General features: G+C 30.5%; 5 protein-coding genes, 1 non-coding gene and 1 pseudogene across 7 annotated transcripts; 5 read left to right on the top strand and 2 right to left on the bottom strand.

Annotated features, from left to right (window-relative positions):
- Window positions 1-14,864: 14,864 nt before the first annotated feature.
- LOC129302726 (beta-amyrin synthase-like) lies at window positions 14,865-22,401 on the top strand (annotated as a pseudogene).
- Window positions 22,402-53,722: 31,321 nt separating this feature from the next.
- LOC129303977 (uncharacterized) lies at window positions 53,723-57,503 on the top strand. 2 transcript variants are annotated; one of them, XM_054943585.1, is made up of 2 exons: window positions 53,723-54,345; window positions 56,962-57,503. In XM_054943585.1, exon 1 carries the CDS (start codon window positions 53,747-53,749, stop codon window positions 54,329-54,331), a length of 585 nt encoding a protein of 194 aa, XP_054799560.1. In that variant the 5' UTR covers window positions 53,723-53,746; the 3' UTR covers window positions 54,332-54,345; window positions 56,962-57,503. The 2 variants fall into 2 exon arrangements, with proteins under 2 accessions (XP_054799560.1, XP_054799559.1); XM_054943584.1 differs by lacking the exon at window positions 56,962-57,503 and adding an exon at window positions 55,549-55,903 and having other exon boundaries at window positions 53,724-54,345.
- Window positions 57,504-68,175: 10,672 nt separating this feature from the next.
- On the top strand, window positions 68,176-72,063 carry LOC129303659 (UDP-glycosyltransferase 87A1-like). Its single transcript, XM_054943113.1, has 3 exons — window positions 68,176-68,812; window positions 70,161-70,991; window positions 71,793-72,063. The coding sequence occupies exons 1-3, from the start codon at window positions 68,329-68,331 to the stop codon at window positions 71,882-71,884; spliced, it is 1,407 nt and encodes a 468-aa protein (XP_054799088.1). The 5' UTR covers window positions 68,176-68,328; the 3' UTR covers window positions 71,885-72,063.
- Window positions 72,064-72,881: 818 nt separating this feature from the next.
- TRNAE-CUC (transfer RNA glutamic acid (anticodon CUC)) lies at window positions 72,882-72,954 on the top strand. The gene has a single exon. It is a non-coding gene; the product is annotated as a tRNA-Glu (tRNA).
- A 5,027-nt stretch (window positions 72,955-77,981) lies between these two features.
- Window positions 77,982-79,697, bottom strand: LOC129302725 (uncharacterized). Its single transcript, XM_054941619.1, has 7 exons — window positions 79,584-79,697; window positions 79,243-79,512; window positions 79,023-79,132; window positions 78,472-78,579; window positions 78,318-78,411; window positions 78,138-78,236; window positions 77,982-78,047 (listed from the first exon to the last, which is right to left on the bottom strand). The coding sequence occupies exons 1-7, from the start codon at window positions 79,695-79,697 to the stop codon at window positions 77,982-77,984; spliced, it is 861 nt and encodes a 286-aa protein (XP_054797594.1).
- A 10,872-nt stretch (window positions 79,698-90,569) lies between these two features.
- Window positions 90,570-91,580, top strand: LOC129302724 (UDP-glycosyltransferase 87A1-like; the record flags this gene model as incomplete). Its single annotated transcript, XM_054941618.1, has 1 exon — window positions 90,570-91,580. A coding segment is annotated over one exon (882 nt), but the record flags the coding sequence as incomplete, so codon positions are not given.
- A 3,013-nt stretch (window positions 91,581-94,593) lies between these two features.
- On the bottom strand, window positions 94,594-106,211 carry LOC129302723 (probable fatty acyl-CoA reductase 4). The gene is made up of 9 exons (XM_054941617.1): window positions 106,136-106,211; window positions 101,336-101,439; window positions 100,815-101,023; window positions 100,562-100,662; window positions 98,469-98,670; window positions 97,740-97,901; window positions 97,298-97,379; window positions 94,871-95,001; window positions 94,594-94,750 (listed from the first exon to the last, which is right to left on the bottom strand). The coding sequence occupies exons 1-9, from the start codon at window positions 106,209-106,211 to the stop codon at window positions 94,594-94,596; spliced, it is 1,224 nt and encodes a 407-aa protein (XP_054797592.1).
- Window positions 106,212-114,270: the final 8,059 nt, after the last annotated feature.

Here is a 114,270-nt window from a genome sequence, read left to right as displayed (position 1 = left end):
TTAAAATACATTTGTTATGTTTTAATTAAATATAAATATAATATAAAATTAAGCACATACTCCCTCCGGTCAAAATGTAAAGCATTTTTAATTTTTTGAGATGTAATCATTGTCTTTTTTTTAGAAGTACTCTTGATAATGACTTTATATTTATTATAGGGTGTTTAATAAAAACAAATATAAAAAGATATGGTTAGTTGAAAAATAAGTAACTATTTTATTGAAGGGTGAGATTCAATTAAAAATATCTTATATTTTTAAATGAACGGAATAAGTTATACCCATATATAAATATGTGGACATTTATAGTGCAGTTGATCCCTGTTTTGAAGTCTCAAATTGCTGGATCTTTTTTCTACATCCAACCTTTGGTATGTCTTTAGCATTTATATTTATTACTTCATACAAAATCTTCATCAAATATCATAGAATGTTAATAAAAAAATAAATGTAAAATATATTGACATATCTTTTATTTTGCTAAAACTGTAGATATCTCTTCTCTATTTTCAAAACTTATACTTTAGTTCCATCCTCAATACAATTAAGAATATTCTGTTAAAGATTTTGAAATATTTAACTTTTTATTTTTAATTTTGTTAAAAATTGTAAAATTATTAATTTTTCCTTATTATGATCTAATTGCCTACCCACTCTCCCAATTTAAAAAATCTTTAAATAATTAATATTTCAATATTTAAATAAATAATTGAAATTTTTGTGTTAAAATTAATGAAATTTTAAAAATACACATAAATTATTTGGAGTAATTTATTATATTAAATTCTTATTTCATAATTTTTTTTGATGAAAATATTTCTTAAAATTTTTGAACCGGATGTTTGAATATTATTTTAGCCAATTTATATTTTTAATTTTTTAAAAAATTACTAAGTAAATATGTTTACATGATAATAATAATTAAAATATAAATGAAAAGGTTAAAAAATATATAGGAATTAATTTTTTAAACAATATATATTTAAAATGAGATAGTTTGATCAAACATATATAACTAAATAGTTAAGTAATAATTGAGTGGATGAAAATAAAATATTAAAAATAGAAGGAATATTTATAGTCTGTAATTATATATATTAAGAAAGACTCATGTAGATTTCAAAAATATTAGAGAGATATTAATAATTAAAGTAAAATAAAAGGGAGGTCGGAGTATTTACAATGACCTTAAATTTTTAATTGAATCAATTTTTTTTCTCAATCAATGTTTTATTTAAATAAATTTTGTTTGGTAAGTTTGACTTTATTTTATTTTAAATTATCGAAAAATTTGTGCTCTTTTTATAATTCTTTTTCATTTTTTATAATTTTCTTTTTGTCCTTTTCTCGTAATTTTCACAATTCTCTTATAACCAGATTCTTCTTCTCTTCATGCGGAAATTAAAAAAAAAAAGCATCTCTTTCTATTTTTTCTTTTCACCGCCATTACTCTCATCTAGTCCTTCATCATCAGTCCATTCCTTTGGCTCTTCTCATCAATTTCATTTGCAAGCCTTCAACCCGTACTCCTTCACTGTTGTTCGTTTGTTCGTTTTCGTACAGCCGAGAGGTTGAATCTCCTTCCCCATTGCTGCTCTGTTTCGTGACTGAAGAGGTGTGTGTAAGCGTGTTCAGCCTTTCTCTTTTCCTTCTCCTTAGCTGCTGGAAATTTCTTGTGTTTGAGTAGGGTAAATTGATTTCTTTCTTTTTTTTTTTTCATGGCTAGAAATTTCTGGTTCTTCTTCTCGTTCGTGTGGCAAAGTGAAGCACTTTGCTTCTCCTTCTATAGCGTCATTCACATGCTGATTCAAAGTGGTGGCACTGCTGTTTCGTTTGAGGTGAGTGGCTGTTCTTTTTCTCCTTTCTCTTTGATTTCTAGAGCAGCATCGAATCATCATTTTTCCTGCCTTTGGTTGGTTGATGCGATACACCCAATTTTTTCCCACTGCTGCCGTACAGAAGTTTTAGAAGGAATTGAGGTGTATTTTTTGGTTAATGCTGGGTGTTATTTTGCTATGATGTTGAGCTGAATAATGATGATAGAACTAATGTTTGGGAGTTGATTAAATAATTGGATGATTATTGTAAGATGAATTTGGATGCCTTGATATGTTTGTGGGAATGCTTGATTGAAGAATTTAGGTGCTATTTTGAATAATATTGGATATTATTTTATTAATGTTGAGTTAATAATTGATAAAAAAATTGAATATTAAAAATTGTGGTTTTGCTTGGAAGCTTGCTTCGTGATTTAGTTAATGATAAATGTTCTCATAATGCTTGTAAATATGTTTGGAAAATTTATTGGTAAGAATGAGATTGTTAAATTTTTATAATAGAACCTAGATGAATTATGAATATTATTCAAAGGAGTATGTATAAGTTTGGGATTTAAAAAAAAAATACTAAAATAGGAGAAAGGAATGCATAGGCTGGTTGCATGGTATGTTATTAAACATAAAGAAGCATGAAAATGTTTAATATGAGATATTATGTCTTGTGGTTGATAATAAATTACAAAAAGATATAAGGATAAATTGAGAGTCGCCAAAAAGCTTAACTAACTCAAATATGTTTAAAGCATGATTGGTTAGAATATTATCTTTAATATTAATTAGATTGAATTTAAATCCCAGTAAAAGCTTAGAAAATTGCTTGATAAATGATTTCAGACTTATGATTTATTTGGTAAAAAATTAAAAGCATCACTAGAATTAAAGAAAAAAATTAAGAGATGCAAGTTTTAGAATTTTAAAAAACTTTTAAATAAGTTAACAGCATCCCAAATAATTTTTTTTTAAAGTGGTTATAAGATTTTTTTATTTAAAGTTTTACGTTATTCCTTTATAAGTTGTATAAATATTCTTGTCAATTCTAATTTTATGATTCAAACAATCCTTTTTACTTACCTGACTTTTACATTAATTGATTTATTATGGAATCTGCTTTAGAATTATTAAGAATTATGCTATTGTTAAGGAATCTTTAGATCTGTTACATATTAACCGAATATTTATTTTAAACATTTCTATTGTTTAACTTTTATTATTTATGTTATAATTATTAATACAATGATTCGTGCATGGAGAAAATTGAAAATAAAATTAAATAATTGAATATTATATTTTGAAAAGAATAGTTTTCAATGAATGTTTTAGCTCTATACATGCTTAATTTAATTAGGGGGATTATGTTGAGAATGCTAGATGCTAATGGTAGTTCCGTTAGCCTTTGGCGTGCCATGATACACCCAGCTAGTAGGGTGTTTAGGAAGTGTTAGCCCTATGCAACGGCCAACGCACGTGAAATAGAAGGATGATTATTTGTGAACTTAATACTCATGCTTGCTTTCGTGGGCTTTTTGCTCGTGCTTATTTTCATGGCTTCAAGTCGCACTTATTAGTTAATTACCCTTATGGACTTGATGACTTCCAATATTTTAATGAATTTAATAGTGTTTTTAATGCAATTGGAAGTCATCTTATGGAATTAATTAGCAAATATGTGATTAAGTTGATAATTGTTTGTGAAATTTGAGGTGGATAAAGTCCAAGACAATTGTTGAAGTTAGTGGATCAATTATGGCATTAAATTTGAGTTTTATTCATATAGGGAGGCCCAACTTATGGACCCAAAGCTAATAATTTTGAAGCCCACAAGAAATTGAATTCTACCCAATGATACTGCAGCACCAATTTTAGATGTCGTGACATCAGACCAGTTTTTAGCAAAATGCACATCTTCACTTAAAATCATGTTTTGAGGATTTCTGGCTTCATTTCTGTTCTAGTTCATCTTGAACCAGCAGCTACACGTCCAGGGAGTATTCTAAGTTGGAGAAAGAGTTAGAGAAGCTTGGGGAACACTTGGGTCTTGCGATTTGTGACAGAAATCATCCTTCCTAAGTTTTCTTCTCCCTTTTCTCTACATTTTAATATATCTTTTGCTAAATATTGATGCTTCATTCTATTTTAATGGCTGTTAGTGGTTAAATTTGTTTGACCTAGAGTAACTATGAACTTGTTAGTGGATTAGAGCTTGTTTTTACCCATTTGTTTATGCTTAATATTAATTTTGATTGCTCAATTTTGTATTAATTTGTCTGTTTAATATTTGGCCATTATTAAATATGAATTTTAGTGTTGGAGTTTTTCCTTGACAAAGGAAAATCTCATTTGAACCCTTAGATTGAGTAATATAAGATTAGATTATGATCTAATTTGTAATTAGAATAGAAATATACCTAATTACCTTATATAATCAAATTAGAGTGAATTGGAATTAAAGTTACTTCTTGGATAATTTTGTTAGAAATAACATAATTAATTCAAGAGAGGGTTATTTGAGGTTCGAAAGGCCCTTATAGCCATTAATATTCTAGATTAACAAAATTAGTATTAAAATTAATTAATTGGGTAAAAAGCAAGATCTATGAAGCTAGCAAAGGATTAGTGACTCTAGGTTGTATTAGACATTTGTGGTTGCTGGGTTGGGAATCTCATTGTATTTTATTCATTTCACTTTTTAATTTTTTCTTAATCAATCGCTTCTAATTGGTTTTGCTTAACGTGAACAAAAATAAAAATTCTATTGTCTAATTGCTATTTTGCTTGATTCCTCGTGGAATCAATCTTAACGCACTACTATATTGCACTTTGACCCCTACACTTATGGTGAAACATTTCATGTGCATCAGGACTGTATGTCCACACTTGTCAGTTACTTACCATCATGGATTTTGTATCCACACTTGTTAATCATTCTGATAAAGTCCTGCTAAAAAAGTAAATTTTTGGAAACTTATTATTTTTAAATTTTGTCTATTAAACAAATTGTTATTTGATCATATATGATTTTATATAGTAAATTTTCTCCTAGATTAGATTTAAAAATGTATTGTTTTATATTAGTTGTTTACAAACATTTTTTTTATATTGTTGTTTGAATTCCTTTTATATACTTTTATGAGCTGTATGATTTTTGATAATATATAAAACTCCAAAATTATTGATCTATTTCATGGTTATATTGTTGACCAACTTAGTCATTTATTGTTAGTCAAAATGTGGGTTTTAATATTCCATTTATTAATTATTACTTTTATATGTTTTATCTATATTTTTTTTAGATGCTATTCACCAAAAAATTTCTTTGGTCTCAAACAATGTAGTTTATAAGTCAAATTCTCTTAAAGCTCAACTTTTTCTTGGTTCAATGACATATGGTGAATCCAATTGGTATTTCTTGAGTTGGAACACATGGAATGCATCATAAATTCCTAACAAGTGTGGAGGCAAGGTAATTCGATAGCAACTGCCCCAACTTTTCTAATATCTCAAATGGGCCAATAATCCTAAGAATCAACTTCTTAACTCTAATTGACCTTCCAATCCCATTCATAGGTATTACTTTTAAAAACACAAAGTCACCTACCATAAACTCTAATGACCTCGTCTGTTCATCAGCAAAACTCTTCTATTTGCTCTGAGTTGTTAACAATTTCTATTTGATCAAATCAATCTTCCGTGTAGTCTAATCCACAATATTTGGATCCAAGATACTTCTGTTACTCACTTTTGTCGACCATAAAAGCGATCGACACTTTCTCCTATATAGTGCCTTATACGGTGCCATTTGGATGTTAAAATGTTAGCTATTATTATAGGCGAATGTAGCCAATAGCAAGTGGCTATCCTAATTGCCCTTCAACTCTAATGCATAGGCTTTCAACATCTTTCAAAATCTGAATAGTCCTATTAGTCTACCCATCTATGAATGTGAAAGCATGCCATAAACCATATGATGGTGCATTGACCTTGGGTTGAATTTGAAAATGTGCGTAGTTTGTCATTATGTGTTGAAATGATAATTCTCAAGTGGATGAGATAGTGTGGTTGCATTAGCATTGAATAATACATATATGGTTAAATAAGAATGTGAAACGTGTTATGAAATTGAAAATTGAAGTAGAGAATGTTTGTGAACATAATATGGATGCTCACTTGAATAATGTAAAACCCAATATGTGGAAAAACAAGTAAATGAATTTGTGGAATGAGCGAGCATATTGCATTGTATGATCATTTAGAGGGAATTCATCTAGAAAGAGAAATAGAAAACCCATATGGTATTTATAACTACCTTTCGGTGCATGAAAGCCTAGCCTTGTCCTATAGTTCATTGAGGGATTGTTTTATAGTTTATCGAAGGACTAAAACCTAGCTATCACCACTTGTTTATCAAGGAGATTAACCTAGGGTATATGACACCTCAGAGTTGGAGAAGCCATAGTCTAAGAGTGAGTTTTGTAATCTTTGGTTGGGTCACACCTCATAATTGATGAGTTTGGATAGTCCAGACACACAAACGAAACTCTAATTGATATTATATAGCTCATGGTTTTAGTTAGAAGATATAAGACGGGTATAAGGGAAAATTGATCATGCGTATGTGTTTATCCAACGTGTCACATGGTTATTAATAAGTTTGTGAATGTGTCATTGTCATATAGTTGATTGTATTATGGCAATGTGCATTGAAATTGATGGGTTAGGTAATTGTCACAGGTTTGCGTGTATTTTGGCAATGTGTGTGGTTTGAAATGAGAAATATGAAAATGAGTTAAACTATGAAATTATAACTTGTTACATGTAATTGGATATTTTGAATAATCAAATCACTCTTTTGTATTTAATTTAATTGATATACAACTACATAGTATAGGTGTACATTAGTTACTGAGTGGTTAAACTCACCCTCTCTTTCAATATTTCATAAGATGTAGCTCTGGTGCAGAAAGAAAAAAAAGCTCCAAAGGCTTAGAAATATAGGATTCCTATTATAAAGCCTCTTAATCTCCTTTATTTTGTGTAATAGTTCAAATATTGCTAATTAAGATAAATTTTTTTGTATACGCTTGCACTAAGTTGTTATTTATAATCTTGGAATGTATTTTGGGCCCTAGAATGTCATAGTTAAGATTGTTAAAATATTTTTAAGGCCAAAATACTGATATAAATGTAGGGATATTGATTTGCTCATAATTGTGATTGTTAATTGTTAAATGCAATGCTAAAATCTCCTGCTCTATTTTGGTATTAAAAAGGTTGAGGAGTGAAAATATATTATGATTGAGATTATGTGCATGTAGTGTGTTATACAAATAGTCCTAAGTTGAGTGCGATCAGGGTTTTAGGAATTGCTTTTGGTATATATGTGAGGTTTTGGACATCCTTAGTTTGTGAAAAGTTATGAAAGTGTGTTTAGGTGTCCATATTCTTTGTGTGACATAATTTTGAAGTTAAAATCATGTTAGTAGCTGGATTATAAAAAGAGCTTTCTATAAACACATCAATAACCTCATATGGGCATTAGACAAAAGAATGGGGTATGTCAAAATTTTCCCCAAGTTGCTGTCATTTGACAGCAAAATTGTTGTCTGATATGTGCAACACACCATAGTGCATGGTGCTTACATCACAGTGCGTGGCATATAAAAGGGGCAATTGCGACTCATTGCCCTATTTTTCATAACCTGTTACTTTTAAATGTTTTTGAATTTGTTCACTTCTGTGAGGTATCTCATGCTTCCAAAATATTTTTCTACTCTAGTTTAAGATTTATTAAATGATTGTGGACATTAGGAGTTGACGGAGCATCTCAAACACGGCGTCTTACATTATAGAAATCTATTTCCAATGTGGGCTCTTTCAGAATATCAGAAGCGATCACTTTCATCATAATCTTCAACACTTTTTAATTTGTTGCAATGGAATCTCTCGATGCATAATTGCATGTCATGTGCAAATACTTTTATAAGACGATGTTGCATTTAATATGTCAACAAAATGTAGTACCATAACGAAATTTATATCGAGTTTTGCTACTTCAGAAATTATATATTATTAATATATCGTTCATTTCTCAAATTTCATGTGTGTGTTTGTGGTAAAACTAAAGGCTTAACATATTATACTTACTATGAGATACATATCGTGATCATATTACCTTTTCTTCCTCAATTTATAAGGTATTTTTTTTAGAAAAATTACGCACACCAATAATTTTTTTATTAAATATAATTTATAATCTTACTTTTTTAATAAGATTTCAAAAGTACATTTATTAATAAGAGAAGGAGAAGAAAAAAATTTATTTAAAGAGTGAAATAATAAGAGACAATATTGAAATAATTATCATTAATAAAATCTTGTTTGGTTCAAAATATTTTATATTTTTGAGACCCCAAATCATTTCAAAAAATATCTTATAAAATGGGATAGAAGGAGTAATATTTACTTTTAAATAAAGATAGCAGTGAAATGAGTTAGTTTATAACATACACATGTTATTTCATATAAGGGTCATGATCTTTGGCTAAAATTAAAATTCCTTTGAGTTAATTTTTTTAACATTTTCATTACTTTATTTTTCAATAGTTATCTTAGATATTTTTAATATTCATATTGTATATTTTCACACGCATTATATTTGTTTGATTTGTGTTGTTAACTTTTGGGAGAAATATCAGCATCAACTCGGTGACTGTTGGACTTGAAATCAAATAATTGCAGTATGGAGCAAGTAGCCTTAATGTTTCAACTACTCAAAAACAAAGTTGTCTTTGTCATTTTTATTACTGATCCAGCAGCCGTCAGCCATAATGTTTCAACTACTAAAAATAAATATAAAATGAAATATTTTTGTCCTAATAAAATGATAAATATAATAAAACAGAAGGAGTAATAAGAAAAATAGTACAAGAAAAATATTTACAAATAAAATGTTTGTTTATTGCAAGGAAAATATCTTATGGGATCATTTAAAGATGACCAAAAAAGAATTTCATATACAAGTTACAAATATTCTATGGTTTGAATGGTAGAGATTCCCATCATTTATAATATTGTTTGGTTAAGGAAAAGAAGAGAAAAAGGATGGGGTTTTAATGGAAAAGAGAGGAGAGAAAATAATTATATTTTTCAATTTTTTTTTAAAAAATGACAGTTAGGTTTTAAAATACTGAATTAATGACACTTAAGTTCTTAATAAATTTTTTTAAAAAAATAAGTTAAAAATATCAATCCAAATATTTATGATTCTAAAAGTTTAAATTATAAATAAATATTTAACTATTAAATATAACTTTTAAATTGTAATGAGAATTTTTTTATAACTGTTAGAATTAATATTTACAATTCATTTTGTAAAAAATTTTGTTGAGAACTTAACTGTCATTATTTCATTCTTTGGCACTTAATTATCATTTTTCCAAATTTTTTCTCCTATCTTTTATGAATAATTAATAAAATATACATGTGAAGTGTAAAATATACTGATAAAAATATAATGAAAGCTAAATTATAATTACAATATATAACTATAATCTCCTTGTTTCATTCAAAAAATGATATAACTGTAATAATAAGTATATTATTTAATATATGTAATTAATTATATAATTACATACGCATTAATCTTCTCTCAATTTTTTTCCGACGTCAAGACCAATTTGAGCTACAAATACATTATCTATCCATAGAGCTCAATTATATAAGCACGCTAGTATGCTATAAGAGATTGTGGCTAAAGTGGATGCTTCAATAACTGTAATTTTGAATAAATTGATGAATCACACTAAAAAGAGTTTGATCCTTTTAATTTTCCTTTTTAAATAAACTCTTTCCAAATTCTACACAGTTGCTGACTGTTTGGATTTTCAGTGCCTTTTACTTTGTAGCAGCTTAATTGGAAGAGCCTACCTATTGCTCAGTCTACCTATTGCTTTGTATCTCGGTGAGATATTTTTCTGAGTCTCCTTCTTATGCTTAAAAAAAAATGAAATCTCATGTATTCTCAGCCGTTGAAAAATATAAAATATTTTTAATAAAATAATTATTTATTTTTAAATTAATTTTATTTTTTTATATTTATTTCTATAAAATACTTTATAATAAATATAAAATTATTATTAATAGGGGTATTTTAAAAAAAGATAATAATTATATTTCAAAAGATTAAAAATATCTTATATTTTTAAATATTTAACTCTTCAAAAAATATTTTATATTTTTAAATAAAAGAGGTATATCAAAAGCACATGGAGTTTAAAAAATGAAAATAAAAGACCAATCACCAATGTCCTTTATTGATCTTAAGATATTGTTGCAGACATTTTGTCTATTAGTGTTTGAAGATTATGACGACTTTTAAAAACCAAAGGTTTAGTTGTGGAGATCAGGAATTCCTTTTCAAATAATACATGGAAGCTTAATGTTAAATTATTCAAGACCCTATTTTTAAATTTTCGTGTTAGTTTCAGGTGTTTAATTTATAATTGAGCTTTTACCGCATACATATGCATTGAAACTGAGATTTTAGATAATTTATCATTATCATTAAAAGCTTTATTATTTTAAGAGTAAAATACAATGACCTTAAGTTTGAGGGCTATTTTTCATGCGCTAGAAAGGTTTTTTCTTTTTCATCACTTAGAATCCATTCAATAATGCCATTTTATTTTTTGTGTTTGTTTAATCATTTTCTGTAATTCAAATCCTTTTGTGTTGATTGATGTTGCAGAAATTTATTCCACTTGAAAGAAACCGATCAAACGTAGTACAGATCATATTTTAATACTAAAGATATATATGTTCTGATTAAACTTAGTTTCAGATTTTGTTCATTCATTTTTGTTGGATATATATAGGCACAGAGAGAGAGAGAGAGAGAGAGGGGCCTGACTTACAGCAGAGCAAGGTTTCTGATGAATTCTAAGTTGGAAGATGGGGATTAGCCGCAACAAGTGAGTTTTGTTTTTTCGTTTTTTTCTCAGACATTCTTTTAATAGTCATGATAAATCAAATTGAAGAATATTAATTATTTTTTTTATAATATTGAACTAATTAATTAGTTAGTGGTTGTGGTCGTGGACTTGTGTTTAATTAGGAATTGATGGGAGCATCTTTGAAACACTGCTTGTTGCGTTACCAAATGCATAGAAATGTATTTTCGATGTGGGCTCTTTCAGAATATCAGAACCGATCATCTCCATCACCATCAACTCTTTAATATGTTGCAATTAATGGAGATATTCTCGCTACATAATTGCATATACATGTAAAAACTCTAGGGTGAATGAGCAAATTACTATCTAAACTTTAAGTTCAATAATATTATAAACTTTAGATATATTTATTATGCAAATTATTTCTTAATTTTGAAACTGATACAATATAACTTTTGTTGTTAATAAAAATTAATTTTGAACATTAGTTGATCAGAAAATAACTTTAAAAATTATAAAAAATAATTAAAAAATTATAATAAAGGATTTTAAAATTACAGATAATGACATAAAAAATTACAGAAAAGGATCCAAAAAAGTTGGTCATTTTCTATAATTTTTGATGTCCTTGTCTATTATTTTTTTAATTAACTAACGGTCGAAGTTAAATTTTTTGTTAATGTTAGGGGCTAGATTATATTGTTTTCAAAATTTAAGAAAATAATTTGTATAATAAAAGAGTTCAAGATCTTTGATACTATTAAACCTAAAATTTAAAAAGTAATTTTCTCATTTATCCAAAACTTTATAAAACGATATGTCACAATTAATCTAGTTCCTATTACAAAGTGTGTTTTAAAAGACTTTCTTGATCCTTAATATAAAGAATATAGAATATTATTAATTAACATTTTTTAATTTTACCCCTAACAAATAACTTAAAAGAGAATTTAATTTTAATGTTTCAATATTGAGCTTCTCTTAATTAATCTTTAGTACTACAATTGAAATTGTAATAATCAAATTATGGACCATGCTGCTAGTAGGCAATTGGATTAATTGGCAAGGGGGTTGGTCAAGGTTAACAGACGTTTCAAGTTTGAGTCTTAAGCATACAGTAACTATTAAATTTCGATGGCAAGTATATCTGAGTCAAATCCTTCTCTCAAGTTCCCCTCCCCTTGCGTAACGTAATCTTAAATGTTGGCCTATTCACTCCCTTCCTAGAGATCAATTTTCCATTTAACACCTTCTTCGTTTCATGATCTCTCCATATCAAAGGCTCATTAATCAGATCCGATTCATCCCTCCAATTCCATCTCCCCCCGACCACTGTACCACACACCACCTCTCCTATCACCTTCCTCCGCCACCAGCCGCCAATCAACTTCAAAGCACCGAATGAAGCTCTCACACAGGGCCGTGTGTGTCCTTAGTCAATTATAAGACTATCGCCTTATGCCTTTGCAAATGTTCACTTATATCTATACTTTATAATTGATTATTATTTGTTCTGTTAAGCATTAATATTAATTATATATTTTTATTTAAAATTTATTACTTACTTATATCTTATATAACTAGTTATTAAGAAAAGTGATGTGAAGATAGATATAAATAATCGCATGACTATTCGCATCGGATCATAAAAGTAGATGCGTTACTATACTATCGGATCGGATCGGATCAAAAAAAAAAAAAGTAGATAAATTACCATTATTAACGTTGGATGGCAGCGTATGCCTGTCACCTATTAATTGGCTACGTCTAAAATATCGTACCTCATAAAGCTTTATCTATATCCAGCTTGTTTTTTTTTTCCCCACTCAAATGTAAGGTAACGGAACAATCGTACAAAAATATAAAGATCAGGTCATGTGTAAAAACCATTAAATTTCTATATAGAGAGCTTGATTTGACTAAACAAGTTTCGGGAGCAATGTTACTACCATGTCGCCGGCAGTTGGACTGGAAATCAAATAATTGAAGTCAGTATTATTGTTTCAACTACTAACATGCGTTCATTGTGGTCTTCGTCTTCTGTTAATATTGATGCGACCTTATATACAGTGCCTGGAAGACAAATAGGTAGGAATAAAGAAAATCATGAGATTTAAAAAATGAAAGGAAAGGATGCAAATCTCTTCCTTTATATTTGGCTGAACAAGGAAAAATACGAAAGAAAGAAAAATTATTTAATTTTATATAAACAATAATAATTTTATTATTTGCAAAAAATATTTAGATATAGTAATATTTAAAATTTAAATATATTATTCATAGATATTCATTATATATTAATATAATAAAAATTTTTGGACAAAAACTGATGAAATAAAAATATAATTGTAAATTATTTTTATCTATTTTTAAATTTTATTTATACAATTATTAAATATATAATAATTTAAAAATTCTAAATTACAACCAAATATAAAAAAGAAAATGGAGAGAGGTAGGAGGCGGAAAACGAAAAACATCCATGAATAAATTCGGAAATAGAGTTTTATTTCCAAAATTTCTTCATTTTTTAAATAGAAAAGTTGAAGGGAAAAACATGCCATTCTGAAGAAAATGTAGTAAAATAAAAAAATATTTTATAAATATAATAAAACACAGCGAGTAATAAGAAAAATATTTCAAATAAATTTTTTTATTACAGGGAAAATATTGTATTGGATCATTTAAGAGATAAAAACAGAATTTCTTATCACCAAAAAACCATTACGGAGTTACAAAAATGAAAATTAAGGACCAATGTCCTTTACTAATCTTAAAATAATTTTATAGATCAAAATGCCCACTTTTAACGACTTTTAAAAACGAATGAAGGGTTTGGTTTTGGAAATCAGAAATTCATTTAAAAAAAATTAAAATATATAAAAACTCCTTTAAACTTTGAGATAAATTACATGGAAACCCTTTACCTTTAAAAGTTTAAAATTAATCTCTTTAATCTTTTATCTATTTTTACCACAAACTCCCCTACAGTTATTTTTTAATTATTTTACTGAAGTTTTGTATTGTTATATTAAAAAAAAACCACATACATGGCAGCCATTGTGAGCTAATAATAAAATAAAAATATGGATAAAATTTCAAAAGCTAATATTAGCTTACATTGGACATCACATAAATTGCTATGTGTTTTTTAATATGACATAAAATAACAAAAAAAAAATAATAATAGTATCGGAGTCTGGTAAAAAATTAAAACGTTAAGGGAATTTTGTATATTTTATCTTAAAAAATGCATCGAAGCTTACTATCGAATTATCGAAGACCCTATTTTTAAATTCTCATGTCAGTTTTAGGTTTTAAAATAATTTATTATTGAGATTTTATCATTTACAAATGCATTGAAAATGAGATTTAGACAATTTATTTTTGAAGCTTTATTGTTTTAACTGAACTTAATTAGTTACAAGTTTTGAAATTCATTACTATTGCTATTATTCGGTCCATAACCCCCATTCTCTTGAATCGGCAAAAGACTTTAGTCCTTAACTGTTACTTCTGGAATTTGCTGTCTTGCTTCTAATAAATGATGGTCCCAAAATGTTATTTTCCCTTTATTTATTATAGGCTTATAGCTTGGCATTGTTTAAATGTTACATGAGTAAGATCAGGCCTACAAACAGAAAACATTTGCATGAAAAGAGGATATTGTCAACAGTGAAAATTTTACTCACGGCAATATATTGAATGGTCAATAATATCAATAATTCTTGATTAATAGATGAGGCAGCAATAGTTATAATCTTCTCTGCGTGCTGATGGAGAAGGGTCCAATCTTGAACTGGCACTCTAGTTATGTTTCATCCAAGCAAAAGTGATCATTTTCCAGTAAAAAAAATTGTGAGTAAAATCAATAACAATAAATTAATTAGTTGAAAATTAAAATAATTTATTTATCATTATAGAAATAAGTTAGAAATTATGCCAATGTTATAAATAGGGGGAAGGAGTACGTGTGTATGCATGAATGCATGCTTAGGAAGGGGGGTGCGTGTGTGTGTGTTATTAGTTTTGGTTTAAGATCAGAGTAGTGAGAGAGAGAGAGAGAGAGAAAGAGAGAGAGAGAGAGAGAGAGAATGTGGAGGCTGAGGATAAGGGAGAGAGGGAAGAATCCGCACATATTCAGTACAAATAACTTCTTAGGGAGACAGACATGGGAGTTTGATGCAGAAGAAGATGTAAGCCAAGAGGAGAGAGATGAAGTTGAAGCTGCTCGTGAACACTTCTCTAGTCGCTCCCGTTTCAGAGCCTGCCCTGATCTTCTTTGGCGATTTCAGGTTTCATTTCTCCTCCTCCTCCTCTGTCTCTCTCTCTCTCCATTTGTATGTATGTATGTATGTATGTATTCTAGCTGCAAGTTGATCTCATTCGATTTGGTATTTCTTTAATTGAGATTTCCTGCATGCTTTTACTTGTAACTATCTAGTGCCAACGTAATAAGGCCTCCTATGTAAGCATGCGGCTTACCACCATGACATCAAATCTGCCGATAGTATGATCAATCATCCATCTATTACTTGTTATAGTAAGGGTCTATTTTGTCCATAAACGTTAGAAAGTCTCTCTTGATACCCTTATCTTCACTCTTGGTACCCCTATCTTCATTGTTAGTAGACCTCATATTACATTTGTTTAAGTATTTTTTTGGTTATAATATATTGGGTTAAATATTAGTTTTGCCTCTTAACTTTGTTACGAAAGGTTAGCGATTACTCTCAACTCAAATATTTTATAATAAAAAATATAAACAATATAATGTGGGGCTTATCAAAGGTGAAAAGACAGTGAGAAAAATGAATGAGAGAGAGAGAGAGAGAGAGAATATTTAATATTCAAGGATAAAATTAAACTTTATTTGAGTTTAGAATACCCATTGACCTTTGGAATAAAGTTGAAAGACAAAAATTACCCTTAACCTTTATATATTTATTCAAATATTAACTCTTTCTTATACTTAAGAAATTTACAAGAAGCAGAAGGACTTTATAGTTTATAAATTATACCAATTTGTGTGTGCCTAGGGTGTACAGTTGCTGCTTGGATGGGGTTGATTTCTGTGCTCATCATATATGATAAGATATGGATTTTATAGATTGAAAGTTTTTTAATTTTATATTTATTAAAATATAAATTTAAAAAAATTATCAAATTTCATAATAAATATTTTCATCATTAATCTCGATAATATAGATTTAATTTAAATTATCTAATTTAATATTAAATTTTTATATTTTTTTTATCAAATTGACTATCAAGATATACTCTGGACATTCTAAATGTAATATTAAATTTTTTTATAAACTTTAAAATTTTTTACTTTTATAAATAAAGATACTCTTCTAACTTTTTTTTTTACTTGGAAATAATTTCCAAACTGGCACTTTCTAAAAAATATTTTTTAAAAAAATATTGCAAGTTAAAGATTTTAAATCTCAAACATTTAGAATAGATCTACATAGTCAATTTATAAAAATTAAAAAAATTAATATTAAATTTAAACTATTCAAATTAAATATGAACTATTTAGACTGGTATTGAATAGTGATAAAGAAAATTTATTAAAAATAATTTTTTTATTTTAATAAATATGAAATAAAAATTAAAAAAGCTTTAAATTTGAATCTTCTAGAATTAATCTAGACAGTTGAGATCTGATCAAGGTGAGATAATAAAACCTATATTATCTATAAGTCTTAAATAATGCAATTTATATTCCCGTCGTATCCCAAAAAAAAATGCAATTTATTTAAACTAATCTATTTATACATTATTTTTCTGATCAAACTATCATTAATACTATTGAGTCAGATTTAAATATTGTGCAGTAGGCACAGTTAAAATTTAAAAGAGTAGCTTTTCCAAAAATATTTTTTATATTTGTATAGACTCAAAACTAAGATGAAACCTATGGGTTGGAGCTGCTAGTTTAGCTTCGGATGAATGGCTTTCTTTGCTTCTTTGGTCAAAAAAAAAAAAAAAAAACAAAGGTCTCGTGTTAAAGCGACATAGTTCCTTTAATGAATATAATTCATTGCATGAATGTTGGGCGCTCATAGTTTTTATTGATTTCTTACATTAATAAATATAAACTTAAAAAATAAACAGAAAGTCAAAATTTACATAATTATTTATATTCTTATCATATATTAAAATGACCCAAGGATTTGGATAAAAAAGATGAAACAAAGATTCAATGGACGTTTCCGAGAATGTTTAGGGAGGGAATCCAGATCAAATATTTATATTGCATATTAACGATGCGAAGAAAATTTGAATAATTGAGAAATGAATGGTTGGAAAGAGGCGTGAAATATCAATTATTCTCACCTATCTTATTTATAAATTACTTTTAACATATTTTGCCAAAACAAAAAAAATTACAACTCATTAATCCGGTTTAAAAATTTAATAACTTTTAAATTTGAAAAAATATAGGGATAATGAAACTTTCAGTTTCTCAAATTTATCTTAATTATCGATTTGATCCTTTAAGTTTAATTTTTATTAATTTGATTTTTTATATTTTCTTAAATTATCATGTGAATTCTTTAAATTTATACATATGTAGCTAAATAAGAACAAAATAGCCCTCAAATCAGTTTAATTTTTATCAATAATTCCTTATACAGCCTTTTGTTCTTTTGTTTTAAAAATTTTAGGGTCTGTTATCCATGTTAGCATATTTTGACACTTTTATCTCCAATTATTTAAAATATGGAACAAATTAATAGCCAAGATAAACTTTAAGAGATTAAATCGATAAAAACTAAATTTAGAAGATCAAATTAATAATTAAAAAAATTTAGAGATTAAAAATTATATTATCCTTTAAATATATATAATTTATTAATGTACTTTATATCACTAAAATTTAAAAGGGTTAAAATGAAAAAAATGTAATTTAAAATTAATCACATGATTTGTAAATAGGATAAAAAATTATCTCCCTCTATCTTATAAATAGAATAGGAAAAAGTATTGCCCTCGAGGCATTTCATAAAAAGGGTTAATGCCGTAATGTTAGGATTTAATACTTTGATATTGGTTTAAATATTGGATAAGTGATATTGAGTCATATCTAGATAAAAATTTTTAATTCTAACTTTTACAGTATATTTATATAATTTTTCACCATGCTCGATCACATACTTTTAAGAAGGATAAAATGTTTACTGTCACAATTTTTATAAAAGAAAAATGCTATAATCAACATTTACAATCTGTACGTCGGCCAAAAAACTTGAATTGTGAGGGCTCTTAGGCATGAATATAATAAAGTTGGACATTAATTGTGTGGTTGATCCATATGCTTATATTGTCAAATTTGGAACATTTGATGCAGTTTTTGAGAGAGAAGAATTTCAAGCAGACAATACCACATGTGAACATAAATGAAGAGGAGGAAATGACATCTGAAAAGGTTATGAACACAGTGAAAAGAGCAGCTTATTACTTGTCCATCTTGCAATCTAAGGATGGCCACTGGCCTTCTTTATTTAGTGGACCCCTCTTCTTTATACAACCATTTGTAAGTTTGTACATATGGCATTTCTATTAATAACTTGATTTGGAATCTTCATCAAATGTCCTAGCTAGTATATATTAATAAAAATTATGGTGCATGCAGGTATTTTGCATGTATGTTACAGGACAACTTGAAAATGTGTTCCCTATAGAGTATCGTAAAGAGATTCTAGATTTCTTGTACAATCACCAAGTGAAGTATCTCATTCAATATTGTCAACATTTGAAATGCAACAAGTAACTGATGTTATGTGTATGAATTAATGTAACATGGATGGAAATGAAGAATGAAGATGGAGGGTGGGGACTGCATATAGAGAGTCCTAGTTGCTTGTTTTGTACAGCTCTCAGCTACATATGTATTTGCATTCTAGGAAAAGGACCTAATGGAGGAGAAGATAATAATACTTGTGTTAGAGCTCGAAAATGGATTCTTGATTATGGTGGTGTCACTTACATATCTTCCAAGGGAAGGACTTGGCTATGTGTATGCCTTCTTTATTAAACACCTTTGATTTGTCATTTGGTTAACATGTTCTCTTTAAGACTTAAATCCTCCAACTTATTAAAATATGCTGCTGCTACTACACACACACACATAGAGATACTTGGTGTATTTGAATGGTCTGGAAGCAACCCAATGCCTCCTGAGTTTTGGCTCTTGCCTTCATTTCTTTTGATGCTCCAGGTATCATTCATTCAGTTAATTTAACCCCCATACACATGTGTATATCAAACTTGAGTTTCTTTAGAACATTTTATTTACTTTCTCTTTTACCTTAATGAGTGATTGCAGCTAAGATGTGGGTTTATTGCCGATCGGTCTACATGCCTATGTCATACTTGTATGGTAAAAGTTTTGTGGGTCCAATCATACCACTTATTCTTCAGCTTAGACAAGAACGTAATGTTCAACCTTACCATCAAATTGATTGGAACAAAGCTCGCCACCTTTGTGCAAAGGTGATGCATTACATTACATATTATTGATTCATCATCATTATGGAAACTATGACCTTAGTTATATTGATCATACATTATAGGAGGATCTTTACTCTCCACATTCCTTGATACAAGATCTATTATGGGATAGCTTATACGTAGTAAGTGAGCCACTTTTCACTTGTTAGCCCTTCAACAAATTAGTTAGAGAGAAGGCCCTTCAAAAAACTATAAAGCATATCCACTATGAAGATGAGAATACTCGATATTTGACTATTGGAGCTGTGCAAAAGGTTAAGTTTTCTTACTTTAGTAGATAAAACATAAAATGAATTGAGATTAATTTAACATATATAAAATAGTAAAACTATAGTATTAAAAAGGTCATTTTATACTTATCACAGTCGTTATGCATGGTTGCTTGTTGGGCTGAAAATCCAAATGGAGAAGCTTTTAAGAAGCATCTTGCCAGGGTTCCTGATTATTTATGGGTTTCAGAAGAAGGAATGACTATGCAAGTGAAATTAAGAGATAATTGCAATAAATGAAACTATAATAATATTTCAAATTCACCAAATTGTTTTGATGCAACTTTTTATTATTTTGATATGTGTGTGTAAGTTGGGGGGCCACCGATCTAGTATTAATTATTTTTGGAGAAATGACAATTAAGAACCCCATATTCCAATAGTAGACTATAATCCTTACTTGCAATTGAAAATTATAAAAAATTAGTTGAAAAATCTACTAAATGCACTTTGAATTATTTGTAATGTTAGTTCAGAATTTATAAGAGTTAGTTGTGAATTTTGATTTTTTGATATCAATATACAAATAAACCACTTGGAAAAGCAAGTAAATACACTTGAAATTATTTGTAACGTTAATTGAAAATTTATTAGAGTTAGTTGTGAATTGCAAATCAATCTACTTATGATTTTTTTGTCAATATATAAATAAATCATTTGGAAATTAAATCTACTAAATGCACTTGGGATTATTTGTAACATCATTTCAGAATTTATGAAATTCAGTTGTAAATTGTAAGCCAACCGCTTAGGAAAACAACAAGCGATAGTTGGGAATTTTTATAGCATTAGTTAGGAATTTACCAAAATTCATTGTGAATCTTAAGCCATTTAACAAAAAATAATTTATTGCAAGTAAGGATTATGATCTAGTATTGGGATTGCGATAATTCAAAGTTTGTAATTATCATTAATATTCTTATAGGGTCCCTAATTATCATTTTCCCTTGCATCTAGAACTTTATCTTCCTTTGAATAGTTTTAAATTTTTTTTGGTGAATTTAATAATTTAATTTTAGGCTTGATATCTACGTACAGTGTCTCGAAAGCCAAACATGGGATGCTGAATTTGCTATTCAAGCTTTGCTTTCCACCAACTTAATTGAAGAACTTGCTCCCACACTTTCAAGAGCACATTATTTCATCAAGGAATCTCAAGTTTGTTTCATTAATCTTATGGGAAAAACAATTCAATGACTTGTGTGTTGTCTTTCAATTTGATCTATGTGCATACTCATGAGCTAGTTAGTGTAATTTCTTTTAATGATGGATATGGTCAAGTTAAGAACGACCCTTCCAGTGACTTCAAGAGTATGTATTGTCACATTTCTAAAGGGTCATGGACTTTCTATGATCAAGACCAAGGACTGCAAGTTTCAGATTGCACAGCAGAAGGTTTGAAGGTGATGATTAACTTGATAGTTGATTATGTTTGTTTTATATAATATATGTAACTTCACATTATGTATCATTGTTTGTTTTAATGTTGTCTTCTTCTATCAAAACTGCCTCTAGAAATTGTAGGAGAAAAGATGGAACTTGAGAGATTGTTTGATACTGTCAATATACTATTGTCACTTCAGGTGACTTATTTTATTTTAATAAATAAAAATGAATATTCAATTTGATAGAATCATGTACTAATTTAATCATGAATGTTTTTATGATAATATTGGCAGAGTAAAAAAAAGGTGGTTTGGTAGTCTGGGAACTAATTAGAGGACAAGATTGGTTAGAAGTAAGATTTTATATGTGTGTGTATTGCTTTATTAATATTTGAAGCAAACAAACTTTTGGACTCAAAAATGAGTTTTTATTTGATACATTTATGAAGTGATAACACATGAATTAATTTAATTTACTTGTTTTGGGGAGCAAGTATTGAATCCTATTGAATTTTTAGAGAATATTGTCATAGAGCATGAGTATGTAGAGTGCACTGGAGCAGCAATACAAGCTTTAGTTTTATTTAGAGAGCAATATCCAGCAAACAGAAACAAAGAGATTGAAGATTTTATTGACAAAGCTGTGAAATACATTAAAGAAATTCAAATAGAAGTTGGTTCTTGGTATGGCAACTGGGGAATTTGCTTCATCTATGGAACAATGTTTGCACTTGGTGGACTTGTTGCAGCTGGCAAAACTTATGACAACTGTGTTTCTATACGTAAAGCTATCAATTTTCTTCTCATAACACAAAAAGAAGATGGCGGGTGGGGAGAGAGCTATCTTTCATGTCCCAAAAAGGTAATTAACATGTTCTAATACACACATTCACACACACCCTAAACACATTAGAATAGGAGTTAATCAATTTAATCAATGTTTTGATAGATGGATGATTCAGAAGTACATCCCACTTAAAGGAAAAATGTGATCACATGCAGTACAAATAGCATATGCTATATAGGTCTTATTTATGCTAGCCAAGTAAGCAATCTATCATCTTTAATTAACTTTGTCAGCATGCATCTTATTTTGGGTTGATCTTGTTTATTTGGTTTGTTCATTAGGTAGAGAGAGACTTGATTCCTCTTCATCGTGGAGCAAGAAATTTAATTAATTATCAATTAGACAATGGTGACTGGCCACAACAAGTGAGTTCGATCCTCTCTCTCTCATTTAACATATTTAATTAATTAAATATAAACTTGAAATGAAATATTAATTATTGAGTTATTCTTATATATATAGGAGTCGATGGGAGTATTCATGAGGAACTGCATGTTGCATTATGTAATGTATAGAAATGTCTTCCCACTGTGGGCCCTCTCTGAATATTACAAGCAAGTTCCATTATCGATCCAATGTTTGAAGGCTTGAGTCATAGTTTGTCTTTTGTTATGACTTCTTAATCCTCTTGTAATAGTTGTCTTTTTATTTAGGGGAATTTATTTAAATATCGTTATACTTAATTATTTTAAATTTTTTAACTTAGATATTGAAAGCATTATTAAATATGTGTGTGTGTGCGCACGCGCACGTTAAAAAAATTAACTAGATGAATTAACAATAAATTAATGATTGAGTGAATGGAAATGAAATAGTTAAATCTAAAAGAATGTTTATAAATTTTTAAATTAAATATTTGGTTTCTGCAACTAAAAAAAGTTAGGAAGAATAATTGTCATGTCTCTCATTAAGATTTTAATTATTAGAAAGTCACATGAAATGCACACAAATTGCTCTCAAGTTTCAAGGTCTTTATTTACAATACTACTACCAAAAAAAAATCTTGCAAGCATTTATATTTTTATTTCTGTAGCGTTTATTAAATACTATAAGATCCAATGCTACTTATTGGCATGGCTTCCGAATTTGGGTGTAGAGCATCGTGCCCCTTAATGATTGTCAAGCATGCCAGAGGAGTAAATCCTCAATATGAGTATTGTATCAAATGATTGTGAGTTTCTAATGTCCTTTACCATAACTTCCTTGGAGTGCCAAAGCTTAACAAAGAGAACTAAGACATGCTAGAGTGTGTATGACATGAGATTGCATTATTGAAGAGTAATTACAATGATGCTCCAATGAACGAAGGGAAAAGTACAACAAATAACCTTAGGAGGTCTGAACTTGAACTATCTAAGATTGCATTAGGCGAGGTTGGGTTGATGCAGGGTCAATTTGATATTGCATTGGACAAGTTAATTCAAGGTTGTGTGTTGAAGTATTTAAACCTCTTCAGTTAAGTTCTCATTACCTTTTATAGAGAAAGGCAATAGCATACTCATTCAAATTTAAATTTCAATGTCATAAGGAGAAATAATCATTCATGCCTTTCTAAAGGCCTTTGGTATGCCTCGATGTGGGAGTGGCAAGATAAGTGCATTGAATTTCTAGGAGACATGGGGAAGTGATGTGAGGTTAGGTCATTGCCCCAATGAAATGCAGCATGCCACTAAACTTGTCCTCAAGTTCTAGTCTTTATTGGGTTGTCACCATTTCTTTTAAATTGGGCCTTAGTATATTTGCCCTTTAGCCCAGTGTGCCAAATTTAGCCTAGTGTGCCAAATTTAGTCCAAACACTATCTAAAACTAGAGGTAGCATTTTTATAATAAGAGAAGTGTTACAAGATAGTTGGTTAAGTGATAATACCTCTTACCTTTTTTTTTTTTAAAAGAATTCAAGGAAGGCTACCTCTTACTTTTTTTTTCCATAAAAAATGGAGAGTTTCTTTTTAATAGTATCAGGGAGTGGTAGCTTTTCTTTAAAGAAACACTAGCACTCCCTCCCTTTCTTTTAAAAAAAAGCATATTTTTTATATTAATATTAGCAGGAACGTTGTACTCCTTGAATTTTGAAGATTTTTTCTAACATTAATATTTTTTGTTTGACTTTTCATAATTGATGGCTTTTTATAATGATCTCACAAAAACAAATATAGTAATTAATGATTTAAATACATTAAGAGCTTGATATATCAGAAATGCATAAAAGTAATGAATCAATTACTAACAAGTTAGAAAAGCTAAGGATAGGATAAAAGAACTTTACAGATGTCAATTAGTGCCATTATGAGATTTACTGGTTGATACTTGTTTCAAACCACCATTTCAATTTGACAAGAGTTACCATCAAATTTCTAATAAGTGGAGCCATTGTACTAATAATTTCTTGGACAACATTAGCAAGATAACATTTGAGGTGCTATAAATATGACATAAAGTTGTATGGCTCAAGAAAATAAAACAAAATTATAGGTACTAACTTCTCTAACAATCAAGTAGAGTGTTGGCTCCTAGCATAATAGTAGTAATAGCAAGCCATTGCTTTTCTATTTGTTTTTCCTCTTTATATTTTCTATAATTTCTCTTTTATCATTAATATCATGTCTACTTTAACCATGCAAATCTCCCATTTTCTCTATCTTTATTTCTCCATTTCCTTTATTTCCAAGCACTAGTATTTAGGGAAATTGTGATAAAGGACCTCAAGAACTTACCATTTGATTTAGAAGTTAGGTTTATTGCACCGTTTGAGGACACACTTGTTACTTCTCAAAATTAATTTAAGGACTTATATTAATTAATCAGGTGATTTAATCAATTGGGTTAATTAGGAGTTAGTAATTAGGTTAAGATGGCCATTCAGGCTTGTTGGACCCTCTAAAGGGTTTAAAATAAGACTTAATGGGCTATGGGGCCAAATTAGGCTTAGAAATTGGGCTCAAGTGAAGCTGCACATTTTGGACTGTTTGCCGCAGCAAGTACATCAAAAATTTAAATCACAAAATTGCAATTAGTTTTTAATATTGGAGGAGTTTTAAGGGTTGTGGCCAAGAGAAAATGTAGGGCTCTACTAGGGTTATGTATTGGCGAGTCTTGGAAGCAGTTTGGAGTATTTAAAGGCTTGGGTAAGCTTTCAAAACTAATTTGTCTCTCTTCTTTTTGCATTTTTTGCACGTTCGAGGGGTGATGGAAATGAGATTTAAATTTAGGATTGAGTGCCAGCAATTTCTAGGACTTAAATGAAGTCTATGGATATTATTTAATGTTTCTATCATTAGTTTATAGCAGTTGGTAACTTTAAATGCCATTTAAGAGGTGTTTATAGTTAACCCTAATCTTTAGCAATCAAGTTTAAGCTATAGAAGGAAGTTAACAATGATTATTAAGCTTAATGTGAGTTAAATAAACTAATGAAAGTTAGTTTTTAGGCTAGATAAGCTTAATCATGATGAGTGATGGATTAGGCCTTAACCACAATTAAGTGTTAATTAATAAATATTGGTCATTGATGTTGTTTTGTGAATTTGATTGTAGATTGATTATGCATGGAGTTTAAGCTCAGAGTAGTTCCCTTTGAAAATTCAAATTTGACATTTAGGCTGGTAGCCTAAGAGTGAAGGTAGCTAGCAATCTTATTGTTGTATATAATTGTGTCTGCAATTGTGAATAAATTTGCTATGTAATTTTTAGTGACATGAAATGAGTAGCATGGAATTACTATGAGGTTGTGAACTTGAGATTTTTGTTAAATGTAAGGGATGCCTAATAGTGATACTTGTTTAACATTTATGTTAGTAAAGATATTATGTGATTAAGAAATATGAGTTTTTAGTCTAGATTGACTATGAGTCATTAATGATGTTATATAATAGAATGCATGTCTAGATAGACTATGATTTATTGATGATGTTATATGATGTAATATATGCTTGGGTTGGCCATGAATTATTGACAATGTTTATATGATGGATTGTATACTAGGATTGGATTTGTTGTTAATGTGATCATGAGGTGTGGTAGTGATTAAGTGGTTGTATGAGCTATGGTAGTTGTAAGTTTTGATGTTAAGTGCATGCTGGCTATTGTGATTTGCATGAGTAAATTTGTATAAGTTAAATTGCGATGGCATGAGCATGAGAGTGAGAGTTCACCTTAGAGAAGTAAAAGGCTAAAATGGTAAAATTCATGTGGTGTAGCCTCCATTAAGTTTGTATATAATGGTTGGCATATTTCATTACTAATGAGCTTAGTATTGCTAATAACCTATAGGTATGACATAGGTCGGATAGGATGCTCAATATTACCGACCTAAACTAGATGAGAAAAATTTAGACACGATCCAACAGTCCGATTTTAAATTAGACACTTGATTGCAAAAAGCTATTTTTCTTTTAAAATTGAGCACCCTAAGTGTTCAATTCTCACATTTTATCTTATTAGACCACTTTAGACCTTGAATCAAGTCCAAAAGGACTAAATACATATAATTGACACACCATATCACATATATCACATCACAATCACAATTTGAGCTCTTAATGCCATATTACACACTTATGGCTTTATATGAGGCACATACACAACCACATATACAACAACATACTTGTTCCACTTTGCACCTTTGACTTACACATATGGCACTATGCCTCATCATACAGTTGAGATTCACATACACTTAACTCGTACAAATAGGGCTAAGCCTTGCCATTTGGTCAAGTTCACACAATTAAACCATATCACATAATTCATATTCATTACAAGTGAAACGAGTCATATAACATAACATACACTTACTTGAATAGCATCTAAGTCTACCCATGTATTCACCATTGTGATACATTCGGCAAGATGCAATATCAAATATACAAGCAAGTCATACACATACTCATATGCATCCTAGCTGGCAACTAAAACTTTTTAAATACAAATATACATTCAATTTGTATAAAGGTAGTTGTACCCTATCAAGTGAAGCTAATTTTTCCTCACTTCCTTTCCCAACCTTCTTGTACTCTTTTCACCTAAATACAAAAGGTAACGGAGTGAGACATACATCCCAGTAACTTGGACAAACCCTAATTATCGATTAGTGAGCAAAATAAAATACAAGAGATAAAGTACCATCCATTCCAATAAAGAGCAGTATAAATAAATATACACACAATGACACCCTCATTCATTCATTATGCTCATACACTTCTGGTTCTTACTACCTGAGCAAGTTTAATACTTAAACTAAGACTTCTACCCTTACACAACACAAGGCCTACCAAAATATTGCCTCAAACCAGATATCATAAAAATAAGTGCTCTCCTAAGTCCCCACTAACAAAGTAAGCTCAATGCTTGGACTATCAAGACTTTCTAGCCTTACACAAAGTAGGACCACAATCCCTACCCTAGTTTAGGGTAAACTCATGAATGCATATACTCTTAAGTCTTCTTTAGTAGATCATCATCAATGAGTAGGACCTTTCAGGACTTTCAAGCCTTACATATAGTAGGGCCGCGACCACCGACCTTAGTCTAGGATACACTTGCGGATGCAAATGCATATGTCTCTTCACATAAGTCGCAAATTTTACTCACTTACATACCTGCATAGTTTTTTGCAATATTGCTACTTTATCAGTCTATAAAACACTATGCATACAATTAATATAAATACTTATAAATAATTTTATAAACTAATTTATAAAAGGGTTATTCCAGTTACCTTTTTACCCTTATTACCAAGGTTACTGTTCACGTTAAACTTCTTAAATATGTTCAACTGTCACAAACAATCCTCGAATGCTCTATCTATACAATGAATATCCTTTAAGCAATTTTCAAGATTCCACACATGGTATGAATTTGGCTAAACCAAATTCCTTAACACATGAAACAAATCTATTGACACCTCTTGGCTTTACTTAACCTATTCACTATAATTATTTGCTCTTAAGCTATTCAAATGACCAAACATCACTCTTTCTCATTTAATTAACATTGATACCCCTTTTTAACTTAGTCATTTAGGCTATTTAGGGCCTATATCCTTAAGATCCAACTATTAAACCCCAAACCAGTCACAAAATTTTAGTTTTACACCCAAGAGCCCTTTTACAACCTTTCCCTCAAATTTTAACCCTTTACAACTGCTTGATTCAATTTCTCTAATAACCAAACGTAGATAAATTATGGTAGAAACATAGTATAGGGTGATACAAAACTTACCCGGTAAGTCACTAGTTATAGCTAACTCCCAAACTCTTAAAGATCCTTGCCCTAGCAGAGCTGAGCTCTTCTCCTCTCCTCCCACACATTTTTCTTCCTTCCCCTTTCTGATTTTAATAAGCTAGCAGTTCAAATTTATCCAAATTCTATATCATGTATCACGACGCACGCAACTCATGCCACAACATGTGGCACAATGAGATAACTCTTACTAATGCTCGTGTGTCATGCTCCATATCATCGCCTCGCCTTTCGATCCCATTAACATACTAACCAACCAATACCATACATTAATCAACTATCTAAAATCACAATCAATCCACTAATTACTAATTTATCCTTAATTAGCAATTATTTTTTTAGATTAAAATTTAAGATGCTACAATCTAGGTGTTAGTTTTCCTTTTTGGCATTTAGTGTGAATTTTAGACACCTGAGTTATTGTTTAAGGGTGAAAATGTGTTAGTTTTCATTTGGGTGTTCAATTTTTGATTGGGTTAGAGTTTAAAAATGAAACTAGCACCATTAGTTAGAGTTTTAAGAGAGCTTTCTATGAATACTTAGATTGTCTCAATTAGAAGTCAAATGAAGATTTGAGGCATGTTGGAAGTTTAATCAAAAAGTTTTCTATGATAATATGTTGTTATCATAGGTTATGCATTTGACACCGTAGCTAAAATGTTATGCTATGGCATAATTCCAAACTATGCTGAAGTTTGCTTGCTGTGCCTTATGTCGCAGCATATCTATATTATGCCACGGTGTATTTTACCAAAAATTTTGTTTTGGATCTTTTGATCCTAAATTAATTTGTTACCTTTTGTGGTGTGATTTTCATGCTTTTATATATGTTTTCTACTTTGTTTTAAATTAGTTTATATTTGATTTTAAAGTTTAAGTTATTAAACTTGGAATCCTAACTTTAAAAAGTTTATATTTTCAAATGAAGTTGTTATTGGATTGTGAAGTGAGTATTCTAGTACTTGTTTCGAAAGCTTTTAAATCGTAGTAGACCCTTTGATTTGTCTTTTCCTTCCTACTATGATTAGTCTTTTAATAATTGGTTAAAGTCTACAACTATAGTTTAGTAATTATATAGTTTAATCTATACTTACCACAGAGGTTTTGTTTAATTGCTAAGGTAATAAGAAAAACGTTATAAGTCTCCCATGGTTAAAAAGAATCAAACTTTTCTAAAGCAAACTATACCATAGTAAAAAAGGAATTAAATTAATCTAATAAAACCATTTCAAAGCCAACTACCATGGTAGAAAGAATTATATTATGGTAGAAACAATTAAATTTAATAAATAGACCTACTATAGTAAACAATAGTTTATTAAAATAAAAAGGTTTACCTAATGAGATCCCATTTCCAAAATAAAGTTTGAAATCCAAATATCATGAAAAAAATGTAGACAGCATAAAAAAAGAAATCAGACTTCCTAGGTACAAAATACCTAAACAAGTAATTCAAGTGTCCACCCTAAAATATATAACAAAATCTATCTGTTGACTTTGACTTAATACCTAAACATCTTCATATCAAAAACTGTATCTACAAACCCATTTAGGGCCCAAATGCCAGTTCCCAACAATAAACTTCATAACATAAAGCAAAGCCAACATTTAGTGTAAACCACTTGACCATAACCCAATTGTCCACTTTATGATATACAATTCCTAACATCAACTAAACACAAATACAACCCATAATTGAGTTACAACCACCCAACACAATTTATATAAAACTAAACATAGTTAAATTCATGTTTAAAATACATGTAAATCCTTGAACATAGCAAATTAAGACTATGACTGTTAGACAATTTTCAGGACCAACATATATAGAGTCTATCAAAAACTAGATTATACATGCTCAATTATATTCAAAATTGGATTAGGTAGGTAAATATACATTAAATCACAAAATGAGACTTAACAACATAATCTGTAACCCTCCCCTATATCCACCAAATATAAGAAAAGATTAATTAATCACCACCACCCAAAATTAAATCATAATCAATTTATATGTTTAAACAGTTTGGGCCCAAGACTTGCTTTGTAAAATCATCAAAGTCATCAAACATAAGAGCATTATGTAGCGAAAACAAGTCATATCATTCGTATCAATCATTGCATGCCCTTAAAATAAGAAAATAAGGTCAAATTAAGGGCCATGCGCCGTGACAAGCAACACATGTGCCGCGGCATGTGGCACAGAACCACACGCCTTGACCTTCTCTGTGACATGCGCTATGGCATAATACACCCTACGCCACGGCGCACATGCCAATTTCTGTAGTTGTCATTTGACGGCACAAATATCGAACTTTCAACGTGTGTTGTTTCTACATATGATGCCTGATTGGAGTGATTCAAGCATCCACACAAAGCTTAACTCATAAGCTAACTAATGAGATAGGTTTAGACATGATCTAATGGTCCGATCAAAATTTGAACACTTAGGGTGTAAAAAGTCAATTTTTTAAAGAAATTAATGTACTCAAGCACTCAAATAGATCCCTTAATTTTATTAGACCATTCTAGGCCTTGAATCAAGTTCAAAAGAAACTAACACACCTGATTAACCTAGATATAAAGCATATATACATATACACCACAATTTGGCTGTTGATAGATTTTACACCATTTAACAAAAATTAGCCCACTTGGCCTCTTTCACTACAATTATCACTTCATATTCACCACTAACACATTTATAATGAATTCAAAACTATATCTTAGCCCCAGTTACCCGTTTCACCACATATTCACATATAAGGGCTAATATTCACAAAATCAATATAATTCTCAACAAATCACAACTTAAACATGCATGTATATTCTATGGCAACTTATATATACAATATTCACATCCGATTAGTTCATTACACAAACTCAAGAGTTTCCATGACCACGATACCATTATATTGGTCCATACACTTTCCCTTACTTAGCTCACCACTATGACCTATAAAAATTTAACCACAAGGTGAAATAATAATCTTAGTAACAGAATAATTATCTACTATTGACTATCACATGCAACTATGAGCAAGTATAGCATAGTATGCAATTGAAACATAACATGTAACATATTTTTTTACTTCAAATCACATCAACAGAACATTTCACCACTTTTTAAAAGTATAATCACTACAATTTGCCATTTCTCACCTCTTTTCTAACATATAGCATGATCACTACCAATCAAACCTGTAAATCACCCTAACTTGAAACCATAGACTCGACTTAAACCAATATACACGCTCATTGGCCTTGAGCTCACCTTTAGTGGTAGATTCACCCGGCCAAAGGTGTTCTATCTCACTTTCAAACTATGATCTCTTCTAATACACACAATAGGGTGTTATTGGCTTTAACACCACATCACATCAATAATAAAGAGTCTAAATCTCCAACACCACACCTTAATAGGCATTAATGAGATAATCTTTAACACTGCACCCCGTTAGGTACTAAGAAAAATATTCCATGTGATCTTTCTCTACACTCCACATAGGTGAACTCCCACCCCTATGATCATGCTTTTCAAACCAATCATAGGTTTCCACCAACCACCATACACATATATACATATATATACACACACATACATAGTCAAACAGAGAAAGTTATTCAATTACTTCAGCCTTTCTGTCATAAGAAAGGTTACCGTAGTACTTTAATAACCACTAACAATTCACTACCAGCTCTTTTTCTCGCTTCACACATGAAACACACCAATCTACACAAAATTGGTATTATTAGTCAATTGATTCAGTTGACCAAAACTACTAAATTGTTGCTTAACGCTACATTTAGCCATTCATTCACTTCTTTTTATTCATTTTAAATTAGCTACCACTCGATTACCACATTACATCACTTCAAATGATCCCATTCTAATTTTACACGACTTTCACCCTAAACTTCCATTAAATTAGGGCCAAGTTGAGCTTATATGTTCAAAGCTTTATTGCTCAACTCCAAACTAATTACAAAGCTTTAATTTGACTTTTGAGAACCTTTTCATAATTATAGGGTAAGAAATAAACCCCTTAAATTTCTCAGTTTAATTTCTCTATAACTTATTTCAAGAGAAATTAGGGTAGAATGAAAGGTAAGGGTCATACAATGCTTACTCGATAAATTACTAATCAGAAATACCTTCCAAGCTCCTAAACTATCTTACCCTATCAGGCCTTTGCTCCTTCTCTTCTCCCCTCACATTTTCTATACTTCTCCCTTTTGAAATCTAAGCCAAACCATGACTTATCAGGTCATTTTTTGGTACATGCGTCGCAGCGCATGACATAGTTAGGAGAATCATCATCGCACGCACACGCTTTGCTCCAAAACTCAGTTCTTTCACCCATATCTACTCATTTAACATCCCAAAGACTCAAATTATCAAGTAATCATCGAAATCTCTAATCCCTGACTAATTACTAATTTACCCTTGATTAGCAGCTAATTATAGGATTAGAAAACCAAGAGGTTACAACAATGTTTCATACACCAAGTCTAAGCCTCTAATACTTCTCTGACTAGACCAACTCCTGTAAAAATAATGAGACATAAAGGTTCCAATAACCAAAATTATTATACCATAATGTATGACATGCAATTAATCATGTGACTACTAAGTGGGGTATGCAAAATATTTTTCAAATAATTTAATCTAAACAAATTCCAAATAGAACCGAACAAAATATGCAAAACTATCATCTTATCTCCTCCTTTATCAGGGATTGAAGTCCATTCTGAACACCTAACACACCTAATATATCACATGGTATGTTAATATATATATATATATATATATCAGGTAAGCTAGTTTAAACAACAAAGTGCCACTCATAGATTAGATAAGGGTGTATCACATGGCATATTTATTTTTGAATAATAAATTTCCCAAATAACCTCCCACAACAAAACAATTCATACAAATATGATTTTCTAACAAATATAAATTCTAGACAATGATACATTCTTCCAAATATGAAAATTTCATACCAAACATAATTATATATATATCTATATATATATATATATCAATATTTTTCATCCTACTAGCAATTTATTTTCAAACAATAATTATACATTTCTAAGGCATATATTTTGTAAACAACAATTAATTTAAATAAAGTACACATAACTAATTACATGACATAGTAGTAAATGTTACCTTTGCTCGTAGTAAGCAAGTTTTCCCGGACAAGTGAATTATCACCACCAGCAATGCTAACACCATGCTCTACATAATATTTATACTAATAATAATAGATGTTAGTAACTAAACACTAATCAAAACAAAAATTTTAGAGTTAGATTAATTATCCTTATTAACCCAACACCCACCTAATCACCTAAACTTTTTAAACTTAATCACCCCTACTATTTAACTACTTTCAACATAGTCATTAAATCTTTATTTGCCATAATTACTCTCTTGGGAACATTTATTTCACATTTAATAAATCCCAAAAATCTATACCTTGCCTCAAGCCATAAGTCATCATCCCAATATCTTAAAACATTTTTTTTCTAGACTCAAATAAACTTATAATCATCACGAATAACCCTAATTTTCTCTAAACTTTAATTTTCTCTAAACTTTATTTTTTTAAAAAAATTTCAATTCATTATCATAAATAAATTTCTGCATTCCAATTACATTCTTATAATTCAATAACCTCATTTTTCTTCTTAGAGCTATTAAATAACAGTAATTTGTTGAAGTCATTATTAATCGCAGAACTCCAACATTTACAAAACCTACAAAAATTGCTAGTATTAACATTTAATAATAAACCTTAAAAACTAATCCATTTAATCATCAACATAACTTCCATTAATCCAAAATAAACCATTAAATTTCAAATATATCACTATCAAAATCATAAATAACAAATTTCCAACTAAACCCTAACTTCAAATCATCAAATCCAACAAATTTAAACTGATTAAACACCAAATCTAACTCCATTTGCATATTTAAAATCAAATTAATTGGTTAGGACTATCCCAGTTTTGAGATTATAGAAACCCCAATCCTCCCATTGTCAGATTCTGAAAATAAGGAGAAAAATATGGTTAAAAAATGATTAGGAAATTTTCCTAGTTTTGAAGGATTTCAAGGCATACCAAAGATATCTAATAATAGAACCTAGTTCTAAAATTACTCCCTGGGATAGACGCACGCTCGGATGACTCACGGCTGCCCCTTAGGGGGGAGGAATATAATAAAGAAATGTGACCATGGGGCCCACATCCATTTCTCCTCTTTTCATTTTTTTTTATACATCTATATCCATTACGAGTCCAACGGCCGTTTCCACCCTATATTTTCTTTTTATATTATTTTCCTTACTTATTCTATTCTTCTTATTTTTTCATATTTCATTTATATTTTATGTATTTATTTATTTTATATTTTGTTCTCAAATGCAATTTTAATAATATTTATGTAATTAGAATCACTCAAGTGTTAAAAGTAATTTACATATTTTAATTTAATCCTTCTTAACTTTATCAACTCTCTTTTTCCAAAAATTATGTATTGGAATTAAGACCTTAAAACTTCGCTCAAATAATTACATGATAATTTTTAATTATCATATAATAATGCACTCATATTGTTACTTAACTCCTAAAAATAAAAATTGAAATGTTATACTTCATCTATGGAACAACATTTGTACTTGCTGGACTTGTGACAATTGTGCTTCCATTTACAAAGCTATCAATTTTCTTCCTACAATAGAGAAACAGGATGGTGGGTCACTACTATAAAATAAAAAATAAATGATGGTTAATAATTAAATTTTTATGCCTAACATTTAAAATCCCTCCAATAAATGATGATTATATAATCATCGTTTAAAATATAATTTTTAGTGTTGCCACTATCAGGGGAAAGAATAAATGACGAGTAAATGATTTTTCCATCATATATTGTCAAATAAATGACCATTATTTAAATAACCGTCACTTATTATATATATTTTTAAATACAGGTGCTATTATTTATACCAACCCCCTGCAACAAAAACTTAAAACACCAGCAGACAGCTATTCCAACATCTATAGATATGAATATCAATAGAATTTTATTATATTCAATTGCAAAATTAATCAAACATCTCTTATATTAATCTATCAAGTAAACAAATATAATTTTTAAATTTAAACTAATTTATAAAGCTAACTAGCTAGTAAAACTATAAACATTCTAGCTACTTTCTCTAGCTACTGATCTTCTTTATATAAGGTCCACATTTGAAACATATATTGGCATCATTCTTCAATTACCTCATTTATTTTCACATTCTTGAATTTTTTAATGTAAGAATCGTCATAGTACTGCAATAAAAAAAATAATCAACCATAAATTAATTTTAATACATTAAATTTATTTGCAATTAACAAGTGAATATTGTTGACATACCATCTCAGGAATTATGTTCTCATTATGGATAATTATGTCCTTCATGAACCTTATCATACAGAAGCAACAATCCAAGTTATTTTTTATTTGTCTCGATCACTACAAATTAAAGAACCGATGAATATGTACTAATGCATTAAAAAGTTATGAATATTACATTTCAATTCAATAAGTATTCCAATTATCTTTATTATATTCCAACTGTAGGCCACATCAAAATTTATAAAGGACCTTGAAATTAATTGTTTTGTGTTTGTGTAATACAACACAATCACCCTAATAAAATAGTCAAAAATATGTCAGTATGGAATTTAAATAAACAAATAAATATATGAAATACTTTATGCACTTACGTATTCATCAACTCCAATAAAATTTATCGATTCCCTAGTTTCCCTCTAAGAGAACTAAGTTAATATATCTTTAAAGTAAAGTGTTACTGAATGGTTTGGTGGTGACCAACATCTAATGGTCCTTAATAGTATTAATAAGTGGTATAAAATTATATGTAATTAATTAAATTAAAAATAAAAAAATTATTAAAATAAGTAAGAAGTAAATTATCTTTGACGGTATGATATTATTAAGAATGTCTCCTTTTGAGCCCTTACTTTGAAATTTTCACTTAATGCCTTTGCTTAATTTAAAATCTTGTCCTTTTTAATTAAGGCATATGCACCAACCTCATTGGGACTAACAAAGACAATTTTCATTTATAGATCGAAAGGGACAACAAAGTTTTCATATAAGTACCTACCATAAATATTTCAAATGGATTAGTTTATATTTAAGATACTAATTATTCATATATAAAAAAGGAAAATTACTACATGTAAAAGTTTAGAATAGTGAGACTAATCATATCATGTTGAAACACTTCATCAATAATATTAAATGAAAACATATCATATCATTTTTCGCCATGTATACCAGCCTCGAACAAGATTTGTAGGACCAAAGGATTAGATCTATTAATCGTTGCATATGCTTGAAGTAAATTTCAGTATTAGCTTGGCAATTGAGGTTGCTCTTGTTCAGGCATAGTTTCATTGGAGATTAGCTTTTTTAAAGAGAACCTAGATTAGGGCATCATCTTTTTCTTGGATTATGCATCTTTACTATTTTTTTTTTTAGACTTACCATCTTAACTTTACTAGCTTGCCATCCAACAAAATTACCAATCTCCTTTCCTATAATCCCTACGTCCTCGGTGGGAATAGGTAGCGGATAGTTGAGATCTTTTGGAACATCAATAGCAACCCATACCCAGGACATAGGCATGTCTCCCAACAAATTAAACACCCGATCAATAGCAACTATATGACGATTCAGCATGCTATAAAGAGTTTATGACATGAAATAGAACTTGCTCCTAAACCCTATAACTTGATCTACAAATTCAATTAAATAAAGTTGGACATCAATATTATGCATATCCATAAAATAAGCTAAAGTTATATAGCATAAATATTAACATACCAAAAATATCAATAAAGTTATAGAGAATCATATCAATAAACATAAATATATTAACAATAAAAAAATTAATTCATCCTATTGTTCTTACTTCAAATTGTCTCTCCAGGCATTGGGCAACAAATTCATCTTATGGTTCTTGTAAAACTAATTCCCTTATTAATTCAGGGACTTTAACACTAATGTTTCCTCTTGATATTTTAATGTATTTTGTTCCCATGAAATATCGATATGTTCACATTGCCTTCCCAACTTGTTGGATGACAAATTTCATTTGACTAGCATTAACTACATACACTGACTGTAAACCAAAGCAATTAATTAGATTTTCAATAAAGTGATTGCAATTAATTACAATGATTGTGAGTAAAGTATTTTACCTCTACTTACTCCCAAATATATTTCTTTGTTACTGGACTAATATCATTCCAATGCCTAATTATGATGGGCATATTTGCTTTTGCCACAACCTTTATGTAGCTAATGAATTTATTTCTATTGGTCTTGATAGGTTGACCTTTATATAATTCCATTTGACTTCATTTTTTTATGGTAGCCTTTCTTGTATTCACCTCAGCCATCAATATCAATCCTCTTGTTATTTGATTTGCTTCTTGTTAAATTTGCTAGCCATTCATGTCAATGCTAGAATCAGTATTATTAGGTCCACTGAGACCATCACTCCTTTGAGAAACCATTTAGCTACAAAAGTAGAAAAAGAAAATAAATAATAAGTAATAGTATAGAAAAATAAGACACATAATAAGTAACTGCAATGTAGAAAATTAAATCACACAAAATAAGGAACCTACAGGTTTAAGTTGTTTTTTTCCTTGTTCTTCTATGTTCTCTATCTTGTCTCTCCTTCTTTGCTTGAATTCCTTTACTTCTTTTCTTTAAAATTCAAATACCTTTGTTGTGATAATTTCTTATATAAAAAGCTTCATCTTCAATGAAGTCATTTTCAAATGATATCCTTATAAATGGATCATCTTCAACTGTATAATCATTCATATCTTCATTTATTTTACTACTTAATAAAACAATGGACAAAATTTACTTTAGCCAAATCAAGACCAAAGAACACTTGTTGATCTTGTGAAGACAAAATAAAAGACTCATCTTTATAACCTTCTTTATTAAAATCCATTATTAAGAACCCTAAATCATCAACTTTAAGACCATTTTTATGATTAACCCTGTAAAGTCGCTTATCTCATCCGGACTTTACCATCATGAACACATAATCACAACATAATATCAATATAATATTAGAGTAATAGCCCTTAATTTATTTTCAAAATGCGAGATCTCAATTTCATCAAAAGTATGTTCAAATAAGAGAGTTAATAGAAGCGTAAACATAATTCAATGATTCAAGAAGACACGACCACTTTTCTAAGAAACAGGCCATGCTCTATTTCTCTTTGTGCCATGCACTATAGCATGGCACACAATGCACCACAATGCATATGACAAAAAATTTTGCTGTCACATGACAACTCAAAAGATGAATTTCACCGTGCACTAATTCTATATCCGACATCCGATTAAAGTGATTCAAGTTCTAACATGAAGCTTATAACATATTTTATCTAATGAGATATTTGGACACGATATAATGATCTGATCTAAAATTAGGCACCCAAGTGTAAAAAAGCTACTTTTTTCTTAAAACTTGCACCCTAAGTATTCAATTCTCATTCCTTATCCCATTAGACCACTTTAAGCCATGAACTAAGTCCAAAAGGATTATATACACTTGATTAACACATCAATTCATATATATTACATCAATTACTCATTTTGACTTCTCAATACCATATTATACACTTGTGGGCTTATATGAGGCACAAGTCACATAACTACATACACATATATACTTGTTTCACTTCAATCATTGAATTCCTCATATAGGTCTAAGCCTCACTATATGGTCAAAAATCACAAATATACTTGAATCTTGCAAATTGGGCTAAGCCTCACCATTTATGTCAAGTTCACACACATACACATAATTTCACATTACAAAATCACATTCAATACAAGTGGAACAAGTTATACAATAACATACACTTACTTGATTGACATTTAGGCCTACCTATGTACCTACTACTGTGGTACCCTTAGCGAGATGCATAATCATATATTACAAGAAAGTTTTTAACTACAAATCATATACACATTCACATATTCATATTCATATACACTTACGCATCCTAGTTGGCAACTTAAATCTCTAATAACATATTTATACATTCATTATATAACTAGGTAGTTATACCATTACCACTAGAGGCTACTCTTTCCTTGCCTCCTTTCCCAGCCTTATCGTGCTCCCTTCACTTGTATATAAAGGTAACAGAGTGAGACATACGTCCTAATAACTTAGATAAACCCTAAATAGTGATTAGTAAGTAAAATCATAAACAAGAGATAAAGTAGCATATGTTTCAATAAAATAGTATAATATAAATACACGAATCCATACTCATCTAACCATCATGCTCATACTCATGCACTCTCGGTGTTACCAAGTGGAGTAAGCTTTATGCTAGAACTAGAACTTCCATCCTTACACAAAATAGGGCCCACCAAACCTCTGTCTCAGACTAAGTATCCTTATTACGTATAGGTAGTATCTTGAGTCCCAAAATAGGACGACGACCCCCTACCCTAGTCTAGGATATACTCGTGGATCATTCTTCTAAGTCCTTCCTAGCGGAGTTAAGCTCTTGAAAATGACTTAATAAGTCATGGATTAAGTGGTAAGGGTAGAAAAGAAAAAAAGAAAAATGTAAAAGGAGAAGAGAAGAAGCAAGGGTCTGTTAGGGTAAGGAATTTCAGAGCATTGGAAGGTACTTCTGACCAATGACCTATTAGGTAAGCTTCGTACGATACTTACCTTCGGTTTTACTATAAATTCTCTTAGTATGAGTTATAGAGAAATTGAATTAGGAAAGATTAAAGGGTTTGTTTCTTACCCTACAGTAATAAAAAGATTCTCAAAAGTTAAATTAGAGCTTTGTGACTGGTTTAGAGTTAAATGGTAGAGCTTTGAACCTATAAGCTCAAATTTGGCCTTAAATCAAGTGAGAAATGGAGTGAAAATTGGATAGAAGTGAAATGAGATTATTTAAAGTTATGTAAAGTGGTAATTGTGTAGTAATTAATTTAAGATAGACTAAGTGAAAAGTAATGGACGACTAAATATAGTTGTAAGTAGCAATTAAGTATTTTTGGTCAATTGGATCAATGGACTAATAGTGCCAATTATGTGTAGATTGACATATTCCATGTGTAGAGTGAGAAAGGAAGCTTGAAGCAAGTTTTAGTGGTAATTAAAAGTCCACAGGTAACCTTTCTTATGACAGAAGGGTTAAGGTAACCAAATAACTTTCTCTGTTTGACTATTTATTATAACTGTGTATAAGTGTGCTATCTATTGCATGAAATTATTTTAAACTGAGCATGTTTTATGTTTTTGTATGATATTGGTATGAAAATGAACTTTGATTAAATAAACAAGTGAAATTGTGAAATTTTATATATGTATATTAGTGGTAATTGGCAACCTATGATTGGTTAAGAAAGCATGATCATAGAGGTAGAAGTTTACTTGTGTGGAGATATAGTAAAAGACTATATGGCATCATTCTCCTTAGTGCCTATTGATATGGGGTATTGGAGAATTGTATCTCCTTAGTACCTATTAAGGTGTAGTGTTGGAGATGATCTCTTTAGTGCCTATTCAGGTGTATTGTTGGAGATTTAGACTCCTTAGTACCAATGTGACGCAGTATTAGAGTCAACAATACCCCTTGTGTGTATTGGGAGAAACCATATTTTGAAAGTGAGATAGAACACCTTTGGTCAGGTGATTCTACCACTAAAAGTGAGCTCAAGGCCAATGAGAATGTATATTAGTCTAAGGTGAGCCTATAGTTTCAAATCGAGCTAATTTAGAGGTTTGATCAATAATGATCATACTACATGTTAGAAAAGGAGTGAAAAATGGTGATTTATAGTGAATATACTTACTTATAGTTGCATGTGACAGTCGATAATAGAGAGTTATTCCATTACTGAGATTATTATCTTATCCCTTGGTTACATTTTTATAGGTTAGAGTAGTGATCAAGGCAAGGAGAAAGAGTCAGGACTGGCATAATGATGCCGTGGCTATGAAATCTTTGAGTTTGTGTAACAAACTAAGATTTAGTGTGAATATTATGTATATAAGTTGTCACAAGGACTGCATGCATGTTTAAATTGTGATTTATAAGAGATTTATAGAGATTTTGTAAATCTTAGCTCATATGTGGAAATGTATGGTGAAATGATTAACATAGGCTGAAATTTAGTTATAAATATGTTGTGAATGTGTAAAGTTGTGATTTGTGGTGAATTCATGGTGAAAATGCCTATATGGGTCAATATATGTTATGTTATGAAATATGGAAATGGACTATTAAATAGCCAAAATGTGACATATGTGTGTACATGATATAAAATGTGGTTATTCAGGTGTATTAGATTCTTTTAGACTTGGTTTAAGGCTTATAACAATCTAATAAGATAATGTAAGCAATTTTTGTGCTTGGGTGCGCTAAATTTTTATAAAAAGTAACCTTTTGCATCTAAGTGTCTAAATTTTGACTGGATTATTAGATCTTATCCAAACCAGTCTTATTAGTTAGCTTATGAGTCAAGCTTTATGTAAGCGGTTGAATCACTCCAATTGGACATTGTATGTGGAAATGGTGTACGCCGAAGTTTCATCATTTGTGCTATCAAATGATAGCAGCAAGAACAAGCTTGTGTATTGCAACACATTGCACATCATGCCATGGCGCATGATACAAATAAGGTCAAGGCGTACGGCTCTGTGCCACATGCCGCAGTACGTGTGTTGCACACTACATCGCATGTTCCAGAATTTAACCTTAATTCTTTATTTTAAAGGCATATAATGATTTATATAAATGTGTATGACTTGTTTTTGCTGCATTTGGCTGTGATATGTTAAGATTTCGATGATTTTGAAAAACGAGTCTTAGGCCTAAGCTTTTCAAACAAAATATTTGAATGTATAGTTTGGTACATTTGAGTGGTGATTGTATTAATACTTTCCTATATCTATTGGATATAGAGGAGGGTTACACAATGCTAGTTAACATGGAAACTAGTAGAAACACATGATCTCTGACTTCAAACTCTAATGGTCAATGTCGCTTATTTGCATAACTCTTCTAACAGTTCTAGGTAATAAGAAGATTTTACCTAATAACTTTGATCTTTTTAATGGTTTGATTATCTAGACCAATCATGCTTTTTTCACTCATCTTGACCTAGCATAAAGGTTATCTACACTTTCTCCCACACAATACCTTATATAGTGCCATCTAAATACTCAAATAAAAGTTGCTATTGTAACCTCTCCCAATATCCACCTGACATTAGGAGAGGTTAACTTAATCACCACAATAATAAAACCAAACTGTATTTAAATGTTTTGTTTGAAAAGCTTGAGCCCAAGACTCATTTTGAAAATCATCAAAATTCTCAACTAACTCAATACAAAAATAGAGCATAGCATAGTGGAAGATTAGTACTTGCATCCATCATATTCAATGCATGTATTTAAAACAAAGAAATAGTGTCAAGAATTGATTCATGCATTGCGGCATGCACCCCATGCACTACGACATGTGACATAGGGCTATAAGTTGATCGTCTCTGTACCATGTGCCACAACTTACATGGCAATTTCTACTATTATCATATGACAGTTCATAGGTGAACTTTTGACGTGTGTCATTTCTGTATACAATATTCAATTAGAGTGATTCAAATGCCCACACGAAACTTATTTTCTAAGCTAGCTAATAAGACAAGTTTGGACACGATCCAACAGTCCAATCAAAATTTGGACACTTGGGTGCAAAAAGTCACTTTTTGAAAAAAATTTTGCACCAAGCGCTCAAATCACTCATATTGTCTCATTAGATCATTTTAGGCCTTGAACCAAGTTCAAAAGGATCTATTACACCTAATTAACAATAATGTATATCAGACATACTCATATCATGAATTGGGTATTCAATAGCCCATTTCCACGTATCACAACATTACACATTCTTAACACAAAAATGCTCTTTCAACCATTTTCACTACAAATCTAAAATTTTCACAAGCTTTTTGCATTCACAACAAGTTTACAACTAAATCTTAGCCCACATTGCCTATTTCACCACATATTACCACATATGGGCTAAGATTTACAAAAGAATCACTACAAATCTTTACAATCACAACAATTCACAACTTTGAATATGCATACACGTCCTATGACAACTTATAGACATAATATACATCAAAAGATTAGGTTTATTACACAAACTTCTAGTTCACACGGCTTTTACAATTCTAAGCCGATCATAAACCTTTCCCTTTGTCAGGCTCACTATTGTGACCTATAAAAATATAACCATCGGGTGAGATAAAAATGTTAGTAACAAAATAACTTTCTACTACTGACTATCACATGCAATCATAAGCAAGTATTATATAATGTACATTTAAAATTAACATATAATAAGGATTTCATTTCAAATCACTATATCAATGTAATGTTTTACCACTATTCACCCCTTTCACAAGCCATAACAATTCACTATTAATATAGCATATAAGATGATCACCACCATTTAAACCTCCAAATCACCTTGACCTGAAACTATTGGCTCATCTCAAACTAATGCATATATTCATTGGCCTTGAGCTCACCTTTAGTGATAGAATCACTCAACTAAAGGTGTTTTATCTCACGTCCGGACCATGGTTCTCCCATTACACACAATAGGATGTGTTGACTCTAACACCGCATCATATTAATACTAAGGAGTCCAAATCTCCAACACCGCACCTCAATAGGCATTAAGGAGATAATCTCTAATACCACACCTTAATAGGTACTAAGGAAATACAATTCTCTAACACACTACCTTATTGACTACTAAGGAGAATATACCATATGAACTTTTCACTATATCTCTACACGAGTGAACTCCTACCCCTATGATCATACTTTCATATAAATCACCTTTTCATTTGTATAAAACCACATATATGATTCCAAAACATTTATTAAAATCAAATCCTTAGAAATCATTTTCATGCATTAATATTCATGCTTTCAAATATTTACAGTAGATAATCGAATAGAGAAAGTTGTTTAATTATCTCAATCCTTTTGTCATAAAAAAGGTTACCCGTGGACTTTTATAACCATTAACGATTTGCTACAAGCTTCATTTCTTAAATTACACGCGCAATATGCCAATCTACACACATTTAGTCAATTGATTCAATTGACCAAAACTACTTAACTATTAATTAAGGCTGTATTTGAGCCGTCTATTCCTTCCCACTTAACTAATCTAGGTTCATTATCCCTTAGTTGCCATTTCCTATCACTTCTAATAATCCTATTTCACCTCTACTCCATTTTCATCCTTTTTTCTTTTAATTTAGGGCTAATTGGAGCCTATAATTTCAAAGCTCTATCGTTCAACCCCAAACTAATTAGAAAACTTAAATTTAACTCTCGAGAACCTTTATATTGCTATAAGGTAAGGAACTAAACCCTTAAATTTTTCTAATTTAATTTCTCTATAACTTGTATTAAGAGAAATTATAGTAGAATCGAAAGTGAGGACTATCGATCAAAAATATCTTCAAAGCTCCCAAACCTTCTTGCCCTAGCTGATCCCCTCTCTCTTCTCTTCTCCTCTCATGATTTTCTCTCATTTCCTTTCTAAATTTCAAGCTGATTTACGACTTAAGGATTCATTTTTTGTGCCATACGCCGTGGTGCAAGCAACATTAGCCATGGATTGTGGTATAGTGAGAAAAATTCTCATCGCACTCACATGCTTCATTCTGGGATGTGGGTCTTTTATTCATATTTGCTTATTAAACATCCAATAAGTCACATCACTAAGTATTCATCCAAATTTCTAATCATTTACTTATTACTAATTCACCTCTAATTAATAACTAATTACAGGATTAAAAAATTAAGATGTTATAGTTATTATCGACGAACTTAGCTAAAGGCAAATGGTTGTCCCAGCTGCCTTTTCATTCTATTAGGATAGGTTGGCACCCAAGAGGGGAGTGAATTGGGTGACATTTAAAAATTTTTGAAACTAAAAAGAGTGAAGAGTTAAGAAGTAAAGGAAGAAGATTACACACTCAAGATTTATACTGGTTCAGCCATATCTTGGCTTATGTCCAGTCCTTAAGATTACATTTGAGATTTTCAACTAAAACACAAGCTTTAATGGGTGCTTGTCACCACAGTACAACTCTCAAGATTAACCTTGTCTTAAATCACTTAACACACCTTACTACAATCCAGCAAGTTGTTTCAACACTTGAAAAATCCTTTCCAAAATTTTTGAGATGATGAGAGAAGATTTTTATAGTAAACTCTCTAAAGGAGTAGATGTGAATACAAATGAAAGTTTATAAAACTTTGAGAGCCTTTTCACAATTCTTTTCAAGAATAATGAATGATATAATATGTACAATCACAATTTAAAAGCTCTTTTAATGCAAAAATGATATTGTGTTCACTCAAAGATCAATAGTCTCTATTTTGGTTCAAAATGAATCACTTATATAGTTTTTGAAAGTTGATAGACCATTGAAACAGTGATTCTATCTGTTGGTGCATTTTTTTGTGAGTAACTGGCATCATCACACGTGTTTTTACACTAAGAAAGTTTCACAAAACTGAATATGATAAATCACGCATGAACACCTTATTCTCTCACACATAGTTTTTCACTTTTAAAGGATCATTCAGTTCTGTGTGCTTAATCACACGTGGTACCATGTTGCTCTCTTGTGTGGTTCTGCACTCATGAATAATCATTCAATTCTATGTGCTTAATCACATGGGGTGCCATGTTGCTCTCTCGCATGGTTTTGCACTTATAAATATATTGTCATAACAAAGTGCTAAAACTTACAAGTGCACCACTTACTCTCATGTGTGGTGTTGTACATCAAGAACTATCATCAATTTTATGTGACAAATCACATATGGAACCTTTACATTCTCTTACATGAAATGGTTGGCAGAATGCTAAGGTCATTTTAATGTGATCAAAAACTTACATGGAACTAGATCCTTATCACGTGTGAAATTAGTAGTACTAATATATAAGCTTATCTAATAGATATTCATGTGTGAAACTCAGCATGCCTCAAGCAAGATTTTACAAGATTAAGAGATATGAATATGTGAATCAATGATCATATATGTAAACAATTTTAGCTTGGTTTGAGAGGTTTTAAGACTCAGCAAAAATAATATGTGAATGTCTAGTAAGTGATAAATCACGCGTGATACTATTAGTGTCTCACACGTGGTTATGCAATTAGTTATATTTCAATAAAATTTAGGTACTAAAACTTGCGTGAACAATTAGGCCTTTTACATGTGGTTTTGCATGTAGAAACAAAACATCCCACACAAGTGCTTAATCACACGTGAAGCACTTCTTCTTACTTTGTGATCTAGCAATCAGTGTGATTAACATGCAAAAACTTATGAATGACCTGTAGAATCACACGTGATTCTACCTCTTTACAATGCAAACTTTTTCCATAAAAAACCATATGCAAGAAGACCAAAGTTTGCAAGCTTTAACATACTTAGGTGAGTCTTACTACATATAAAAGAGACATATGATGCATCCATTTAATGATTTAAGAAAGGTGAATAAGCTCTCTAAGTTTTCATATTGAATCTAAGAGAGTTTAAAAATACTTATCCTAAACTTCTTCATCTTCTTTTGGTTCGTCATGCTCATGAGATTTTATCTTCATCCATGATTCTTTATATCTGCACACATAAAAAATACCTCTTCTCTTGATTTTGTAATCATCAAAACACATGATCTAACACATTCAAGGGCATATGATCAAAGCATATCTTCCAAAGTCTATATTGTATGCTTAGTCTATCCATCAATCTATGGATGATAGGAGGTACTAAACCTCAACTCAATACCCAACCTTCTATAGCAATCCCTAGAACCTTAAAGTAAACCAACAATCTTGATCTGAGACTATGTCCTTAGGTACATCATGCAGTCTTACCACTTCTTTCACGTACACCTCTACATACTTCCCCATGTCATCATAGGTGGTCTTAACTGGCAAGAAATGCGTTGACTTCACCAACTGATCCACAATAACCCACATAGAGTTATATCTAAAATGGTTGTCAATAGACTAGACATGAAGTCTATTGATATGTTGTCCCATTTCTATTAAGGAATCTTTAAAAGTTAAAGCATTCTAGCCAATCTCTAATTATTGAATCTTCACTTTCTGACATGTAAGACGCCAGCTCACAAACTCAATAATATCTTGCTTCATACCTTGTCACCATCAATGCCTCTTCATATTATGATACATCTTAGTCACACCTGGATATATCACATATCTATTCTAGTGAGCTTCTTCCAAAAATCTTTTTCTAATTTCCTCATCTGTGGGTATATAAATTTTGTCCTTGTATAAGATAAACCCATCATCACTGAACTAGAAAAGAATGGTATGACCCTCTACTATATCTTCTCAAATACTTGATAAGAACTTGTCTCTCAACTAAGCTTCTCATATTTCTTTCCAAAATTCATTAGAAATCATTGTTGAATGAACTATATTCAGAGTGTAATCCTATGCCTAAAGCTACACCTCTAGCAAAGACAGCAACAATTGATGTTCTTGAACCATTAACCAAGCTATATGTAACAATTTCTTACTCAAAGCATCAGCCAATACATTGGCTTTTCCTAGATGGTACTTAAACTCAGAGTTATAATTGTTCAAGAATTTCATCCATCATCTCAGCCGCATGTTAAGCTCTTTTTTATCTACAAGATATTTTAAACTCTTTTGATTACTGTACACATTAAACTCTACACCATAGAGACAATGTTGTCAAATCTTGAGAGCAAATACCACAATTGCTAACTCCAAGTCATGCGTCTGATAACTCTCCTCATGAGGTCACAACTATTTAGATGTATATGCTACTACTCAGTCTTCTTGCATTACACATCCTAAGCCTTTCAAAGAAGCATCTATATAAATCTCATAAGGTAATTGCAGATCAGGAATAATCAATATTGATGCTGAGGTTAATTTCTCCTTAAGCTTCTAAAAAGTGGCTTCATACTTTTCAGCCCAAATGAAAGACTAATCTTTCCTTTTTTGACCAAGTTAAAGGAATTGCAATCTATGAAAATCCTTGAATGAACCTTTGATAATACCTAACCAAACCTATAAAACTTCACACTTCAATCATTGAACCTAGTCATTCCCATTGCAACACACATCCACTTTATGAGGATCTACTAAGATACTTTTAGCTAACACCATGTGTTCAAGAAATCTTACCTCATGTAGCCAAAATTCACATTTACTTAACTTGGCATACAAGTAGTTATCTCTCAAAATCCTTAGCACAGTCCTTAAATGCCTCGTGTGCTCTTCCTCATCCTTAGAATGTATCAATATGTTGTCTGAGAACATAATAACAAATTGATCCAAGAAAGGACAGAATATGCAATTCATATAATCCATAAAAACTACAGGCCCATTCGTAAATTTGAACAACATCACCAAGAACTCAAAGTGACCATATTGAGTACAAAATGCCATCTCAGGCACATCTTCTACATTTACCCTCAATTGATGGTACCCGATCACAAATTGATCTTAAAAAAACACCGATGCTCCTTCCAATTGATCCAATAAATCATCAATCCTCAGAAGCAGGTACTTATTCTTTACAATCACCTTGTTCAGTTACTTATAGTCAATACATAAATGTAGGTTTCCATTCTTCTTCTTCACAAAAAGGATTGGAGAACCCCATGGCAACACACTAGGGTGTATAAAGCCCTTCTATTTATTTAGACTTCTACGATATGCATTTGGACTTCCATTATATGTAAGAAAACTTTTATTTATTCAAATAACCAAATGAGATATCTTAAAAAAATTTAAGTTGGATGCATTATGGAAGACTACATGCAATAGTCTTCAATCATATATAGCTGCTCTTCTACTATATACATTTGGATTTTTGTTATATGCAAGAAAATGGGGAATAACAACTTATGATATTCTGATAATTTTTAACTTGGATGCATTCTGGAAGACTAGATATAAGGATCTTCATAATTTGATGATATGAACATTAACCCAAGACGATGATGATATTCATATTGATCCTACATCGATTGAAACAATGCTTTCATTAAGTGGAGATGATGGGTTGAAATTAACTAAACTAGACAACGACGATGAGGATGTTGCTATGAAGACATATTCTAAGGAGGAATATTAGGCTATATTGATGTGAGATATTCCCCCTACTCTTGACTATAAGATAGTTCCATGAGAGCTGCCTTTCTAAAATAAAATCTCGCAATACATAGTTTTCAAGATTTTTCTTTAACAAGTTTGGCAGTTTTGCCCATGCATTATAAGAGCAATGACAAGAAATGACCTTTATCCTACAAGATGAAGAGATTAACCTTGTAGATTTTATCTGTCGTAGCATGTACAGTGTCATCAAAGGGTAGGAGAAGAAAGATCATCCTCCATATGATAGTATTATTTCTTTGATCTTAAGGGATCAAAGGACTCATCATCTGGAACAAGCTAAGAGGGTTGAGCTTGATAGTTTAAATGGTAAAAAGTATGGCACAAGATGCATTTGATACTTGATGAAGAATAGAAGAAATGGGTAGAAGTCCAATTCAAGGGAAAGAGGAAAAGAAAGAATGGCAGTAAAGATAGTCATATTGATATTCATACCAAGTACAATTTAATGCAAACACTACTACAAAATTAGTTAAATATGATGCTTCATACTTGACATTTATTTAAAAAAAGCAACAAATAAATAGATATGAAGAATATTTGATAGTTATTTAAAATAAGTGTCAAATATATAAATAAATATTTAATGGTTATTATAAAAGAGCATCATATAACTCTAGGTTAAGATTGAGAAAGTATTTATTTGATAGTTATTTATAAAAGTGCCATCTTAAATAAATATATTTAACATTTAAATATAGTAACAGTCAAAAATTTATCATGGAAAAATTAAAATAAATTTAAAACTTTATGTTTAACAGTGAAATTCATAAACCATCTAATATTTACTTTCTTTTTATTATCTTATCTGCACCTTTGAAGCTCTTCCCCTCAATCTCTCGCTACATATTTGCTGTTGGTTCTTCTGCATATTTGCTCTTGGTTCTTCTTCATCTTCCTCTCATGCCTCCTGCCCCTCTTCTGCTTTCCTTTCCCTCCCTCCCTCCTCCTCCTTTTGCTCCTCCTACACCACCACCATCGCCACCACTTTATTACTTTTCCCCTTTCTCTATCATTACTTCTTTTGATCTTGTTTTCAAAGGAAGCAAAGCCACTACCACACCTAGAAGAGGCAAGTTAAGATCCATGATAATCCTTCTTGGTAATGCCTCAATCTAAAGGCTCTACTTCTTTCTTGTCAACCTCTAATGGCTACGAGCTAGTTTGAGCAAGCCGTAGTCTTACTTAGTGTTTTGATTCCTAGGGTTTTGGATGGCTTTAAATCACCTCCTATGTTTCGAGCACATTGGACTTCCCCAACTAAACTATCTCATTTACTTTCTCATCATCTCAATACATAAGTGGCTAACCTTGTAATGGTAGTGCAATACCAAGCAATTGACTCTTTTCAAACAACAATATCTACATGAAAATATATGAGTTAACATGACTAACTAACTAAATCAAGATAAATTTTAAATTAAAATACACAAGTTTAGATTCTTACCATAAAAAAAATAAAGGCATTTACTAAAATATTTCCCTATTTTTCCTCTTTTCAAAGCATCCTAATAATCTCCAACCTCTTTCATCAAATTTTTCACTACAAGATTGGACCAATTGTTTGAACCTAATGTGCTTTTATCACAACATGTCATCTTTAATAGCCGTTGCTTGACAATTCCTGATGTAGTAGGGCACAACAATATCCTAAGGGTGAAAAGTACAAATAATGACTCAAACATTTCATCATGCTTAATTGACATGAGCATGCTCTTCACGTCACTAAACCTCTTTCTATCATACTTCTTTTTAAACTCCAAATATAAGTTATTGTTACCAATTGCCACTTTTAACAACTTCCTAATCCTTACAAGGCAATCCCATTAACATTCTAACTAACATCTCATTTATCACTAAGCTCACATTTCTAATGAATACTAATGAAGTTGCTAGGTCAAATACTATAATAATTTTAGCACATAAAGCATGGTGTAATTTGGTGCACTTAACATCTAGAATCTTAACAAACCCAATTATATTTGCCCTAGACTTTAATTGTTGAGTATTCATCACAAGAACTGCCACTTTCACAAATTGTTTTAGGGAGCACCTTATTAGTAAGTCCACTTCTTTTGTTGAAAACATACCTCCTACCCTTTCTCTTTCTTCTTTGCAATCCTACCATACTCACACCTTTCTCTCTCAAACAAATTCTTCTAGACTTTCCTTGTACATTTATCTACTTCTACTATTCCCTTAAAGATCCTTTTACCTTCCTTGCCCACCCAAAAATCCTACTTAAACTTGTGCAAACAAGTCAATCACCTTAAACTTCCCTTTCTCTAATTCTTTCCCCTTCACCATTATGTACTTTGATAAAGACTAACCAAACCTACTGCATTTAAAATGGGAGAAGAAATGTCACTTAGAAATTTGAAAAGCAATAGGATTATTCGAATAAATAGTGCAAACTTACCAAAGCCAACAAAAATTTTCCAACATTGTGTCCTAAGATGGTCCTCCAATGCCACTGTTAATGCACCGCCATACTCATCTAAATACTCCTCCACTTCACCTATAATGACCACCACTAATGTTGCCATCTCTACCATAGTTGACCAAGATGCAATGACCCTTATCGAATATGCAATCAATCGCATGCTTGAGGATCGTTTGTGTTTCATTTTTTTTTCAATTCTCAAAAGGGCATAGTAGTCATTATGCGGGTCTCATTTAATGCCAAAGAGGGACCCAATTTTTAAATTTGACTACAAGTCATTCTCAATAAATAAATTTCTGGTGAGGTTTTTTGGGCAATTCTCGCTTCGTATTTTGATAGATATAAAATAAAAATAAAAATAAAAAAATTAAATTTGAATGGTTTAGATCACATCAAGGGTGATGAGCACCATGTTGTTTATCGACAAAAGATAGTTTACTTAGAAGTGCAAAGACGAAGAAGACAAATCTTATGAAGATGGAGAAACAAGGGTTCTACTCAGAAGGGTGTGACAATAGATTTAGGTTTAAGCACTGATATTTGAGATATGATAGATCTAGGTTTGAATTTGAGATGTTATCTTCATTGTCCTGATTCACAACCCCAAGCCATGAAAGATAAGATGAAATCTGAGCTTTTCCAATTTTTTTAGATGAGTCCTTTTGTTGCCTTCTTTTTCTTGGATAATCAATCTATATTTTGTCTTTTTAATTGTTGAATGATATTTTTTCTTTGGCAAGGACTTTCTATGGCATTATGTATTTGATCTTGATTGTTGATTTATTGTTTGGGGTTTGGTTGTGATACCTCTTGCATAAAATATAATAACTTTTATGACTTTAGCAACATTGCAGTAACATGAATTTCCCCTATTTTAAATATACATTTGGATTGTGAATTTGAATTTAATTTTTATTAAATTTTAAATCCTACATTTAAAATTCATGCATTTAAAGTCTTTTATTTGTAGTTTAAAAAATTTTCAAATGAAGAATAGAAATGAGTTAAGATTAGAAATGAACAAGAAAAATTAAAAGTGATAAGTTTATCCATGTTTTTCAATTCATGGGAGACGAGAATGAGAAATAAGAAAAGATACAAGAATACTAAAACATCAATAATGAAAAATATGAAGAAAATGAGAGGTTAAAAGTAATTGGAATGTAAAATTTATATGATATAGAGAGAATCTAAAATTATAAATGAAATATAATAAAAAATGGATATGTATTTGAATTAAATCCCAATCCATAATTTCTTTTATCTAGATAAAGAATTTGATTCAAATCAAAATCTTTATTAATCTACACACAATTAAATTATTTATAAAAAATAGAGGACATTTTGTGGGCTGGCAGGCATGTGTGTGAGCTTGATTGCAACGTTGAGAATATATTTTTTGAAAGATTGGCAGCTAAATATTGAGTATCTTAATAATTATAATCATTACATTTTATTGATACTTAAAAATTATTAAAATATTTTTTCTTTTAAAAATTTAAAACAATCTTTATTGTCAAAACACTCTCCATATATGTTATTGTTTCCAAAAATTTAAAATTAAAAAATTTTTAAATAGTATATAATAAAATTTATTATAACATTTGATTTAATGGAGTGATTGTTACTTTACCATATGATACCTTCATAAAATGGATATATTTAGAACACTCACCCACCCGCACACCATGAAATGTTGAGGCTATGTGGGCATGGGCATTTCTTGCTTACCTGTCAGCAGACCACCATGAAAAAGGATGTTGACAAGAATCTGCCATGTGGCTCAATCATGGCCAACCACCAACATCTATTGCTCTCATCACTATTTTGGCTACACTTTGTTTAGTTCTGACGGATAAGGCATGGCTTCCACTCCGCTACTCTCACCCTCCTCTGCCGCCGTAACCCACCAATCTCTTCCTTCCTCTTCCCGTTCTCTCTTCCCTCTATTCTCTTCCAAGCCCATCTCCAAATCTCTCCGGCGATTTGAAAGGCTCCACGTGTCCTCTCCGACCAACAAGTCCGCCGCAGCCACTCCGTCCGCCCCTAAAAAACCCGCCGGAGAAACCATCTTCTTCGACGGCGGCGCCCACTATGGCGACCTACTTGCCAACCTGCTTCTAGGTTTCACTCTCTTATGGCTGCCCTTAACCCTCGCGGCGGTTTCTAGGGCGTTCTATCTCAGGTACAGGTTCACGAATCTCCGGGTCACAGTGATTTCGGGTCTCACGGGCCAAGACCGAAGCGATTTCTCGTATAAGGTGATTAAGGACGTTCAAGTGGTACCTAGATTCATCGGCGAGTGGGGTGACGTCGTGATTACTCTCAAGGATGGGACTAAGGTGGACCTTAGAAGCGTCCCCAAGTTCAGAGAAATCGCCAAGTATTGCCTTGCCATGGCGGAGAAGCCTGTCGTCTTGAGGGAATCTGGGCCTAAAGGGTTCTAGAATTTTTCGAAGAGGTATGTGTTCTGTGAATGTAAGATTTTCAATTTATTACAGACGTTAAGCTAATTGTAATCATGTTTTTCTTTGGCTGGCGATGTTATACACTGTATACATAATTTCATTTGTATAATCACTTGAATAATAGCTTAGTAGACAAGCTGCTGCTGAGATTTTTTTTTTTTTTCCTTTTTAATTTCAAGATGCACTTGCAAACTCATGTATGTGACATCAGTGACTGTATGTATTATTATAAGTAATAACATAGTCTTGAGTAGGGATGCTGAAATTGCTACCATTTTTAAGAGGAGTGTCTCCAGAGATAAATGTTTGAAGGAGAAAAGCAAAGTGTTGATTTCAACTTCTACCAGTAAATCTCAAATGAGAATTTTATTTTTGTTTTTGGTTATGTTCCCAACTTCTATTGACCAGTCTTTATCAGTGACTGCTGTTCACAGTTCACAACTTATGATTTCGTAACAATCTAGTCAACTCCAGTAGTGTTCACAAATCGATTAAGACTTAAGAGCCATTAGCATGTCGAAGATATTAGATCCTCCAAGAATGTGAACGTTTCACATGTCAGTGCCTGTTCTTGGATCTTATGTGTATTTTTAAAACTACGAGGACTAACATTGCAAACTGATCAAACTAAAGGAATTGAAAATAACGAAATAAAAGTATAAAACTATTGGGACTAAAAACAAAGTTCAATCAAAGTGTAGGGATCTATTGCATTTTTCCTAGTATTTAAGAGATTTGTCATGTTGCCTGTTATCCTTATGAGTTGGGGAAGCTTTCTGTGCTCATCAAACTTCTAACTATTTTTATTGATAATGGATGTCAATTGACAAGCAATAGCTATATGCTGATATCATTGCCTATAAGTGAAAATCTTTCCGGCGGGCGATCTCTGATCTGTTATTTTAATCGATTTCTGTATTTTCTGTAAGCATCAATCTTATAATTGAGTATTCTATATTTGCATTAAGTACGAAAAAAAGAACTCAAACTTTCCCTCCTCTGCTAAACGCTTTAAATTCTATCACAAAAATTAACTATGAAGTTTTCTATGTATAAATGGAAGGTACGAGAATACTTGTCTCAGTTTGATGGTTTTGGATTTGTAATGTGAATTATATTTGGTATTCTGCGTTTTGATGTTTAGACTGTAGATGATAATAAGTGTTGACGTGTATTCTGTGAAACACTATGAACAGGGGGTTGTGATTTTATTGTTGCTCGTCAGGGGATCGTATATCTGAGAAAAAAGTAAGGAGTTTCAGGCTTGGTTTGGATGGAAGGAAAAGTGGGAAGAAAATACGTAGAAGAGAAAATTAGGAAGAGAAATTTCCAAAAACAAATTATTTTACTATTTTTAAGAGTTTTTTTCTCCTAATTTTCCTTCTTCCCTATTTTTCTTCCTATCCAAATGAAGGGTTAGTGTCAGGTTACCCGGCAGTAAGATTGTGGGCAAACTCTTTGTTGACAAACAAGTCTCTTGTAATTGTATGATAAGATTTTTACTCCAAATATAGTTTATATTTGTTTAATATTGAGTTTCAGAAAATTTTTCATATTACCTTAGTTTTTCCCTTCATCGCTGACACCACTAACAAATTCAATGACTCACATGTTTATATAATTCTTTTGTGTATTGTACAAGTTAATTTTGTTTCTTTGTATTTCTCTAAAGTAGTTTAATTGTTACGAGTTTTTTGCTCGGAAAGTGTTCTGTAATTTGAAGTATGGCATTGCTTTGTAGATTGTGTAATTTGTTATAGGTTTCGCTTAGACGCCTCAATCCACTATGTTCTCATCCTGAGTTTATTATGAGTTTTTTTTTGAAATGGTGTGTCAACTTGGAACTTCGTGTCTGTGGGTTCAGTATTTTGGGGTATTATCACCATAAGCTGATGAAAACTGGAATTTGTTCATTTTGTAAAAATGGGGATTATATTTCTACAATGAAACTACCATATGCTTGCAAGCTCTTGATCCAGGTATATTATATGTTTGTCCACAAGAATGTCTAAAGTTTTGAATCTTCTGAACCTTGCTGCTATTTTTTCCATTCCAAATATAAGACACTTTTACCCAACTTGTACTCACGAAGAAAAATAGTAGGTACTAAATATTTTAAGTTTTTTTTTTTTCAAAAACGTTGCAAAATACATGGAGAATGGACCATAGTAATAAAACATAAGTAATTAATTTCAATGTACAACTAGTGATATTTTAGGTAAAAAGTTATTTTCTTTAAAATTTGTAAAATGCCATATATATATATATATATATTTAAACATAGTAATTGTTAAAAAATTGCCTCATTTGAAAAGGAGGCAATACATTATTTAGTAGTAGTAGATATCCATATATCGTCTTGTGTCTCAGGACAATCTTCATTTGCCATGAAGATTTTAATCTATTAACCTTTTGCCTGCTCTTGTCAGTTTGTTGATTTGTCATATCTGTGTCTAAAATCTCTCATGAACTTCAATCAATGAATACTGTTCCCCATTTGAAACTAGCAGAGGTATAAGGAGCTAGATTCTTTTCTGGGAAATTTCTTAGACTCTCTTTAGTACTATATTCCACTAGCAACTTCACACATTTTTGGGACTCTTGTCAAGAATGATGATAGGAATCAAGAACCCACTTCAGACCCAAAATTCAGAGCCTATGATCCTTTGAAAGAGGCTTTGCAATCTTCGATAAGGGAAGTGTTTGAGGTGGAGACCGAATAACAAGCCCAACAACACTTTTCATATTGGGAAAGTCACTTCTTCCTTGTGACTTACCTAATTTGGAAAGTAAAGGTGAAGTCATTTCTACTGTGGCAAACGAAGGAGGCAACTTAATGGTGCAAGAGCTTCCAAGTGACTAGGGTGCATGAAAAATCCAAGTAAGCACAATTTAATCATGCAGGAAAAGCTAAAATGACGGCACATGTCTTTCTTATTGGGTCATTAGTTTTTTTATGTATTTATTTGGGCTAGACATTTAAATAAGGGAGAATAGCATCTAAGGCCTTTGGAAGGAAGAGAGCTGCAGAGAAAGCCTAATAGAACTTGAAATTTCTCAGCAAGGCCTAAGGATCTGCATGAAATTGAGTTTTGAGATAAAAGTCAAATACCCCTGATTTTCATGAATGCCTTTTTGAATGTTGGTAGTACCTCATCATGATAATGGCCTTTTGTGTTGTAAAAATATGAATGTTATCTTGTTAATATAAAATATTTTTTTGTAAATTTATAAAATATTTACAATTTGATTTACAAACAAGTTAAATGGATTACAAGTTGATATTAGAGATGACAAGTCATTATGGACATATACTTTAATTCAATTATTTATTTCCCTTTAATTCATAAGGTGTCCTAATTACCTACTAGTATATTAAGGGATTTTTAATTAGTGTTGAATTGGCTTTCCACTTAATTCAAGAGCAACTAATTAGATTTTGAAGTTATGATCTAAGTTAACCCAAATACTAAATTATTCTCTAGTTATCATAATTTTCTTTTACCCCTATTAAGATTGAGGAAAAAGTGAGAAAAAAAAAAGTTGAGAGAAAACTAGGAGAAAATTTTCTCAAAACTAGTAATTTTTTTTTTTTACCATTTTTAAAAGTTTTCCTTCCTAGTCGTATTTCTTCCATATTTTTTCTTCATCAAAATAAAAGGTCAATATTGATGAAGAAAATGTTAAAAAAGGACATATATTAGATAGGGGTAAAGTTGAAAAACTCATTAAGTATTTGAGAGGAATTAATAAAATTTAAAGTTTTTTTTATTCCAATAAAAGATATTCGAAATACTTTATAAATAAGACAAATAAAATGTATATATAAACATGGCCACTTATTCAAGTTGGGCAATTCAACTTTCACCCCCCCCCCCTTTAATTAGTGAGCTAATTTCACCTCTAGTTTTATGTGACTTAATTGTGATTCTCTCTTAAATTTATCCTTTTGATAGCTAACTATCATTGCTCCCTTAAATTTCACCAGACGTTGAATTTGCCAACATGATTAGAGCTTGTGGGACCCGTGTTGAGAGAGGACCTACACATTTCTTTTAATTTATTTATAAGACATATCAATGATTTTTTTTTATTATAATTTTCTCTTTCAGACCCATTAAGATAGAGGGAAAAGTGAGATGAAAACAAAATTGAGAGAAAACTATAAAAAAAATTTTCCCCAAAAATAGTAAATCATTTCTTTCCTATTTGTCTCTTCATCCAAATGTAGGGTAAATATCAGTGAGTAAAAATAAATTAATAAAATATGTATATTAAAAAGGGGAAAAGTTGGAAAAACTCATTAAGGATTTAAGAATAGTTAACAAGTTTTTAAAATTTTTTTTAATTTCGATAAAATGTGTTAGAAATACTATATAAATGAGACATATATAATGTATATATACATGGTCACTTGTTCAAGATTGGCAACCTAACTTTGACCCCCTGTTAAAATCCTCAGCTGGTTTTGCCTGTATTTGCGTGTGACTTAACCATATTTCTTCCTTAAATTTACCCTTTTGATAGACTCCCATTCCTCCCTTAAATTTCACTAAACGTTGAATTTTCCAACATGAATATAGCTCATGGGACCCGTGTGGTGAGACTAAACCTAGATTTTTTTTTTTTTTAATTGGGTTGAAAGGTAAAAATGCTCTAAAACTTTTTCACGGGGGGCACATAGTATTTTGAACTTTTTGTTGGAGCAATATTATAATGATCTCTATCATTAGCTTTGGTTAATTACAACTAACCCAGATCATCCTCAATTGATAGGATCAACCATGGCTAAACCATTTTATTTAATTCATAAAAGAAGATCAAGAAGTTAGGATCCCAAAATCATTTAAAGGTTTTAAAATAATTAATAAATATAAATCCTTTCAATAATCAGAGTGTAGTATTATGCATGAAAAATTAACATAGCATTAAGAAAATTTCCACAATAGGGTAAAACAGACAATTAAGGTAAATATGTGCATGTCTGCTATGGCAAGAAATCCATCTGCCATGGCATGTAACACAGACGTCAACCCACCACAGATAACATACCCATCCACTGCCGCCAACATGTACATGTAATCCATAAGGCTAATCAGCTATCTAGCATGGCCAACACCAATAATATTCTCATTCGTTGTGGCTAGACACCTATCCAGCACGATGAAACCCCAATTATCAACACAGGAAACAACATGCAATAAGTAACTATGAAATTACCGCAATAAAATTACTATGAAATGACTACAATGTTACTTGTGTAAATTAAATAAATTAAATTATTCATTAGCATTTATAATGATACGTCATTTCTAGAATTGTGGATCGGCCATGAGCAATGATCTCTTTTGTGAATCGCATTAGACTATAGCCACAATCCATACTACCTTGGTTTTGTCTCAGGCACTAAAAACAACCAATAATTATATATTAATGAATTAATTATGAATAATTAAAATCAATAACTACTTATTACCCTTGTTTTTGTCCAAGTGAAGGACTTGTTGAAAGATTTAACTCTTAAAAGTGATTGTTTGCTTTTTGTGTGATACACCACGATTGCCCTGATAAAGAAGGCAAAAAATATATAGTATTAGGAATTTGAAACACAAATATATATATATATATATATAAAAACAACTTAATTAATTTACTTACTTATTAATTAAAATCACTAACATATTTTGATTCCTTGGTTTCCTATTGAGAGCATTGAGGTAATATATTTTTGGACTTTAATCAGCTGGTTCAATGGCAACCAACATCTACTAATTCCTGATAAAATTAACATTAAAATCATAAACAAGAAGATAAGTTAGGTATCAGAAATAAATTTGCTAAATTAATATTAACTCACCCTTGGAAATAAGATATCAAAAATAAAGTTCCCAATTTAGCCCTCGTTAGAAAATTATCACTTAAGTCCTTGGATTGTTCTTCAAGAGCTTGATCCTTAATGTTTGGATAAGGACTTACTTTGTGGGGACTAACAAAGTGAAAGCTTTGAGAGTCTTTGATTCTCAATTCTACCTCTTCCTCCATTCTTTTCTTACTGTCTTTGGTGCGCTCGCTCTATTTACCTATCATTGTTGCCATGGATCACACTCCAAGTCGCATCTTCTTCTTCTTCTTCTTTCTTATTTTGCGATGTGCTTGGTGCTTTGACTGTGGCACAGAAACTGAATGAAAATAGACACTTGTTTATTGTTTTCAATTTAAGATGCCAGTACATGAGAATACTATGCTATTTATATTGTTTTCTAGTCTAAAACAGAGCAAAGGAGATAAATGGAAAGTTTCAAATGTTTTATTATCTGTGTTAATGGTAGTGACCCAACGGATGACAGTTTTCTACTCTTCCATACGTTTCTTCCATTTCTTCACTATTGTTCCATTCCATCCTCCCTGGGTTGGAGAAATTTGCCTTTAAGTCAAATTTAGCATCATCGTTAATGTAAAGAGATAGATTAGCAATATTGAAGGTGGTAGACACTCCATAGGAACTAGGAAGTTTCACCTTATAAGCATTGTTGTTGATCTTTTATACAATCTTAAAGGGACCATCAGCTCTTGAGGATAACTTGGCGTTTGGCTGTTTAGGAAATCGTTCCGTTCATAGATGTATCCAAACTAAGTATCCTACCTTAAAAGTCTGCTATCTCCGATGCTTGTCATGTTAAGCCTTGTATCTCAAATTCTGCTTTTAGACTTGTTCGCGAACTTGCTCATATAACTTCTTAATTTCCTTAGCCCTTTGGTCAGCATCAAAGCTATATTATTGCTTATCAAGTTAAGGGGTCAAGTCTAGCGGACTAAGGGGACGAGTACCATAAACAACTTCAAATGGACACTTCCTAGTTGCTTGATTGATAGAGTTATTGTAGGCACATTCAACTTGAGCAAGAACAAGATCCTACTGCTTTAAATTCTTCCCCACGAAACTGTGAAGAAGATCACCAAGAATCCTGTTTATTGCTTCAATTTGACTATCTGTCTGGGGATAACTAGCATTGCTAAATGAGAGCTTAATTCCTATCTTCTTCTATAATGTCCTCTAAAAGTGGCTGAGAAAGTTCACATCACGATTAGAAGTGGTAATCTTGGGAATGCAATGAAGATGCACAATCTCCTTAAAGTATAAGTCTGCTACTTGAACAGTATCGTTGGTCTTTTGGCATGGAATGAAATGGCCCATTTTTTAGAAACAATCCATAACTACCATGATAGAATCTTTTTACCTTTGAGTCCATGGTAAACCCAGAACAAAATCCATAGTTTCATCTTCCCAAGATGCTTCTAAAATTGGCAAAGGCATGTATAATCTAATATTCTAACCCTTGGATTTAGCCAGTGATAAATTTTGCATCTTTATATATGCCTATTGACATTTCATTTAAGTCGAGGCCAGTAAAAGTTCTCCTTCATTAGGTCAACTGTTTTATCTTGTTCGAAATCTCCAGCTAATCTACTATCATATACTTCCCAAATTATGGCTTCTCTCAAGGAATGCTGTGAAATGCATAGGGTTTTGCCTCAGAATAGAAACCCATTGTGTCTGTAGAACTGATGGAAAAGTTGATTTGCAGTTGCTTTCCACACTCCTCAAAAATTAGGATAATCCTAGTACAACTCTTTGATAAGATTAAATCTAACAACTTTAGTTTGTAATGTTGTGAGCAGCACATGTCAACAGCTCAGAGCATCAACTATGGAGTTTAAAGTTCTAGCCTTATGCTTGATAAGGAATGGATAAGACTACAAGAGTTCACTCCAATCGGCATGTCTACAGTTGATCTTCTACTAAGAATTCAAATACTTAAGAGCCTCATAATCAGAGAAAAGTATGAACTATTTATTCAAAAGATAATGACTCTAATGTTAGAGAGCTCGAATAATGGCGTAAAATTGTTTGTTATAGGTAGAATACTTAAACTTGGCATTTTTGAGCTTCTCACTAAAAAAGGCAATGGGATAGCCTTCCTGGCTTAAGATAGCACCAATGTCAGCATTAGAAGCATCACAACTAACATCAAACACTTAGTTAAAATTAGAAAGAGTTAGGACTGAAGCTTCGATCAACTTCTTCTTAAGCTCCTCAAAGCTTTTATGAGCTTACTCTATCCATTGAAATTTCTTTCCTTTAGTGTAATCTATAAGTGGTGTAGTAATAGAACTAAAATTGTGGATGAACCTCCTGTAGAAAGAAGCTAATCTATGGAAGCTCTGAACCTCCTGAATAGATATTGGAATTGGCCAACTGTTAATGGCTGCAACTTTACTTGGATCAACTCGAACACCCTTTACAGTAATGATGTATCCCAAGAACACAACCTCACTAGTGAGGAAGGTGCACTTCTTGAGATTAGCATAAAACTTATGTTCTCGCAAGGCTTGCAAAATTGCCACAAGTGATCTAAGTGTTCTTCTTGACTCTTGTTGTAAATAAGAATATCATCAAAGTATATAACAACAAATTTGCTAATAAAGGGTTCAATACTTGATTCATCAGGCGCATAAAGGTGCTAGGGGAATTTGTTAACCCAAAAGGTATTACATTCCACTCATATAAGCTATCTCTAGTCTTAAAAGTAGTCTTCCACTTATCTCCTAGTCGAATTCTGATTTGGTGGTACCCACTATGAAGTTTAATTTTAGAGAAGGTAATGGCACTATGCAACTGGTCTAGCATATCATCAAGCTGAGGTATCGAAAATTGATACTTAATAGTGATCTTGTTGACAGCTTGGTAGTCAATGCACATTCTCCAACTCCTATCCTTCTTAGGTACTAGAAGAACAAGTACAACACAAGGGCTGACACTTTCTTGAACAACCCTTTCTTTAACAATTCTTTAACTTGTCGTTGGACTTCGGCATGTTTCTAAAGGCTCATCCTGTAAGCAGGCTTGTTAGGAATGATTGCTCTTGGAATGAAGTTAATGGTGTGTTGTATGTCTCACATAAGAGGAAACCCTAGTAGTATCTCATCAATATTACATTTAAAAATTTAGACAATAATGGAATGACTCTTGGTAGATTGGTCAACTTATCGTTCACCTCAAGCACCAGAATAAAGCTCATCATTTAGGCTTCAAACTTCGTCACCTTAAATTTCTCCTTAGTCATCAAAGACACCAATGGCTTAAAGGCGCTAGATTCCCTCGAACATTGGCTAATCTCTTTGGGTGGTAGAGGCGTTAGTGTGAACTTGACACCATCTTTTATAAAAAAAAATAAGTGTTTGCTTACCCATTGTACATAGCATGTCAGTCATATTGCCATGGCCTCCCCAAGAAAAGGTGGCATGTATCCATAGGAACAACATCACACAAAACTTCATCACAATATTGGTTTCTAATAGAAAAGGTGATAAGGCATTATTTAGAAACTTTTACCTCATTCCCCTTGTTGAGCCAGTGAAGCTTGTAACGTTGCGGATGATCTTGTGTTAGCAACTTTAATTTCTCTACCATATAGTCAGATACTACATTTTCACAGCTTCCACTATCAATGATGACATTACAAACTTTTCCTTGGGTCGTGCAACGAGTGTGAAAAATGTTGCGTTATAGCCAAAGTTTTTCTTTGACTATAGTTGTATATAAACTTCTTCGAAGCACCAATACTTCTCCTTAATCAGCAGGCATGACCTCCTCATCATATACAGGATCAGTGCTATAAAACTCAACATCCTCCTCATCTTCTTCAGGTGCTTCATACTCTTATCCTTCCCTGATAGTGACAATCCTCCGGGTAGGACAATCCCCAATAATATGGCCAAATCCTTAGCATTTAAAGCATTTGATTGCTTTAGAGCTAGATTCCTTGGTAGCATTAGGTGACGGTTTGCACATATCACTAGATTATGGCTTGCTTAAGGAGTTGGTCTGCTGAAATTCTGCTTTACAGGCTTCTAGATAACCCCTAAAAGAAGAAGGCTGGAAAGAGGATCTCTTGGGCATCTATTTCTCAACACACATGGCTAGATGGATTACATCATCCAAAGTCTAATACTACTGAAGCTGGACTGGCCGGCTGATATTAGTGTTTAAGCCTGCAAGGTACGAAGCTATTGTTTGCTCCTCCTTCTCTTGAATGTGATACTTCATCATGAGTTATTCAAATTCTCTAGTATATTTTTCTACAGATAAAGACCTCTGTCAAAGATTTTACAACTGGAAAAAGTTATTCTGATGGTAATGATCTAACAGAAATTTCCTGGTGAGCTGGCGTCTCATTTTCTCCCAAGTCTCAATCTTGCACTTTCTCTCATGTTCTCACTTCTGTCTAAGGTTTTTCCACCAAATGAAGCATGTTTCTTGAGTTTGAGGGTGATAATCTTGACTTTCTGTGCATCTAGAATTTTCTTGTATTCAAATACTCGTTCAATAGTTTGAAGCCAGTTTACAAATTCATTTGGCTAGAGTCTTCCCTCAAATTTAGGAATGTCTACCTTGATGTCATTAGGGTAGAATTGTTGTTGTCGTGGACGACAGTGGTTGTCAGTGGATGACGAACTACTGTTTCTCGAATCTCCTTCTAGGTTTTCTCTATTCTTGTTTAACAAAGTTCGCTGCATTTTCACAATGGCTTCCAACTCTTGTATCCTACATCTCATCTATTTCATCTCAACCTCGTGCACATGCCTATATCTTAAAGGCATTTTGATAAGTGTCAAGGCTAGGGATATTAGAAAGATTGAGGTGCAAAATGAAAATGTTAAAAGGATATAAGGGTAGAATGGGAATTTTGGAAAGTATAGGGGAAAAATGGAAATTTTGGAAAGTCTAGGAGTAAAATGGAGATTCTAGACGTATAGAGGGTCAAAGTGTAATTTATGAAAAATTTAAGGGTCAAAATAGAATTTAGGTAAAATTAAGAGGCAAAAGTGTAATTTTAGGAAAGATTTAGGGTCAAAATGAAATTTCAAAAACTTTTGGGGTCAATATCAAAATTTCAAAAAGTTAAGGGTTAATATGAAAAGATTTGGGGTGAAAATGTAATTTTAAAAAATATGGCTGACTAGGTAAGGTGACATGGTAATTGTGACATGTGGCGGGAAATTATTGGGCACGTACCAGATGATGTCATCATCTTCTTCCTACAGAAGGCGCATGACAGCTCGTGAACTAGTGGTGAGGTGTGTAGATTTTTTATGGTAGCGCGTGACGACGCATGGTTTATTTTTTTAATAACGGGAAACCTCCTGTTCCATGTTTTTGGACCTCCTAAGTATGATGGTAATATTAGTTTTTCGAGAAAATGCCTGGATTGCAAAACGCGAAGACATCAGGGACTCCTCCTCTATTCATAACTGGATTCCTATTTGGTGCACTAGACTCTTCATCTTCCTCCTCTATTTAGATCGATCGATTCTTCTTCCCTTGCATTATTCGCATGGCTAGAATCCTTTTCTCTCCCTTCATTTTGCATTGTTGCTAACTTGATGTGGACTATAAATCAAAATTTCTTGCATCCTTCTCCTTTTCTTTATGCGTGTCTTTTAGAGTGAATAATGGATAAAAACTAATATAATTCTTGAATGGTTTAATGCATAAATGTCACCACATTCTCCATTTTTTTAGTATAATGATTTGGTTTGAATGCCAGTCATTTACCATTGTATAATTTGAAATGAACAAGGATGGACACAATGCTACTATTTGTATATGGACAAAATGTTATGGAAGATTCTTTGAATTCAAAGAGAAGTGTTTATGTTTTATTGAATTGTTTATTTTATATTTACCACATGTTTAGTCTATTATAATATTCCTTGCTATATTTTTTTAACTATATAATTGGGATGTTATTTAGTTGAAAAACTATTTTTTAATCTTAGATATTTTAGCTGATATTATACCCCTACATACAATTGAGGGGCTTAACTTTTGAGTTGAAGCAGAGGAACTTGTGAATAATCATCTTTTGAAATAATCTTGAATGTGTAAATTATGTTTTATAAATCCTATTCTAGGTACTCTACAAAAATTATAGTTAGAATCTTCGTTTGATTTCCTATATTATGGGTTTGCTAATAGGAGTAAAGCTTCCTATTATTATCTTGTTCTAAAAATCGTTATTGTAGAATTATTAGGAACTCCTATTTTCAGAGGAGTTTTTGCTAAAATTTTTAAGAAAGTTCATAACTTTGTTTAAAATAAATATATATGTTGAAAGAATTTTATTTTATATGATAAATGGGTTTATGGTTAAAATCAAATTTTTCAATATTAAGGTTTTAGAGATGTGGGTTTTTATAAATACTACACATCCCATGCTAGTCACATCTTAACATTTGGGGCATGACCAATGTGTTTTAAGGATTTAGTTCTTTTAATTCAAATGAAACATATTAGAAATGCTTTATAAATAATATGGATGAAACACATATATATATAGACACTTGTTCACGATTGAGCAACCCAACTTTGACCCTTCTCGCTGGAGGTGGTCTCGCCCTTACTTGTGTGTGACTTAATTGTGATTCTCCCTTAAATTTACCCCTTTACTTCATATCATAGGTATTGATAACAACTTTACCATTCTTAAAAAATAGTTAAAATATTGAGTTTTTAAATAAATATTGTACATATTTTTAAGTATGTTATCATTATCATTAGATGTCATGTGTGTGTATACTTTTTTTTTAATAATAACAATAGAAATTCATTTTTATACACATAACAATTGAAACTCTAATAAATTATTCTTAAAAAGTAATACTGAATTAAGTAAGAATATAGTGAAAAAATTATAAAAAGAACTCAATACCTTATATATTAAATTAAGTAAGACTTCTAAAAAATACTTTATATCATAAACTAAGGAGTATATATAATTATTTAATTAAAATATGATAATTCTATGATTAAAAATATTTTAAAAATGTAAACATATATTCAAAAAAATATAAAAAATATAAATTTTATATCGTCAAAGAACATAGTTTTTAAAAGTTTTATCTTACAGGAGATTTCTCACTCGTATTAATTCAAATCCACTTACAATTAATGAGATATCCTAACATCATAGCATTAAATACAATCAACTCATTATCATGAGAGGTTTAAATTTAAATAATCTAATTCACTATGTGTTGATTTAACGCATCCTTCTCTAACAAGAAGGGAGAGAGAGGGTGATAAGAGAGTAGCCAAACTCAATTGAAATACTTCCCTCTATGCTGGCGTCAAATGTTTTCTGGATAAATGAAAAAAAAAAATAATCAGACAACGCGCCCTTAAATTTCTCCAAACATTGAATGTGATGGCATAAATGATGTTCATGGGACCCAACAAGAGACGCACAGAAGCCAACAACTATTTCTTATGATACTATTTCTAACTTACCTTCAACAAGGAAAATCTTAAAAATATTAATTATATTTAAAAATTTAATAAATTTTAAACTTTGTCTCTTTTAAATTACATATTTTAATAGCATACTCTCTCTTATTTTATTTATAAGGTGGAAAAAAAATTTTATCCTATTTATAAATCATATTATTAAATTTTTGTTATAAATTTTTTTATCCTTCATTAAATATTAAAAAAAATTATATTATTAAAGTATGTATATTTAATTTGGACAAAATTAAAAAATTATTAATTTTTTAGACAATTAATTACTCATAATTTTTTTTAATTTTGATAAAAAATGATTTATGAATCAAATGGAGTATTTTTTTTTTAAAGTTTCACCTACATTTAATGAAAGGTAAAATAAAAAATTTATAATAAAAATTAAATGATGTGATTGGGAATTAGACGAAAAATTGTCTTCTATGTCCGCGTTATAAATAGGATACAAATGAGCAGCATTCACCTCCAACAAACAAGTGGAATACAAACATTAAAGAGCAAGTCAGCAGTCAACTCCAATATCTCATCTCAAAGGGCTGCTTCATCATTATCGTCTTCACTTGATTAGCTCTATCTTCCTACTTCTGTAACATTTCTCACTTCCATCAGTTCCATGGAGGTCCCACCAACCGTTGCCTGCCACGTGGTTGCCATGCCCTACCCAGGTCGAGGCCACATCAACCCCGTCCTCAATTTCTGTAACTTGCTTCTATCCCATAACCTTGACATCCTCGTCACTTTTGTGGTAACTGAAGAATGGCTCGGCTTCATCGGTTCACAAGCCAAGCCCCAGAATGTCCAGTTCAGCACTATACCCAATGTGATCCCGTCCGAGCTGGATCGTGCAGCCGACCTTGTCGGCTTCGTCGAAGCTGTCTTGACGAAAATGGAAGCTCCGTTTGAGCAGCTCCTGGATCGGCTTGAGCCGCCGCCTACACTGATCATACATGATACTCTTCTCTTCTGGGTCGTCGGAGTCGGTAATCGAAGGAATATCCCCGTTGCGTCGTTTTGGACAATGTCGGCGTCGTTTTTATCAGTGTTCCAGCGCTATCATCTTTTAGAGCAACATGGGCATTATCCCATCAATGCATCGGGTTAGTGCTACTATCTTCTTTGTTTTACTCTTCGGATAGAGGTTTTGTTTTGTTTTGTTTTTTTTTCTTTTCACAAGTACTGGCTGAAAACTCGCGTTGACTGTTTAATATTCAACCAGCTTTTAACTATTAGACGAGTTTCTGTTGAAGTGTAAAAAATTTTTAAGTGCTGATTTGACTTGATTGTTGTCATTCACAAAATTTTTGTTGTGGCTTCGTTGTTCCAAAAACACACAGAGCTTTCAACTATTTTTTTTTTCCCTAAGTGGCAATTACTTTATGGATAAAGTTTTTTAACAAGTTAGTTGAATTCAGGGTAAAAATTGTATATTTTGACCATTACAACATTGTTAAATATGCTATATAAGTGTTTTAATCATGACACAATTGAAATTTTAATAAATTATTTTTTTAAATGAATAATATAAAGTGAAGTACATAGGTATAGGTGAAAAAAAAATTATAAAAACGCTTTATGTTTTTGAAACTAACTAAATCAAGGGAGTGTATTTCAAGGGAGGTTGGTGCTTGGAAATTCAGATTAACTTTTTCGTGTTGAAATTAAAGAGATTTCAACTACTCCCTCTTATCCACAATACATAGGGCAGTATTTGTAACTTTTATGGCTGTTCAAGAAAATTAATTGAATTCTTAATTTTTTAAAATATTGTATATCTTTTCAATTACATTTTTATTAAATATTTTAAAGAAATGCCTTAATAATTATGACAACTAAAATTCTAATGAAATTTTTATCAAATATAATAATAAATGAAGTATATAAATACAGTGGAAAAAATTATTGTCCTATATCTTAAACTAAGTAGGACTTAGAAAAAAAGAAAAATTAAATGCCGTATATCATGAATCAAAGAGGAAGTACATTTCAAGGAAGGTTGGTATATATATTTGAAAAGTATGAACATGATAAGTAAAAATGAAAATGACACAAAATCAACTTGACTTTTCTTCCTTTTGGACAATTAAATAGAATAAAGTAGTTTTATGATATTCCTTCATTTAATAATGTAAGACATTTTTAATCAAATCTCACCTCTTAATAAAGTAGTTACCTATTTTCAAATTGACCCTATATTTTTATATTTATATCTATTAAATACCTTACAATAAATATAAAGTCATTATCGATAGATATACTTTTAAAAAAAAACAATGATTACATCTTGAAAAATTAAAAATACCTTACATTCTTTAACATTCGACTTTTTAAAAAATATCTTATATTTTTAAATGAAGGGAGTATGAAATATATAATTCAACGAACTAAAGTATACAAACTTAATTAATTATGTTTTTTTTCCTTTATTATATTAAATGCTTGCAACAGAAGTGGGCCACAAACGTGTGGATTATTTTCCTGGGATTTCCTCAACCCGTCTAGTGGATTTTCCTCTCAGAGACGGAAGCTTTAGCTGCCAAAGAATGTTGCAACATACCTCCAAATATCTTTCTTTTGTACCCAAAGCACACTATCTCTTATTCCCTACAATACACGAGCTTGAACCTCAAACCATTCACGTGTTAAAATCTGAATTCTCTTTGCCCATTTATGCCATTGGCCCAGCCATACCTTATTATTTAAATGTTAATGACCAAACTCACCTCAACAACAGCTACTTCCAATGGCTAGACAACCAACCTTCTAACTCTGTGATATACATCTCACAAGGAAGCTTTCTCTCAGTTTCACAAGCTCAGATCGATGAGATCGCAGCAGGTTTACGGTTAAGCCGTGTTCGGTTCATCTGGGTAGCGAGAAAAGAGACTCATAGGCTAGGAGAGATATGTGGAGATGTTGATGATAAGAAGGGTTTAGTATTGGAATGGTGTGAGCAACTGAGAGTGTTAATGCATGATGCTATTGGTGGTTTCTGGTCTCACTGTGGATGGAATTCAACTAAAGAAGGTCTGTTTACTGGTGTTCCTTTTCTTACTTTTCCAATAGTGATGGATCAGCATTTGAACAGTAAGATGATAGTGGAAGATTGGAAAGTTGGCTGGAGGGTGAAGAAAGATGTTGATCCTCAAAGATTGATAAGTAGAGATGAGATTGCTGGGTTGTTGCAGAAGTTTATGGATTTGAATGATAAAGATGGAAGAGATATGAGAAAGAGAGCCAAAGAGCTTCAACGTGTTTGTCAGCTTTCAATAGCAAATGGTGGCTCCTCTGAAACTAATCTCAATGCCTTTATCAAAGATGTCACGAAGAGCTAGGGGATACCATAATTAAGTGAATCTGGATATGTATTTTGCTTTTTATAAATAAGTACTCCCTCCAATAAAAAATATAAAATATTTTTTAAAATATTTGATGTTAAAAAAAAGTAAGGTATTATTAATATTTTAAAGTGTAATTAGTGCATCTTCTTCCAAAGTTACTCCTAATAAATAAATTATTTTATATTAATTTTAAAATAAAATAAATGCCTTGTTAAATAAGGATAAATGTAAAAAATAATATTAATTTAAAAATAAATAATTATTTTATTATGAATGAGATTCAGTAAAAAAATATAAAATTTTTACCGTAAGGAGTACATCTTTTTGTATTCTGATTTTTGTGCAACTGTTAGCAGGAATTGAAGTGGTAGACTTATAATCAATGAGAGCAATGGTCAAAACTTTCTTGTCGTGGAAACAGAAATTATTTAGTGTAAACTTTTTGTCTTTATTACTATTATTTGCTAGTAGCTGCGCGCGCGCGCACATTATATCTTACGTTTTGGTATAATTAAGGTCTGTTTTTAAATTTACGCGCGCGCGCACGCACACACATTATATCTTACGTTTTAGTATAATTAAGGTTTGTCCTTAAATTTTATTTGATGGAAGAAAATGACTTGAATTCAGTAATTTTTATTTAATCAGAACGTCTGCAGGTTTAATTTTTTTAATATTAATTTGATATTAGAATAATTAAAATGTGTTAAAATTAATTATAATTTCTCTTATGTTTCAGTTGCTCTGCTTTTGCTTTTCAATCGTTACAAGGACGATGATGCTTACGTGGGTGGCGCTGGTGATAGCTTTAATAGATTAATTAACTACTGAGTAATTATTAACAGAAAAAGTATGAAATAGCGAAGTACCTAGGCTCCCATTCATTCGTGAGGTGTATTATAAATTAAACTGGATATCTCTGTTTTTTGGCCAAAAAAAAAAAAAAAGATACCTCTGTTTTGGTCAGAAACAATTAGGAATCTTTGTTGACAACTAATTCTTCGATCGCTTCGCCTGGCCTTTTCGTTATTTATATTCAATCAAAACTAAAAAAGAAAGAACGAGGTATGACAGTTAGGTCCTAGATAAATTTTTTAAAAAAACAGGTTGAAAATATTAATTTAGATTGATATAAATTTAAGAGTTTTAATTATAAATAAATATTTAAATATTAAATATAACTTTTACATAGTAACAGAAATTTTAATTTGTAACCATTTTAATTGATATTTATAATTTATTTTGTAAAAAATTTTATTGAGAATTTAACTCTCATTAACTCATTTCTTTGAGAGCTAGCTGTCATTCTCCCAAGAAAGAATGAAAGATTTTGTTTAAATCCACTTAAATGAAACTGATTCATATAGTCCTTTACAGTAAGTTATTAACACATACGATCTAGTTAAATAACTATTTTGTAATTTAATAATTACTGCTCAATTTCTATTTGTAAGACACTTTAATTAAATCACATGTGGTTAAAATTAGTTAAGAGTTTTGATTTTTTAAAAATTTCTATGGAAGTACCAAATTACACTTAATTAAAATTATTATCTTTACCTTCAAATGTTAAAGTCAAATATGCCACATAAATGAACCAATTGAATATGTAAGAATTTATGAAAATAACTCATTAATGTTTCATCAAATTTTATTAAGGATTAAATAAAGTTTCTAAAAGGTATTTTTTATTAAGAACAACAGGGAGCATTTTTTTTAGTTGGTGTAGACAATCTTGTATCACACCTTAGAGGGCGAGGGAGAGAATGAGAACGTCGTTTTTGCTTTAGCTATTGATATATTTTTTTGCATAGCACTTTGCTGTCTTTCCGTTGTAGTCTAGGTGGTTAGGATACTCGGCTCTCACCCGAGAGACCCGGGTTCAAGTCCCGGCAACGGAATATTTATTTTTTCATTAACTAATAAAGCACGGAGAGATTACGATATACGACGCTTTAGATCTACTATTTAAAGAGCTTCTTCATTGTCCTCTCTGATCAACTGCATCTTCATGGCTTCTGTAACTTAAATTTTGTTTCCATGGAAGTTCCACCAATAGTCCCCTGACACGTGGCGTTTATGCGTGATGAAAGCCGAGCCCACATCAACGCCATCCTCAATTTTCTGTGACTTGCTGTTCTCCAACAACCCTAAAGTCCTCCTTACCTACGTCATATCACTCAAGAATGGCTTGGCTTCAACGGCTCACAAGCCAAGCCGTGTTCAGCACCACGTCCATGTTATCTCCTCCGAGTGCTTCCTGGACTTTTGAAACTGTTATGACTTTAAAGAATTAAAAAATCTTGAAATTGTTGGCTTTTTATATTCAGATTTTGCCTCCTGTCTGAATGATTATAAGCTCACAATCGACTATATTTTTATATTGTCTGAAGGAGTCTTTTTTTAAAAAAGTGTAAAATAAACACTTACAGTAGTTTCATATATAGAAACTGAGTATATCGCTTGTTTTGAGACTAAATGTCAAGCTATATGGCTGAGAAAGTTGATATCTGGCATGCGCCTAGTTGAGTCAATATTACATCCTCTAATAATTTAATATGATAACAAATCTACAGCATACTATACTAATAACCACAGAAATTCCAATCGTACAAGGCATTTTGATAACAAACTTATGTTTGTGAAAGAGAAAATTGATAAGTTTCAAACCCATATGGTACACATTCCTAGCACGCAAATGCTTGCAGATCCATTGACTAAGGGTTTACCTGTAGAAGTTTTTCAAAATTATATAACTTATATGGGTATTGTGAATTCCTTTGATGCCCTGATTTAGTAGGAGTTTGAGAATCTTATTTGTTATAATTTCTCTTTAGGCTTTATTTTTTTTTTGTGAGTTATGCTCAATTCAATTATATGTGTCTATATCATTTGTATCTCTCATAAAATTCAATGATTCTGTTGTGATACGCTATGTATGTCACTTGTTTTCCCATAGGAATCAGTGATTTATGTTATTATCTTATTGAACTGTATTAGAATAAAATTTTATATTTTATTTAAATTTTGAGACATTATATCACTTGTTTCTCTATAGGATCCAGTGATTTTGTGAAGTTTCATTTTTTGAATTTTATTTGTGACTTGTTTATACAACTTGCTTAATTAATGTAATCCAAGTGGAAGATTATTGAAATATTTATATGAATTTACATTAATAAATAAACCCAAATAGATTGGTTTTTATGATATTGTGTGGACCGTGATAGGTAAATCACACAAGTGAGCCTAATGGGTAGAGGCTCAACCCACAACCCAATAGCCGTCAGTTATTTTCTATCTCTTAACTAACTGAGTTAAAGATAATATAATATAATTATTTAATTATTTAATAAAGCAATTGCTGATCTAATCCTTATAAGTCAATCAATCGATAACCACAAAACATATGATACATTTTCTTCTACTCCATTATCTCTACACTCTCTGAAAACTCTAGGGTTCAGTGGGTTGTGCATCTGTCTACATTCGAGATAATTAAGGTATCTTTAATAAGTGATCATGAATTTTTCAAGTACGCACATATTACTTTATTCTATCATATTTCATTATATAAGAATTGAGATATTAGATTTAACGTAAAATTGAAGGCTCCGTTTGAGAAGCTCATTGATTGGCTTGAGCCGTGGCCTACACTCACCACACATGGATGAGATTGTTGGGTTGGTGCAGAAGTTTCTGGATTTTAGATGATAAATATAGAATAGATATGAGAAAGAGACTCAAAGAGTTTCAAAGTAAATGTCAACATTCAATAACAAATGGTGTCTCTTTTGAAACTAATATCAATGCCTTTATCAAAGATATATATATATCACGATAAAGAGGGGATGGTATAACAAGCCTGCAATAATGTTGAATATATAGAAGACATTATTAATACTAGCAATTAACAAGTATTTGTTAGTGAAATGAGAAGTTATAATTTCAACAAGTCCACTTCATATTATAATAAGTCAATAAAATTGAATATGTAGAAAGTATTATTAACAAAAGTGAAATGACAAGTTAAATTATGATTTTTACCAAACCCACTTCATATTATAACAAGTTAATAAAATTGAATATGTAAAAGGTATTGTTAATAAGAGTGAAATGACAAGTCAAATTATGATTTTACCAAGCCTATACTTCATATTATAACAAGTTAATAAAATTAAATATATAGAAGGTATTGCTAATAAGAGTGAAATGACAAATCAAATTATGGTTTTAGCAAACCCACTTCGTATTATAACAAGTTAATAAGATTGAATATGTGGAAGGTATTATCAATAAGTTTCACTGATAAATTAACAAATATACATTTGTGAAATGATAAATTAATTAGTTAGGGTTTTAATAACAAGTCCAATTCATATTTTAAAAAAGAATGGTATTTTAGTTATTTCCTATCAAAATATATTTTCAACTCAGTCCCTTATATAATCATGTAGTGTATTTTTCTTTACCGAAAGTCTCCAAATATAATAGGCAAAAAAGAATATATATATATATATATATAGTTTACTCTTAAAATAGTTTTATACATAAAACTAGACAAATAATTTGAATATGGAGGATATTTAAGTAATTTTATTTTTGAATTCCGATCACTTTAATATTTTTTTGTCATTAAAATTTGTTATGGTCCTTCAATATAAATAAGCCTGGTCATTCCGCACTTAAATTTTATCTTGTCATCTTTATATGCTATTCCCCATTGCTTAGATTTCACCAATCGTTGAATTAGTCAACATGATTAAAGGTTGTGGGGCCTGCCTAGAAGCATGCTCCAATATTTTCTGGTTGTATTTATAAAAATGCTTTATTTTTTTATTCTATTTATAAATCATATATATATATATATATATACACATTGACAGATATCAGTCTATATGATTAAATTCTTATCACAAATTTTTCATTTCACCTTTTGTTAAATGTTGATGGAAAAGATATTTATTATTAATATATATATATATATAGTATGACCAAAATTAAAAAACTTATTAATTTGGAATGAAACATGTTGAATAGTACAAGTCACTTATTATAAGTATGACAGAAGAAGATCGAGGAGCTTAAAGTCATTACTGGTGTGCCCGTCTATTAGCCTCTTCTTTTTTTGATTCATATGCCATTCCCATTAATTAGATTTCACCAAACGTAAGTTGAATTAGTCAACAGAATTAAATGTTGAGGTCTTGTGGAATCTGCCTAGAAGCGTGTTCCTTTCTCTGGATTCATTTATAAGGATGCTTTTATTTTATTTTATTTATAAATTATACTTCTTTTGTTAAAAAATATAAAATATTTTTAATTAAATTTTACTTTTAAAAAAGTAGTTATATATTTTTAAACTAACTCTATCTTTTTATATTTACTCCTATTAAATACTCTATAATAAATATAAAGTTATTTATTAATAGAGATACTTTTAGAAGAAAGGTAATAATTACATATCGAAAAACTAAAAATGATTTATATTTTTTTAACATTCATTTTCTCAAAAAATACCTTATATTTTTTAATGAAGAGAGTATATATTATTCAATTATGTTATACTATATTTTAGTTTTCTTAACTTTATCCGAGTTTCTTTCCAAAAAAAAAAAAAAACTTTATCCAAGTCTTTATTTTAGTCATTAAATTCTATAAAATGTCCATTCAATTCTTTAACTGTATTATCATTAGTTTTATCACAAAAAAATTATATTAAAATTTTAAATATTAATAAAATATTTTAAATATTAACATATTAAATTTAATTTTTTTAAAAAATAAAAATAATCAGTGCACAAAACAATTATTTAAAATTAATGGTGTTAGGATTAAAAGAATACAAAAATATTTTATAAAATTAAAAGATCAAATTAAAATTTTATATAAAGTTATAAAGTTAGGGAATCAAAAAGTACACATTTGCCACTAAATTATTACCACAAGTTTTCCATTTGACTTTTTATTAAATGTTGGTGAAAAAAAGTATACTCCATCTAGTTCAAAATATAAGCATTTTTTTCTAGATAGTTTTGGTAAAAAATATAGTAACTTAGTTTTCATAAAACAAAAATTTCATTGTATCCCTTATATTTATTAATCTATATTTTTTTGTCTATAAATTTATGACTTCTTCTCACTTATTATAAATTGAAACTATGGGTAAAAAAAAAAAACAATGTATGTTTTCATGAGAATAATGATTCTCTTGATATGAGGATTATTGTTAAAAGTTACACTACTACAGAAAAGGAAATATTGGACGAATTTTTTTGCTCATATTGGATGGTTATGAACTGTCCAATATGAGACCGTCATATATTGATAAAATAAATATTAGATGATTATTAGAACCATCCAATATATAATATTGGACGGTTCAAAGATATGTGTAATATAGTGTCAGCATGGGGTGTACAAGGAAAAAATATATTGGATGATTCTTTAAATAATCGTCCAATATATGAACATATTGGATGGTTATTAACTATAACCGTCCAATATGTTTGAACGTACTGGACAATTCTGATAATAATCATCCAATATGTTCATATATTGGACAGTTATAACCATCCAATGATTTCGTTATATTGAACGGTCATAGTAAATAACCGTTCAATATATTGCAATTTTTTTTAATATGCTAGCTGCATTTCTTGCAACCCTCTATAATAGTATAATGCAAATACAGATCAGTCCAATCCAATTCAGTTCAATCCATAATTATACTAAACTAAATGAAATTATAATAAACTAATAATTTTATTAAAATAAAAAAATTGTTACTTATAAAATTTCTTAATATAGTACTAAGTAAAACAAAGTTGTTTGCTAGACTAGACCAAAATTATTCTAAATTATAAAAACTAAAATAAAAAAGTGTAATTTACTTATTTCTGGCCCACAGCTGAAAAATGTACTCACACTATTCCTCAATAACTTCGTTAATATGACGATCCCTGAATTCTTTACAATATAAATCGGGATAATACTACAATAATGTAATTTGACAACAAGGTTAATTATTTCAATAAATTAAAATTTATAATCACATACAATTTAATGTAAATAACATACATACCGCAGAAGGGATTAAAGTCATCTCATGAGTGATGATGTCTTTAAGAAATCTCATGACACAATATCCACAGTCCTCGCTATATGCTATTTGTCGTAGGCACTGCATAGAAAAACCAATAAACATGTTATTGAATTAATTAAAAAACTAAAATTAATTATTAAAATTAGTAGTGAGAAGTACTTTTATTATCTTCCAATTAGGATAGGCTAGATCATATGACTTGTACCTTAATGGTACATGTAAGTTCTTTTCAGTGCGATAAAGCACCACGGCCCTGATAAGAAAGAAAGTAAGTTAAAACTAGAATCCAAGTAGAATCCAAATATAAACTTACAAATTAACTAATTCCATCATATCTGGCTGCTCACTAGTAGAATCCAAGTAGTAAAACTTTGCAATTTTAACAGCAGCCGGCATAATGCCGATTAGCATCCAGTGGCTCCTAAAATAATTTGAAAACATATGTTATGAAATTTAAAATGACAAGATAAATTAAATAAATTAGGATACCATTGAACTCACCCTTATACATAAGATACCATAAATAACGTCCCCATAGTAAGGTTTTTTGCCTCAAAGTACTTTGCTAATGTTTGAGCTTGGCTATACCACACTTAGATAGTGATGTTGCAATAAGTAGAGACATCATGAGGACAGACAAAGACAAATTTTGATGCAAGATCACCAGGGACGATAAAATTTTCATATAGGTGCCTAAGTGAAAAAAAAATTATTATATTATATTAAGTTTAAAATATAATAAAAATTCATATAAACAATAAGTACCTCATATAAAAATGAATCACGTTTTGGCTAATCGAAACTTGCTTGAGGACTTCATTGACCATTTTAACCCTAATCACATCGTGTTATTCTCTGCTGTACATGCTTTGGTCAAAGCTGATAAGCATTGTAGAATCAGCAAACAACTTTGCATATGCCTCAAGTGCGCTCTGGTAGGTTTTTGACAATTGGTTTGGTACGGCTGTCTCAACCTTGGATAATTAGCCCAATTGTCTAGTGATGCCCTTCCCCTTAAACTGCGTCCCAATTATATAGTTAGGACCAATTATGTGATATATACATAAAAAGGTAACTAGCATACCTGTCGATTTTGTGCTTTATCTTGTACATAGAAGCAAACCCTGGGCCATGCAATAAAGTTGCCACTTGCTTCTCCAATAGTAAACGCATCTAAAGTTGGAATCGGCAACGGGTAGTTGGCATCAATGGGTTCAAGAATCAACCCTCGCAAATAGTCTGCAGGTATCAGCACATTGTGTTTGGTATTTTTCTTAAGGATATTAAACACACGGCTTCTTGCCACTTTGTGTCTATTAGGGCTATTTACCACAAAAAAGCAATCATGCTCGCCCTAAATAAAAATAAATATGAGTTAATAAAATCCATAGTCAACTAAAGTTAAGGAACAAAATTAATATATACCTCAGGAACTTGACCAAATGGCTGGGCCACAGTGCAACTATCTATCTTGCTGGGACTTATATGCTCAAAGGGCGACTTCCCAGAATCATTAGCCCTAAGCAGTGCCTCAATCATTTTTTATTGCGCTTCTACTTGTTATTTTAGAGCATTAAATCCAGCTGAAGAAGATACATTTTTTTGAGTCTTTTTCTTCTCCACTATTTGTTTCCTTGAGACCCCCATGCCAATACCTCTAACACAACTCGGGTGATCACAATTCCTCAATGCCTTTTCTAAGACATCTTCATCCTAAGGAAGTTCGCCTTTTGAAACTTCTTTTGAGATGACACTCTATTTATCATAATTTGGAAAGCACAAATTATTAAAACAGTAATTATTAGCATGTTATTCAAAGTTGAGAATGAAAATACTTACAACTTTTTCAATAAGTTCTCGAACATGTTCACCTACATAGTTGCCATCTTTATTAGTCTGACCGAATATAAAGAGTCTGGCTCGTGCTATAGAGCTCTTTGGTGTGCCCTCTTCGTCAATCTATGCATTAAAATACATTAGTGACATCACATATTACATATCAATTAATAAATTCAAAACATGCCACTTGTTGCTCAATCCCTAAGTACCCTAAGTGCCCTTTTAGGAAAGGAAGAAGATTTTTTGCCCTTAAATCTTTATTCTTTTGGCTTAGTTCCTAAAAAAAATAAAAAGTACCATAATTTTAGTGATCAATTCATATAAAATTATTGTACAAAATATTATGATCCTTACTAAGAATGATTTGTCAAGGCTTCTAGCAACAAAAGTATCCCAATGCTCTTGTTTGACAATGTGTTTTATCAACTCAAGGATTGTAGGACTAATATGGTCACTGGTATGAGTAATATATTTTGATCCTACAAAATATCAGAAGGCACGATGTGCCTTACATGCTACTTCCATGACAAAATGCCTTCGACTGGTGTCAATCTCAAATGCCGACTACTTAATCAGCAAATTTAAGATATAAGTTAGAAAATTGATATGATAATATAATAAAACAATTAATATTATAAATACATATATATTACCTCAACTTGTTCTCATATGAAATCCATAGAGGCTGAATCTACATCATGCCAACATTAATTGATAATCCTAAATGCCCTCTAATCACAGCCCCAATATAGCTGGAGAATTTATGCTTATTGGTCCTAATTGGTTGACCCTTCGAATTCCATTAAAAAGAATATTTCTGTCTAGCCAACCATCTTCGATTAACTTTACCCATCAGTACCAAGCCTTTTCTAATTGATATAGCCATAGTTTCTTGAGCATTTTTAGCCATAGACTGAGTAGTGGATGCAGAGAGATGATCACCCACCAGCAGGTTAGGAAGTGGGTCATTCGGTGAGTCAGGGGGTGAACTGATGGCACTGGGAGGATTATCGAATAGGTTATTAGTTGGTATGGGTCACCAAGTTTCTTAGATGGTATTTTGGGAGCCATTTACCTGTAATGAAATAGTTAAAAGATAAAATAGAAATAGTAATTAAGAAAATTAAAATGCACAAGGCATAAATAAGACATAAATAGTAATTAAGTAAATTAAAATGCACAAGGCACAAACAAAACACAAATAGTAATTAAGAAAATTGATCACCACAAGATTAAGTCAATCTTTTTCTTTTCCTTGTCTTCTTTTGAACTTTTTCTACCTTGATAGCTTGATTTAATTTTATAATCTTCTCTTTCATTCTTTTACCCCTTTTTGAGATCCAAATACCTTCATTGTAATCATGCCTTATATAGTTGGCACCATCTTCGATGAGATTGCTTTTAAGCGCAATCCCTTCAAATGGATCATCCTCAACAACATCAATCATCTCTCCAATTATTTTGTTTGACAACAAAAAAATGGACCAATTTTGTTTTGCAAGATCAGGAACATAAAACACTTGTTCAGCCTACGATGCCAAAATAAAAGTTTCATCTTTATTTCCATGCCTTGTAAGATTCACCTATATGAACTCAGATGACATATCAATTTGAATGCCACTTTTATAATCAACCCAATTACAACCAAAGATTGAAACTTTAAACTTAACATAGTCCAACTCCCATATATTCTCAATCACTCCAAAATATGACATTGATGCATATATAGGATTTTTGTCTTTCACATTGGAAATATGCATCGCTTCAGCTATAAGAGTTACACCGCTATTCTGCATTATACTTCGATCATCCAGCTCTTTGATGTAGAATGTGTATCCATTGATTACATAGCTGTTATAAGAGACAACTTGTATGTTTAGACCTCTAGCCAACCATTTTACTCTTTCAAAAATAAAATTATGATTGAAATTGTACTTGTCAGAAACATGCTTGTTTAATCAACCTGTAAAGTGCTTATTATGTTCCTTCTCATACCAAGTTTCAGTTCTTCCTGGATTATCCTTCCTAATGTCAGACTTGTGCTTGTCTGCATACTCGTCAACATCTTTAGAGTTGTGTAATACATACAGGTGTGCTTGCTCCCAATGTGTTTCTGAGATAGTGACTAATTTGACTCCCTTCATTCCTTCCCCATCTTCTCTTCCCATATGTCTTTCTACTGAGATCCCAACATATTTGCCATCTCTCAAATACTCTTGACAAAATTCAACAGCCTCTTTACTAATATACCTTTCAACAATACAACTTTCAGGTCTACTTTGATTTTTCACATACCCTTTTAGTACCTTCATGTTACGTTCAATCGGGTACATCTATCTCAAATAAGCCAGGCCACACATTTCTAACTCCTTAACTAAGTAAATAGTAAGGTGAATCATTATCTCAAAAAATGCAGGCGGGAAATGAATTTCAAGTTCACATAATGTCCTTATAATTCGGCCTTGTAACCTTAGCAATTTGTGAGGATTGATCACTTTGCTACAAATTGACTTGAAAAAGAAACACAATTTTGTTATCGTATGGCTATTGGAAGAAAATTTTTTATCAAGACATGATAGTCATGTGATTTTAAACCTTTCAACTTCAAGTCTTTCATTGACATGAGATTCTTCACATTGGAAGAGTAACCCTCTAGAACTTTAATTGCACCAAGAAACTCACATAATGACCTTTTTTCTTTTTTGGACAATGTGTGATCTGCTAGATGAAGAAATGTATGACTTCTATTTTCCTCCAGTGCCAAGTCTTCCCTTATACCCATGGAAACTATGTCTACCCTCGCTTTTATGCCATCTTTGGTCTCTCTTGAAATTTATAGTAACGTACCAATAATACTTTCACACACATTTTTTTCAATGTGTATTATATCAAGAAAATGCCATACATCCAAGGTCATCCAATACAGCAAATCAAAGAAAATAGATCTTTTCTTTCACCCACTTGTGCTAATGCGCCTCACAAAAGGTTTTCCAAATTTAACCTCTAAATCCTTGACCTTTTTAAACAACTGCTCACCAAATAAAAATGGAGGTGGCTTACCTTCTTTTGGATTACCATCTACGATGTCCCATGTAGACATTTTTCATACCATATTCTAATCTCACTGACTGTGTGCTATCTTCACAAATAGGGCATTCAAGTTTCCCTTTGATACTATACCCAAACAAATTACTGTACGCTGGAAAGTCATTGATTGTGCCAAACAACATGGCTTTCAAATTAAATGTTTTCTTCCTATACGCATCATACATGTCGACCCCTGTCCCCCACAATAGCTTTAAATCTTCAATTAAAGTAGCCAAGTATATGTCTACATCATTTCCTGGTTGTTTTGGCCCAAAAATTAACAAGGACATCATCAAATACTTATGCTTCATGCATAGCCATGGAGGTAGATTATAAATTATTAATATCACTGGCCATGTACTATGGGTACTGCTTTGCATGCCATATGGATTCATTCCATCGGTAGCTAGTGCGAGGCATAGGTTTCTAGAATCTTTTACAAAGTATAGGTACTCTTGATCAACCTTTTTCCATTGCATAGAGTCAGCAGGATGCCTTAGCATACCATTTCTAATTCTCTCGTTTGCATGCCATGTCAAATTTTTTGAATCTACTACACTGCTATACAAGCGTTTAAACCTAGGCATAATGGGAAAGTACTATACCACCTTCTCTAAACTCTTTCCATTATGCTTATAACGTGATGCATTACATTTAGGACACTTAGTTAATGATGTATATTAATTCTGAAATAAAGCGCATTCATTAGGGCAAGCATGTATCTTCTTATAACTCATGCCCACAGATCGCAACACTTATTTTGCATCATATGTTTAGGTTGGAAGCTTGTTATCCTTCGGTAACATTTCATGAATAAGTGAAAGAAATTCTGTGAAGATCATATCAGTCAACCCGCCTCTTGCTTTCAAGTTGAACAATCTCAGCAAAGCGGTCAATTTTAAGAATTCTGTGCAATTGGTGTGTAAATGTGTCCCTGCATCATTTCTTAATCTCTCTAGTATTTCTGAACAATCTCAAAGTTCCTCTTCAATAGCATTAGTTATCTCTTCAACACAATCATCCTTGTCTATACTTGTTTCGAAATCATGTGACATGTACATATTGCTATACTCACGGCTTCTATCAGTCGTATCCCTCGACTCACCATGCTTATGCCAACATGTATAAGTATAATTAATTCCAAAACACACTAAATGATCTTCCAACTCGCTCGTACTAACTCGCTTCAAGAGGCCACATTTCACACAAGGGCATACAATACTATTATGGTCTGCCTCATGCTCTAGTGCGAATCTAATGAACTCCTTCACCCCATCGACATATTCTTTTGTCACTTTATTCGCAAACATTCATTTCTTGTCCATAATCTCTCTCAATCTAATATGAATTGTTGAGAAAAATCATATTAGTGACTCAATCATATTGAAAGAGTTAGTTTAATGAATATATTAATTACTAACTCTATCAACCATGAGCCACATGCTTTCACACACACACACACACATCATCCTCTTTAAGATAATTAAATTTAAGATAATACTTACAATTATATTAAATTAATTATAAGTATTTTATCTTATGTGAAAACTTGCCAACAAGTGAATTCTTTTATTTATAATTTATAAAAAATTAAGAATTATTTTATGTTAGTTATAATAAAAAAAATCATTTTTTACTTATAATAATAAGTAATATATATATATATATATTTTTTTTTAATATTAACATTAATATATAGACCCAACTATTATAAAAATTATATGTCATTAATTTATAAAAATTGATTTCATTGAAATTTTCTACCCCTATTCAAAACAAATAAAAAAATTTTCTTGTATAAAAAAATTTCCTTTTAATTTTAAAAAAAGTTAAACAAAAAAGCCCTTAAAATGCCAAACTATTATTTTCAAACAAAAATTTGGCAGTATAATGGCATAAAAAGAAAATCTTCCTAGACATTTTGCCCTCATTCTAATCACATTATCATCATCATAAAAAACGACAATATCACATGTTATTTAAAACTATAAATTACACATAAGTAACAATTTCAAGTAAGCTAAAAGTACTCATATACAATTCCAATCACTATAAAACTTTATATACTATTCAATCATCAATCAAAAAACCAAACAATAAAATTTTTTCACTCAAACTAGTTAAATATTGTTCAAATAAAAAATATATAAAAAATAGACAATAAATTTGGGTAAAAATAAAAACTAAATATAACTCTCTTCTAATCATATATTATTAGTCTGACATGCATTTTTATGTGGGTTCTTGCCAAAGCTCATTTTTTCCTATAAAGCATTTTACCAAACAGCTTGCATATGACACCAATAACACCCAAAATTAATATAATCTAATCTAACAAAACAAAAGCCTAATCAAGAATCAGTAATCCATGCAACAATGAAATACAAAATCAAGTTAAATCGTTTTAGAGAGCAAGAGATTCAGAAGAAATGAGAGGAGAAAATGAGACCACTTATGCGTAAGAGAGCAGAGCACGAGGAGAGACAAGATCTTCAGTGGTGGGAGATGAGTCTTTGGTGGTAGAGTAGGAGAAGAGAGTGATGGGAGAGCAAGAGAGAGCTTGGAAGAGATTAATGGCTGAAATGAGAGGAGAGGAGACAAGAAGAGAAGAGAATCAAGACGGAGAAACCACAAAAATCAGATCTGGAAAATGCAAAAGAGGAGGCGAACTGATGTTATAAACCACATATTAGATGGTTAAAATGTTAACCATCCAATATTTAGCATATTGGACAATTAAAATATTAACCGTCTAATATTTAGCAAACTTTATTGGACGGTTTTAAAAATAACTGTCCAATATATTAATATATTAAATATATTAAATATATTGGACGGTTATTTTTAGAACTGTTCAATATTTTAATTTATTGGACAGTTATAATTATAACCGTCCAATAAGGCCCATCACATATACCCATTTCTATAGTAGTGTTGCTTATATATTTTTAATATTTTTACTAGGTGAGTGTGTCACATATGGTAGTAATTTAGGCCCTTTAAAGTTTGATTCTTAGATATATGCATAGAAAGTATTGTTTAGGAGAGAACAACCCTTTAAATTGAGCTTAGATTTCTCAAAAGATTAGTCTCATAACTATCGATTATTGAGATATCTTGGGAAAAAAAAGGTTGCTTATATTTGAAAAGGAAAAAGTATATGTGTATATATATATTTTTTAAAATTATATGTGTCCTTTGGCTGTTATTTATAAGCAAAAGTATAAATTTCAAGGTGCATTTATGACATTATTCTCAAATTGTCTCTCATAAAGTTAATATTTATTTTCATTACACAAATTTATTTATTTAATTACAGGGATAGGTTAATCCAAAATTTTTAATTGTAGGTATAATTATTTTACTTTATTAACTTTCTTAAACTATGAGAATTGATTATTTTTTCCTATATTTAAAAAAAAAAAGAAAGTGGGACCAAAATTTGGAATTTATTAAAATTTTAGAGAGAACTAGGGATATTTGTTTTAGCTTTCTTCATGAAAAAAATCACTTATCTTTTGGAAAAAAATTATTTTGTGAGTTTTTATTATGTTTGTTTAAACTTTTGAAAATAATTGGAATTTGAAAGAAGTAAATATCTAAATGTTTTAAAAAGGAAAAAATTGATCATTTAGTCCTTATAGTTTTGACTTATTTATAACTCAATCTCTCAACTTTGACTCATTATAAATCAGTCCCTAAAGTTTCAACCTTTTAAATATTGGTCCTTATATTTTAAAAGTAAAATTAAAAAAATAAAAAATATTTTAAAATTTTAATATTTATCAAGATTAAAAAGGGTTTAAAAATTTAAAATATTTGTAATAAATTTTAAAATATTTTGAATTTTTATAAATTTATTTTTTAAAATATAAGGACTAATATTTAAAAAATTAAAACTTTAGGGACTAAATTGTAAGAAAAAAAGTTTAAGGACTGATTTACAACTGAGTCAAAACTTCAAGAATTAGTTTTAATGATAAAATTAAGAGACTGAGTTACAATTGAGTTAAAACTGCAAGGACGAAATTATCAATTTTCCCTTTAAAAAGCTTCTTTAAGTAAATTATAATAATAATCTAATGTGGTAGATGAGAGATGGTATTTTAAAGAGGTGGGATACACAAAGATATCATAAAATTTTAAAATAATATAATAATAAATTACTTTTATAAAATAAAAATCAAGGAACATGTCATAAAATTTAAAATTAACTAAATAATACTCCTTCTGTTAAAAAATATAAGGCATTTTTTGAGGAGTTGAATATTAAAAAATATAAGACATTTTTAGTCTTTCAAGGTGTAATCATTATTTTTTTTTCAAAAACGTTCCTATTGATAATAACTTTATATTTATTGTAGGGTGTTTAATAGGGGTAAATATAAAAAGATAGGGTTAGTTGAAAAGTAGGAACTACTTTATTGGGGGTGAGATTCAGTTAAAAATGCCTTATATTTTTAATAGAGGGAGTAATTATTTTGTATTATTATAACCAAACATAAAATAATATTTTTTTTATAAAATCTCAACAAAATAAAATCTCTTTAGGAAAACATAATTTTGGGTCTCTTTACTTTGTTTGAATTTTGTTATTGGTCCTTGCACTTTTTTAATATTTTAGGTCCTTACATTTTTTTTTATATTTTAAGTTACTCCAAAGTCCCTACACTTTGTTCATAAGAGAACTTAAAATACTAAAAACTAAAAGTTTTAAGAACCTATAACATTGAAGAAAATATAGAGACTAATAACAAAATGCGAGCAAAGTACATAAACTCAAAGTTATGTTTTTCCAATCTCTTATTATAAAATATTTGAACTATCTAAACGTGGCTTATTTTTTAATCTTAAAATAAACGGGGCCCTTAATAATGAGTTTTGTAATTTTTATTAATTTCTAATCAAACATGTTGAAAGGTACAAGTCACTTATCACGACAGAAGAAGGTAGAGGAGCTTAAAGTCATTACTGGCGTGCTCGTCTTCTCATCTCTCAAGAGCTTCTTCTTTTTCGTCGACATCTTCTTTACTTAGCTCAATCTTCTTCGCCGCTGCAACATATTATTTCCATGGAGGAAGCTCAACCAGTTGTCTGTTGCCACGTGGTGGCAGTGCTCTCCTCAGGTCGAGGCCATGTCAACCCCATGCTCAATTTCTGTAACTTGCTTCTCTCCAACAACGACCACGTCATCCTCGTCACCTTCGTCGTTACTGAAGAATGGTTCGGCTTCATCGGCTCACGAGCAAAGCCGCGTAATTTCCGGTTCAGCGCTATACAAAATGTTACCCCCTCCGAGCTGGACCGCGCAGCCAAATTTGTCGGCTTCTTCGAAGCTGTCATGACAAAAATGGAAGCTCCGTTTGAGCAGCTTCTGGATCGGCTTGAGCCGCTGCCTACACTAATCATCAATGATAGTTTTCTCTCTAGGGTCGTCAGAGTGGGAAATCGAAGGAGTATCCCTGTAGCGTCGTTTTGGCCAATGTCTGCGTCGTTCTTCTCTGGGACCAACAGCCGTCATCTCTTCGAGCAACATGGGGATTATCCCATCGTCAATGCGTTAGGTTATAATTAATTACTTTTTCTTTTCTTTTCATCCGCTTTTTACTCTTTTTGATTGAGAAATTTATAACTGGTGGATGCTCAAAATTACTGATTCCATCCAAAATATAAGCATTTCTTTCAACTAATTTTAATTTAAAATATACATAATTTAGTAAATGTATTTTTTTTTATTTTATCCCTTGCATTTATTAACTTAAATTTTTGTGTAAATATATTTTTCATTTATCATGGAGTGTATTAATAATTGAGACTAGGAATAACTAAAAAATATATATTTTTAGTATAAAAACAAAGATTTTATTATGCAATTTTTTTTCTTAAAAACTACTTATATTTTGAATCAAAAGTATTTCAAGACTTGTTTAGCTACAACAACAACGACTAACAGTGAAAAAAGGTACAATTTTTTTTAACTCTTCTCTTGTTTAGTAATTAAACAACAGCCAAAATACTTTCTCTTTTACCACCAAAACAAAAATAATGATATACACATATAAATAAATAATCAATAAATATTATTAAAACTAGTTGGGACTCTGAAAATATTTTTACCCATCATTAAAGTAGAATTGAGTTATAGTCTACCGATACCATTATATATCTACGCACAAGGCTCCCCGCCTCTTATTAATGCTTCCTTCTACACATCTCTTAATTTTTCCATTCTTGGATTGGATCTCAATTTTAATAGTTGAGATTAAACATATTATAAAATTATTATTATAATATTAATAAAAATAAATAAATAAATTTAAACTGTTAAGATTTGACTTGGGCAATTCAGAACTGCAGTAAAAATATTTTTAAAATATTTTTTTAATTTTTTCACTATAATTGTAAACTAAAATAAAATTTAAAGGTTTAAAATTATTTATTTATTTATAATATTCTAATAATAATAATTTTAATCTAAAATATACTTTTAGTTTTTTTAACTTTACATAGAGTTTTATTTTATTTCTTTAATTTTATAAAGTATATTGTCAGTCATTTAACTGCAACACTAGTAGCTTTATTGCAAAAATTTTTACAACAAACTTTTAAATATTGATAAAATATTTTCAAATGTTGAAATATTAAGTTTTGTTTTTTTTTTTCAAAAAATAACAATGATTAATACAATAATCATTTGAAACTAATAGTGTTAGGCTTAAAGGATTGATAAGATACTTTATAAAATTGAGGGACCAAAGTAAAACCTTATATAAAGTTAGACACTACAAAAAAATAGCAAATGTTCTGTCGCTAAAATTTTGTCATTATTCTGCCACTAATTTGCTAAAAATAATTTATCAACAGAATTTACTGATGAAGGATTCCGTCGCTAATCAATTTTTTTTTGTAGTGAGAGAATCAAAAATATACTTTAGCCATAATTTTATAACATGTTAAATCTCAACAGTTAAAATTGAGATCAAAGGATGGGGAAGCTAAGGGATCGTAGGAGGAGGGATTGATAGGAGGATGAAAGCCAATATACAAAGGAAAACGGAGAGTGCTCATAGTCATAGCATTTTTGAAAAACTAGCATTAATTAGATATTCCATAAATTTTGTAATAATTCATATATTTGATAACCAAAAAAAAAAATCTTAGCATTTTGTTTCTTAGTTGCTGAGACTTTTTTTTCCAGGCATGCATATATCTTTCCAGTAGCAGATGATGCTAAAGTTTGCATATATAACGATATCACCCTTTTTTTTAATTCGAGCAACGTTGGTATTTGTAAATTATGAACCTTATTGAACGTGATGAGTAGAAAAAATAAACTAATCAGATGACGCAAAATGAATTTTGAATTTTCTTCAATTTTGAGGCTTGAAAATACATAATTCAAACTCAACAATTTATGAACTTATTATATTCTGTTTGATTAATTTGCTTGATTAACATCTGGAGCAGAAGTAACGTGTGGATTATATTCCTGGAATTTCCTCAACGCGTCTGGTGGATTTTCCTATTTTTGATAAAAGCCTTCCCAGGGATGAAATATGGCAATGGCGGTTAGATTATCTTTCATGTGTTTCTAAAGTGAAGTACATATTACTTCCTACAACTCATGAGCTTGAACCTCAAGCCATTCATGCTTTAAAATCTGAATTTTCTTTGCCCATTATTTACCTTATTGGCCCTGCAATACCATATTCAAACCTCTCTTCTTCTTCAAGCAATGATAATAATAATAGCCACAATACTGACCTAACATACTTCCAGTGGCCAAGCTCCCAACCTTCTAGCTCTGTCTTGTACATCTCACAAGGAAGCTTTCTCTTAGTTTCACAACCCCAGATTGATGAAATCGCGGCCGGTTTACGGTTAAGTGGTATTCGGTTCCTCTGCGTAGCACGAAAAGAGGCTCGCAGGCTGAGAGAGATATGTGGAGATGATAATAATAAGGGTTTAGTGTTGGAATGGTGTGAGCAATTGAGAGTGTTAATGCATGATGCTGTAGGTGGTTTCCGGTCTCACTGTGGATGGAATTCAACTAAAGGTGTGTCTGCTGGTGTTCCTTTTCTTACTTTTCCAATAATATCAGATCAACGACTCAACAGTAAGATGATAGTGGAAGATTGGAAGGTTGGTTGGAGAGTGAAGAAATATGTTTACCCTGAAAGATTGATAAGTAGAGATGAGATTGCTGGGTTGTTGCAGAAATTTATGGATTTGCATGATGAAGATGGAAGAGATATGAGAAAGAGAGCTAAAGAACTTCAACGTGTACGTCAGCTTTCAATAGCAAATGGTGGTTCGTCTGAAACTAATATCAATGCCTTTATCAGGGATATCACAAAAAGAAGCTAGCAACTATGGTGAATAAAAATTATGTATACAAAGTTGAACATGAAAAATGTGGTTCATTCTTGATATTCTGGACAACATATGCATGATAATTTGCATGTTAGTTTTTGAAATATGTCTTGTTATAATATTGATGTTCCTGATAGATCTTGTTCTTTTACATTTGATCGTAGAATTACTACATGTATTAATTTCTGCCCACTCATTAATTAATTTATGAAAATGCGAAGATTTAGTTCATTAAATGGGTGCTTGGCCTTCGAGAAATAGTAAATAGAGTGAAATTAGAGGTTGCTTTTTTGGTGAAAAGAATGTAAATGGAATAGATTAAAAAACAGTAAAAACAAAAATAAAATGATCAAAATTGGGGACACCTTTTGGACCCCAAGCCACACGGTATATTTCCAATTTTTTATGAAAAATCTTTTTTTCATTTAATTTTTGCTGACTGGGTTGAGTTTGATCAAACTCGACTCAGGGACCCTACCCATTGACCATTAATCTGACCTGAATCCAACCTGTTGCCTCTCTTTTTTTTGGAAAGGGCACATTCACAATTTTTTTAAGTACCCAATATCCTCAGCCTATTTTTTTTTTAATTCAAAGCATAACTGGTTTTTATCTCGACATGTAAAAAATGACATGTTTAGAAGATTACAAAAACGACATGTCATTTCCATCATCTTCTTCCTTTAGCTAGGTTGCTCCAACCTAGTTGTTCTTTTAGGGTTGGTCGGTCGGATTCAAAACTTTGAATAGCTGCAACTCTATCGTCCAATATCTGTTTTGAGCATTCTTAGTGTTGTTCTCTTCAAAAAAAAAATTTTCATCCTCTATGCATTTATGGCCTCCATTTCCTCTAAAATTTCCATTTTCAAAGATCCAATTTTTCCTTTTCCTTTTAAAGTTATAGTTTCAAGGAGTTTTGCACACGTATAGTGTATGTGGCTAACATGCATGGACATGCATGGACTCCTAGAGTTATATTCTACTCATGTACAAGCAATTACCCATGTACATATGTATATATATATATAACCATATAATGATGACATCGATCGATATGAAGAAAAAAGTAATATATAGTAGCACATGTTTGAATGCAGGGGTAGAGCCAGAAATTTTTATTAAGAGGGGTCAAAATGATAAAGTATATATGATAATTAAAAGAAAGTTATATATATATATATATATTATCGACATAATATAAATATTTTAACATATATATTTGTATTTAATTTTACACATATATAAGAATATATATATATATATTTTTAGATTTGTTCATCAATTTTTCATGATATAAAAATTATTAGTTATTATGTCTACAATAAATATTTTAGTAATTTACTTCTCAATATAATTTGTTATTAAATTGGTAAAAATTTTATCATCCCTATAAGCATTAAATGATTTAAATACATCATTAGAATCTAAAGTTCTATTTAATGTTTATTGAATTTTCTATTTAATTTTTTCAATTGATAATCACAGGAAATGAATATATCAATATATTAATAATATTCAATTGTCATAAAATTTTTATGTTAATGAGATTGAATTATATCAGTGTAAAAATTATTTATATTATAAATTTAAACAGCTTGATTATTTAAAAAAAGTAATTTTTTTAGAAGAAAATTTTTACCAAACCTCTTAATTTTTGGATAAGTAATTTTATGATAAATATCGAGCACATCATATTCAATATATCTTAGAATTTTTATTGTAATATTTAACAAAATTTGTTAATAATAATTATTTCATTAAATATAAAATGAAAGTAAAATAAAATAACACCAATACTTTAAGAGCATATATAATATTATCTTATTGAAAATAAATAGATCTTTTGACAATCATATCTTTAAGTTACTAAAATAATTGCTTTATACATGCGTAAAAGACTATATATAGAATTGAAATGAGAATTCTATCTAATATTTTATAATTTCTGTAATTGGTAACTTATGGGAGTCGAAAATATATAACTCTTACATTTTGTTAAAAAAAATATATAAAAATTAGGAGAGTCGTAGCCTTACTGGTCCCCCCTCTTCCCATCCCTATTTGCATGTTATTGTCATGTAAGCGAATCACATTTGTTCAGCCACAAAAACGAAGCCCAAAATCAACGCATGCTTTAATACCAATGTGAGTTTAGTAAGCATACCTATCAGTGCACCAATTATATCTCTACGCTGATGAACAGAGTTTCTCAATCCCAGCTCTTGTTTCACAGTGAACACAAAATTATAGAGAGAAAGGAAGAGAGAAATATGATTCCATGCTTCTAAATCTGCAGGGTGTTTATAAGTTTTCACAATGCCCTCATATATTAGCCACGCATTCTCGGACGTGCATATAGTGAAAATCGTTCCTTAGCTCCCGTAACCTAAAATCCACACGGGAATATTGCACTCAAGTGCTAGATCTATTGCACATAAAGACCCAAACATTCTCAATATTATCATAAAACCCCATTCCATAATGTAGGCTTATATTTGGACCTACTCCACCAAGGGTGGATAAACCCGACAGAGAACTTTTAAGATTAGATAGGCGTGTGATATAAGAACTCATCAGCAAGGGGTGTGTTTGGATTTTAATTGAAAAAAATTAATTAATAAAAAATTGATTATTAGAATGTGACGGTATTTGAATAAAATTTCAAAAATTGATTATGATATTAATTTTTTAAAATGGAATAAATTTCAGTTTATTCCAAATAGAGTTTTGGAAACCAAATGGAGTTTGAAAAAATTGAGGTGTTTGGATAAAATTTTTTAAAACCATGATTTTGAACCTAAAATTAATTTTAAAAGGGTATCCACCAGGCCCAAGACCCCCAACAACGTTGATGGGCAAAACAACAATACTAACTCCAACAATTATTATTATATTATTAAATCACAACATTATTTAAGCAAGACAAATTAAGGAGGTAATTAAAATTTTAACCCATAGCATATCAAAATATATATATATATATATATATATATAACACTAATAAGAAGCTACACACTTTCACACCAGTTTGCCATGTCACTTTTAGTAAATTAATATGACTTTGTTTCAGTAGACACACACACACACACCTGATGGTTTTTTTTTTTTCACCAAGATTTTGACTTTTCTTGGGAGATTATTTCATAACAAACTTAATTAAGCCAGGAATGTGAACATTTATCATGTAGTCTGTCCAATCAATGCTCAAGGGATCAAATTCAAAGTCAAATCCCCCAGTAGCTTTCTCCATCTTTGTTGCCATCCGTAACGATTCTGTGTTGCCATCGTTGAAGCTGTAATATAATTATGTATAAGACATTTCTAAGTTAAACTATTGTTTCATATTTAAAAAATGGGCATAATTAATTTATAATCAATAATTAAAAAATAAAAAAAATACTCAACGAACTTACACAGCTTTAAACAACAAATAGGGTTCGTATATCTTAGCCATTCTTATCACCCTTTCGACTTTTCTATGACCACTTCTATAAGCATCTTGGCAGAAGCTTAGGCATAACACTTTGCTCACCAAATTTAAGACCTTGGAAATAAGATCAAATCATGCAAAAATATTAGTATATGTAATTAGTAATAAAAATTGGATAAAAGAGCAAATTGGCTCATAAATTATAGATTTAAGAGCGTTTGAAACATTAAACGTATCTCATTTTTGGTGAAATATTCCCTATTAACTTTTGAAAATGGTGCAATATGGACCCTGCCATTGACAAAAATTAACTTTGATAATTATTTGACCAGAAAATGACATAAGAGGGGTTGAAAAATTATAGAAAAGGACCAATAAAATTTTCTTGGTCTTCTTCTATAATTTTTGAATCATTTAATTACTGTAATTTTTTTTGGACATTTTATTTCTGTAATTTCTTAGCTTGTTTTCTACCATTTACTAGTTAATTAATGAACAAAAATAACTTTCATTAATGGTAAAGGCTACTTAGTTTTCAAAAGTTGGAGGAAAATAATATTGCACCAACAATGAGGTTATATTCCCAAACGTTTTTAGACTTATAGTGGAAGCACATATCGAACCATCATGTGTCGTCGAAGACTAGGCATACTCGTAAGAAATTTTGCCTTGGAAACTAAGACTGGCTTTCCATTTTTTTGAGTCAAAGGGTTTTGGGAGAAATAGAGATATGAGATATCACTGATACGAGTCATTGTTAGAGGATTTCTGAATGAAGAACCAACGTGGTAGATGAAATTCTCTTGAGCTCCACTTTTTGAATGAATAATCATTTTTAATGCTGCCGCCATACAGTTTATCACCATGTCCACTGGTATCTACAGCTCATCATCATAAATATTATGAACTTTGATTATATACTGACCATTATTAATAATATACTTCCTTCAGATCACAATATAAGTTACTTTAGAAGCATCTCTTGGTCCAAAAGATATGGCATTGAGTAAATTTTATATCCTTTTGCCATTTATACCCTTTTTTTTTATTTCTTGCTTTTAAATGCTCCATATTTGAAGACCATGCACGTGTTTTTAGAAAAACTCAAAGGCATAAATGTAAAGATATAAACATTTTTAGGAAAATAAGATTTCAACCAATTTTTCTTTTGTAAAACATGAATTAGTTATCAATAACATATATCATGATTTTGAAGGAGTAATACATTTTAACTTTACTAGTAAATAAGATCATACTCCCTTTGATTCAAAATACTGGGCATTTTTTATGAGTTAGTATTGATCCAAAATGCAAGACATGTTGCACAAAATCAATAGCATTAAATTCTTTAATTCTTTTATAAATGCTCTTATTAATAGTATGTATTAGAGAGAGAGAGAGACTATATAAGAATGAAATCAATAGGTAATTAAGATAGATTATTTTAATTAGAAGGTAGTTTTGGAAAAGGATAATATCTTCTTACCACTTTAAAAATGTTTTATATTTTGAATTGGGGCATATATAAGAAAGATTGTCAATAATAGCCAAGCCTAATGGGCTTTTATTTTAGGCCCTCTATTTTTCCAAGGGTTAAGCTTGAAAAAAATAGAGAATTTTAATATAAAAGAGCTTTTAGGTTCTACCCTTATAAGCCCTACAAAAACAGGCATGGGCTAGCCCTCAAACCCTTATAATTTTTTATAACTTTATTTATATAATTTAATTATTTGAAGTTTTGAATAAATATATGACAATAACACAATTTGTTAAATAGTTATTCTAGATGATGAAAGAAGATGAAGCTAGTGAGATTGTTGATGTAGCACCACCTCCTCCAAACAAACCTCCTCCAAAGGGTCTGATACTTTTATTTTTGAATGAAGAATAATAACAACTAAAGAATATTTACATTTTGGATGATAGGTGATTTGGACTTGTAAGGTTTATACTATATTATGCAGTTTATATCATTTTAATTATACTTTGGAGTGTGCTCGACCATGATCTTTATCATTAAGAGTCGGGCTTGAAAAAAATGCTAATTTTAAAGTAAGAGGACTTAAAAACATAGTTTGTAAAGGCCAAACCTATAAAGGCCAAGTTAGCTATTACTAACAGCTTCATGTATCATTAAAAAACAGTTAGTGAAAAGAAGGCTAATTAATGCTCTCCCTAGTCCAATGATGTAGAAAGCTTCATTCTCTCCTTTTTCATTTATTTCTTTATTAGTTTTTTAATATGAAAACGGCACAATTTGCTGTAAAGAAGGCGTTATGCTCTCTCAATTTCCACTTGCATGCCACTTTTTCAAGTGTATAATTTTATGTAATGTGATTCATCTCCCCCTTGACTCCAAATTAACGATATATATAATTTAAATAATAATGAAAATATCACCATAACTTACCACATCTACAATTGTTTTGGGACGACCCAAGAAGTATGTGACTATTCCTTTACCATAACCACCAATGACACTATCAATTGTTCTGTAACAGCAAAATATCATGTCAATGTTAGTGGAATCATATAACATCTAAATCTTCTTGAAAATGTCTTCAACGTCTTTTCTGTTGTTAGATTGATCAAATGAATGGCAAAAAAATTCATATATAGCAAACAAAAAGTCAAACTTTTATATTAATTAAATATACATTAGGATGATATATCTCGGTGAAGTCACTTAGCCTGAACTTTATATATTCTTAATCTACTTTTCAATTATTGGATGTGGGACTTTATCTTTCTCTAATAATAATCACTAGTATAAAAGAAGTACGTACCTATTCAGTACCAGTTAATTGATATACATATATATAGGGAACTTGTGAGAAAGTGAATCAATGTACCTAAAACCTTCGATCCAACCAGGAAATGGTTCCTTGAATGTACTAGACACAATGGTTGGACGAACAATGATCAAGGGAATGTTATCTTTAAGATGTGAGAGAAACATCTCTCCCATTGCCTTTGTAAAAGCATAAGTATTTGGCCATCCGTACAAGTTGGCCCTGCTTTTAATTAATGAGCACAAAAAAACAATCAATTAAATTAATTCATATATATTAGTACAAATTAAATTTAATAATTAACATAATGTGCACATGAAACATGAATACTTAGGGCCTGTTTAGTTTCTGTTCTCATTTTTTATTTTTAAAAATAGTTTTATAATATAGTTTTCATAGTTATTTTTCAAAACAAAATAAAAGTAAAAATTTGTTTGATTATGTTAATTTAAAAGAAATTTTTAAAGATAAAAAATCAATAGTAATGGTCGATAGTGGCTAATGATGATGACTTATAATAATAGTTGGTCATAATTAAATGTAAATATAATGTGCTTTAAAAATAAAAAATAGAAAATAAAAACAGCTTTAAATTATTCCTATTTTTGGTTTTTAAAACAAACAAATAGAAATAATTTAAAACAAAAAGTGAGAATAGTTTTGAAAATATCTAAATCCAAAACACTTAACTAGATAAATTTTTAATTTTTTTTACTTAAAAATATAATACAATTTTTGAAAACAGAAAACAAACTCTCAATGATTCATGATTGATCTAAGAAAACTAACCTTTCAATTCCATAATCTACCATTGCAGATTTCAGAGCATTTCCATGGACATTCTTTGCTTCAAGTTCTTGTAATCTTTTCTCCAACAAAATCTTTTCTTTCTCAATGTCTAATTTTGTGACCCCATTCAAGGTTTGTCCCATCTGAAATGGTTCTTCTTTTATCACTTCTCCATCCTCCTTAGCTTCTCCACACACGTATGCTAAATTAATTCCCACGTTAATTGTCAGTACGTTACATTAAAATAACTTTATTAGCTTGAAATATAGAGTGCATCCATGCATTTCTATAAGATCGAAGATGAGTTGTACTATAAACAATGCAATTTCTAAGAACTTTTTATGGATATACTTCCTTTGGTTCCTATTATAATGCACCTCTAATTACCTCATCAGAACTAAAAAAATATAGTTAAGTTATTAATTTTGTTTGAAAATAGAATAATGTTCAATTTTATTACCATATACATGAAAAATTTTCAAATTTACATCTAGGGACAATATTGGAAACAATGTAATTAATATATATCACTTCAAGTGCTTTATATTAAGGACTAGAAATTTTTTTTTAAAAAGTGCCTTATAATAGGGATTAGAGAAAGTATTGATGATAATAATGATGATGATTATACAAATGCTTTGACTTTAATGGGGATAGAACTCTCTTGGATTTATTTGAATGGTACTATTTAGAGAAGAATACATAAGACCTACTCTTTTGAATAGATAATTAATGGGCCACGATAATTAATTAACAAGCCTTTTCTCCACGTAGAACTATTTTGATCCATGAGAAAACCCGACCCTACTTTTATAATATATTTAGATGATATTAGACTGAAATTGCATGATAAATTTTTCTAAGGGTCAACACATAATAGGAATCATCTATGTGAAGTATTTATTTCAAATTAAATCAAAATATGTGTATTGTTTATATATTATATTTAATATATACACATCTTTTGATTTAATTGAATAAAATTTTATTAAATATAAAAAGTTAAGTATATAAATTTTTCCCTCAAAGTAATACTATCATATTAATGAGATATGTTTTCTCTGATCTTATTTATAAGTCACTTATAATTAAAGTTTTTGGCAAAACAGAGAGAAACAATAAGCCTCATTGACTTTGTCTAAAAATTGAATAAGTTTATAACTTTATCCCTATTAAATATAGATATACTTTAAAAATAAAATACTCTACCATATAATAACATGCCCAACACAAGAAAAGTATATAACCACGTGTGTGTATTTTTTATATATTTTTTATAATTTTCTTAAAATTAATATATTAGATATATGGATTCACATTTTTTAAATATTATATTATTATACATAATTTATGATCTAAAAATTTTCTAAATATAAAATTATTTATAAAAAATAATTTTGACAAATATTTAAGAACGAAACCAAATATATTGTTAACAACTCCATAAATTTCATGCTCGTTCCGCTCATGATTTAGACAGTATTTTTTTAAGAGTTATTAATTAAGATTTTATTAAATACCACTTAATGAGTCCAACATATTATTCCATCCATTCCAAATTATAAGATACTTTTAGATAAAATCATACATGTCAATAAAGCTCATTAAATGCATTTTACAATTTTATTTTTTCAAAACAAAAAAATTAACTTTAAAAAATCCCTTTCATTAAATATTTTATTTATGAAAGAATAATAAAGAAAAAGAATATAAGGGAAGAGAGTAATATTGAAAAGTATCATTAATTAAATATTATTTTTATTAAAGTGTATTATATTTTGAGATGTCGAATCTTCCTAAAAAAATGTGTAATAATTTAGGATGATGGGAGTACATTTTTCTTATTAGGTGACCCAATCCTAAAATTTTATTTAATGAACAGCTAATATATTATCTCAAATTGATAAACTATTTTATATTTTGAGATATCAAATCTTTTTAAAAAATATCTCATAATTTGGGATGATGGAAGTATATTTTTCTTATTAGGTGACCCAATCCTAAAGGTTTATTTAATGAACGGCTAATATATTATCTCAAATTCACAAAACTTTAAATGACAAAGTTTAATTTAAAGGATTTTTTTCCCCTACCGGTTGATACGTGTAGAAGAGCCTGTATTTTAGGACATGTCTTGGCAAAGTTTAGGACGTTTAAAGCTCCCATAGTGTTGACACCTATTGCAATATCAAACCTGCATCAATAATTTTCAAATATTAGATCAAGCAGTTCTTTCATGCATGTGGTTGATGGGGGCAGAACAAATTAACTAAAACATAATAATAAGTCAAAAGAATTCATAAAAAAAAATTACAAGGAGTTCAGTCTCACTAATTACGTACGTACCTTTCATCAAAGTTTGTAGTTGCTGCTACATTTACAATAATGTCTATTTCATTTGAAATTTTATTCTTTTCAACATTATTTTCATCTTCAAGTCCCAAGTTGGCGACAGAAACGTCTCCTTCAACTGCAATTATTTTTTCTGATATGAAAGAATCAAAATCTGCACCCCACTTATCTCGTAGAATCTTGAACAAGTCTTTGCTTATGATCTAGCGATCCATATAAAAAAATAATAATTAATGTCAATCAAACTAATGTACCCGTTTTATAAAATGAATAGTAAAATTTAAATTTAAATTTGGATTCGGATTTGTTGAGTAGCCAAAATTCACTCCCTGAATGATTATTTCAATTATAACTAATCTATTTTAATTTATCTATACTTAAAAATTAATATTACAGCCATTTGATTTAAAATGGAACAATTATTATTGTACCATATGAGATGTTCATTGAGTGAGAAGATTTAAGTCATTTATCGAATTTAAATTTGTAAAATTTGCTATAATTTATGTACGTGCCTCATCATGCAACCGTTTTGTGGCTGCATCAGCGTCAGAAGCTCTTAGAAGAAGATATAGTTTCTTCAAATCTGATTGAATCCTTAACAACTTCTCCACAAAAACTGCAAAGAGACACAGTATGAGTCACATTTCAATTTACTGGAATTTTTGAATTTGGCAAATAAGTAAATAATAAAATGCATTATTTAATTAATTGATTAAAATTCGTATTTGACATTTATCCTTGAATTTTGGAATTAAAAAAGAAAATAAGGAGAGAAATTATTAGGAGGCAGTTTATTGGAATTATATTATCAGGAAAAGGAAACAGTTTACATTTGGTTATTTAATTTTATATAAGGTTTTAATTTAATATCTTAATTTTATAAAGTATTTTTTTAATTCTCTAGCTCATTTCTGTTAGTCTCAAATGATATTCTTTTTGTATCATTCATTGTTATTTAAAAAACTAAATATAATATATTAACATTTGAGAATGAGTGTTTTGCTTACATTTAAAAGTTTAATGTCATTATTTTTTTGTTAATGAAATTAATGTTAAAGTTAACGGATTAGGAGATTTAAAAAATACTTTATAAAATTAAGAGATTAAAATTAAATTATATAAAGTTAAGTAACCAAATATATCCTTTTACTTTACCTCATGAAAAAGCATCCCAATTCATTCCATCTCAATTCCCCCCCCCCCCCTTCATGCTAGCTCTCACGTTGTCGGTGGGAGAAAATCTCTTACTACTTTGAAAATGCCTTTTGGCGTTGGGTCCTCTAGCTAACTCTTTTTTTTTTTTTTTAATAATATCTATCTAGCTTTTTTTTATGCCAATTATGGAAGGATAATACAACCGACATGGTTTTTGAAGGATTCAAGCAATTAATAAATAGTACACTGCTATTTTTTTTTGACATAATTAAATAGTAAGCTCTAATAAAAAATATTTTCTTCATCCCAAATTATAAAGTATTTTTAAATAATAATCACATATATCAATAAATATTATTAAATACACTTTACAACCTTATTTTTTAAAAACAAGGATACAAACATTCAAAAATAATATTAAAAAGAGAGAATATATGAAAAGGATAATATTTAAAAAATATCATTATGAAATCTTATTTTTATCATAATATCGTATATTTTTTAGGGAGAATGACAATTAAGAACCTGCTAAGAACATTAATCCCAATTACGAATCGTGAAATTTTGAAATTTCAGTTAAGGACCATGGTCCTTAATTATAATTAAAAAAATGTAATTTGTGAGGTGGGATTCATTATTGCCACTTGAAAATTCACTAACCCAACTTGAGAAAATTTATAACGTATATTGTGAAAACATGAAACCCCACTTAGAAATTGAATGTTTAACAAAAAGCGCCACTTGAGAATTCACTAACTCGACTTGAAAAAATTTCTAACATATATTGTGAAAACATGAAACTTTACTTGGGAATCGATTGTTTAATAAAAAAAATACCAATTTGGATAAGTCACTTTTTATTAATGATTCTCAAGTGGAGTTTCATATTTTCACAATATACATTAGAAATTTTTTCAAGTTTAGTTAATGAATTTTCAAGTGACGCTTTTTGTTAAACATTCCATTTCCAAGTGAGGTTTTATATTTTCACAATATACGTTAGTAATTTTTTTAAGTTGGGTTAGTGAATTCCTAAGTCGCGTTAGTGAATCTCACCTCATAAATTATATTTTTTTATCACAATTAAGGACCATGGTCTTTAACTTTGATTTCAAAATTTCACGATCCGTAATTGAGATTAATGTTCTTAACAGGTCCTTAATTGTTATTCTCCCTATTTTTTAATATCGAATCTTCTCCAAAAATATCTTATAATTTAAAATCAAGATAGTATTAATCTTTCCCGAAAGACTAAAAATCAACTTGTAAGGTCTCCTTTACTTAACCAAATCTAACATTGAAATTGGGGTAATCAAGAGATTAACCCACCAAGGTTACCAAAGTTGGTAAAAATCATATAAAGGAAATTTCTCAAATCCTTTTAGAAAGGAATTCCAAATTCAACATTTTAAATCTCAAATATTAGTTAATAAGTTCAAACCAGAGTTTGAAAATCGTGTGGAAGCTTAGAAATCAAATGGAACCCAAAACCATGAGTTTTGAAACTCAAAAATGGATTTTGTGTAGAAAATGACATGTTCGCTTATGATATGTGCGCCGTGGCTCGTAACATGTGCGTCATGGCTTGTCTTCTCTGTGCCATGTGCCATGACGCATTGCATGAATTTGACAGCATCAGTGTTGTCATTTGACAGTACTAGGAGCGAACTTCCGACATGTCCTAAATCTCCGTCCAATGTCTGATTAAGGTGGTTTCGGTGTCTACATGGAGCTTTCTTCTAACTCTAGCTAATGGCACCAGTTTCATAATCAAACTCTTACTCTATAAAAAGTTGAACACCAAAACTTATTTTGATCACTTTTTCACAAAATTTCTCAAATGGTGTCCTAACTCAACCACATATGCCAAATAGCTCACATCGACCATCCGACCACACTCAATAGACTCGTGTGGACCCATGCAACGTATCACACACAATCAAAAACACTTATATCATAAAATCACCACTCAACCCCAAGTTTTACAAAACACAAAAGGGAAGAAAATGTTGCATAAATTCATCAATTTCATTCTAAATCTTTCAAAATACATGGATTTCTATTTGCACAAGTATTTTGGCCTTGTCCATAGGTTTTCAACTAAAACTCACTAACCCAGGACACAAAATACACAAGTTATACACAAAATAATGCAAGTAGTGCATAACTCATGTTAAAGGATCCTAGTTGGTAAATACAATAACATATACAAATGGAACCACAAAAAGGAGCCATATAGAGGATTACTTTACAATCCTAAGCCTCAGTGTGTTTTTTCCTGAATCGAATCCAATAAGTTAGGTCTTAAAAATATTGAAAATTGAGGGGCGAGTACAACTACTTAGTAATCAAGTTTCACCTAACCTATACACTTGCATATCAATTATAAATGGATGATGCAAATAGGCAAATACATAGATAACACATATGAACACTTAGCCACGGTTCACAAAACTAACAATCATGTAAATGGGCTCACAACACACAATATCATAATATTTCACAAAGCATAACACAAGGTCACAATAATAACAATCATACGTCCCTAACACATGCCAGATCATAAAACTAACAACCATATGCCAGATCATGAACATACATGCCTCTAGTTGGTAAACAATCTTGACTTTTTAATAACAATCAAGTATTTTTTTAATTCTCTAACGTTTCTGTTAGTCTCAAATGATATTCTTTTTGTATCATTCATTGTTATTTAAAAAAATAAAAATAATATATTAATATTTGAGAATGAATGTTTTGCTTACATTTAAAAGTTTAATGTTATTATTTTTTTTGTTAATGAAATTAATGTTAAAGTTAACCGATTGGGAGATTTAAAAAACACTTTATAAAACTAAAAAGTTAAAATAAAATTTTATATAAAGTTAAGTAATCAAATATATCCTTTTACTTTACCTCATGAAAAAAGCATCCCAATTCATTCCATCTCAATCCCCCCCCCCCCCCACCCTTCATGCCAGATCTCACGTTGTCGGTGGGAGAAAATCTCTTACTACTTTGAAAATGCCTTAGCGTTGGGTTTTCTAGCTAACTCTTTTTATTTTTATTTTTTTGATAATATCTAGCTAGCTTTCTTTTTATGCCAATTATGGAAGGATAATACAACCGACATGGTTTTTGAATGATTCAAACAATTAATAAATATTACACTTCTATTTTTTTGACATAATTAAATAGTAAGCTCTAATAAAAAATATTTTCTTCATCCCAAATTATAAAGTATTTTTAGATAATAATCATATATATCAATAAATATTATTAAATATACTTTACAACTTTATTTTTTTTAAAAAATACAAACGTTCAAAAATTCAAGTGCTGCATTTGTTAAATAATATTAAAAAAAGAGAATATATAAAAAGAGTAATATTAAAAAAATATCATTATGAAATCTTATTTTTATCAAAATATTTTATATTTTTTAATACTGAATTTTCTTTAAAAATATCTTATAATTTAAATTTAAGATAGTATTAATCTTTCTCAAAATACTAAAAACAAAGGTTTGACCTCTCACAACATAAGTTTGTCAGTTACACAAACTGGGAATCGAATACCATTAATAGTGAAGACAAAAGCTAAATTCCTTTTAGCTTGGTTTGCGTTGAAAGTAACTGAAAGTATTTGGCGCAAAAAAAAAAAAAAAGTAACTGAAAGTAAATAGTATGCTTCTATCAACTAGGTTTGTTGATAAGACTGGAGTTGGGAACCGAAACCCCGAACTACTTTCTTAAATAATAACAACTCATACCACTTATATCAACTTGAATTAATATTAGCATACTTTTTATACATAAACTCTTTCAGTCTTTATAAATAAAATATATTTTTAATTAAATTATATAAATTAATAAAAATTAGTTATTTAATTAAAATTACAATAACATTTTAATTTTATCTTTAATTATTGTAAATAAAAATGAATTTCTTTTTTTAAAATAAATTAATGATAGCGCTTACTTTTTTCTCTTTTCAATTTAATAAGAGTATAATAGTATATTTATTAAAAATATATTAATAACTTTTTATATTTAATGATAAAATAAGGCTCTAGAAAATCTTTTATCTATATATGGGAACGGAGGGAATAGATTCATAAAATATTTACAGATGCAACACACACATTCATTCATTACCTTTTCCCAAGAAGCCAGTTGCACCGGTGACTAAAATGGTCTTTCCCTTGAGAAATTGTGCACTTCCCAACTCCATTCTGAAGAAGCAGATGTATGAGTATGAGTGAGTTATAGTTTAGAAATGCTGAGGATTATGAAAATCTAAGCAAGGTATCAAATTATTTATAGTTGGGGTTTTTGAACCGTAACCTATTTCAACCATAGTTGGACCAGCTAGTTAGAAAGGTGGTTAGATTTTAATTACAATCAATTATTATATTGCACATCTGAGTTTTATTAATGAGATTAAAATATTTTTATTTTTAAAATATCTTGGGTTTTAAGACTTGTATACTTTATAGAGTTTTCTTTGAAGGTATCGTTTGGGCCTAAAATGTCTACGTTGAAATAAAAGCCCAAAATAGAGGGAAACGAAAAGTCGGGCCTGATAAGTCGTTTAATGAAGCAGAGCATGATCCATTTAAAATAAACTTTTTGGACTAAGTAAGTGCTAAATCATGGAGGGAATATGATCCTTAAAACTCAAAGCGATTAAGCTAGGGAACCTATTATTTGAACGTGGGATCGTTACTTTAACATGCCCTAAAGTTCACGAAACTATGCCTAGTGGGAATGGATGTTTTAGCATGAAGCATCTCGGCCTCTAATGTTGCAAACACAATGACCTTGGATGACCATTATAAATAAAGCTCCAGAGACAAGAAAATAGCAAGGAAGAGCTAACAAGTCAAATACTTCTATACTCAATTTATCTTTTATGTCATTTTGTACTTAAAATTTACAATGACTTTTCATTTTTTTTTAGTAATTATATAACTTTATAGCTTTACACAATTAATCAAGCTACTTTCTTCCAATTACTTATTGCATCTTTACATTTAGGTAAACTAAGCTTAGGGAATTAACGGATTAACAAATGTCCACATGCATGTTTTTTTTTTCCTTTTTTGCTAGGATCCACATGAATATTCATAGGCATGATGATGATATCTCAAGATAGGAAGTGCATTGTTGTGGTCCATATTCATTACTCATATGATCAATTATTATGACTTTTCAATTTTTGCAACGTGTGATTATTTGCACGGCTGTTTAAGGGAAACTTAAAATTGTTATTTTCATCTCATGACTATCTTATACAAATATTAACGCTAGCATGTTAAATGTGCAACATAATATTAATTATTAAACTAAGGTTAGATCGAACAATTGATTATAGCACAACTACCCATCACCAATCAATTTTAAATGTGCTTAATAGGTCAAAATACTTGTGCTATAATTGTATTTAGACTTAAGATATAATTTTATTTTTAAACTATTTTTAAAGGAGCAATATTACCTCTAAACTAATTAAATCAGAGCAATGTTTCTTCCACCATTTAAATGTTCATTACTATAGCCAGTGCGACCAACCTTTTATGAATTAAGGTATAATTTTGCATTCAAATTATTTTCAGATGAGCAATGTTGCCCTCACCATTTAAAAATCATAAAAATAAATAAAAATAAAAATAGAATAATATTAAATAAAATAATATTAAATGTATATATAAATATAAAATTATAATAATATTAAATAAAATTTCCTCTTTAAAATTTGAAAATGGTGCACTGAATACCTTACCGTTAAAAAAGATACTTTAATTTAAACATTATTTGGCCTGGAAAATTACAGAAAAAATTTAAAATTTATTTGTAAATAATAAAATTTAAATAATCATATATTAAATTGGTAATATTCTAGGGTTAATGAGAAAAATAAACCCTAAAGTATTGCAGGAAAAACATCTTAAATCCTGAACTCTTAAACTATGCAAAATAAATCATAAACTTTCAAATTTATAGCAAAATGAACTTGACTGTTAACTTTTCTAATGTCGTTGCTGTTCATTTATTAATGAGCGCTACAGACCTTATACTATTACACGAGTAGCCTCTTGGACCCTAAAATTTAAAATTTCAAGCAAATTACCTCCAACATTTATGTATAGAATGTTGACTATTATGTAAAGTAAATTAGCCTCAGTTTGGCTCGCCACAATGAACGCATGATTGGCTGTGGCGAATGATCCATAATTTTGTGAAATGATATTTTTTGTCTCTTCTTTTATAATGTTTTTGAAAAGATTGATATCTCATACTTTCGCTTGGGGCAAAGATCAACTTGTAAGGTCTCCCTTACTTAACTAAATCTAACTCTGAAATTGGGGTAATCAAGAGATTAACCCACCAAGGTTACCAAAGTTGGTAAAAATCATATAAAGGAAATTTCTCAAATCCTTTTAGAAAGGAATCCCAAATTCAACATTTTAAATCTCAAATATTAGTTAATAAGTTCAAACCAGAATTTGAAAATCATGTGGAAGCTTAGAAATCAAATGAAACCCAACACCATTATTTTTGAAACTCAAAAATGGATTTTGTGCAGAAAATGACATGTGCACCGTGGCTCGTGATATGTGCACCGTGGCTCGTAACATTTGCGTCATGGCTTGTCTTTTCTGTGCCATGTGCTACAACGCATTGCATGAATTTGACAGCATCAGTGTTGTCATTTGATAGCACTGGGAGCGAACTTTCAATATGTCTTAAATCTCCGTCTGACGTCTGATTGAGGTGGTTTCGGTGTCTATACGGAGCTTTCTTCTAACTCTAGCTAATAGAACCAGTTTCATACTCAAACTCTTACTCTATAAAAAGTTGAACACCAAAACTTATTTTGACCACTTTTTCACAAAATTTCTCAAATGGGTGTCCCAACTCAACCTCATGCGCCAAATAGCTCACATCAACCATCCGACCACACTCAATAGACTCTTGTGGACCCGTGTAATGTACCACACATAATCAAAAACACTTATATCATAAAATCACTACTCAACCCCAAGTTTTACAAAACACAAAGGGGAAGGAAATGTTGCATAAATTCATCAATTTCATTCTAAATCTTTCGAAATATATAGATTTCTATTTGTACAAGTATTTTGGCCTTGTCCATAGGTTTACAACCAAAACTCACTAATTCAAGACACAAAATACACAAGTTATACATAAAATAATGCAAGTTGTGCATAACTCATGTTAAAGATCCTAGTTGGTAAATACAATAACATATACACATAGAACCACAAAAAGGAGGCATATAGAGGATTACTCTACAATCCTAAGCCTCAGTGTGTTTTTTCCCGAATCGGATCTAATGAGTTAGGTTCTAAAAATATTGAGAATTGAGGGTTGAGTACAACCACTTAGTAATCAAGTTTTACCTAACCTATACAGTTGCATATCAATTATAAATGGATAGATGCAAATAGGAAAATACACAGATAACACATATGAACACTTAGCCACAGTTCACAAAACTAACAACCATGTAAATGGGCTCACAACACAAAATATCATAATATTTCACCAAGCATAACATGGGGTCATAATAATAACAACCATACGCCCCTAACACATGCCGAATCACAAAACTAACAACCATATAGTTAGACTTATATGCATGATCATATACCAACCTTATACCCTTCTGTTACTTGCAACATGAAATTGATGGCTATCACGTGGCTAAGTCCTTCACGGATTAACCTAACCTTTTACTTGTGAAAAGCTATCGGGTCAAGATAAACTCACTCACTTATGTAATCTGGTTTCTCCCAATATTAACAATCATAGGGTGTCGTATCCCTAATCTAGCCTCCTCATAAATTGGTAGAGACTAGTTAGGTTTGAGTCCCTCGTAAAACAAGGGAGCAGTCCTAAATTAACTATAGAACAAGGGCTACCTCCTGATTCTAATGGTCGGTGCCAAGGCAAGTTCTCGATTCCAATGATCACTACCAATACCATGTGGGTTTAAACCAATCTACTCCTCTCCCTAAACAAACTCCCACCAATGATCATGTTGTCCACATTTCTCACATTATATGCATTTCAAGAGTTAATTCATAACAAATAATCTCATATTCAGCTACTCCACACATTTAATATATCACACACCATAATTCTTCACTCTTACAATAACATGCCACAAGTAAATTCATAAATCGTGAGTAGGTGGCATAGTTAATGTTTTCCTTTCCTAAAATCAATTCATGAAATCAAGTACATTACCAATATGCATTATTAATTTAAAACATCAATCACATTTCATAAACACAATTAACATTCAACTATAAAAATTAGATTTTTCCCGATTACCTTAAACCTTTGAAAGGTCAAAGGTTTATCCCTCTCAATACCAACTTTCAAAGCTTCTATAAGCTTGAATGGTGCTAAAATCAAATCACACTACAATCATAGTGCAAGATTACCATCATTATCCTATTTGGAGGATTTTACCACATAATCTCCATACACATTATTCTATTAACCTATGAATGACTATCCATTCATACCAAATAGGCTCCTTAGGTTCTATTGATGCACATTATCATTAATAACACTTTAAACTAACATTAATGAACACAAACCTCTTCCAACTACTGCATTTATGTGAAATTTTGGATATTAATTGCTCTACCCAATAAATTCTTGATAAAACCATCAATGTAGGGTTAATCTATCATAAACCATTTCCTTTATATTCATTTTAATCAATGGGATCAAACCCATAATCCTATCGACCAAAAATGGCCTCTCTAACTCAAACCCTACCATAAATCATCATAAATGAGGGAGAGAAAGGAAGAATAAGGCTTAGTTTACTGTTAACCTCTAGAATTTCATGTTATTTCATCACATTTTCCTTATATTCTAATCCATTTTGGCTCAATTATATATATTTTTATTGTCCAAATTAGGAAAATATGCATTTTGTTTTGGTTTTGTATTCTTGGCTTTGATGTCCAAATTAGGAAAATATGCATTTTGTTTTGGTTTTGTATTCTTGGCTTTGATTTGATATTTTTGATCTAATTTCATGTTATTTTGGTTGAAGTTTTGATTAAAAGCATTTCTGAAGCTTTGTGGATTTTTTTGAAAGGCTTTTGGATGAAGAAATCAAGTACAAAATGAATAATTTTTGTGAGCTGCAAAAACAGTGCAAAACTATCAAAGTTATCCTAAAGTCATGACTTTCATTAGCGACTTTCACTGCTGTTAGAAAAATGTTACGTTTCATTTATCAAAATTTGGTTGGTTAGGACTTATATGTACTGAGAGCTCGACCTATAATACATTCTTCAGACTTTTAGACACATTTGGAGCTTGCTTGTTCTAGGGTTTAGGCATTGAAAGAGTTGGGATCAAGAAATTGAAGCTTTGAAGACATTTAGAGCTCTTCTTCTTTAGTTTCTCTATTTCTCTTCCCTTTCCTATCTTGTAATCTAAAATGGGTCCACTTATTTTGTATATTTGTAACTTGTAGATGATTATAAGTAGCTAAACCCTTTGTTCTAGGATTATTTAGAATCCTTGTATGGATTAACACTATGTTCCTCCTCTCTTTTTGTAATTAATGATATATATGTGTTTATGTTACTCTTTCCTTAATGCTTCCAAGTGATTGGCCACCATTTAGATGTTGAGTTCACTTAATTGATGGTTGAAAGGGTTAGGTTGAGTGTAGAACTTGGGTAAAATTGTGTAAGAACTGGTATTTGCATGTTGAATGGATGGTTTTGCTAGTAAGATAGAGGTATACTTACTAGCCTTGCATAGTCACATTAGGGTTAGTGTTTAAAATTAAATTTTATTAATTGTAACAAGAGATTGAGAAATTAATTTAACTAAACACTTATTCATGATTTGAGAGAGCTTGTCCAAGTATTTTTAGAACATTAGGTTAGCACTTATTTTCATTAAAAGCATTTATGGGTGGAGGTGATTTTGGTGTTATGAAATGCAAGGGAGATAAATAATCCTAAATCTCAATTTGTATTTGAAGTTTGTGAATCAATCACTTTTTTTATTTTCTAGTATTAGTTTCATTTGTAAAATCATTTTCACCTAACTATGTGTAGCTCAACTTGATCGAATTTACTTAGTTTTTTGCTTGATCATTGTTTTTGAACAAATCCTCGAAGGAACAATACTTTACTTTCATTATATTACTTGCTACGACCCGTGTACTTAGGGTGAACAACATTTACTTACTTTAGGTGTTTGGGAACTTCAATCTATCACTAATATGCTCTAATAACAAGCCCTAACAGAGCCAAAGTCGAGCTCTTCAATTTTCCTCTTCCTTTTTTTGTGTTTTCTCACGCTAATATGAATCTAATATATCAATTTTTTGGCTGTACACCGCGGCGCACACTGCCCTTGGCCGTAATGCATGGCACAGAGGAGTCCATTGCATTTTAATTTGCCTCTGTATACCGTGGTGGCCTGACCACACACTACGGCATATGATACAGAGAGAAAATCTTTACTTTTTCTTCCTCTTTCCTTGTCTGGGTGGCCTGCCATTGATCCGGACCCATTTCTAAGGCTGAAATTGCCACAATAATTACATCAATTAAACCTCTCTGACCACACACCTTATTAATTTATTAATTACCCTCTTTTCATTAGGTAAATAACCCAAGATTAAATTTTTTTGGATGTTACACTACTGGCTCATGAGCATCCACAAAAAGATGACATACTCTTTATCAGAGACTAGGTTAGTAGTAGGTAAATCAGCGTACCACCTGATGGTGGTGTTAAACAAGCCATCTTAGGGAAGGAGATCATAGGCAGCAGGAGAGATTACATAAGACTCAAGATTCTCAAGGTTGATTGCAAAATGATAGCTTGACCATTAATGGGGAGCCCTGAGGTCATAAATATGTCTTGGATTGTGACTGTCATAGGGCTTAGCTCAAACAAGAATGTGTTATAGCCCAGAGACCAGAATCTAAGAACTACCTTGAGTAGTGGGATGGGGACCTCGAGGGTAAGAAGGGAGAGCTCAATTAGGTTATAGATATTGATCTCCTTCCGAAACCCTTCGTAAATACCTTGCAAATAGTTTACCATGTCATCCATTGAGGTAAAGACTAGGGCTAGTGTCAGATCTTGCAAGACGCAAGTCTTGTATAGAAGTGATCAACTATGGATTAGGTGGAGGTATGGATGAATGTTTTAGGGTAAGCAACAAATACCTAATGTCCATGGCACTACCTAAACTAAAGCTTATTAGAGAGTTGCTACTATCAATAAACAAGGAAAACTTAAAATTAGGGAGAGATTCGAATTGAAAAGGGAAAAATAGAATGAGAAGCCAACAAAAAATGCATACAAGCTAGAAATTTCTATTTTTAGTATGACTCCTCCTAAAAGGAAGAAAACCTTTAGAGAAGAGTTCAATAAGCAATGCGAGGAACAATAATGATAAACATTTATAATAATCAAGCTAGGAAGGGCAGGCTCAATAGATTTCTAGACTGTAACCCAATCGTCCGACAAAGCCCTCTCAAGACTAGTAGTACAGGAGTGGTGATTGGCCTTGGATAAGGCCATAGTGGTTGGAGAAGAAGATGGACTCAAAGAATGAAGGAGTGAAGCAAATAGAATGACCTTGAATGACCATTATAAATAGAGCTCTAGAGAGAAAAGAAGGTAGCAATAAACAACAAACAGCCTAAACACTTTATTATTCAATTTATCTTTTATATCATTTTGTACTTAGAATTTACATCTTTCTTTCAATTTTCTTGTAATTCTTTAACTCTATAGCTTTACATCATTAATCAAGCTAGTTTCTTCCAATTATTTGTTACATCTTCACATCCGGGTAAATTGAGGTAAGGGAATTAATAGATTTTGAGATTGCTTAGGTTTATGTAGGGAATTAACGGAATGAGAAATGTCCACGTGCATGTTTTTTTTTTTTTTCAACCTTCTGGCCAGGATCCACATGAATATTCATACGCATGATAGTGATATCTCAAGATAGGAAGTGCATTGTTGGGGTTCCATATTCATTATTCTTATGATCAATTATTATGACTTTTTCAATTTTTCAACGTGTGATTATTTGTATGGCTAATTAAGAAACTTAAAATTATTATTTTCATCTCATGACTATTTTATACAAATATTAACGCTAGCATGTTAAATGTGCAACCTAATATTAATTATTAAAGTAGGGTTAGGAGGGGGCAGATCGTGACAATTGATTATAGCACAACTACCCATCACTA

Source organism: Prosopis cineraria, unplaced genomic scaffold (genome assembly GCF_029017545.1).
Source record: "Prosopis cineraria cultivar Desert tree isolate PC_DT_omini unplaced genomic scaffold, ASM2901754v1 PC2, whole genome shotgun sequence".
Taxonomy (NCBI): domain Eukaryota; kingdom Viridiplantae; phylum Streptophyta; class Magnoliopsida; order Fabales; family Fabaceae; genus Prosopis; species Prosopis cineraria.
The sequence above is the reverse complement of the archived record's forward strand: the minus strand, read 5'-3'. Positions and strand labels throughout refer to the sequence as shown.

Bases quoted from the DNA above. Each gene is read 5' to 3' on its own strand.
- LOC129302723 (XM_054941617.1), bottom strand. From the start codon at position 106,211: ATGGAGTTGGGAAGTGCACAATTTCTCAAGGGAAAGACCATTTTAGTC. The intron at 97,902-98,468 runs GTTAGTTTTCTT...AATTAAAAGCAG, and splicing joins GTAGATTATGGAATTGAAAG to GGCCAACTTGTACGGATGGC. The intron at 95,002-97,297 runs GTAAGTTATGGT...CTTATTTCCAAG, and splicing joins CCAAAACAATTGTAGATGTG to GTCTTAAATTTGGTGAGCAA.
- LOC129302725 (XM_054941619.1), bottom strand. From the start codon at position 79,697: ATGATTGAGGCACTGCTTAGGGCTAATGATTCTGGGAAGTCGCCCTTT. The intron at 78,412-78,471 runs GTAAGTTTATAT...CTTTCTTATCAG, and splicing joins ATGATGGAATTAGTTAATTT to GGCCGTGGTGCTTTATCGCA. The intron at 78,237-78,317 runs GTACTTCTCACT...TTTTCTATGCAG, and splicing joins CTAATTGGAAGATAATAAAA to TGCCTACGACAAATAGCATA.
- LOC129303659 (XM_054943113.1), top strand. From the start codon at position 68,329: ATGGAGGTCCCACCAACCGTTGCCTGCCACGTGGTTGCCATGCCCTAC. The intron at 68,813-70,160 runs GTTAGTGCTACT...TGCTTGCAACAG, and splicing joins TTATCCCATCAATGCATCGG to AAGTGGGCCACAAACGTGTG. The intron at 70,992-71,792 runs GTGGCTCCTCTG...CTTATGTTTCAG, and splicing joins TCAGCTTTCAATAGCAAATG to TTGCTCTGCTTTTGCTTTTC.
- LOC129303977 (XM_054943585.1), top strand. From the start codon at position 53,747: ATGGCTTCCACTCCGCTACTCTCACCCTCCTCTGCCGCCGTAACCCAC.